The sequence below is a fragment of the Vipera berus genome, assembly GCF_964194415.1.
Source record: "Vipera berus genome assembly, chromosome: 14".
Classification (NCBI taxonomy): domain Eukaryota; kingdom Metazoa; phylum Chordata; class Lepidosauria; order Squamata; family Viperidae; genus Vipera; species Vipera berus.
Window position 1 is genome coordinate 13,653,875 of NC_138217.1, and position 121,896 is coordinate 13,775,770.

A 121,896-nucleotide genomic window follows, 5' to 3' on the forward strand; every position below is an offset into this window, starting at 1 on the left:
CATTCAGTTTGGTTGGTGGGCTTAATTTGCCTGGCATTCTGTGGATTTTGCACATGGACAGGAGCTCAAGATCCGGCAGCCATTCTAAAAAAAAACACCATGATGGGAACCAGCTCATAATGGGGCTGAATGAGCAGAGTGTGAATTTTCCCATCGCTGCAGCTAGTTGACCACAAAACGTCACCCATCTCAGCGCCCACTTCCTTTTTTCACTCTTCTCCTTTGGCCAATTGGAGCACTATATGCTGAGTCAGCAAACTGTTGTGAGATTTTGGCACGTTATTGTGACGATGCTTGAGGGACTGATATCCCCATTTCTGTTCAGAGGGGTCTCCAAGTGAGTAGCAGGGGAAAATGATGCATAAATTGCTGATTTTAAAAAAAGTTTAAAAAGGCTATTAAGTACCTCACCTAGATAAGTCCTTGTAGGAAGAGGCCTCTGGATGGTCCCAGTTCCCAAAGGAGCACCTTGCCTGCCTGGGGCAAGAGAGGAGGCCTTGGGCTGCGTGTCCAAGAAGGTCATTATTAAGAGGGCAAATGCTGCAGACCATAATATTCAAAATATTGGTCTTGATTTGATCCAATGAGCTTGCTTATCTCAATCCCAGACCAAGAGGTATTCTCATAGGACATAAAAGCTTAAATTTGACCATGATGGTTATCATCCTGGACTTTTGGACTGCAGAAACCCTGGATGGTTTGGTGTCTTCTCTGATTGACCAGAGCTAGGAAGACCCCAAAAGGCATCTTTTCCAGGGTATACAGTCACACATTCCTCTCCTCTCCGCTCCACAAGGTTTGGTCAGCTTCAGAGGCTCTCCCAAATCTTCCAGAGCAGTTTGGGTGGGACGCCAGAAGCCCAAGGAGCCACCAGAACGTCCTTGGTGCTTTAACCTCCTGGAGAAGACCCCAGCCTTTTCTCTGGCAGGTGTGCCAGGCAAAAGTTTTCAAAAAGGAACAGCTGGAGGGGGGCGATGCATTTTTGACTCTTCCGGTTTGGCCCTTCCTGTTTTGTCTAACTCCCCCAGTGTGTCTTTGGGCTGAAATCTGAGGACAGCCTGTTCACGTTCACTCTGGAAATTTTATTTCAGTCGTGCCAAAGCCATGATGAAAACTCACCCCAAGGAACCTGTAAGAGGAGACTAGGAGCAGATGTCCATTTAATGACATCAGCGGCGAGGACAAAAATCACTCAGCCGGTTTGCAGAAATCTTGGCACTTCCTTTTGCTTAATCCATTGCAAAAATAATAATAAAAAGAATCACTTCTGCAGAGGAAATTCCCCACAACTCTTCTCTTTTTCATTGTGCTGACCGTCCATATTGCGCTGGGAGGGATGTGAGGCAATCCAGAGAGCTGGTTATAAAATCATTGAGGGTCACCTGGAAAACACCCGTATCCAGATCAATATTCTCTGATGGGTCCTCACTGTCTGTACTGCCCATTGCCCTAAATTCTTACAAGGCTGGGTTGGGTTGGGGTCCGGTCCATTGCGGCTAACCCAGCACTGTGGTTTGAGGACTAGTTTTGTGGCTCTGTTGAGACTTAAGGAGTGATTTCAGCAATGTGTGAACTTAATCCCCTCTCCTCTGTTGGCCTTCCTTTCTTCCTTATCTTCCCCAGATAAATTCGTGGAACGCTCACATCATGACCTGCAAAAATTGTCATTACAAAGTGTTGCATTAACAGTGTTGTGATTGTCTCAAACGGAGCGCTTGATAGCGTTTGATTGTTTGCAATCTTTTTCATGTGCTGCAAATCCCTGAAGCCAAGATGAAAAGGGGAAAAAAATGCCCTGTTTGCTGCAGAATTATTTTCTCATTGACTGTTTGGCTGCAGCTGAGCAAAGGAACTTCTGATTTTGCAGGCTTCCTAAGAAAACTAAAGTGAACTATTGTTATTCCACTAGTTATTCCATCTTTATTGCATGGTGCTGTAACAAACTAGATTGTTTGGAAACTTAAGCGGGGCATCTTGCTGTTACTTCGAGACGGGTTTTTCTGTTCACAAGACATACTTAATAGGGCCAGGGGAGGGCTATCCCATGTCCTAAGAACAGGACTAAGAACGTTAATGCAGCATTAAAGCCGAGCACAAACAAGCTTCACTCTTCCTTTTTGCTGTTCACCTCCTTTCAGAAACAGGAGAGGTAGAAAAGAGACAGGAATTCCCCTCAGTTCCATCTATACGTCTTTTCAGACCCGATTAAGTCACCGTAGGTTGTCTAACATCAACATCTGTTTGACCAGAAACTTGACGAGGAGGTGAAGCCAATTAGGAATTCTTGGAGGAGTTAAGCAGGGCCACCACTGTGGCTGATCAAGGCACCTGTCTTGGGAAAAGAGAGAGCTAATTTCCTCCACTGGCTTGGTCAGCTAAGAGATTTGAACAAAATCACCGAACTGGGAAAGGGCAGATTGTAAAACAAGGTGTCAATCAAGCAGTGTCCCTCAAGATTATTTGCCCTTGACTGGACCCAAATCCTCCCATTCTGGAAGAGGCGGGCAGCCGCATCCTCCAAGGAGTTTTGTCATTGCCATCCTATCTGATGGCGATTCCCAGCTCTGGGGCAGGGGGCAGAGGGGCTTCCATTTACATAAGCTTAAACAGTAAAGGCTAGATTGACTGGTTTAATTGGACTCTGGACTCTCTTCTCTGCTGTGCTGCTCTCTGGCCGAGGCGGAAGGCAGGACTCTGGTGGTCAGTTCAAGCTGAAGGTTGAACCAAAAATACACCAGTGGAGGCTTGTCAGTGTTTCCATCCCTTTCATAGAAGTCTTGCCCAACTGTTTCACAACCATCCTGAACTTTCAAAGAGGAGAAAAACGTGCTTACAAGGCTGCTGCCTCAGGGTTCAATTCTGGGAAAGGAGAAAAAGGGGAAGCAGAGCTTCAGGTTAGGGGCTGAGAGGCTCAAAGGTCGTCTACTTGAGGTCAAGCAGCTGCCTGCAACCCAGGAAGTTCTCCTTCCTAGCACCATTCTCCTCCGCGAGATAGAACTACACATCTTCAAAGATGAAGAAGAGCTTTGCTGCTCTCCTAAGGATGCTCAGCTAGGAGGCCAAACAGGTGGACCCTTTCCAGCCTTGCAGTAACAGGCCACCCACATCTTGTCTCACAGTTCAGGTTCTGCAAGACTGATCAAAGCCTAGATAGAAAAGCTGACCAATGCAAAATAGTGGGGTTTTTTGTTTCCCCAAGAGGAGAAAATACCTTTGGATCAACCGAGTCACCTTCCTGCCTCGTCTGCTTCGCCGAAAGCCCCTTTCGTTCCCTTAAGGAGCAGGAACAGTGCTGAATAGCTCCAGCTGCCTGTCTCACCTTCAGTCCGGGAGATGCTGGCAGTTTCTCGCCACGAACTCATCAAGGGACATCATCGCCCTTCATCGGAAGGGGCAGTCTCGACGGGGGGGGGGGGGAAGCACCTGATCTTCTGGAAACACTGCTGGCCCACGAGGGGAGCAGGTCCTTCAAGAGACAAGCGACCCTCGAAACATCTGCACGGCAGCGATGTGGAAAGGGGCCGGGAAGAGAAGTCGAAGAAGGAAGCAAGCCGTCCCCCCAGGTTCACCGCATTTCAGCAGGAATTTCTTCACTCAACTCCGCAGCTGGAAGAGAGGGTGTGACCGTCTCCTCCTCCTCCTCCTCCTCTGCCGCCAGCCAAGGCTGAATGGCTGAGCAGCGCTTGCTTCATTCCAGGCCAGATATTTTTTTCATTCAAAAAAATTACGCCCAAGGCTGCACTAGGGAATCACAGCACCTCTGAAGATGGGGAGTTGGGTTTGGGAGTGGGGCGGACTGGTTTGATCTGACAAGGTTTCAGAGCATTTGGAGACCCTCCTCCTTTATCAGCAGCAGAAAGAGGGTGGCTGGGAAGAGAGCTTTGGACCAAGGGTGCCCCGGTCAAGACAGGTGCGTCTCTGTCTACGGGTGGAGAAATAAAGCTAGGCCAACTTGAAGCAAAGTTTCATTTTCAGAACTAAGCAACCCAGGTTTGCAGCTCCTGGTCCCCCATCTGGCCAGTTTTGTACATCACCCTTCCTCATGCAAAGGTCTCTGCCCCAAAGAGCACACAAACCAGGTGGAGAAAATTCGCTCCGAGCAATCAGAGAAGCTTGAGGACAAAGGCAGGATCGAGAAGCCGGATCCAGGTTTCTCCTGGTTGTTTCCCCTCAAAATGTGCTGACCAGCCTCGCAAACTTTCTTGAGCTTGACTCTCACAGCAAAACCTCTGCCAGATCCACTTGAACACGAGAGTCATGTTCCCAAGAGGGATTCGGGGCCTTCGCATTTTGACAAGCAAGACAAGCAGGCAGCTCTGGGGCCTACAAAATAATTACAACTCTCAAAGTCAGCCCTGGGAGCCGAGCTCAAAGTGACCAGTGTTTCTGTGCCTGCGCAAAATTGCTTGCTACAACTGTAGAGGGTTTTATCCACCTCTGGGTGCTCTGACGTCAGAGTCTTTAAGAAAAGATTGGACCACCGTTTGTCTGAGATGGTATAGTCCAGGGGTAGGCATCCTTGGCTCTTTTATGACTCGTGGACTTCAGCTCCCAGCATGGCTCAGGAGTCATAAAAGAGCCAAGGATGCCTAGCCCTGGTATAGGGTTTCCTGCTTCAGCAGGGGGCTGGACTAGAAGACCTCCAAGGTCCCTTCCAACTCTGTCGTTCTGTTATTCTTCAAAACAATAGCCCAAGCAGTCTTCCTGGCACACTTGGCCTGCAGATGTTTGGCTTGGGCTGCCTTCATCCCCAGCTAATCTAGCCAAGGCTGCAATTCAGGAACAGGGTCAATTACTACAACGTGGTTCAAGATTAGAAATCAAGGTCCAGGCATCGTTCCGAGGGGAAATCATGAGTTTCTCTTATCTGGGAGGTCTCTAAAGTTCTTGTGCTTCGATTTCCAGAAGGTTCATGGGGGTTAAAAACTCTCTAATTGGAGGTGAGTTTCTCTTCTCCATCTCCTGCTTTCCTCTGCAAATGCTCCACCCATGGACAGCTGGAGAGACCAGCAGCTCTTCTGTGCAAAAGGCTTTTGCACAATGTTCTCGCCCACGCACCTCAAGGCCGGCACATCTCTTCTCTCCGAGATTTCACAATTGGTTTCTCCTTTGTGAGTTACTCTGGAACTTCACCAGGTGGCCTCCAGCCCTGGTGTCCTCCCAGCGCTGAAGGAGATGCAGATTGCTGGGTTATGGCACAGGAGCTGCGGGGCTTCACCCGATTGGAGCAGCATTATTTATTTAGGGCAGGGTTCTCCAAAGTTTGGAGAACCCTGATTTAGGGCAAAGAGCTGCTGCAGGCAGGATATTTCCACCGGCACTAAGCATCCATCTTTCCCCAAAGACACCCAGAACAGGAAGTGTTCATGCATAGCCAATTCGAAACCCCTGAGTCATTGCATTGTTTTCTCCCCCATTGGATTCCAGCCTGTATGGCCAAATACTGAATTTTGCAAAATCTTTATCCCCGCGATTGGCCGGGGAGTTCTGGAAGTTGAAATCCACCATCTGAACGTTGCCTAGGCTGAGAAACTTTGTTCTAGAAACACCGAAGGCTCAGTCAAACCGCTAACTTTAAGACCTGCGTGAAAGCTCCACCTTGATACTCACTGGGCAATCAGGGCTAATTTCAAGTTGACCTCTGGAAGGAGTTCTCCATCAGATTAAGCAATTCTTCCTGAGTTCAGTTACATTCTTCTCCTTCAGAAGACAACAGGGAAAACGGTTATCTTCGGGGCTTTCCTGGCCAGGAGAGAGGCATTTGTGAACTGGCCACATGAAAGAGTGTTCACGGTTGCTCGTTCATCTACTTCCTAAAGACCAAAGCTGACCCAGGTGGAGCAGGAAGCCTTTTGGTTCAGCCAAGTTTTTCTTGCAACTCCCTAACCAAGAATGTCTTCCAGGTGACTGTTGATGCCAAGGCAACGTCTGAAGCTTACCTGATCAAGAAGCAAACGCCGCCGTAAGAATTGGCTCTCCCTGCAAGAAATTAACCTAAGAGACAGACAGTCCCCAATTGAGAAAGGGCTTCTGCTGATCCGACAAAGCCAAGGAGTGAGGAAGGATGGCAAAATAAATGGAGACAGAAGAACTGTTGCAGCTGCTGACCTAGAAAAAGAAGCTCAACCAGCAAAACCAGCTAGGAATCAAGTCGAGACGTGCGAGGGGAAGGCTTGTTGAAGCCACCGAAATAACAATCACATCGCTCGTATTTCTCAAGTTGAGAGGTAGAGGCAGCACATGAAAAACTGAACTGTAAAACCCATCCTGAGGGTCTGAAGCCCCCCTACGTGGATGGCTGGACGGGAGGGGGAAAAAAGAAAGAGAAAAACCTGCCTTCAGAGTTCCCTTCCCTTCTGCCGCTTTGCCCATCTCTAATGCAAGAGAACAGTTTATTGAATCAGCAGGGCTGGCTGCCACAAATCCTGGAGCCAGCAAATGCACGGCCTCAAGAAGGGCGGTCTCTCGGAAGCAGCCAGGTCAGCCAGAGTTAGCAGAGAGCAGAGTGAAGATGGTGGGATGGCTGTGGAAGTGAGCTACCTATCTCTCCATCTCTCCATCTGTCATCCATCCATCATCCATGCTGGCTGGGGAATTCTGGGAGTTGAAGTCCACCCATCTTAAAGTTGACAAGGTTGAGAAACACTTCTCTCTCTCTCTCTCTCTCTCTCTCTCTCTCTCTCTCTCTCTCTCTCTCTCTCTCTCTCTCTCTCTCTCTCTCTCTCTCTCTCCCCTATCGTTTTTCTACAATGGTATTCTGCTTTCTCCCTACTGAATTAAAACATCCCCACTTCTGAATGCTGTAATCAATTACCCTCAACTCCCAGGCGGACCCTTCCCCTCCGCTCACTCCATGAGATCATCGTGATGAATGGTGAATAACAAGCGCATTGTCACCTGAGGCACCAGGATAAGAATGGAAGAGAAAACGCACTGAGCATCATTCCATAAATATTCAGAGATTTTTAAATATATGGTCCTATCTTTCGGTTACTGGAATTTATTACCATAAATCTCCTCCCTTCAAAGGGCATGCAGGCATCCTTCTATCCTACAAAGCAAAAGCGAGAGACATTCAAAAGGCTGATTAAATTTCAGCGCCTTGGGGGAGGGGTGTATGTGTGCGTCCTCAAGGGCTTCAGGAGTACAGTTCCCAGGAGCCCCCCCAATCTATAGGTCGAGGATCTGAAAAAGTTCTGGGTGCCGATTCCCTCATTTCACACACTTAATGGTGCATCTTGAAGCAGAGGGCATTTCGTTTGAATTTCAGAAGCAAAGCTAGAACTGTGCTCGCTCCAATCTGGGTGGGGGTTCACCTGCTGAATGTACCCCAGTTTTCTCTCTTCATCTCTGATAGCTCTTCACAGCACCCTTGTTGTACAACCAGCTGCACTTGCGCCCAGGGCTCAAAAGCCAAGTTCAAATTCATGGCCTCATCTGGAAAAATCCCCAGTAAGAGAGGAGACGCAGGAAACATACAACCTTAGCAACCTTTAGAGATCTCGACTTCAACTCCCAGAATCCCCCATCCAGCCTAACCTGTGGCAGGAGAAAGCAGGAAGAGCCAGGGCTCATTTCACTTCCCTGGCAAGCTGAGATTAATCTGTCCTGGGGGCTCTGAGTGATTCGTCTCCCCTTTCCTCTTGTTCTGCCTGCTGCAGGATACGCCAAGTCCCCATAAATTCAGTGGGGTGATTTACAACTCCCCACCAGGAGTCTGTGGTAAGAGCATTCACCAAAGTCAAGTCACCTTGGCTGGTTTTCCTCCTCACCCAGGTGGGGCCTTGAATTGATGTCCACCCCCACCCCCCAAATCTAGCTTCTTCCAGGGGGAATTGAAAGGGTGACTTGAAAGGGGAGGGGCTGGGAAATAAGGGGAAAGGAGGGAGGGAGGGAATTTGTCTAGGACTTTGTAAAAAAATTTGCTGATTTTGAGCATTTCAGAATCAGCCAATTTGATTTTCCACCTAAATCTACCCATAAATCAGAATAAAATTATTCTTGCCACACATCTTGGCAGTGCAATTTTCATCTAAAACATAAGCAAAAATACACATAATTTCCAATTGTTTGGAAAATGTTTTACCAGGATAAGTCTGACTGAGGTTATGGAATATCAATCTCTCCCCTAAACCCACAAAGGAAAGTCCCTGAAGGCAGCAAGTGCTTTTCCAGTGACGAAAAAGAGGTAACCAGTTGGGGTTATCGAAGAGGCCCCTCAGTCTGACTTTGGGGGGCCTTTAAAGCTGGGACTGGTATGGTTCCTTGCCAAATGGTTCCACATTCACATAACCATGCAATTAAAAATACAATTAAGTCTAGCTACAGGCTCCACATTCACACAATCAAATTCCCAAGAGATCCTCACAAAAAAACCTCCCCCCCAAAACAAAAAAGGAACAAAAGCAAAAGCACACACCAATTCCTGTTGTGTTTTTCCCATCTCCCCTGGCAAGAAGCAAAGACAATAATTTTAGGTGATTTAATTAGGTTTTTCTCTGCTTTATGCCCCGTGACACAAAGATGTAATGAAATTTCAAAATGCGGTAATTTTACACTCAAACGTTAGTAATACTGCAACTTGGTTGCTGGTAGCCAAACATCAAATTACCTCGTTTGCAGACGCATTCGGGATTCTCCCCTCCCTTCCTGTCCTTTTCCGAGGTTGGTTATCAGGGATTTACGCTCTGGGTGGCGAAATGTGGCTCTGATTGTGAGGGTCTGAGAAAGAGGATGGGGGATTTCTCTGCCTCCCCTGCTCCCTTTTCTGCACAGGGGGAGGGGGAGGGGGAATCTGGAGAAGGGGTATTACAAAGCATCAAGGATTATGGATTTGGAGCCACTGTGCATTGGTGAATCTTCTTAGAAATTAAATCGGCACGGTGTTTCTCAACTCATCCACCTTAAGATGGGTGGACTTCAACTTCCCAGAATTCCCCAGCCAGCTTCCCCAGTTCCCAAGGTTCTCTGTTCAAATCCTGACATCCTGAGAAGCAAATTATTGATGGTTGGATGAGATGGTGTAATTCTTTGGCGTCACTTGCTGCACGCGATTCTGCCAATGGCCGCTGTGGAGAATTCGGTAATTGGAAAGTCTGTACAAATCAATAGAGCTAAATTGGAAAGCCTGGGCAGAACGCCAGATCAATCCAGCAGCCTCTGCAGTGAGGGCTCCTTTGCTTTTAGGAAAACAACCCTTAGGAAAGGCATGTCCCTTCCTCCCGTACCCAAAACCTTCTGTGGATTATGGGTCCCAAGGCCATTTCCAGATTGTCTACCCCAACAGTTGTCTTAAAACAATTAGGCTAAGATTTAGCATTTTGCACGACAAGCTTGCTAAGCATAACTGTCAGTTTGGTGTCATGGGGAAAGCATCAGGCTATAAAATAGGCGGCCCTGAGTTCTAGTCCTGCTTGCCTCAGAACCTTGCCTCTTTCCTTGTTTTCTAAAGGGCCCTCGTGGTTTCGGTACTCTCCAAGGCCAGGGTGATGGGCCACAAAGAGAAACAAATGTGTGACCTGATATGGTTTAACTGGGTTTTGAAAAATAAAAAAATATCAGGATCTGGAGGGTCAAGTCCTCATTTATGCCTGCTGGGTAGATCCTTTTTTTAAAATTCTTTAGCTCTGGGGGAAGATTTAAGAGTTAAATGTACGATTGGACCCAGAAATTATGCCTTGAGCTCTGGTGTAATTAACGGACGGTTTCATCATAGATAAATAGGGGGTGTGGGTGTTGATGAGCTAATTTGCTAATTAGTGGAAGCCTCATAGCGACATTCCTCCCCTGCAGCCTCCTTCACCCAGAGCCAAGAGAGATGTTTGGGCAAACAAACATTTCTGGAAAGAAATGAAGCTTGTGGATTCTAGGCCAGACCTTCCTCAGTGTGACTTTCAAGGGTTTGGGGGGGGGATATTCACAGCTGGGGGTGCATATTAGATGCTTTTGGTCAAGGGGGAACCAGCTGGCCCAGGGCCATCTGTGTGAAAGGTAAAAAAAGTAAAGACATTGCTCCCCTGCAGCCGTTGCCATTCACTGAGGTAGACTGCCTCTGGAACCTGGAGGCTCTATCATGACTAAGCGTTAATGACTTGGGGTAGGAGGAAAGGGAGTTCAGATATATCTTCGTCCCCATTGAATAAACCAGCAGGATCTTCCTTTAAAATGCAGATTAAACAGATGTTGAAGGGGTTTTTTTTCTTTCTGAGAGAAGAGAAGCACAACAGCTGATGTCTTCTTTTAGCAAAAAGACATCCACTTATCTGGTCCGAGGGCCCTACAGCTCTCTCAAGGTTTTCCTTGAAGTCTCATCAATGGACAAAAAAAGGCCAGATGTTCACCTGGCAGATCCTCCTCCGAGGCTGTCAAGAGTCCTGGCGCAGATTGACAATTTGGATGGATCGGATTGGCTGAAGTTCCAACGGTTTGAGAAGGGGCCAGGGAGACTGAAAAGCAGGAGATATTGAGTGATTTGGGGGGGGGGGCAGAGAAGAAAGCCCCTCGCCAGAAGCTATGAAGACCACGCACAGCAGCGAGAAGCTCTGCCTCACGTACGAAGTGTGTATCTCGTCATTAAAAACAAGACCTCCTCATCTTTTAGCCTAGGCCTGAACTGAGTTCCCCTCAACCCTTAATTCACACGCTAGACCCAGTCCAGAATGGTCGAACCACTCAGCTCAGCTCGATTTTCCTAAAAGAGGAGAGAACATATGCCAAAATATTTCCAAGCTCCACCCTCCGGCTGCATTATAATATCAGAACATATTCTTTTAAACTGAGCCGGCTTGCCAGTGCTGCTCCAGATGGGCTGATCTCCTGACACCAGCAATGTGGACTAGAAGCTTGATTGATTTTTTTAAAGAGGAGAGTTTAAAATCTCAAACTACTGAGTCTGTGTGCTGGCAATTTTTGCCTCTGCATATGTGAATATCTCAAAGAAGAATCCTTGCCCAGGACAGAATCTCTTGCTGCAATGGTTTAATAACAGAAGCAGAAAAAAAGTCTGCTCCCCTCTCATGAAAAGAGGAAAAATTAGGCAGGATCAAGCAACATCCTTTACTCTGCCCCCCCCCGACTTCTCTCTCTCTCTCTCTCTCTCTCTCTCTCTCTCTCTCTCTCCCTCCCTCCCTCCCTCCCTCCCTCCCTTCCTTTTGGCTGCCATGGAAACATGGGGAGTGGGAGTTAGAAATATATAGGGTAACTCACTTTAAACTCACTTGCTTCTATTTTTAACCACCCCAGAAGAAAGAGAAGGTGGGTGGGTGGGTGACAGGTTTTTGCCAGCCTGGTTGGGAAAAGAGACAGGTTCTGTTGGTGTGAACGCACCACCCAAGGGAAGCACAGAAATCGACATTTCCCGGACTTTGATGAGAAAAACAGAAGCTTTTAAACCACACAGAAATAACATGAAAGCAAGATTTGGCTTTCCCCTGATCCCATTCCCCCTCCTTATTACTGGCAGGGCTGACCCAAAGAGAACAGAACACCCTGGGCTAGAATCAGTCCCGACAGACTAGCTGCACAGAATACATGGTAACTGAACAAACCATGGTTTGTTTGCTTGTCTTCTGTTGTCAAAGTGGGCCAGATAGAGGCGGCAAAGACTGGAGCCCTCCCTGCCCGGTTGCCCTTGTTTCTGCAAGCCCCAGGACCCGGAAAGCCACCACGCCCCACTCCCACGTGGGCTCACTTTTTAGTGAGAGGTTTCTGGCAGGCCCTCTGCCTCTGGCACAGCCCTGGAGCCCAGGAGACTTTCCCCCAGCCGGCCATTTGACCCAAAGCTCCTCCAAGGCTTTCTTTGCTGAAAAGGGGGGATCTGGACAGGGAAAGTGTTGGGGCTGAACCCCCAAAGCCTCCCATGTGGAGAGGAGATAGCAGAGCCCTCCGGGGCACTTGCTGCGAAAGCAGCCGTCAAACACTTCGTAGAGAAATGACAAGAGATGCCGGGGAACAACAGATGGTCTTGGAAATGAAGAGAAAAGAGGGGGCTACTTAACACCCCCACTCCTTCTCCTTCTCCCTTCACTGGTTTTGGCCAAGCTTCTGGCGGTACTGAGCATCATTAATCCATCAGGTCCTCTCACAGCTGCAACTGCAACAAAAAGGTAATTTATGATGACATAAAAGTTCTACAAAATTCCTGCAATAAACTGCACGATCCTTCTGTAAAGCTGCCATTATATCCTGGGGGACTGGGGAGATGGAAGGGCCAGTGACCACAGCCAAAAGCCAAGACTGCTCGCCAATGGCCAGGTTTTGTTGGCCACGATCCCTGTCCAAGGTTCTGAAAACCCTTTTGCCAACCCCAGATCGGAAGTTCTTCTGTGGAACCTCTCGTGGATCAATGCTCAATCGAGCAAGTCAATATTTTGCAAAGCGTCCGTCTCCCCCCATTTTGCTGAGCTCCAGATTTTCAGGCCTAAGCCTGATCTGTAAAATCTCACAGCAATATTTTTCCCCCGCTGTCTGATGGATAGCCAGGGAAACTGATATGGTCTGTTGATGCAGAACATTTCTAGCATGGTAGTTAGCAAGCTGTAACTCAAGAGTCCGGCAGGGCAGGTCTCCCGGCTGAGAGGAAGGACTTTTTCTGCACTGGGCCTCTCATAGAATCTTAGGGCTGGAAGGGACCTTGGAGGTCTTCTAGTCCAACCCCCTGCTCAAGGTTTGGCTGCCTCTCCCAGCTAGAATCAGACATTGGTGAGTGTTCCACTCTGGTAGGCACAAAGTCAGGGAACCACAGGTCCTCACTCCACATACAACCCAACAAACAGAGTCACGGCACTTAGGAAGGGGAGGGGACAGAAGCTGATACGAAATGCCCTCTGACTGGCCAGGGACACAGATTTCCCGGGTGTTAGAGCTTCCCCCAAACCACCGCCAGCAAAAGAGAACGTGGGCAGGCAGGCAAGCAGATATTTCTGTAAACAATAAACAGATCAATTGGAACAGAACGGAGCTGGACGGGACCTTGGAGGTCTTCTGCTCCAGCCCCCTGCTCAAGCAGGAGAACCCAGACCGTCTCCGACAAGGGACCCTCTAGCCTCTTCTTAAAAGTCTCCGGTGACGGAGTGCCCATGAATCACTTTCTCTCCACCGGAGGAACTTGAGACAGACAAATCAGAGGCAAGCACGGCTTTTATGTGTTTATATGTTCATTTCCCTTAAGAAGGAAAACCCTGCGTGTTTGAAATGTGTTTGTCACTGCACGTTTTTTTTTGTTCGTCTTCTATGCAAGCCCCTCTACCTGGCAGAGCACAGCCATATTTAGCCCACATGCAATTGCCACCGGGTTCTTATATGCGAAGGCCAATGTCATCTGCAGGTTATGCTACTGCACCAGTCCCAGCTCTCTTTATAATATATATTTAGTTTTTATATTTTAGTTTTTATATTTTTGTAATTAAAAGGTATTTAGTAAGATTATGCATCGTGTTTTATTTCCTTCCTTCATGCACATCATGCATTCTCTGAAGCACGGTCCTTCGCCCTCTACTAAGGTGATTTATACCTTAACAGTGTTGTGGGTCAGCCTGGCAAGTTAACAAATCGTAGAGTCTCAGCCTTTTCACTGCCAAACACAGCCGTACTTTCCATTTACATTTGGAAAGAGAAGACTGAGCAATGACGGGAGGCTTGTCCCGGAAGCCCCCCCAGGGACCTTCAGACACCAGTCAAAAGAACCTGAGCAAACTTCCTACTAGCTACACAGGAAACGTTGCTGTCTACACTTCTGCCAGGCAGTCTAAGAGCTTCCTGTTTGGAGGTGGTCGGGGAGCTCATTTAACGACTGCATCACTTAGCTTTCCCCACTGTGGCCGTAAGTAGAGGACTATCTGCAACTGGCCTTCCTTCCCTAACGTCTGGAAGAAAGAGCAGAATGCCTCTGCAGGGTCCCTTGAAGTCTCCTGAATTTCAGTTCCCACAATTAATCCACCTGTCAATAAACCTCATTATTCGTAATTCCCTCTCCTGGACAGCCGTTCTGGTGGTGACCAGCAGAGAAGCTGCCTCGTCTCTCGTCATCCCTTTCCACCCTTGGGGCAGCGTCAGGATCCATGACTGGCGAAGTCAAGAGTGGCTCAGCGAAGGCCAGTCTCGGCTGCCCTCTCTCGGCAGGAGACGCTGCCCGGCCTTAAAACTCCCCTTTCTCGCAGCACCAATTTTGCTCTGCTCAATCCGCAGATGCAGAGGAAAACTCCGCCAACCAGCAATTGTGGGAATCCCTGAGGTTTAGCTATTTAAACATAATTAGTATCATCAAGCCACTTGCAACTCCTGGCAGCTAGAGAGATTTTCCTTTCAATATATATTTATTTAGAAAGAAATGCACGTGAAATGCAGAACCGGTACATTCGCTATGATACATGGATGTCACAAATCCTATTATAACACAAACAGGGAGCTGGACTAGAAGACCTGTCAGATCCCTTCCAGATCTATTCTGTTCTATTCTATTTCTACTGTGCTCTATTCTAAATTATTGCAATGGTTTCATTTAATAATCAATCCTGCCAAGAAATTTTAAAAAAGAACACAAAAACCGAATCTTTAATAAAAAAGCGCGTCTTTCCGCAATTCCGATATTGGCCATTGTAAAGTCCGGGAAAATGACGTCATAATGTTTTCAGGCTTTCGCTTCTTTGCCCAAAACAAACATGGCCGCGCCGGCTTTCTGCACCGGACGTTTTCCTATCCGGAGTGACCGGCGGTAGGCTGATAAGGCAGCCACAGGGGAGAAGGGCGTCTTTCGGGTCCTTCCGCACCCCTTCTTTGTTTCCCCCCCCAGAAGACAAAAGGGGCAATTTGCGCCTCCAAAGCGAGGCTTCCCTCCCGCCCATCTCCTTGACAACGCAATGGCCGTCTTATTTTTTTAATCCGCGCGTCCCGCCTCCCTTCCCTCCCCATTGGTCCAAAGACGACTCTTCCGATGGACATGGAAATAAGCCAATCGCATTCCTCCACGAAGACAAGCCTCTCCGGCCTTGCGTATTCGCCCCCTCCCTCTCCCTCCCCTAAAAGAGGCGGGACCCAAAGGGCGAGAGCAGCCAATGGAAGAAGAAGAGGGGGCCGTCGGTGGAGGCGGGGCTAAGGAAGAGATCCCTACAGCGACCAATCGGAGGACGAGGAAAGAAGGAAGGGCGCGTTGAGGGGCGGAGCCGGAAGGGAAACTACTGTAGATGATGGAGGAGTGGAGGACAGAGCGAGCCGGGTAAGGGAAGGGGAGAGAAGGAAGGGGGTCTTTCAGGGGAGGGGGGAGATAGTTGGGAGGACGAAAGGAAGGAATGGGGGGGCAGATCCCGGGAAGAACCAAGGGGAGGGAGAGAAGAAGGGGGGGACAGATAGAGCACCCTGGAATTAGGGGAGGGGGAGGAGGGAGGGTTTGGCTGGGGGGGGATTCTCATAGCCCCCCATGGGCGAGAGCCTAGCTAGGGGTGGCTCCTCAGCCAGACCCGGGTTTGTTGGGTTGTGCAAAAAGGGCGAGGAGAGTCACCTGGGGGTCCCCTGCTAACCCCCCTTCTTTTCCCAGGTGAGACCCCCCCCCAGAAGGAGGAGGATGCGACACCAGCTGTTCCTGGCACGCAGATGAACCTGGTCTCCATGGCAGCCGCGGTGACGGTGGTGGAGCCAGAGCTGAAATGGGTCTCCCTCTGGCCCCGGGCCCGTTGGGCGGCAGTGCTGGTGGCGGTGCTGGCGGCTCTCCTGGTGGTGCTCCTTCCAGTGCTGCTGGTGGAGGAGCAGTGCCAGGCCGCCCTCCAGGGCTGGGCCTTCCTCAGGAGCAAGCTGGGGCTGGGCTACATGGGCGTCACCACCTACACGGGCCAGACCACCGAGCTCAGCGTGACCTCTGGCGGGTTGGAGCTGATGGTGCTGAAGCCCAAAGTCTCCCCAGGTGCGTCCCTGGACTCTCACATGCACTCCAGACTTGCTCTCCAAAGAGGCACCAATAAAGGAGAATAATTGTGGGTTGAAGGAGGGGGTCCTTGGTGATGATGCTTGCAGATTATAAATAAACAATCTCACTAATCTCTCTGTCCTGTTATCTCTCTGCTGACGTGTTGGGACTTCAGTTCCCAGAATTCTGACTGAGAACGATAGGAGCTCCTAAATACAGGCAGTCACCTAGTGGAGGAAGTTAAGCCCAACCAGACACCATCCTTTCTTTCGTGTGTGTAGACTGCGTTTTGAGAAGCTCCCTTTCCTTTAGTTGTTCCTGAATTTCTTAAGTCGGATGATTTCAAACGTACCTTAACTTTGGGTTTGTGAAGGTGCCCCAAAAAGTTGCTGGAAAGAATCCATATGTGCTTCAATACAAAGTACAAAATAACCGAAGCTCACTGAACCAGCATGAAATTCACTATCAAACTGAGGTTAGGTTGAGTTGTCTAACAACGGAGGGTAGAAATGGTTTACCTCTACATCAGGGGTGTCCCAGCATGGCTGGCTGAGGAATTCTGGGAGTTGAAGTCCACAGGTCCTAAAAGTTGCCAGGGTTGGACACCCCTGATCTAGATGTCCTGCAAAATACATTGCTGAAGGAAATGTGCTGTTTCGTTTCAGAGGTCAGATTAGAAGCCAAAGCTGCGCTGCATCAGGCATTGGAGATGAAAAGACACGGGAAGCGTGAAAAAGCTCAAAAGCTCTTCCTGCACGCCCTCAAGATGGACCCGGACTACGTGGATGCCTTGACCGAGTTCGGCCTCTTCTCCGAGGAGGAGAAGGACATTATCCAGGCCGACTATCTGTACTCGAAAGCCTTGACCATCTCCCCACACAACGAGAAGGCTCTGGTCAGCCGGGACCGGACGCTGCCTCTTGTGGAAGAAATCGACCAGCGGTACTTCAGCATCATCGACAGCAAAGTCCGGAAGGTCCTGTCCATCCCCAAAGGCAACTCTGCCCTGCGGAGGGTGATGGAGGAGTCCTACTATCACCACATCTACCACACGGTGGCCATCGAGGGCAACACTCTGACGCTCGCCGAGATCCGGCACATCATCGAGACCCGATACGCCGTTCCCGGGAAAAGCCTGGAGGAGCAGAACGAGGTCATTGGCATGCACGCCGCCATGAAGTATGTCAACACCACCCTTGTGTCTAGGATTGGCTCCGTCACCCTCCCGGACCTCCTAGAGATCCACCGGAGAGTGCTGGGCTACGTGGACCCCATCGAGGCTGGACGATTTAGGACTACCCAGGTCTTCGTTGGCCACCACGTCCCGCCCCACCCTCGCGACGTGGAGAAGCAGATGCTGGAGTTTGTGCAGTGGATCAACTCCGAGGACGTCACGAGCCTGCACCCGGTTGAGTTTGCTGCTCTGGCCCACTACAAACTGGTGTACATCCACCCGTTTGTAGATGGCAACGGGAGGACATCACGGCTCCTGATGAACCTGATTCTCATGCAGGCCGGCTACCCCCCAATCACCATCCGGAAGGAGCAGCGGGCCGAGTACTACCACGCCTTGGAGGTGGCCAATGAAGGGGATGTCCGGCCCTTCATCCGCCTGATTGCCAAATGCACCGAGACCACCCTCGACATGCTGCTCTTTGCTACCACGGAGCATTCAGTGGGCCTCCCCGAAGCCCAGGACGGCAGCAGCACGGACTGCAAACAGACCATCTCACTCAAAACTCGGACCTGAACCTTGGTAGTGAAGGACGCCCCCTACGGGAGAAGAGCTGGAAAAGCACTTTTGGTAAAACATTTCATTTATTTAATTATGTCTTAAGTTAAACTGTTTAATGCAGTGACCTTTCCATATTTATTACCCTCAATAGGCCCGAAGTAACTTGTCTAATTATATTGCAAAAAGGAACAGGCCAGTATTAATGCCTCAGAACTGCTTTGGCTGGTTAAGCATCGAGCAGGACTACTTTAGCTGGGAAAAACTCCTTTCCAGCCAAAGACGGTCAGATATGGAAAATGCGGCTGTTACTTTACCCAGCCAAGCCTGGCTGAGGAGCTCACTGATGTACTTAGTGAACTGATGCCTTTTTCTCCATTGTTCAGTTTGCTAACCACGGGGAGGCCCAGACTCCACCTATTTAGGAAAAGGAAGCTTGTGTGAATCCCACAAAGCTGCAATTTCACCTGCCCTCCTTTTATGTTTGTAGCAGTTTCAAACCTAAAACCAAACCAGCTTCCTGCCTGCCAGTGCCTTAGTAGGGACACGTATTTGTACTGAATTGTGCCTTAGCTCTTCCCCAGCCAACTTTCCAGCAGAACCACTCCAGAAAGAGGGCTCAGCTCGGGTCAGAGCCTAAAGCAAAGTCTGCGGACTCTGTGGGCTCCGGGCTGCTCTTTAAAAAGAAACAAAAAAACCCGTAACAAACTGAAAACACAATACCAGAGCAGAGTCCACTCTTTGGAAGTTGGAGATCTCTCACCATTCTATAACCCACGTTTGCTGTTTGGCTCTGGTGTGATGTTGTCTGTGCAAAAAGCCTATCGAGCATCAAATACTCAAAGGACTTCTTCAAAGCCTTCTCTGTTCGCACTTTACTTCTGTTCTACTCGGAACGTGCAAAAGTTGCCTCAGATTTCAAAGGAGAAAAGGTTGAGATGGGGGTGGTCTTTTTGTTAAGCTGCAAGCTCGGCATCCCCACACACAGTCTGTGCCACTGAATAGGTCCCTGTCCCCCTCCTGCTCACGTCCTTGGTTGCCCCATGGAAGGACTCGCAGGCGTTGGGACAGGCGCAATCCAATCTTAGTTAGTCCAGACTTGAGGGAGGGCCCAACTGCCCTTCTTGGTCTATTTCTAAGGCAGGCCGGGCAGGCACAACCACGATGCAGTGTGTGAAATATGAGCAGCGCCTAACAAAGTGCATTCGCACAAGAGTCTGTGTGTATTTGGTTGGTTACAATAAAGAGATTTCCTGACACTGGCTTTTTTTTTTAAGAGGATTGCATCTTCTCCCTCACAACTCCCAGGTACCCAAAATTAGGGCCATTCTACAGGTGTCCAGAAAAGTTTTGCTCAAATGAGACGGGCAGCCTGAAGTGATGGAATTTCATTTGTGATACTGTTCAGTTTTCAAAGTAAGGGAGCAGAATTGACTACCGCCCTGAGTTGCTTTTGTGAACAAGGAATTAGCTGTTCTTTCATGCCCACCCTGCATCCTACCCGTCACTGGCAGCAACCCTCAGCATGCCTGCATGTTGCAGATCTGGCTGGGGGGATTGTCCCTTAACCAGTCCTTAACCCAGGTGCCGAGGGAGGAACCATGCAAAGGGGGGAAGCTAGCGGCCCAGTTAACCCCTTCCAGCATCCAGGGCCTGCCTATCTACAAAACAGGATTATTGGATTTGAAGTCCAACAAATCGGAGACTGGGGGGGAGGGTCCCCCTAAGAAATGTGCTTAAAGGTTCAAAATGCAGAAGTTTTTTTAAAAAATACCCTAGCATCTTCTTCCCATTTCTGCGCACACAGGCGCCCACCACCCTCAGCTTGTCAGGTCAAATAAGCAGCAACACTCGCTCAAATTGCAAGAACAACTTTAATGAACCCAAAGGGGGAAACGCCGCAGGCTCACACTTCACATTGTATACAACTTTTTAAAAAAAAAACAAGTTGCAAACCGAACATCTCAAGGACCCAAACGGAACTGGCTAGAGACCACTGCACCAACTTGGCAAACGTAAACAGTGAAGCTGCGCAGAAAGTCCATCCCTCTAGTGCTGGGTCAATGAAAGGTCAAAGATGGGTCTTCATGTCCACAAACCAAGGAGTGGATGCTGGGTCTGTATATAAAAAGACTCACTCAACTCTTGAGCAATAGAAACACCTGCCCTTCTACCCCAATACTAAAATAGGCCATTATGGTGAAGTTTCTCGCATCTGCTATTTATATTCATTTTGTACAAGAGGAGCTGGACTATTTGTTGGCTCCTAAGCTGCCCAACTTAGCTCAGCACCTGCTGTGGGACTTGTATAAACTAGATCGAGACTCAATTCACATTAAACTCTCCATTTGGAGAACAACTGAAAAAACCCAACTATTAAAACATACTGCGTTCAGCCTCAAAGTGAGCTCTCGCCACATGAAACCCCCAATATGAGGGAGCGTTTAAAGCCATTTTCAACAAATTCCTCGCATACCCCCCAACTCAATAACTTTGCCCTCTGATAATTCAAGGGGGCAGGGAATCGACCCCTCCCTATTCGGGCTTTCGGTGGACGTAAAGTTCAAACTGGAATCGGAGGGAAGCCACGATCAGTCGCAGCGTCTGCTACGGGGAAAGACCAGCCAATGACTTCCGGGGGGCCTTGGCAGCCCCCCGCTTTGCTGTTCAAGGGCAGTGGCTCACTTTTTCCGGATCATGTCGATAAAGTCCGAGTTAGACATCATCTTGGGCTTTTCCGCAGACGGTGAGGGCGTCGCGGGCGGTTTCTGCACCACGCCGTTCTCTGCCTTGGCTGCTGGGTTGCTGGGACGCTGCAAGACACGAGGGACCATCGACAGCTGGGTTCTTCCCTTGCGACGGCTGTGGAAGGAACAGACCACGATGCAGCAACAGGAGGGCCCTTCACGCGCTTGGAAGATGAAGGCCTCAACGCTACTGAGCGAGGGAACCCAGGCAGCCAGCCAGGACTCCAGTTTCTCCAAACAATTCCAGACCACAATCCCAATTTTAGAGTTCCTTCAGCTGCAGGGTGCTCGTTTCTGAGTAATCCACACACAGCCTTGCTAATTTCTCGCTTTCCAGACATGTTGACGGCTGTTTGCCCCATAATGTTCATCTAGCTGATGCTGTAAATAAATCTAAAAACTTCAAGTACGCAAAATAAAACTCAACTGATTTCCCAGCAGCCTGAAAGCTTCCGAAATGAGAAACCCCAAAGGCTCAGGTTAAATGAAAAACCCTCTGCTTAAATAAGGTTCATTCTGGAGCTCTGGGCTCAAAACACTCACGCGCCCGAAGCCTGCTGGAGACCCGGATCCTGACTTTGGGACGGTTTCCCCACCGCTTCCGGCCCCTCGGGACCCCTCCGAGCCGGAGGGTTGCTGAGGGCAACTTTGATGATGTGGTCCATAATGGCCAGCCCGTCCATCTTCAGAACCGCCTGGGAAGCCTGTGTTTCGTTCTCAAACTCCACGTAGGCCAAGCCCTGAGGGGTGAAACAAGCCTGCTCTGGATTCCTCTTTTTCCAAAGACAGCTCCCCAACATCCCCCTCCCCTAATTCCTGTTGGGCGGGCAAGGCGGGGAGGGCACCCCCCCCCAAAGCACACCTTGGGTTTGCCAGATCGGTTGGTGACCAGTCGGATATCCTTCACATTCCCGTGAGTTTTGCAGACCTCTTCCAACTCCTTTTTCGTGCACGAAAAGGGCAGGCCGGAGATGAAGAGCTTGTGCTTCTCCAGAGCGGTGCTGTACTTGAACACCTGCAGGAGGGCAGAGGAAGAAGGCTCAAGCACAGGCCTGCGGGAGGGGTGTGTTTGTGTGTTTTTAGGGATGGGTTCTATATTCAACTTGGTGTTTCCTTTAAAAAGTTTCACACTTCCCATGTTAGGCTCAAGCTTCTGATCTTCAGCCTTGTTTCTGAAGTTGGGGGCTCCTAACTGGGCAACTTGAAGACTTGTGGACTTCAGCACCCAGAATTCCCCAGCCAGAATTCCCCAGCCACAAGTCTTCAAGTTGCCCAGTTTGGAGCCCACTGGTCTAAAGAGAAATTCCACATCTGTTTTCTATACACGGGGACAGGCCTTACCACCAGCGTGGCCCTGCAGTGGCTCTTTGGCTGACTTGCTTCTGTGCAGTTCAGGAGCCGTTCCCTCCCCTACAAGCAGACTTGCTGATCCTGCCCCCCCCCCCACTCCCTCCAGCGACGGCAGGGCTACCTTGAAATCCGGATTCTTGCTTTTATCCACATACGGAGAGACAAACATCGGCCTGCCTTCCACCACTCTCCGGTCCAGACTGAAGGCCTGCAGAGCTGACCTGGTCTCCTTGAATTCCACGTAACAGTAGCCGCGGAACATCCCTTTATTGTTGAAAATGGGGCGGACTTCGGCCACTTCCCCGCAGCTGGCAAAAAGGTCTCGGAGCTTTGCCTCCGGCTCGGCCATGTTGTAGGAGAGGTTGCTGACAAAGACGGTGAGGCCCTCCTTTTTGCTGTCGTGGAGCACTTTGGGTGTGTCTTTCCACTTGGCAGCTGCTGCTGCTTCTTCCTCTGGCTGGAAGTCGGCCTTTGAAGGCAAGGTCCTTGCAGAGACTCTCGTGGCCATCGCTTCCTCTTCCTCTTCACTCGACATTTCCCCGCTGCTGCCCTTTGGCCTCTTGGTAGCCACTTCGACTGCTCAGGGAACATGAAGGGATTCAGAGGTTGCCAAGGACCTGCCTTGGGGGGGGGGGGCTGATGGCTCAGCAGTTAAAAGAGGCTGAGCTTGCCAGATGGGAAGCTGACAGCCCGGGTTCAAGACCTGAGTGCTGTGCAACAGGGTGAGCCCGTTATTTGCCCCAGCTCCTGCCCACCTAGCAGCATGAAAACATGCAAAAGCGAGTAGATAAATAGGTACCACTTCAGAGAGAAGGTAACAGGAACGTGATCCGTTATGCCACGATGGCTTATGGGACTCTCAGCACCTTTTGCTAAAAAGCCAGGTCAAACCAAATCAGGATTCTCCCCTCCCCCCCATTCCAGCTTCCTCATCACCCCGAAGATTCCCAAACACCAAAACCCAGAAGCAGAGCATGACCAGAGAGATGCTGCTACCTTCCTCCTCCTCCTCACCCCACTCATCGCCGTCTGCCTTCCGCTTGACTCCGGCTTGGGGCTCGGCCTCTTTGGCGGCTCTTTGCTTCGCCCGAGCTTCCCTGCGCTGCTCCGCTTTTTTCTCTTCCTCCTGCTTCCTGGCCTCTCTGGCGGCCTGTTTCTTCGCCCGAGCTTCCCTGCGCTGCTCCGCTCTTCTCTCCTCCTTCTGCTTCGCCAGGGCAGCCTCCCTTTCCGCCTCCTAAGAGGACAGACACATGAGCAGAAGCGCCAATCTGGGCTTTTCCTCCCCACAAGACGCTCGCAGCCCTTCTGGGCTGCAACTGCTGAGCTGGCAACAGGGGTGCCCACTCCGAGGCATCGCCATGGAGTAATGCGGGAAGGGAATACGGGAGGTCTCCCTGAGCTGGCAACAGGGGTGCCCACAAGGGGAAGAGAATTAGGGTGAAACACCCCCCCGAATCCCTCCAAAGGAGGCTAAAAGCCGCTGTTCTCATCCACAGCGCCCTCCACTCTGAAGCAGCAAAGCGTGTCCATCGCTGTTAAGACTTAGGCCCATCTTTCTGCTCGTATCCACAGGAGACCTCCAGAAAGCAGGTAAGGCGCTCTCAGAGACCCCAGCCCACCTTTACTTTCAAGAGGAGAGTGTCTGTTTTTCAAAAAGGAAAAAAACAACCACAAACCCTTCACCTTTGCTCTCTGCTCTTTAATTCGAGCCAGCCGGGTTTCCGTCTTCTGGACCGCCACGTCCCAGTCTTCTAAAGTGCCTGTGAGAGGACAGGGAAGGAGGTTGCCCGTTCTCTGACATTCCGTCCTGCTGAATGACGGGGGGAGGGGGAAGGGCTCCCTGAACTAAGCCACTCTGGGGGGGGGGGGAAGAGCGAGGAACGCAGGCTTCCGAAGGAGGAATTTGCACAGGACGATGGGCTCCCCGATCTCAACCTGAGCAGGATGTGGGGGCTGCTGACCTTCAATTCTCTCCAGCGTGAGCAGCACCTCACAGACGTGCTCTGGGTAGTCCTGGGTGTGCTGCACGGCCCGGTACAAAGTTTTCCTGCAGTGGGGGAGGTCCCCGTGTGCCCTGCAGCCGGGGGGGGGGGAGGGAGGGAGGGATGCAGCCAAAGAGACACAACTGAGCCAGACTTTGGTCTCCTGTGGGAAGGAAAGCTGGGGAGGCCCCGGTGGGACAAGAGCAGGCGTGCAGCACCCCAACACCTCAGGCGGGTGCTTCTTCCTCCCAGCTGGGGCCAGCAAGCAAAACGTGGCTATGTGCATTCATTCTCTCTGAGCTGCCTGATGGGGACAGGAAAGGAGCCCCCCTCCCCCTCTCCTCCCCCGGGCAATGGTGATGTCACCGGCTCACCCTTTCAACCCAGAAGCCTTAAACGGTGCCTCCAACACAAACGGGACGGGGTCTCCAGCCACCCCTTCCCGACCACTCACAAGCCGTGGAGCGCAGCAAGTACCAAGAGCCGCTCCCCTGGGCTGACAGGACTTCCTCTTACCGCTCCAGGTTGTAATACTCCAACCACATGTTGGCGTATTTTGCGTTCCCGCTGGCCATGAGGGAGTCCCAGAGTTCTCGTGCTTTCTGCATGTTGTTGCACAAGCGAGCCTGGGGGGGGGGAGGCCCCTATTAATATAATCTGAACGTATCCATGGGTGCCCCCCCCCCCAAGAGATGAGAAAATAAAAGCTAACAATAGCCTAAGTTAAGGTCACCTCAATCCTGGCCCAGACCTGCAAGACGATACAGGAAGGATCTTCGTTCCCGAGAAACTCTGCAAGAACACAGAATTAAGCCACAATTATTTCTGCTCGTAAATACACGTGGCAGAAAAACATTCCTTTTTAAAAAAAAATGAAAGGCAACCTACGTTGTGGAACATCTTCCTTTAAATATTTGACGGCACGGGCAAAGGCTGACCGAAGCTCTTCCAACTCCTTACTCGAGTCTTAAAAACAGCAAGGAGATAGCACAGCCATTCAGAAGCCACCCCTGGGGAACTAGCTTTCTAGAAGCAAGGAGTGTTTTCTTAAGCGGGGGAGCATTTGGGCCACGTTGCCCTGGGACAAAAATTACTACTAGCTGGAATTTGGAAGAATGAAGCCCAAACTGGAGGCTGTGCCAAAAGGCTTAGCGTCCTCCTCAACCAGTTAGTCACCTTGAGTAAAGTCCACCCTTCTCCGAAGGTAATCCAGGTACGTCTGCCAAATTTCCATGTAATCAGTGGCCTCAAGGAAGCCAGCTTTCAAACCCTCTTCAAAGGATTCTGACAGAGGGGGAAACAAGAAATTAATAAATAAGGGCGAATAGAACTTCAGCAGCCTACGTTCTTCCAGTCTTGAATACTCAGCCTGAGACGGGAGGAGCCCTCAAAGACAGAGGGAGACAGCCAGCACCGTCTCCCTTCCCAGCACAAGGCCTGGAGAGCAGGCAGAGTTGCTCCAGGTTAAAAAAACAAATAAAACCAGCCAGCGTCCCCGAGAAATTCTACCGCTTGAAGAAAATCACACAAACAGGACTGGAGCATTGTGTGACTTCCAAGGCTGTGAAGCCCCCGTTGGCCTGGGAAAAGGGAAGCCTTTTCGAATCCTGGCAGGTCTCTTGGTCCTACCTGATACTTTCTGGTGCTCGACGTGATGCCTCTCCATGGCCAGCAGGTACTGGCTCCACAGCTTGACAGTCCAGGGGCAATTTCTGACCGCTCGCTGGCAAGCGGAAAGCACCACCTCCTCCGCCTTCAGCTGCCTGTCCTACAAAAGGAAGCAAGCCATCTCGGCTGAAGGCCGGTTAAGCTGCTGTGTTGGGTGCCGCAGCAGCACTCCAGTGGGAGGGAACCTCTGCTCAGAGACCCCGAGCCCTTCACAGAGAAAGGATTAAAATCTCAGAAGCCAGAGAAAAGGCCAGAGACTACACTGAGTTATCCCTCCAGAGAGCTAGCAACATCGAGATCTGAATTTCCTGAGGATCCGAAATTCTTTTAACGAGAGTTACTCTGGTTAACCTGATGAGAGCCGGGAAAGTCCTTCTCATCAGAAGGACACGAGACGGGGAAGAGCTTGCTGACGGAGGCACTTACCAAGTACTGAATGTAACGAACCCAGAGATCTGACACAAGGCAGTTCTCAACCAGGGCACGCTCATAGATCTGCTGAATGCGAGCTGGATCCCCAATCTTCAGCTCAAAATCTACATAAGCTTGGTATTCGGCCAGCTTTGGGGCTTTAGCTATCAGCTGGAACAACAAGAAAGGCAGAAAGCTCTTTCAGGAAAGTAGAAAAAGGGAAAAGAACCCATTAGGAAGCCCCCCCCCCCAAAAAAAAGGTTACATTCAATTGCTCAGCATAAAACTCCCCCAAAAGAGGGGGGGGAGAGACAATCCCAGAAAGTCCTGGAAAAGAATACCGTTTAGATACAACGAATCTGACACAGACTTAGAAGCAATTTTGTTCCTCCTCCCCTGACGAGCCTTGAGAGAAGATGCCAATTCCCAATCGCTGTCCTTTGGAAGTGAGCACCTTGAAAGGAGACCTGCGACGGTGGCCTGGGGAAGGAAGGCACCCCCGGCCCACGGACTCTGAGGGAAGCCACTTACCAGGTCCTCTTCGTAGGGCTTGTACTTCCGCAACTGCTGCACAGCCTTCGCGTAGTTTTGCAGCACTGCCTCCGGGATCGGCTCCTCGGTCCAGTTTTCGTATTCCAAAAATGCTGATTCCATGTCTCCAGAGAGAAAGAGGGAGAGAGGAGCCCATTTCAGCCAGCAAAGGGGAGCACAGACTCCGAGTCCCTTCCCTCACCTTAAGCCACCCTGCGGCTGCTTTGGCTTTAGGTGTCCCGTGCAAAACTCAGCCACTGATTCCTGCTGGAATCAAGGAACAAGAAGCCGAAGCCTTTCTGGGGCAGGCCTCGGAATGAGAGGCAAGCCACAAAGTCTGTGGCCAATCCTCACCTATCAGGGGAACCGACAGCTCCCGACGATAGAGCGCATGGATCCTCTCGAGTTGCAATTTGATGGTCCGCTGCTGTTCAGGGGTTGGGACGCAGTCCGGGGGTGGCTGGCGGGGGGTGGGGGTAGGGGAAAGGGACAAAGCACAGGCGTCAGCGTTTGTCCTAAGCAGCAGAAGAGGACCGGAGTCCCAACAGCAGCTAAAGGATGCACATGCGTGAAAAAAGAAAGTCTCGCAGCCCTACAGAGCTCAACTATCGGATGGTACCAAAGCCTATAGGCCAAAACGCCATTGCCGTCACTGGTCTTGATGTCCTACAAAACACACCCACCCTCTGGGGAACCGTCTCCTGACCAGGCAGTGGAGCGGAGCACGCCGGGGCTTTTACCTTCATGGTCGCCAGCAAGGCGTTTTCAAACTCCCGGTAGACCTGCCAAATAGCAGCTCCTTGGGTCACGTGGAGGCCGACGGCGATGAGCGCCCGTTCCATTATTGAGCGAACTCTCTCTATCCCTCCTTCCCGGCCGATGTCCCCAATGGAGAACTGGGCGTACTCCAGCCAGATTTTAGGACCTACAAAAGACCCCGGTGGCAGACAATCACTTTTTCCTGCTTATGGGAAAAGAAGCTAAAAGTTAGCTCTGAATGTTTCGTTTCCTCCAACAGGGTAAGTTCTTTGCAGAACCTGTTTTGGGGTTGAATCCGTTTGGCTGTTGTTTATCTCGGTTTGTTATTCCCTGGCACTTTGTGCCTGAAAGAACATCCATTTAAAACTAAACTTACAGATGTAGTCTTTCACAGCTCTCTCGAAAAGCTCGTAAAGCTTCTCCCGCTTCACATCTTCTGTACCCTGTGACATCTCATCCTTCAGCCACTCTAGCCACAGATCTGTTGAAACGGGAGAAGCCACATCCAAAGAGGGTTAGAATGCTAACAGAGTTTGATCCGGGGAAAGATGTTGCCAAATAACGTTATTACTAAGGCAGGCCCAAATAAGTACTAGTCTATATTTAGGTTCTACTAAACTCAACAAGGTTTAAGTCTGAACAGATGTTCGTTCACACAGCTACGTTCCACTTACATCTCAAGAAACCAAAATCTTCTCTGAAACAAATTTAATTTAAATAATTATCTAAGGTAAATGCTTGGTTTCCATCATGATGGCGCCAAACATCTGGCGGCAATTTAGTGGTGCCACAAGTAAATCACTAGTAATTTTAACTAAAATTACAGCAAAGCTGCCATTTTTAATACAACCCAGAGAACAGAAGATAAAACATGCAACTTAATTAAGAAACTTCAGCTTTCATTTAAAACCCGCACAAAATGTTTGCCTCAAAGCTTTGGCGATTGAGCCAATCTTGAATATTGCTCCCCCCTTTAAATTGCCAAATTTCTTCCCTCCCTCCCTGATCTGGGGAACGAGCAAAAGCCACGGCGCAGGAGCCATCTTTGTTTAAAAAACAGCAGCACTTGCACATTTAACAGGACTCACAGCAGTACAAATCACTGTCCATTTTCGCCCAAGAATACAATCTTTGATGCTGTCAAAACTGGACCTGGTGTGAATGCAACACAAAATGAACAAGCCGGCTGCCTTTCTGCTAAGGTTTTCAAGCAACTCTACCCCACAGTCAGTTCAGACTGAGTCTGCACAATACAAAATTTAGATAAATGTAGCGTATATACCCCAACCCCTAATACGGCAGTAGGAACGCACATCGCCCCAAAAGAAAGTATCCTGGGAGTCTTTGGAGGTAGGAATGCAAAGTCCGGTTATTTTCACTGGTGACAGGGTCACTAAGATAAAACAGGACAGTATTTTTTAAAACTCTGCCATATCAAGGGAGGTGGGGAAACACAACCACCCAACTTTTTACTCTTACTAAGTGCTCCAGTTGAAAATGGATGTTAAAAAGTTTTCACTCTACGTGCAAACTTTACATACAACTCTAACCATTTCGTTTATGGAGGAAATTTTTCTGTGATCACTCAGTGTCCAATTTCCATTTATGTTTTACAAAATAGAACAAAACAAGAGCAAAAGATTTTGCCTACCTTCAGTGAGAGGATAAAGCTGACTCATGTGCTGGCGGGCTGACTGAAGCCTAGGGAGTTCTCCTTCTTCACGGAGAAGTTTTATCCGTTCCAGGTGATTGTTGTAATCATAGGGATTGATGCCCAGCTAAAAACCGTTGTCAAAACAGTAATTTTATTTATGCAGCCCTATAGAAACCTAGCTAAAAGCTACTAACAAATGCCATCCAGGGATTTTGGCAAATTTTACTTATGGAATAAACAGGCACCAAGATCAGAAGGGCTCTTCCGTGCAGTACATTAATTATCCCGCCGCTGCTTGGGAACATCTCATAGTCAAGGCAACAAAGCACCAGATTGGGAGCTGCAGATTGCACTAGAGATCCCTAATCCACTGTTAGACCAAGAAACGCGTGCAGCTTATGGACTGTTTACAGTGGAACCAAGATGGAAAGAAATCCTTTTTAGGCTGCCTAGCTAAAGTGTAAGGCTCAGTGGAATCTTGACACACTGGAAATTGAATCTGCAGGATAAAATGGTATAAACCCAAAATTCGCACCAGCTAATGTAGAATATCACGGCCAGCAATGTACGCATGCTCACCTCCCCCGGGCAGAACGTGCTCATGCAGGGCGTAAGAAGAGGAAACAATAGATTCACCTTCACGTTAAATTCTCTGCATGAGTCTGTTCTGGGGAATACACCTTCCCAAAGGGGGGGGGGGGAGAGGCAGGACTGCCCACAAGCAGAAAATCTGCCGGGAAGCGATTCTCTTTTAATGACGGGAACCACCTCTCTTGTGGGTTGCCCTGGAGATCCTGGGAGGAGACCCAAGTCCCCGATTGTTGCTCTGCCATCATCAGGGTAGACTGCAGGTAGTCCTCCACTGACTATCATTCATTTAGCGGCTGTGCAAAGCTGCAACGGCTTTTCACACTTAACGACCGTTGCAGCCTCCCCCACAGTCACGTGATCAAAATTCGGCCTCTTGGCAACTGACTCGTATTGATGTCAGTCACAGTATCCGTGTGTGTGTGTGGGGGGGGGGGGGTCGGGGGTCACGTGATTCTGCCTTTGCAACCTTCTTACCAGTAAAGTCAATGGGGAAGCCGGATTCGGAAAACGCACTTGAGCAACTGTCTCGCTTAGAAATGGAAATGCTCGATTGTGGTCGTACGTCAAGGACTCTACATACTAGAGGCGTGGGAGGGTCCCCATGCAATCTCCCCCCAGGCAGCCACACAGCCTTCCTCTGAATGCCCCCAGCCCCCTTCCTCCCTCCAGGCGGCCCACTGAGGCTGAGTTCCATAAGGTAAGGTGAGATAAACCTTTATTGTCATTTTTTTTTACTGTGGGCACAACGGCACACATCAAAAATGAAATTTAGTTGCCCGCTCGCTCTCAAAGTGGAACACGTCGCACGCCTAACCGTACCACGCACACGCAGGTGTAGGCGCAGCAAAGATCAAGCATTAAACGGAAGGAGGGAGACCGAGAGGGCACAAGGTTAAGGCTGCTGTACGGATCTTCTGCTGCGGCTACCACGGAGCCCCCTCCTCCCTCCCGGAAGGGAACCAGGGAACCGGGTCGTGGAGGATGGGTCGTGGTGGCCCAGGGGCGGGGAAAGGAGTGGGCGTGGCCGGCCTGCCCGAAGCCCCGCCCCCTCTCCCCCCCCCGCCCCTCACCTTGCAATCCAGGCGGTCGATCTCGAGCTGCCTCTCCGCGACGCCCAGGTCGCGCTCGCTGCTGCAGCCGCCGAAGCAGGCGTAGGGGTACTTCTCGTGCTCCTCCTCCTCCTCCTCCTCCTCCTCGCCGTCGTCGGAGAACTGACCGTCCTGCGCGTACTCGCCGTCGTTACACTCTTCCATCGCCGCGAGGGCCGCCAGCTCGCGCTCCCGCTCCGACATCGCGCCCCGAGGACGCCCTGCGTCGGTAGGCTCGTGCGACGGGCTCTCGGGCTGTCCGAACCGCTGCCTGAATGGAGAAGACCCCGCGCGGGGAGAGCCGGGCTCGTAAACCTTTAAACGGGCGGTTTTGAGCCTCCAGTGGGGTTTTAGACTCCGGGCCGAAGGGGGCGGGAAGAGCGGCCAGCGGGAAGGAGGAGTTCTGGGCCCCGCTTCAGACAGGCAGCTACGAGGGCAGGCGCGGGGAAGGGGCCTGAGATCTGCCGCAAAGACCCCTGGGAGGAAGAAGCGCCCCCCCCCCGCCCTCCGTGCAGGGCTTTGGACTTGCCCATGCGCCAGAAGGAGGGGGGGGGGACGGGGAACCAGACCGAGTAGAAAATGAAATAAAATCTATATGAAGCGGTAACACCCGGGTTGCGCTATTTGGGGGCGAGGCGGCAGCGCTTGCTTCTCCTGAACAGGGAGGCCAGGCCGAAGAGAGCGCGAGGAAATACCTGGCAGCCAGCGAGCGGCTAACCTCCCTCCTCGAAGGCGAAGTGGGCGCGGCTTGGCGGCTTCGCGCTTTTCGCCCTGGCGCGACGTGATGGCGTCACGGGCGCGTCGCCCGCCCTCTAATGACGCTCCGTGCGTCACCGCGGCGGCAGCGACACAGTACCTGCAAAACAGACAAGATGGCGGCGCTGCGGGCGAGTGGCGTGCGGGCCGCGGTGCTCCTCAGGCCCGGCCTGGCTCGGCCTCCGCCGGCCGCGGGCTACCACGAGAAGGTGGGTCGGGCCGCAGAGGGGAGGCGGGAGACGGTCCGGCGCCCCCGAGGGACTACAGCTCCCATCAGTCCCGATAACGGGAGTGGCAGCCCCGCCCCTCGAGAGCGCCGAGCTGGCCCAGGTTGTCCGAGGAGAGGCTACAGGGCGCGGGTCGTGGGAAGGGAGCAAGGATCGCGGGCTGGGGCTTATGGGGCGTGAGGGAGACGGATCCCCGCTCGCCGGGCCGGGCTCGGTGGTGTGTTTCCCCGGGGAGCGCCCGGGGCTGTGCCTTTGCCCTCTTGGGCCGCCTCTGCCTGGAAAGCAGCCAAGCCCGTTCAGCGAAATCGAAGCGCCTGGGGCTTGGCTGGGCCTGATAGCGGGGAGCTGGGCGGAAAGAGGGGAGCCCAAGAGCCCCGATGCCCTGCAGTCGTCCTTAACCTCCTCTCAGCGATTGGGGGGGGCGAATACGCCTCCCAGCCTCAGTTTTAGGGCCTCCAAACAAGCTGGAAGGTGGTAGAGAGGAGCCCAGTGTTATTTGGGGAGGCTTCTCTGCCTCTATAAGGAGAATTCTCTCTCTCAGCTACTCAAGGATCATCTTCTTGGTTGTGCCCTGAATTTTCCCTTTCAGGTCGTGGATCACTACGAGAACCCCAGGAATGTCGGTTCCCTGGACAAGAAGGCAAAGAACGTGGGGACTGGCCTTGTGGGGGCTCCGGCCTGTGGGGATGTCATGAAATTGCAAGTAAGCAAAGGCCCTGCTTTTCCCAGGAAGTTCAGCCTGTCCCATCCCTTTCTGTTAGCTTTCTCCTGACGGGCAATTGGTGTCTTTTAACTACCCTCAGGTCGAGGTGGACGAAAACGGGAAAATCATTGATGCCAGGTTTAAGACGTTTGGCTGTGGGTCAGCAATCGCTTCAAGTTCTTTGGCGACTGAGTGGGTGAAAGGGAAGACGGTACGTCCATTTCAAAATCCTTGGCCCTATTTAATTGGGAGTTGGGTCCCGCCTTCCATCCTCTTTGAGGACATTTGTGAAACCTCAGCCTTGGTGGGGCAGAGTCTCACGTAAAATAATGTGAGAACCTCTTTGTCAGTGAGATCCTTGGGAAAGAGTTACCAAGAGCTACCCATGCCTTGCTAAACTATCAATTTGCGTCAATTTCAGGTTGATGAAGCCTTGAAGATAAAAAACACAGATATTGCTAAAGAGCTCTGCCTGCCGCCAGTAAAACTGCACTGCTCGAGTGAGTAGGATTTTCACTGGGGCTGTTGATTGCGTTCCTGGAGATCTTTGTTTCCCCCGCTGGAAGCAGCAGCATGTGCTTGCAGGCTTTGGCAGTTTCTCTCTCTCTCTCCTTCTCCTCAGTGCTTGCGGAAGACGCCATCAAGGCTGCCTTGGCGGATTACAAGCTGAAGCAGGGGTCAAACACCACTGGACCCGAGAAGAATGTAGCCAGTATGTAGGGCTCCTTTGCACTGCGAGACCTGGAAGCCAGCTTCTTCATTCCACTTGTAGCCTCAGCAGAACATCTAGGAGCTGAGCCATCAACATCTATATTTTGGAAAGACGCACAACTCGTACGCACAATGTTAAGAATACTACAGCCAACAGGATGCCGCAGCTTTTTGCTCTTGGCTTCTTTTCCTTTATGTGTGTGATGGTCTTCCTCTGAGATTTGATTTGTAGCCTTAGGATGGTCCCTGAAGGGAGATTAAAGCTGTCTCTTAGTTACAAAGAAAATTCCCAGGGCCATTTCAGTGTGATCCTTGAGTCCATAGGAACAAGCAGTGACATATGACTTCTGAAGGTCCTCCAGGGGTAGATTTAGAGCCGTACGGAAACTCTTTGAGCTTACAGTTACATTTCTGGTCATTGATTTGGAGGTAACAGCAGTGTAATTTTATGCTGCTGGCTTCATGTTCCCCTAACACGAGGGAAAAACCTGATAGATACAGTAAAGTGGTCTCTGTTATTTTCTAGCTTGGAATTTTAAAGAAAGGAATATATATTTTATTTCACCTGATTGTATGCGCAGATTTCAGATTTGTTTGCTGTTCAGCCCATGCTACACATGCAGAGATAATATATGTTCTATAAAACGAGTTCTTTTAATTTGTGTTTTCTTTATATCCCACCTCTAGTACTTTTATAAATAAGGCGGAGAACATACCTAATGCTACTCCCTCCTTCTCATTTCCCTATAACAACAACCCTGGGAGGTTGGATAGGCTGAGACAGAGGGACTGACCCAAAGTCATACAGCCAGCTTTCGTGCTTAAGCAGGACTAGAATTCACATTTCCTGGCTTCTAGCCAGTTAACTTAAAACACAAGGCCAAACTACCCATCTGCCAACAAAGAGTTGCTTGTTGGTTGGGGAATTCTGGGAGTTGAAGTCCATCTTCAAGCTGCCAAGCTTGAGAAATACTGTACCAGGTCTGGAGACCACTTTTTTTTTTTAAAAAAAATCTGTCCTTTCTCCCCTGTTGCCTGGCGGTATCTATAAGCTTGTGATCTTTTCATTCCCCAAATCTGGTAGCTCTGGGCGGTCTGGAGAACCAGCCTGAGAGAGTAGAAGGTACACCAGGCGTCCGTTTCTCAGCAGGTGCAAAACTGCAGCTGCTCCTCTTGGTGATTCTTTTTTTAAAAAAAAATTCTGCCTAATCGGAATAGGCTCTGTCAAAGGCGCCAGAGGAGACAGTTTTTCAATTGGGGATCAATTGACACGTCCAGGCTGGCTGATCAGATGGGGACGGCCCCAACGTGGCCATTCACTTCTGCAAAGGCTACCCCAGGCAGCAAAGTTGCCTCTGCATTCTTCAGAGGCCAGGGAGAAGAGCGGGCCGACAGACTGGGCGACGGGAAGGTTTTTCACCCCTGTCAAGTGCCAGCTGCCACCCTTTATTTGGGATAATTTATTGGCAGCTCAGGTTTCCAACCAAAACAGTCCTCAGCTGCCGAAGCATCGTCTGCCTGCCGTTGATCCCAGCAACTGGATAATCCACTCGGAAGCCATCCCGGTCAACAAAAGGCCTCCTCATTCAAAGGCAGAAAGGAGGAGATGCTTAAAAATAAACCATTCTGAGATGTTTTGGATCTGAAGAGTGCCTTCTGCTGAACAGGAGAGTCGGTCAAAAGGGCTGAATCCGCCCATTTTAGTCCGCCCACTTTCACCAGTGTTTTAGAATCAAATGTTTTCCATAGCAGATGATTTTCTAGTCCCCGTTTTAAAATCTCTCCAAGAAACAGCTTGGATAGTGACAGTGTTGCCTTTTCTCTTTTAAATCTTCCTTTATGCACCACAAAGACATCCCTGCAGCCCTAAGCTCTCTCGTACAATTTCTTCTGAGTCTTGCCAGCTGGGATGGCAAAATGCAAGCCCGATTTAGCCAGGAAGGAGCCAAAGGCATTGCTGCTTTCAAGGGCCCTGGAAGGGAGGGGGCTTTGGATAAGGGACCACCTCAAGTCAGGCTGGCAGGGAGGGGAGGCAGAGAGGCTTCGGCTGAAGCTCTCCTTGAAGTGGGAAGAAGGCGGTCAGAAATGAAAGGAGTAGATGTTCTCTCCAACTTTCTCTGCCTGTCAGAAATATTGGACAGATTTCTCTAAATCTGGCCCATGTTGGTCACAGACAACCCACAGCAACAGCTAAATTACAGCCTCCCTTTGTTCCAAGAGGCTGCCCCATCTTTAGCGCTCCAAGCAGCCTTTTTTAGTCCTCTTGAGGTTTCTCCCGAATTCAAGATCAGCATTTAAACTTTTTCTGCACAAGCTCTGCCTTGTCGAACAGCCGAAGTTTGAGTCAGGCTGTCTCCCCCACACACAGACCAAAAGCATTGTAAAAGTGGCAGGTGGTGGTGCCAATACCTGGAGAGCATCATCACCTGCCCCCAACGAACATGCCCCCTTTTCTAGGTTCTCGGATCCCGCAGGGGAAGCCTCGAGGAAAAGCACCTTTTCCCTACTCAGCGTTTAAAAAGCATTGCAGGTTTTGTTCCTTGAGCAGCCTGGCCAAACCCTCCCAAGTTCGGCTCTTTTGTGCGCAGAGAAAGGGAGGAAAGAAAAAAACCAGTTGGGGAAGGTTGTTTTGCTTTCATGCACACTCCTGTCTCTCCTTCACATGCACACACCAGTGTTTTGTTGGCAAAATGACCTTGCCACGGGGTTGTTGCAGATGGCAAATTAAGGCTTCCTCTGAAGGGGGACCTTGACATAAAGTGGAGAAAGGTTGTGCAAGCAGATCAAGAATCGGGGTTTTTTAAAGCAGGGCTGTGCTGGGAGTTGAGCGCTTGCAGAGATGCACCCCGTCCTCTTGCTGATGAAAAGGTCCCAAAGATGCTTTTCAAAAGGCAACTGGACTTTCGAGGTGGGGTGGGGGGTTTCCTTGAAAACATTTCACTTCTCATCCAAGAAGCTTCTTCAGTTCTGACTGAATGGTGGGGAATAGAAGTTGCAAATAGAAATAGAACCAGGTGCCTTTTGAAAAGCACCTTTGGGACAATCCCGAAGGACAGAGCCCCAAACCTTTGGCAACTTGCTGAGGGCCACCCTTGTCCAGTTTCATTGCAAGCAGAAGAGGGACGAAGGGGAAGGCAGAGCTGCCAAGGGCGGGGCAGGGGCCGTTAAGTCCAAAACCGAAATCACGTCAACATTGGTGCCTGCTGGAAACCTGGACCACACAAACACCATCCTCAAGGCCTGTTTTCCCCCACCCCAATTCTCCCCTTTGCTGAGCTTCTTTCAGCCTTCAAAGCAGGCAGAATCTGGAACGCCCGATGGAAGGCAGGGTGGAAATCTCCATCTGGAGGCCTCTCTGATGCTCTCCTTCTGGCCCAAGAATGCCGGCTATTTCCTCTTCTAATCCCAGGAGAGAAAGTCGTTTCGCGACATCGTTTGCTCCCCCCTTCCAGTCTAGCCAGTGAGAGGAATTCAGTGCAGGAAAACCACCCAATCCTCATCCACACATACACAGCAGCCTGATTTATTATTTCTTTTTAATGGAACATACGTCTATAATGGAGAAGAATATATGTGGGGTTATTGTAGGCTTATGAGGGGTCAGACAAGGGAAAGAAAACATTACCGCTATGGCACTTTACTGAATTTGGGGCATTTTTTGAAATCATTGGCCATATTAACCAATTAAGTGTGCTGGCTGGGGAATTCTGGGAGTTGAAGTGCACACATCTTAAAGCTTAAGAAACCACAGTTCTAGGTGTTTGGACATATAGCTTCTGCCACACCTGGACTTTAGCCACACAAGGGCTGGGTTGAAAAAGTGGTCTAAAACATCTGGAAAGTGGAGAAAGGCTGTAATGTTGTATCAACACGGTGCCCTTCCTCACGTTTTAAGGTTTAGGGTGCCCTAGAAAAAGATGCTGGAGTTTCACAAAACCCTCCTCATGCTAACCCAGTTGGGGTTTAGCTTGTTGCAAAGCTCCCAGATATTGCCATTTTCAGCCCCGTTAGAGTCGCTCATTCAAAAACGGCCTTGAAGTGTAGGACTGCAGAGAATCCACCAGAGAGGGTCAGCCCACCCCAGTCTATCCCAGATGCTACAATAAATGTCTCAGCCTGCTAAATTTATAGATGTTTTTACTAGGATTACAAGAATCACCCTGGGAGAACCCCAGTGGGAGGAAAAGTCATAAATATCAGCTTTGCAAAGAGGCTGGGAAAAACCAAGGAGGAATTTTTGTTGCAAATACATTCTCCTGACACCCAGCTTCTTCAAGGCTTGTCACAAACCAGGTCAATCTTAGTCGTGTCAGCTGTAATACTTACTGAAATGTTTTTCTAGTTGACTCAGAAAGAGATTAGCACCAATGTCCTCCGTCTAATATAAAACATTTTTTTAAAAAATGATCAAAAGTCCCTCCCCCCCCCCGCAAAAAAATAATTGAATTTTAAAAAGCCCCAAAACATTTTCATTATGTTTGAAATATGAGCCGTCCCTCCTCCGAAGATAAACAATCATTTTGACAAGTGAAGAATTTTGGGATTAAACACAGATAAAAATCCAGCTTTGTTGGGTTTCATTCACTCGTGACAGGCCTTAGTATCCTCTCCTCCGCACACAGAAGTATGAGTGTTTGTAGATCTTTAAAAGGAATAATTATCAGAAATGTCCTCAGATTCTTCCCAAGGTTGGTTGTGTTGAGCAATCAGATCTCCTAAAGCGCCTGGAGAACTTGGAGTTAAGCATTCTTAACTGGGTTGAGTGGTGGGATCCATTGCATATTGTTGCCATTGCTCGGATGGAAACTGTACTTAAAAATCTCAAGTCAGATTGGCCATTTTGAAAACGTGTGGCTGTTAGTTTAGCTTTCAAAGCTGACACTAAGGAAAGTAAATGAATTAATCGTTGATATAAGGGACAACTAAGCAGAGCTGAGCCAAGATTTGCTTTAAAAGAAATATTAGTGTGAAATAACTTCAAGTTTGGCCCAAAGACGATCTCGTCAGCAGTGGGAAAAAAAGATCTGGAGGACTTCGTGGTTGATAGAAAGGGGAACCAATTAGCTCTGCACACAACTTTGCTCCAAAATTCAGGATTGATATAAATAAATGTTGACCCAAAGAGCCCACCTCAAAAATTATGTATGTCGGTGCAGATATGTTCTCCCCGAAAGTGGGAAAGTCCTTGAGGTCTATATTAGGATGGTTCCTCCAGAATAGCCCCAGAACCTTGGTGAAGAAGTTAAGTTCTATCTTACTTGCTCAGTGATATCTGGTTGAATGGCTACATTATGACATTACGGTCACTCAGCTTCTCCCCCACCCCCCAAGACGTGTCAAGCAATTCTCATCACCTCCCTGGGCATGTTGGCAGGGAATGATGGGAGTCAGGGTTTCCCACACCTGGAGGGCGCCAAGCTGGGCAAGTCTGCATAATGGAAGAAAGTCCATTAAAGCGAAACCAGAACAATGTAGAACTTTGGGGGGTTTCCTAGCATGGGAGGTGGTTAACTTGTCTTCTTTACAGGTAATGTAAAAGTCTGCTCTCTTCTAGTTGATAAACAGATCCCTGCAGATTTCACGTTATAAACTGTCCCCCCACTGATAGGAACGGACCCGTTCAGTTTTGGGACTCTTCTGTGGGGTCAAGAGTCAGTGGGATGCTGAGCTCCTCCTTCTCCTCCTCCCCCTGACCTTCTGAGATGGGCAGGGCAGATTTCTCGGTGGGAGGGGGTTCCTTGGACTCCTCAGGAGGAGATGGATGGGCCTCCAGCCCAGATGGGACCTCTTCTTTGGCCTCAGCTGCTTCCAAATTGTTTGGAGCTGATGTCTCTGAAGGCAAATCAGCTTCAGTTGGCAATTTTTCTTCTTCTTCTTCTTCTTCTTCTTCGTCTTCGTCTTCTTCTTTGGAGCTGCCATCCTCCACTCCTTCTTTTTTGGAGGCCCCTTCCTCTTTTCCCTCAACTGGTGGGTCTTCCGCGAGGGCACTTTTTCCATTCGCCACGACGACCTTGATTGGAGACTTGAGATTCTGGGCAGCAGCCAAGATGTCAGCCTGCAACTGTTTGGTGGAATCCACCGGCTCCTCTCGGTTGTCGTCAGAGGGCTTCTCAGGGACTTCGCTGAAGGCCTTGGAGCCCCCGGCCTTGTCGTTCTGGTCCACGTACTTCTTTTTTGGAAAGGACGACGGGTAATAGGCAGAGGCCTTGTGTTTCTGCTGTGTGATGACAGCTGCACACACAATGGAAAGGAAGATGAGGAGAAGGGAGCCCACCACAACGATCAAGAGCATGTACGTTTGGAAGAAGTCCACAATGCCGTCCAGGATGTTGAACGAGTGCGAGGTGCCATTGACCGAACTGACCACAAGGCTCCCCGAGGTGGGACTCACACTCAGCGTCACCCTGGCAGAGGAGGGGTCGGGGGAAGCCCCCTCACCGTCTCCGCTCCCCTCGCTGTCTTCCAGGACCAGGTTTTCGATTGATCTCGAGGCACAAAAGGGCACCATCAAGAGAAGAAGCGTGCAGAGATGACACGTGGCCGCCATGACAAGGCTCAAAGGACCAGACAAATGACTGAAAAAGACACAAGGGGTCTGTTATTCTTCACAGGGTTTTGAATCAAAGAAACCTTTTTTCTGGAAGGATTTCTCATTTCCACACCAAAAATAAGTTCAGAGCTAAAACAAGCCAGTCCGAAGAATTGCAATCGTGCATGAAAAGCAAATATTTGGGCCCCTCGGTCTATTTCCTGCCTGCCCAACCCCAAATGCCCATTTTACATTGTTCTCGTATAAAATCTATGAGCCTCCACCGACTGTAATCGTTTGTGTTGTTTTGTTCTTACTTGATTTCTTTTGTTGTCTGCAGTTCTGATTTGTGATGGCAATAAAAATATTCATTTATTCCAAAATCCACAGAACGATAAACCGACCTGAAGCTTCAGGTGTTGGGCAAAAGGGTGCAAAGCCTCCCCATTCCAGCTTGGGGTCCTTGGGGGACTCTGCCTTGGTTCTCAGCAGCCATCCCTGACCTGCAGAAGGCTAGAGGGGAGCGTCAAGAGGTTTCCAAGCTGAAGACCCTCACTCTCTACCCCAATTCCAAAGTGGCAGCTGGATAGGGAGTCCCGGGTCCCGGTTTAAGACATTTTCACAGGGGCAGAGAGATGCAGCAGTTAAATTTGGGTGTCTCTGCAATGGGGGACAAGTAAGTTATTCTGGTCTTCCCGAACTCAGAGCCAAGCCCGACACGGAGAACAGCTCTGTTCAGAACAGGAGAGGCAGAAGTTCTGGCCTGCAAAGGACTTTCTGTTTGGGAATCCGGGCGTCACTCCATGCCCGGAGTTGGTTTGCAGCCTCGGCTGCTCTCAATAATTATTGGGACGGTGGTGTTTAAGTATCCCGAATTGGCCTGAGCGGAGCACAGCTGGCAGCGGCAGAAATTCCTGAGCTTGGAGCCTCTCAACGGGAAGGGGGCTTTCCGGGCTGAGCAATGCCAGACAGCTCAAGAACGCCAACACCACCCTGCCGGGTGAGGTTTACGTTAGGCCCCATTAAGCTATCTGGTAGATCTAAACAAAGAGAGTTCAAGAAATGTCTCCATTCCTTCTCTCCTTCTCCCTCCCCCCTCTCTCTCTTCTTCTTCTTCTTCCTCTTTCTCTCTCTTCTTCCTCTTTCCCTCTCTCTCTCTTTTCTTCTTCCTCTCTCTCTCTTTCTCTCTCTTGATGACACACATCCTGGTCTTAATTTGGAAACACCCACAAGACCCAGCCTAGAATCCTCAGGAGTATCCTTCTGCACATGGCCAGAAGCTAAGCTTTCCTTGAGACTGTCCAGGCTTCCTTCCAAATTCCAGATGTTTTGCTAAAAGCAGCCAAATTGAAAGCCAATCCTTTCTCGGCCAGCTGAGGGCAACCCCCCCCTTTGCCAAGCCTGGAGCCGTCCTGCAGCCCCCAGAGTGGGTGGTCTAGCCATCTGGATGTCTGGGGGGCTGGAACACCTGGAGGGTCCTGGACGGGCTGCCAGATGTGATCGGTCCCACTTTACAGCAGTTGCACTGCTCTGCAGCACCCCTAAAATTTCAGCAGAGCAACGTTGTGGGTCATTGTGGATCAGAGGAGAACATCTGGAGGAGGCTTCGCCAGACCCCCCCTCCCCCCCAGGAGCCATCAGAGGGGATTTCCTTGAGGTCCACGGCCCAAATTTTGCCTGATCTCCGTCCTCTGTCTTTGAATGTTTTTTCTTAATAAGGGATGCTGAAATAAAACACCCTTCATCTCCCAGCCGCCTCCTTTTCTTTCCTGCCTCTCTTCCCCTCCCAAAGGGGCGTCCACATTTTTGGGGGTGGGGGGAACATCTCTGTGCCCTGCTCTTCTGGGATCAGAGGCGCAGCTCTCTGGCTCCCCAAGCGAGCTTCTTGCCCTGTCTGGCCTCCCAAATCCACTGTGTTCCCAGGGTGTGAAGCTGCAGGTTGGGGTGGGGTGGGGGGTCTGCCTTGCACCCCCTCCCCTGTTTAAGGATCTCCTCCTTCAAAGGAAGTCAGCTAGATGTTTCCGAGCAGCTCAGACACCACCGTCCCATGTCTGGTAGTCCCTGGTAGTCTGCTGCTGAGGGTGGAGGCTCTGCCCAGCTCTCCAAAACCTGATGTAAACACCAAGCGTAGAGTACCCCAATAGAAATTCAACTTTTTTATCCCCTGCTGCAGTATCTGGGAAGAAAGAGCCCCTCCGTTCCTCAGTCCTTGTTCCTGGGGATGCCTCCAGCCCCCCCCCCCCCCGCTTTGCACAGACTGCCCCCCTCCCTCCCTCCCTCCCTCCCTCCTCCAAAGCCCAACATATTCTCTAAACCCACTTCAGCTCTCTGTAATCTGAGCGCTCTCCGGCTCTCTTGGCAGGAACAAATTATCAAATGGCAATTAAATCAACAGGCCAGACTCCGCTCGGGAGAGCCAGCTGCAGAATCTGGACTGCAACAGGGGCTGTGTTTAATTCTACTTTATTTCAGGGGGGGCTCTCCTGTACTTTCTAGCCCCCCCGGCCCCCCCAGGAACACGTCCACCCAATCTGTACTTGGACTCAGTAAGTCCAGTCAATAACACAAAGGGAGAGAGAGAGATGATGCAATAGAATTTATGAACGTGCTACTTGAAAAGATAGGCAAATCCCTTTAAATTTGCCTCTTTTTAATATTTTAAATTCAGCAAAGTCAGAAGAAGGATGCAGTCGCTAAGGAAAGCAACAATAAAGGCTAACAGTAGAGGGTGGTTCTCTGCAGTGGTGTGGGGGGGTCTTCTCTCTTCCGGGCCCCCAGGCTCACCATGCAAAAGAGGAGACACCACAGGGCCTGGCTGTGAGTCAAGCGGAAGCACTTTGCACATGTACAGGAGAAAGGAAAACCCATAGGACCCCAGCATGGAACTATCAGTTGGTGTGGGGGGAGGGGGATGGAGATAAGCACCAGAAGCCTTGGACCCCCCAGACCTCCCCTCAAAAGTGTGTCTACCCCAACCCAAGCTTTGCAGCTTTGGGGAGGCAGATGGGTGCCTGTCATGCAGCTCCCAAGGGTTGGGCACACGAGAGCAAGAGAAGGCAGTGAATCTGCTGTTTGGGCATCAAAGCCAAACTTTGCAGTGGTGCAAATTGTGCCTAGAGGCAGACACAGCTTTGTCTCCCCCTTGATCTGCAGGGAGCCTCATTTGGTCTCTGAGGTCTACCGGATTACAGCATCCCTGAACATGCCCAGAGTGCCCGGCCCTCTCGCCTCTTCACGGTGGCAACGCTCCAGATGCAAAGGGGGACATTCTGCTGACTGTTGCTCACTTGCCCTCCCAGCTCTTTCTGAACCCCTGGAATTAAAACAGGGGCAGAGGCCGCCTCTCGCCACCCTCGCAGGGGTCTCAGAAAGTGCCAGGGGCTGCCTGGCAGGGGCGGGTGGCAGGATCCCATCAGAGTCCCCCATTGCCAGGGAGAAGAACAGAAAGACCCCAACCGAGCCGAGCCAGCTGGGCCCCCAAGCAGGAGAGGGGAGACGCCTGCCATGGACTCACCCGGGGCAAAGGCTGCTTCCTCCGGGGAAGACTCTCCTAGTTGGGGCGCCTGGATGGGCTCTGCTCTGCTCTGCTCTCTGCAGCCGTCCTGGGCAGCTCTGAGCCAGGCCAGCTTGTTTGCATTAAATCTGGTTTCATGTGGGAATGGGAGGGTAGGAAGAGGGAAGGGCAGGACAGCCCCAAGCAGCTCCCCTCTCTGTCCCTTCCCTCCTCTTTTCTTCTGGAGGCAGAGCCCCCTCCTCGCTGGGAGGGACCGTGCAAGGCACAAGGGGGTTTGGGGGGAGGAGATTCCTGTCCTGCACATCTTCCCAAAGGCAGAGATCCCAGAAATGACTCCCCCCCAAAAAAATCTTTCTTTCTTTCTTTCTTTCTTTCTTTCTTTCTTTCTTTCTTTCTTTCTTTCTTTCTTTCTTTCTTTCTTTCTTTCTTTCTTTCTTTCTTCTTTCTTTCTTTCTTTCTTTCTTTCTTTCTTTCTTTCTTTCTTTCTTTCTTTCCTTTCTTCCTTCCTTCCTTCCTTCCTTCCTTCCTATTTCATGTTTGTGACAGTTTTGGACGAGCCATCCGGAGGAAAAAGGAATGCTGGTTTGTTGTAACTTGGAACCGTTGCTCATCTTTCTCGGTTCCTGGCTGGAGACAGGCACTAACCAGGGTTCAAATGTAAATGCAAAAGTCGATGCAAAATTGATTTAAAGGCAGGAACCAGGTGTCAAGGGAAGGGGCAAAGAAGCCACTTTCTAAGTCCATAGCAAGTTCTGAATCCTCTTCCAAATTATTTGCCCCAGAAGAACATAGGTGCATCTGAGCATGTACTAAGTTTCTTCTCTTTCACAAACAGCCTGTTTGGTTTTCTCTTCACCTTGATTATCGTGTCTCACTGGCATTGCGCTAAGCTTTAGCATGTTGCAGAAACATGATTGTGAAAGAGGCCTGTTGTGGCTTATTCTACAATCCCTGGGCAAATTGCATAATTTAATTCAATTAGATGCCAGCAAATGAAATGAGGGTGCTACGTTTCTAGTCAGCGCAATGGAGGAACGTCAAATTATACAGCAAATCCCTCCTCTTCCAGAGTCCGTAATGGGTGGTTCTGCTGCACAACGCGCACACACACAGAGGTTTGTGGTTAAGGCATCTCCAGAGAACCATAGTTTTATTCCAGTCAAGCCTGCAAATGAAACTTGAAACCCTACTTTGCTCTGAGTTTCTTAAGGACCTCGGGAGAGCACCGGGAGGAGGCTGACAGAAGGAGGGCAAGGGAAGAGTTAAGTTTTAAAAATTATTTTTCCCTCTAAAATGCCTTATCAGGATCGTAAATACGTTGCTGTCACATCCTAAGAATTCTCACTGGCGGGCAGAAAGAATTCCAAGGCACGAACTCTTTTCTATGAGAAAGAAAAATCAAATGAAGCCAAGACTGGGAAAATATTTGCAAAGGTTTCTGCCTTTCAGTTTTCCTGGCTTTTTTTGCAGCTTCTTAAGGGCGCTGCAGCTGTAAGGAGAAGGAAAGCTCCGGGGCCGATTCAGAGAAGGGGAATCTCGGATTGTGGGAATCACACGGAGGACAAAGGTGTTGCGGAACCTGAAAGCTGCCAGGTCTTTATGACTCTAGGGCAGGTAGTCAAAATCACACCCTCCATGGACCAGGCTCCAGAGATCACCTGGGTGCGCAGCAGGAACAGGAGACAACACACACACACACGCACACACACACACACACACACACACACACACACACACACACAGAGTAAGAAAAAGATGCGTGCCCCGCCTGGAAATAACAGGGAGGTTGCAGAATATAGCACCCCAAGCCTGGCAACATTGGGAGTTATCATTCCGCTGGCATCCAGCGACTTCCCTGGAGGAAGCATGCTGGCTGGGGAATTCTGGGAGTCCAGACAGCTTAAAGTCGGCTGGGGAATTCTGGGAGTTGAAGTCCAGACAGCTTAAAATAACCAAGTTTGAGAAACACTGAACTAAGGGCTCGTCTCTCTTCAAAAGCCGCCTTTGCAATGGCCGAGCAGCAGGCTGGATGGCTTGCCACCCCACATGGGGGTACCTCCCAGGCTAAAACGATGCTGCCTGTGGCTTGGTGAGCCCCAAGGTCACCGTAGTTCTCTGCCACTCTCTAATTTAGCTCGGGCGGAGAGACCGTCCCTCCTGCAGCCCTGTGGAGACGCTGGAGCACAGGCCTAACCGGCAATTTAGCTGAATTCTCTGGCTAGGCTCTGCTTGTAATTTGGGCTATTTTTTTTTTTCCTCTCTCTCTCTCTCTCTCTTTCTCTCTCTCTCTGGTTTTCCCTCCCTCTCTTCCAGCTGAGTCAGCAGCTCCGTGCCCAGAGATTGCCAACTGCTAACCAGCTGCAAGGACAGTTTTTGTTGCGTAGCGTTTGCACACCTAAAGGAAATTATTTGACTCTCGAGAGTCTGCTGGCATCACCCCATTGCTTGCAAGTACTGGTAGCCTTTGACTCACTGCCTTTCATTTAGCAACTGTTTGAAGTTCACAACGGCACTCAGAAAAGTGACTTGCGAGCAGTCCTCGCCCTTACGACCATTGCAGCATTCCTCACTGTCACACAATCAAAACGGGAGCACTTGCAGCCGGCAGGTGTTTGGGATGGCCGCAGCATCCCAGGCGCAGGGGATAGCCATTCGCAATCCTCTCCACCTTGTCAGAAGAAACAGTTGGGGTTCCACCGTGATCCAGACCGCTGTGTTTGCAGACCTTAGCCTTTGATATGCAGATTAGGTCTGGGTAACTTAGTGGATTTGGGGGTTTGAGGAATTTTGCTAATTTTAGTTGATTCACTGAGTTTCAGCTTGACTGTCAATTACCTAGTGGGAGACACTGATCCTCAGACCTTTGTGGATTCTGTTAATATTTTAAGGGAAGATAGAAACAGTATAAAGAATAAAATATATTGGGATATAAAACTTCTCACGTTTTCCAACTCACAGATTTTATTAAAAGGCATCAGCTGCAGCTCCAAAAGACTTTTTAATAAAATTTGGGACTTGGAATAAGGGCCCTGACAGACTCCTGATGTTTTGCCCCCACAGATTAAGCTGGCTTTCCTCTTACAAGGACTAGAAGCATGTTTTGAAACCAGATGCCAAGATTAGGAGGAAACTAGGCTGAATGTTGGTCTCTCTGAAAGGCCGGAGGGAAGGGCTCTCCCCAGCCAAGGGCTGTTTTGAGGGCTTTTGATCTCGCGTGTTCCAGGACACACTGTCTTCTTCTGGGGCTTTCTGCACTCTGCGGATGGAGCCAGGAGACCGACTGTTGGGTCTACGGCGTTAATCTTGACTGTCTTCTCTTGGGTTATCTGCGGCCTTGGCTTTGACCAGAAAAATCAAGGCTGTTTGACTTTGCAAGCCAGAAGCAAGGAGAGGGAAGGAGAGTTAGAAAAAGAGGGAGAAGAAGTATCTGAGTGTCTTTTCACAATAATTGGTGGCTTTCCTAATTTGGAGTACCAAACAAGGCTGCCCTAAGAATACATAGAACTGAGTTCTGCATCTGCTGATCCAGAAAATCTTAGATTCTCCCCTTCTTAAACTGAGACCATCATTCCTGGCAGCCTTGAAAGCCTCCGTAACTCTTCTGGGCTAGGAAACCCTCCCAACGTCTCCACCATCCCAGAGATGGATGGGTAGATCTGAGCGGTTGCCCAGCACTCAAGGACCACGGGTGCCACAGGATCCAGGATCCTTAAGGTGGGTCCTGGGGAAGACCATCCTGCAACTTGCTTTGGAGACCCCACAAGGAGTGGGAATGGGATGCCTTCTTAGACCCTATCTGTGTCCCAAATGGACAAAGCTACAGTCACCTGAGTATCAAGATGAAGCCTTTTGGGATGGATCCAGCTTTGACCACAGCTGGCAGAACAAACCAGGCTCCCATTGGTGCAAATGAAGCTGACCCTTGGAACAGTTTGCCCTGTGCCCCATCCAGGGCCTGACCCTACCCCAGGCGGTTAAAGGAATGAGCCCTTTGGGGCAACGCCTTGTCAGTCTGGAGCTTGGAGAGCTAGAAGGGCCAAGTGTGCAAAGCAGGGAAGGCAGCGCTGGCTTTGCAGGTGGGGGCCAGTTCAGTGAACACAAGACATGCACACACACAAACACTTCTTTCTTTGGAAGTGGGCTGCAGAAACGGAGTCTTTTGGCTGAAGCTCAATGGAGAGCTGGTCCAGGAGAGCCGGCCTGGGCCTTGTGGGCATCAGGAATGCCTCTGATGTGTCCGAGGTTGGCTCTGCAGGGTTTCATTGTGGCCACCAGGGGGGCCCACCCATGCCGCCCAAACGCCCACCTTGAGGGAGGAGTACTCTTCCCCAACCACTCCGTCCCCAGCACAATTTGGTCTCCGTGGAGCTCTGCAGCTTTGCACGTGGCGATGAAGGAGGAGGTGGAAAGCCCCAGGGCTTTGTTGAAAGAAAACCACCCTGGGGGGAACTGCAGGCCCTTTTTCCCCCAGGAGGCAGTGGGGCCTGTCCTCCATGAGGGCCAGCAAGTTGCAGTGTCCGGAAGAGTGCAAATGAAGAGCCCAGAACTATCTGCATAGGGGCACGGCCTGGCTTGGGGGTCAGGGGACAGATTCCCGGACTTCTTTGGGGCAGGACTGGGTATTCCCAGCATCCGCCAGCTCTCAAGTTCCCACCCCAGTTTGCGTGCAAATTAAATCCAGTTGCTTCCATCATGAACCGCTGGGTGGAAAGCACCCCCAGCTCATGTCCGGCCTTTCTCCGCTTGGATTTTTCACTGGCAAAAATCCCAGTGACGACTCCATCGGTGGCTGGGCAGAAAGAGGTGCCGCAAGCAGCATTCCCTGGCAGCAGAGCTCAAGCAGGACTCTGTGCCTCTCAGGATGGGAGAGCTGATTCATCCTGACGGAATGAAGGCTTACGTTCCCAACTGGGACGTCAAGGGAGAATTAGCCTCAGAGGGATAAATCCCAAAGGCAGGAGGAATGGAGAGGTGGAGAATGTGTGCCAGGGTCACAGCCTTGGGGGAAAGGGCTCTGGGTCTCCTTGGGATGGGCTGGCACCGGGCATCCTCACTCAGCATCAATGGTAGAAGGGCGGGCAGCTTCTGGGCAGGCTGAATTGGCAAGGGAGCCCAGAGAAGGAAGACTGGCAACAGAAGCATTGGCACCCTTGCAGATCCCCTCCTTCCAAACCAGCCTTATTTGGAGAAAGTGTGCCCACAGAGGGCATCAGGAGGGGCACAAAAGGCTGAAAGAAGCCATGGGTGGGATCAGAACTACTAACTGACTAATTTAGAAGCTTCAGCTCAGTGTGGCAATCTGTGGAGGACGGATGTTTCCTGCTCCAATCGCTTCCGTTTCCCGTTTCTCTTCTTTAACCTTTTGCATCCAAGGCACGTGGATGTTGGCACCGGCTATCTCTGCCAAGGAAGTGCCCCACTCAGATAAATGCCTGGAAAATGATGCCCGCTTGTATTGTACCTCAGGGAAGAAAATGCAGAATGCCAGGGTAAAGTAAACACTTTTTAAAAAAATAACGGATGTTGATCCTCAGCGACTCTTTCTCTCAGTTTGCAATGCCTCACCTGGACCCTTTTCCTGAGCTTTTCCTCTGCCAATTTCCACACTCTTGGCAGTTCACAAAAAGGGGCACCGGCCTGTAGATGCTCCAGAGGGAAGGAGGGGGGGCCACAAGATCCAGGATCCACACGGCCTCTTTACAAAGAAGACTCTGTGCCAGCACTAATGGGGGTTTAGGCTGGAGCACATCTGGTTTGAATTGCAGAGCAGGGATAAATCAACAACAGACAAGCGGGGAGGAGACAGGAGCTAGCAAGGAAAGACGGGACAAGGAGAGCAACACAGTCCTTGGATCCTCAAGACAAAGCAGACGCCTCCCCTCGCAATTGCAACAGCAGTCAGCATTTGGGGCAAAGAGAGCTGGCAGGCAGACAGAAAGAGCTTGATGCTGGGCTTTTCTTGACAGGCGGGTGGAAGCAATAATGGATCAAATTCCAGTGATTTATGATGGATAGATTCCCCCCCATGCCAGCGCTCGCCAACTTTGCTCGGGCTGAGAATAACGCTTAAAGGCAAAATTCCTGCACGTTTTGGTCCTAGTATGTCTATATCCCCCTTGCATTCAGTGTAGTGTCAAATGTGCTTCTAAATTGATGCACAGTTGAAGTGTTTTGTGTGCGTCCACGTCTATAGAGCTCTGGCTGTGTGTTTAAAATATATCAACATCTGCAAATATCAATAAATAGGATATAAATAGGGAGATTGAAATACCAGGTCTAAAGTGATGTTTACACTTCTCTGTGTTTCTGATGGTCTTTCTTCCTGGTTTGGGGCGCCCTCCTGTGGCAAAGAGGAGTGTTGCCATTTACTGTATTGTGGGGCTTTCCGTGTTCTTCAAATGCTTCTCCCAAAATGTTAGGAGTCAAGGATGCGTCACAACTCCAAGGAGCATTTCAGGCTGGGAAGCAACAGGAGGGCTATGGTGCAAAATCTGAGCAACCCATCTGGGAATTTTTCAGTGCTTTCAAAAGGTATTAAACATTTCTTTAAAAAAAAAGTTCCTCCAGTTAATCTAAAAAAATAATAATCCAGAAGTGGATGAGGTATGTGGCATTTCTAACATATTTGCAAGTGAAGGGTTCTCCCCAGATTCTAGAACATATTCAAGCAAAAGAAGACAATTGCACAATAAAAGATTTGTCTGTAAACACCCCTGAAATTTCACAATCCAAGTCAAAAACCTTTTTATCCGATGCTAGAACAGGAAAAAAGTGTTTCCATTATGAACATCTGAGGTTGGACAGCACTGAGGTAGATTTCAGTTTTGTAGGATTCTATTCATAAACCAACAACTCGTCAGGAGCCAAAAGTCCGTCCCTTCCTTCCTTCCTTCCTTCCTTCCTTCCTTCCTTCCTTCCTTCCTTCCTTCCTTCCTTCCTTCCTCCCTCCCTCCCTCCCTCCCTCCCTCCCTCCCTTCTCTCAAAGGGGCTCTTTTGAAAGCTGCAATTTTCTCTCTCCCTTAAAGGCAGCCCAGCTTCTGCCTCTCTGGGTATCTGGCAGAATCGAGACCCTGCCTTAACCGCAGTGGCTGAAACCTTCCTGGGGGGTTTGCAAAACAAGTTTCCATCCCAGATCTGCATCAGAGGCAGGCCTGGCCCCCTGTGAGTCATCTCCAAGGGCCCAACGAGATCTTTCCCTCTCGGGCTGATGTTGCAAGATTACAGGCAGAAAAGCTTCTTGAAAAGGGAACATACAAAACCTGTGAGTTTTCTTTTTTTAAAAAAACTGCCCATCTCTAGCGCTAAAGGTCTGGCCATTGCTTTGAACTCAGGGGCCAGCTGATGTCCATCCTCTCTCTCCCACACAGAGGAAGAACTTCTAGAGAGCTTCCTCAGAACCTGCAGGTTCAGGAGAAGTCTGGCTGAGATATATTTCTGGGAAGCTCCCAAACCTACTCTGGAAATTCTGGAAGGCAGTGGAATTACCCATTAGAATAAGAGGTGGATAAATATGTTTCCTTTCTGCAATGATGAGAAATTAATTCTACCCATTTCTGCACCATTTTCCCCTCTGTTTTAGTCAAAAGTTCACAGACGATCCATCTGCAATTTTGGCGATATTTTCCCCCTAAGTATTTTGCTGATTGTTTTCACTTAATTCATACTATTTTTACAAGCCGTTTTCCTTCTTTCCTTTGCCTACAATGGTCTCCAATGTTTCAGGATTGCTATCACAAGTTTTTTAAAAAATTGCACCTCAAATTTAGAGACTAGCTGGTGAAAAATGAAGGACTTTTCTGCAAAACAATTCCTACTAAGTGCCAAAAAAAGAGTTTGTGGCTGGCAGGCGGTACCCATGACCAAGTTCTGGGTGGTGAGGAAGAGAAATCAAAACAATAAAGTAGAAACAGGGAACCAGGAGAAAGTTGAAGGTGGATGAGGAGGGGCTGAGTAGTTTTAGATACAAGGACCCAAAAACAAATGGTAAGAAGAACTTCTCTTTGTTCTGGCCCCTGCTGGTCAGGGGATGATGGGAGCCGAGTCCATTGAGAAGGGCCTTCCCTATAGCCTGAATTGGTGTGGACAGACAAAATACTTGAGTGGGGTGAGGTGGTTTCCTTGCAAATAGACACAAGAATGAAATAGCAATGGGTAGAGGGGAGGGGAGGGGGGAAGAGAAGAGAAGAGAAGAGAAGAGAAGAGAAGAGAAGAGAAGAGAAGAGAAGAGAAGAGAAGAGAAGAGAAGAGAAGAGAAGAGAAGAGAAAAATTTCCTTTATGTTTTGTTAAAAAACTGGAAGAGAGAAGAGTAAGTTTAGAATTGAAGTGAGAGCAAAATCCAAGCCAGGCACAAGAAGCCCAGAAATTTTCTCAACATCCCACAACAGGATCCGGTGTGGGCCCAGAATACCATGTTTCTGCACTGGCCGATTTGTTCCAGGGATGCTACAACCACTGTTGCGTTTCAAAATGTTTAATTATTTTAAATGTTGATTACTTAAGACTCCCCCTCCAGTCAACTCAATTTCAAACATAAACCCAACTCAAAAACACTCTAGAAATCTTAATTCTCTAGTAAAATACAAAAAAGAGGAAATGTCTAGGTCTGTTCTAATACTGAGATTTCACGCTTCAGTTATTACTTTCTAGACATGATGGCTTCAAAAAAGGAAACGAGAACTCTTTCTACGGCAGAGGAGTAGCTGAATAAGATTTTCAGGGCCTGGGGGAACAGAGAGGACCTAAGCCTTGAGCTCCTGGGAGGAAACCGAGTAAAATCTAACTAACAAATAATTTACATATTTCAGAATGTCTCCTTTCTTGATCCCTAATTTGATCTGCAGGGTTGCAGAAAAACACTATGCAAAGTCTTGTTTTTAACAAGCCACAATAGTTCTCCAAGAAATGACAGTTTGCAAAATGTAAATGTTGGGTTTCTATAGCAGGCAAACACATGCATGAGTCAGTGCGATGGGTCCACCCAGATGAGAAGACACAGATGTACCGCAGATAGAGTCATCTGGGTGCAGAGGACCATCTTGGAGAAGATCAAGAGGCTCTAAGAAGGTGGACCAGAGATGTCTGGAGCACCACAAAAGCACCCTGTTAATGCTCTGGGAGGAAGCTGTTCAGAGTTAGGTTGTCCGCCTCCGTCTCGGATGCTGTCTCCCCGAGAAGTTGTACTCGCTTCACCTTGGACTGCCTCCTGCTCCTCTCCTCCTCCTCCTCCTCCTCCTCCTTTTCAGCAGAGAGCAGGGACGAGATACAGACCATCTCTGTGTGGTTGTCCTGGCCCAGTCTGTAGGCTCTCTTCTGACGCCACAACATGGTGGCCAGGACACCAGAGCACACAATGAAGATGGCGGCCACCAGAGCCAGGAGAAGGATGGCCAGCAAGCACTTTCCGATCAGAAGGTTGGTGTCCTTGGCAAGGGGAGACTCCCCTTGGGTGGTGGCTGAAGACCCCGATGTGGTAACACCCAAGCTTTGTCTTGGGGACCCTGTAGAAAAAGCCAAGGCGGTAGAGACCATTTCATCCAGCCATTCCTGTGTTTTATGGGGCTCAGGTGTGGCTGTTGCAAGGAGAGGTTTCGCCCTTGGATTGAGGCCTGGCCCACCTGCGTCCAAGCTATGCTTCTGGATGGCTGTGGAAAAATCTGTGCCATCTTCCAGAGTCTGAGATGTAGACAAGATTTCATCCAGATGTTGTGGCATTGCAGTGGAACCAGATGTAGCTGTTACGAGAAGAATTTTTATTTTTGACTTTAAGTCTGGCCTAGGAGAGTGTGGGATGTGCTTCTGGGTAGCTGTGGAAAACCCAGAATCGTCAATCAGATTGTGAGAGGACGCAGTAGATACCAGCTCATCCAAAAATGCCAAACTAGGTGTGACTTTTTTTGACCAAGAAGAGAGTCTGTCTTTTCTTTTGGAGACAGGCCTGGTGGTCTCAAAGTCTGGCTCCAACGTCACCGTGGAAACAGGTGCCTGAGGGGGCTTGGAGGTGACATCAACCAGCCATGGCCACGTCACAGTCATTTCCTGGGGAAGCAGCTTGGGTGCTTGGATGCTAGTCTTGCTTTTGATTTCAGGCAGTGTGTTCTTCAGAGAAGCTTTGGATGCAATTTTGGTCATAATCTCCACAGGAAAGGAGGTGGTCTCTCCCTCCAGAACCGTTGAGGTGTGTGAAGCTGTTGGAAGGGCAGGAGGCCCTTTGGCAGGTTTTGTGATTGGGTCCCGTCTTTTTGGACTGGGCAACTGAGAGGATCCCTTACTTCCATCAGCTGCTGCTTTCCAATCGCTCGTGTTGGCAGGAGACTCCACGTTCTTCGTGCTGGTGCCATCTTGTAGGCTCTTGAAGTCAGCAACTGTGAGGAAGCCTGGGAGAAGCAAGGGCAAGAAGAGCCAGCAGGAGGCCATTTTACCTGATGCAAGTAGGAGAAAGAAAAAGACGCGGGTTATCGGGTGTCCACACAAATAACCCCCCTCTACTTTTTCCTTCACAAAAACATCTCCAGCATAGCTAAGAAACCACCAAAGTAGGGGGCTCAACATCCAGCTTACCTAGTGAACACAGGATGGGAAAAGGTCTTTTATCTAGATGATGAAAAACTAAAGGAGGTCAAGAAAGATATCCGGAGCACTTGGGCTCCACCTTCCCCCACGTTTTAAGATCCTCATTTTTGAGAACAACTTTTCTTGCTTCATTTGGGCCAAGAGAGATGCTCACCAGAGAGAAGGATCAGTCATACCAATATTTACGTTACCCACCCCCATGGAGATATTTTTGTGGCGTTCTTGCACATAGATGACGGCCAGAACCACCACGTAAGAAGCCTGGACAGTCCCTGTAAATTAGCTCAGAGTTTCAACTTCAGACAATTCTGGAGGAGGACTGACTAAGAAAGTTTCCTATGAGTTTACCACAAGTTGCAGCCCAGCCTTGCTCCCTTTTCAGAGAGGTGGTTGTGCCCACTTGCTCACTTTCATAAGAAGGGAACACAAGCGGCTGCCACCGGTTGAGCCAATCCAGTTCTTCAGAACTTGAAGTTCTCAAAGCATCAACTTCTTTCCACGGATCCACATACGGGAGGAGCATAGCACAAAAGAAGTGAAATTTGTTTGCTTATCTTCACTAAATCAGGGACCCCAAAGCAACTTTCAACCAGCCCCATCCCTGGGAATGAAGTTCTGGATCACACCTTCCGCAACCCAGTTTGCCTCCAGGAGCCTACCACCTCACCAGAACCTGAGACTCCTTCTTCTCCCCACCACTATCATCCACCCCCACAATGTCCGACTCTCTTAGCCCACCAGTTCAGCTACCACCCAAAGGAAACGTAGCCAGGAGTGTAAGCGGCCGTTTGGTCCAAGAGCTAGAGAAGGCATCTGTGAGGGACAGAAGCTACCCTCAGCACCGACTCTTTTGGCCGCCTGGTTCTCCTAGCCAACGCCGAGAGAGAGGTCCCCGTGCCTTCCCCTCCGGCTGAGTCCGGCTTACCTGCTAGGAGGGAAAACAGGAACCTGTGTCAGGGCACCATGAGAATGCGAAATCAGAAGAGCGGTTTGGAGGACACATGATGCAGCTTCCTTGGGGGGCGGGGGGAGAGGAAGAAGGCTGTGCGTATGAGCAGCAAAAGGAGAACTGTGGTTATGAGGCTTTGCAGCGGATCAGGGCCGAGGAGGGGAGGTGTTGCACTTTCATCAACAAGGCAGTTCTGGGCTTGGCTTCTCTGCACCAACAAGGTGCAGGACCAGCTCAGGTTCAGGGGCAAATATCTGGATGGCGACACGTCTCTTCACAGGTAGGCAGGTTAGGCCTAAGAAGCCCAAGGCCAACCGTCTGGAGGAGGTCTCCAAGGACCCCCATCGTGTAATGTCAAATTGGTCAAAATAAACCTGGAAGTTTCCAAATCAAGGGTCCCAGAGGCCAAGATCTGTCTGGAAGTGCTGTAAGTTTGGGGTGTAAGGAGTGACACTAGGCTGGGTAAGATGCAAAGGGTCTCGGGGTGAGGGCAAAGCCATTGGGTGACCCCAGAGCACCTGGATTTCAAAGTAGGGCAAGCAGCTGATTTGCACACGGAACAGCTGTGAGATTGCCCATAACTAATCCAGCTGTGCTCGGTCTGTGAGCTGCTGCAGAGTTCCTGAATTTGGGGCGAGGACCCTGCCGATTTGAGATTTCTTGACATGCCTGGGAGGAAGTGACACAGATATGTAACCCACCAAGTGTCACTTCACGGAAAGGAGGCCAGGTGTGAATTTTTGCAGGATCAATTTCCTTCGCCTCAGAGCTTGACAGGGAGATGCTGGCAGGCCATCCACTCTTGACCCCCCCTTCTGTTCTGGAACATTCCCACCACCTCATTCAAAAAGACTACACCTCTAGGTTTCTTACCTGCACCATTTTAGCAAATTTCATTTTTTAAATTTTTATTTACGGATGTATGCAGGACATAGGGTGACTCCTCTCCCCCACAGAGCATTATATTCAAGTGTGGAAAGCGAATTGCATTTGCACCTTTCCACCCAACATCCTTTAGTGTTCTTGATGGTGATCCAGCCCTCATACAGGCTGTGTCCCCAGACCCCTGGATCTCCTCCAGAGGAGGGCAGGGACAGGCACGAGTGCTCCCCACTCCCCAATAAGTGAAAAGATCACCTCCACCATCTCAACTTTCTCACTTGTCTGTTTTGCCATTTGCCGCCTCAAATCTGGCTGCAAGCTCACCGCCCACACCCTCTTGGGCAACAGTGCTCAGACCTTCCCCCCACGCCAGGATCAGGATGTGGTGCAAGGAAGGAGAGCCCCATCTAGCTCCCCTGAAGCTGGGGGTCGGTTTCATGTGGGGCAGGAGGCCAACAATAAACCCAGCTGAATCGATTTAAGCCAAGCCAAGTTGATCTGATTTATTCAAGAGAACGTTGAACACAGCATCATTTTCTTTGGAGACTTTGCTGAATTTGAGTCTCCACATGGTGTCCTCAAGCTTCTCCACCTTGAAATGCAGAAAGGTGATCTTGGCCCGTTTTCTTAAAACGGGCGTCCTAACTTGAGGTCTCAGTCTTTGGTCGAGTGACAGGACAGTTCAACTCTTCACTATAGCATAAGCCCACCCTGGAACTAGGTCTTCCTTGGCCAACCTTGAAAGGGAACACGCTTTGATGGCTTGGGTTACACGTTTGGTGAAGCAACCAGTCACCCCCATGGCTCCCAGCAGCCTCTTTCAGAGCAAGCTGGTTGCAGAAAACAAGTAGGTCAACTGGGCACCTTCATGCAAGAGAGCAAAATAACAGAGAGCAGTTGGTGCACAGTGTGGGTTTGGTAATTAATTTTCTTTTAATCGTTTGAAATTGGAAAAAAGTATTTGGACATGACACAACAGGAGGTCTTCTACCAGCACATCCCCACGGGGGCCACGGCTGGCCACAGTCTAGGGAGCAAGAAGCTGCAGGCCCAGCCTCAGCCGTGCCGTTAAATGAAACACCAATGGCCCAGGAAGCTTCTGAGGGACTTTCACCCGCCCTGCTCTTGGGGAAATGCAAGAATCATGCCAGGGAAACTAATACTGTTGGGGCAGAAGAAAGCATGCACGTTTCCGAAAGAGAATAATCCCGTTCCTTCCGTCTTCCATAGGGATGTGCAACTGTGGCCCCTTTATGATCTGTGGACTACAATTCCCAGAACTGAACTCCACAGGTTGTAAAGGGGCATAATTGCCCACCCCTGGTCTCCAAACTTCTGACTGTAAACACAAAACATGCCCAAAGGTGAAGCTGACCTGATGTACGTAACTGCTTTCTCCATCTTAAAGACTACAATTCCCAGAATTCTTGGTGTTGGCTGAGAATCTTGGGAGCTGCAGTCCAGAAGATGCCGAGTTGGAAAAACTTAATAGTTTGGCAGTGTAAATAACGAGGCCCTTGCCTCTTTTGAAAACTCTTCACCCATCTCTAGCACAAGGGAACCAGACTCAGAATTAACCACCAACATTCTCTAACTTACCCTTCATATCATTGTTCTACAACTATCTTATCTGCCTCCAGCCTGTTTCCTGCAAACATCCCCTTATCTGTCCACATGACTTCTTTTCCCACACGGATGGACAGAGGCATCGCAAAATTTGCGCTCTAACCTTTTCTGGGTTTTCTAACGGCCACTTTAGGGACCCTCCCAAAACAGTGGATGAGAAAGGCAGCTCTTCTCACTGGGACTTTAAACCACCCCCCCCCATAAAGGGGTTTGTGTGTGTGAACATGGCAGGCACATCATGCTTGGAGCAGAGAGGCCAACTACCATTCAGACTTAGGACTTTGAGAGCCCGGAGATTCTCTGAAGGCCCAGAAGGAAGAGGATTGTTGGCTGACCAAAAGTCACAGGACAATGTTAGAAATATTCATCCATGGATCAGCCTTTAAAGTGCCCAAATCTACCTGTAACATTCCCCACGTTCAAAGCTGTACGACAGGCTTCTAGTGCCCACGAGGATCTCTCCAGAAAGGCCTCTGGCTTTTGACAGCATCACATTCCCAGAATCCCTCTGGCGTTTTGTCTCTGGGGCCCATCCAAGGTGCGCGCACGCACGCGCGCGCACACACACACACCAAATTGCAATCTCTTCCCTTCCCAGCAATGGGTACACAGCACCATGGCACGTGGCTCTCGCCCTGTGGGAACCGCTGAGGAGTCACTTCTGAGCAAGACCAGGAGCTTCAAGAAGGCACCCTCTGCATGATTGGCGGACTCTGGATGGCACGCTTGGCAAGAGGAGATCTGGGGAGGGAGGAAAGGGATGGACTTCACCGGGATCGATTTCTGCATTCTGGAGAAGCAAGCAGCAGCCAGGGAACTGTTCCACCCTCAGTTGCAGCAACTACTTCTGTGAACACCCCGGTGCCTCCCAGGTTCCATCAGAGGGACCGGTGAAGCCTGGAGCCTCTGAGGTTAAGGGGGAAATCCCGAATCCGCTCCCCTGCAGCAGCAATTCAGGAAGGCAGCTTGATGGGAAGGTTGGGGTGTCCCAGACATGGTCCCTGATCTCTGCTGCACTGAGACCACCAGAAGGAACGGAGAAGACCCCTTCTGCAGCCAGCAGGGAAGCTGTAGGAAGCCCTCCATGGTCAACCCTCACTTAGGCTGGGAAGTCCTTTTGCGGGGGGGGGACACTCTCCAGACTGCCCATGGAGCTGCTGCAGGGATGGCCGGACTTCCAAGTTGCCCCAAAGGCCGGGGCCCGCGCTTGCCTCATGGCGGCACCTGCGGCCATTTGGCTGCCCTGGATGCCTCTGGCAGCGACCAGGATGGGGAACACGGAGGGTTTGCAGGTCAGCCGAGCTTGGAGCAGAGCGAGAGCGAGGGAGGGGATGCGCATAAATAACTTCAAAGAGCTTCCCAACAGCTTGCAAAATTTAGTGCATTTGTCCTTAATGTCCCAAATTCATCGTATTTTTTTTATAACCTTGTAACACCTGGATGATAAATAGAACAAACATCTGCAGGAAACATGGATCCAGAAATCAGCAATCACAACATGCCAAAGTTTGACACGATTAAGATTAAACCAAAGCTCAACAAATGTTTGAATAAAGGCTCCCCAGATTTGAGAGAGGGCGCTCTGGGGAAGGTTGGGGGGGGGGTTGTTCAGTCCCTTGGAATGACAGCGGATGGGAAAGCAAGGCTGCCTCCCCCTCCTCAAATCCAGGCAGATTCCAGGGGAACCAGAAATCAGAGGGCGGAAACATTAAAATTGGGTCTTTCAGACCCGGCAGTGGGGTGGCCGCTACGGGTGCTGAAAAGTAAACAGGCATACGCAACCTATTTGTTGCTCAGATGGCACAAGTAGACAATGTCCTTTTAGATTAAAAACACAAAATACTGTAAAAAGGCTAGAAAGGAAAAAAAAAGTTTTGGATTTTGGCAACTCGAAAGTAAAATAAAAAACACGTGTACGGGTGTGTGTGTTTTCAAACAAAAGTAATTTTGGTCCCCGATTCTAGGAAGTTCGGCAGGGATCCCGGCGTCTTACGGATCCCATGGAATGGCTGACTCTCCGACCGATGGAGAAAGGCGAGGAAGGAGGCGGCAGGGCCTGTTCTGAAATGGCCAGAAAGACGTCAGGACACAAGAAGGTTGGCTGCCTGCTAGAAAAGATTTGGCTGCCCTGCCGGACACGGGCCTCCGCTGACTGGCCGTGACGGGGCTGGGCTCCCTGGCCGTGCCTGTCCGCAGCCCTGCAGGTGGCTCACAGTGCGAATCCTGCTTCCTCCTCCCCCTGCCGTAGACCCCCCTCCCGCGCTGGCTCTCAGACGGCCATCTTCGCCACCTGCTGTTCTAATTTGGAAATGCGCTCGTCCTGATGTGCGATTGTGTCTTTTAGCGACCGGAGCTCTTTCAAGATTTCTTCCAATTTGGCTTCGTTTTGCTGCGAGGAGGAGAAAGGGACAACAACTGTCAGTCCTGAAGCGGGGATGGGAAGGACCCAGAATGGGGAGGGGGGGATAAGGGAAGTCCCCAGCCCACCTCGGCTAAGAGTGGCTGAGGCTGCAGCTTGACCAAGAGGGATGGATTTGCACCAGGCCCAGAAACTTCTCTCTGAGCGAAGGACAATTTCCTCTGGTGCAGAAGGGCTGGAGACCGGGGGTGTTTTCACTCACAGGGTTTGTGGCGTCCATCGCTTTCTTTGGGGTGCTGATGAGATCATTCTTCTTGTTGGCAGCCGGCTTGTTGTCCAGGATGTTCTTCTTGACCACCTTGAGGTCCCGGTTTTTCCCTGGGATGTAGCCGTGTTTCAAGGAGATGAGGAGGGGGTCAGCGCTCTTCCCCTCAAACCACTCCTCGGCTTCCAGGGCGGCTTCGGGCCCAGCTGTGTCAGGATAGAGGTCATCCTGAAAGAGGTCAGACTGGGAAAGAAGGAGTCAGGGGAAAAAAACAGGCATCAATCCGGTCAGTTGACCTGCCTCGGACAACTCAGTCAAGTCGCACAAATGCAGGAGAGCCGGGCTCACCTTCCGAGGGACGGTCATGATAATCGGTTCGCACTTCCTCTCGTGAAGTTTGAAGAACCTGGGAGAGAGATTGAGAGGACAAGCAAGCATTTCAGCGACGTCCGAAGGACAGGAGGAGTATCCCCCCTCCCTCCCCGGCCATCGAAAACCAGGGCGAGAAGCTGGAGCCGGGCCAGGAAGGTTCTGCAGCCCCAAAGCCGGGCAGATTTTTCACCCCAAGGACTCAAGGCCTCCTCCACTGGGTGGGGTTGCGGTTCAGGGTTCGAGGGACGACGGCAAGGCCTTAAGGCGGCCCGGGCTCTCTCGCTGGTCACCTGGCAATCTCACACTTGTTGACATCCAAGCCCCTCTTGGGCATGAAGCCCATCCCCCGCTGGGGCTCCTTGCTGCTGAAGGTGTTGAGGTAGTGCACGTAGGGGGGCTCGTCCGTGACCTCGAAGTAGCGGATGCTGCTGTCGCCCTGAGGGAGAGACGGGGGGGGGGGGGTTCAACAGACAGGCCATCCTCCGCTTACGACCGCGACGGAGCCCAACATTCCTGCTGCTAAGTGAGGCATCTGTTCAGTGAGTTTTGCCCCGTTTTACGACCTTTCTTGCCACAGGTGTTAAGGTTGTTAAGTGAATCTGGCTTCCAACATTGGCTTGGAAGTGGGGGGGGGGAGAACCTCCCTGCAAAGGCAGAGCTGGGCGCTTTGCCAACGGGCAGCTGAGCACGGCCTCAGGAGGCTTTCGGGCACGGATCAGCACAGAAAGTTCCTGAGTTTATTGCAGCCAAGGACCCCATGCCAGTAACATTCTCTCCTTTTTTTCATGCTTTCTTTTTTAAGAAAGGGACTTTCCCCCAAAACGGGGTGGATTCCTCAGATGCTATTTCTGTATCCTGGAAATCCCAAAGCAAATTCCAGAGATGAAAATCCAGCTCCAGAGCCATCTATAAAATCATCCTTTCTCTTCAGTTACAAAATACACACACACACACACACACACACACACACACAAACACACTTTATCGTGCTAAAGACCGAGGAATAAGCTGGGCTTTTACCACTGCCACTTCCGGGGCAAAATTGTTCTAATTCTGGCTCACCTTCCCGCATAAGTAAAGGATGTTTGTGTCGGGGTCATAGAATGGCAGCAGGACCCCGTTGCTGGTGTCCATTTCGTGGAGGGCTACGGGGTCGTCCATGTTTTTCTGCAACATAAAAGACGCCTTTTCACTTGAAGAAGAGGCATCCCGCAACCTGGCATCCAAAAAAGTTGCTGCCTCCGCCAGAGGGGAGGAAAGTAGCTTCTGTATTTAAGCTGCTACAAACGTGGGTGGCTGCGGAATTCTGGGAGTTGAAGTCCACCCATCTTAAAGTGGGCAAGGTTGGGAAACCCCGCTCCCCCAGGGCCACCGGCCTTTCTGGAACGCTCCCCAGAGACACTGACCGGATTCCACAGGGCCAGCTGCCTTTCGCTCATGCGGCTGAACCCCGTGGTGAACACATTCCCGTCGGAGAGGAAGATGGCTCGCATCGGCCGGGCGCCTTCGTGTGCCTTCTCTTTCTCCTGGAGGACAGGATGGAGAGGGAGAGAAAGGAGAAGGTCACGCATGCCAAGGTTACACACTGGTGTAACAGGTAAAGCGGGTGTCCAATTGAGTCTCTCAGTGCCGCATGGAAGATTGACGTGACTTGATGGGGTGCAGTGAATGCACTTTTAGGCTGAAGGAAGGGCTGCATCTCATTTGCAAGACAGGCGGCAGGAAACTCTCCCTGCCGAGGTTGCCCTCGCCCCGCCCAACCCCCCGGGGACCCCCCTGGAGACCCACCGCGATGATCTCCTGCTTCCGGGGGTTGATCACGCGGACCTTCTTGTCTTTGGAGGCCGTGCAGATCAGGCTGCCGTTGCGGTTCCAGCTGACATTGTAGATCATGTCTTGGTGCATGTCGTCCAGGCTGATCAGGGGCTCCCCCGTGCCCACATTCCAGATGAGGATGGTGTTGTCACAGCCTGGGAGGGGGAGGAAACTGAGGCAGGGGCAGCAGTAACTGCCTGCTGAACTCAGATGCAGGGCTGGGTATTCCACAGCCCCCTTGAGGGACTTTGAGGGCAACAGACCCAAGCCCAGCCCCCACCCAAAGACCCACCGGAGCAAGCCCATCGCCTCCCGTTTCTCGGCCTACCTGCGCTGAGCAGCACGTTGCGGGCGGTGGGGTGCCAGGCCACGATGCCCACCCTTTTGGAGTGGCCTTCCAGGATGACGACAGGCTCTGTCAGGGAGAGCGTGAGGCCGTTCTCCGGGATCTGCCAGACCTGCCAAGAGAGAGAGAGCCGTCCCTGGAAGATTTATCGCCCTTTCTGGCACCCTTGAATGCTGAGCAGCCAATGGCCGAGCCTCACTGACAAATTTGTACATTCAAATCCTTTTTTCAAAGTATCCATCGCTGGCTGGAGGATTCTGGGAGCTGGTCCATAAGTCTTAAAGTTGCCACGGTTGGGAAACCCTGGCTTAAGATGGTCTGAAAAAGGTTGTCCTGCCTCAGGGTAGATGCATCGAGGGATGTTCATTTGTGCCTAATGTCCAGGGTCTCCAAACCTGACAGCTTTAAGACTTGCAGGATGGGGAATTCTGGGAGTTTATTTTATTTTATTTATTTATTTTATTAGATTTATATACCGCCCTTTCCCGAAGGACTCAGATTTGAAGTCCACAAGTCTTAAAAGTTGCCACGTTTGGAGGCCGCGGGCTTATGTTCTGGCTAACCACTCAGTTGCAGGAGGGCCAGAGGGAGGCACTGATGAGCTGTCCATTGTGCTCGCTTCCCCTGGAGGAACGGCGGTTCCTGTGAGCGTGCCCAGCCTCGCACCGCCTGGGCTCCCGAGGATATCCGCCATCAGGCCAAGGCAGGAAGAGCCGTTTCTGCAGAACGTTCTTCTCCTGCTAGGCTGCAGAGTCTCCCCAGGCAGCCTGGATCGGAAGCCAACGCCTCTCTCCGCTCCGATGTTTAACTCCGGCCAGACCTCCTAACGGCATTAGTTCCGCCTGGCGTCCTCTATGGCGCATCCCGGCATCCATTAGCCAACCATCTGCCGAGCGGGGCCTTGTGATTGGCTGCGAGCCGCTACCTGAGCGAGCAATGAATAGCGGCTGGGAACCAGCGCCAGGCTGCACTCACCATCACCGTGCAGTCCTCGGAGCCGCTGGCGATCACTTGGTCATTGTGGGGACACCAGTCGATGTCCAGCACCGGCCCGGTGTGGCCACAAACGGTGGGGTACGATTTGTCGATTCTACCTGTCTTTAGAGGAGGGGAAAGGAGGCCATCAGCTGGAGGGTGAATCACAGGCATGCAAAGATTATGATCAGAAACATTCCCTTGGCGGCTCTTCCCCGGTTTGCGGAATTGGGGACCACGAGAACTCAATCGGGGAACTTCGGCAAGCAAAGGAAGGCTGGGTGCAGCCATTACATCATGGCCTCCCTGCAGAAGTTTGCACCCCCCCCCCTCTGAAGGCATCAGCTCTCTCAAAAGCAGGAGCTTCATTTCACAATGTGTGTTTGTGAGGAGCCCGGGCTGCGGCACCCCATCCAGAGAAGGACGGGCACACCCTTTCGGCTTCTCTGGGCCAGGCGGCAATGCTTACGGCTGGATTGCCAGAGCTGCTTTCTGCTCCTTGTGCGGAATGACCCTTGGATTGCAATTTGGGTGACTTCACAGGCAAGGCTGGCCCGGTGAGCCTTTAAAGTCCAAAGTTCACTGTGCAAAAGGCTTTAGAAGCAGCGCTAACCGTTGTTGCTTCTTGCAAAGATCTGACCTCGGGGCTGCTCGTCAAAATCAAAAGCAAGGCAGCTCCTGCAGCAGCTCAGCCGAAGGGGGGAATCAGAGAGAGCATCTCAAACAAGGGAGGCCCAGCAGCAAGGAGCCAGGACTGCTTTCCTTCTGAGGAGGGGAGGATGGGTAGTGGCCGGGAAGGGACGGGGGCACAGTTGCCAGGCAGCCTTCAGGGGCCCCTAGTGGAAAAGCCATTTGCTCACAGAAACACAGAGGCTGTGGGTGGGTGGATGGATGGCAAGCACATCAGTGAGCTGTAAGATGGCTAATTTCTTTTATACCGCCCTTTCCACCTAGGGCTTCACGTTTGCCCCCAAAGGCAAATCAAGACTGACGTATTTCTGCACAGAGGTCCCACGATGAAGTCCTGTCTTGGCTGCAGGGAAATCCTCCCCAGATCCATTTCTGGATCAAAGTTCAGAAAAAGGGGAAGGGAGGATCCAAGAAAGTGGCACTGGGGGCTTACATATATTCCACCATGTTTTATTATACAGGATAAAGCGGCGGAGGGAGGATGCCAGACGACAAAGAATGGGTTTGAAATGCAAAATAAGATCTCTCCCTTGTGTCTCTTCTGAGGCTGTCAAGCCCCTGCCGCCCCCCCCCCCCGCCCGGCTACAGACCCCAGCCACTGCTTATCTCCTAACAAGGGCCCCCACGTCTGCCGAGAGCACCCAGATGGTTCCTGCCCAGGCACCAGGCTTAAATGGAGAGGCGCTGCCGCCTGGTCAGCCCATAACAAATGGCCATTAATCATCCATGAAGCCGGCTGGGATCTCCATGACTGACCCTCTTTGAGATAAGGAGAAGCTGCCGTTCCCCCAAGGGGTGGGGGGGGGCGCTAGGCTTGCAAGGCCAGGCTCTTTCAAAGACTCCTAAGGGTAGAGTTGATTCAGGCTACGCCAAAGAGAGACCCAAAACAGGAATCTCTCAGGAGAAGCCTTGGAAATGGGTGGCGATATCAAGGATCAGAGAATGCAGGGGTCCTGCTCCATCCGCCTCTTGAGGCAAGGAGGAGCTCTCAGGATCCAACAGAGAGAAAGAAAAGTCCTGAAGAACAGATGGAGGGCGGTGCATGTACTTTTGCATCAGTTCGTAAGATGACGTAAGGGAGGGAGAGGAGATGGGGAAGCAAGACTAATCAAGACTAATGAGAGAGGGAAGCAGGACTAAGGAGCAGTGAGTCCCAACCTTGGCGCCTTGCAGAGAGGTGGACTTCAGCTCCCAGAATTCCCCAGCCAGCTGGGAGCTGTCGTCCACCCATTTTGAAGGCGCCCAGGTTGAAAAACACGGCAACAGAGAACGAAAGCACCTCCTTTACAAGCCTCCAGAGAGGGCCCTGGCCACACGCCACCCTTCTGTGCGTTCACACAAAACGCCACTTCTTAGCTGAAGGACAGCGCTGCCGTGACCACCACGTGTGCTTGAGAGTTGGGAAGAGAGACAAGGAAAGTCAGCCAGTTTCTCCCTCAGGATAGCTCTTCCGTGGGAACCATTGCAGCCACCGAGGCATTTGTCCCCAGCCAGCACTTATCTCTGCTGGCCTGGAAGCGCACACAACTGAGCCGTGAAGTCATCCCCAGCGCTGGGATGAGATAAGACTTCCTCACCACCAGGCAGGCCAGGGGACGTTCCTCGCCCTTCCTCGGAGCAGCCTCGCGGTTAGAGTTGTTTTAGGGGGGGGGGTTCCTGGTGCTCTCTGAGCTTGCTTGTCTTCTTGCAGACTTTCCATTGCCCAAACTAGTTAACGTCCTCAGTGCTATGGGGGTTCTCTGTCATCCAAGTCACGGTTGTCCCAAAGGTGGCATTTCAAGCCTTTCTTGTTTTTCTTTGAAGGCGTTTCCCTTCTTATCCAAGAAGCTTCTTCAGCTCTAAGAAACTGAAGAAGCTTCTTGGATGAGAAGAGAAACATCTCTGGGATCATCACTGCTAGTGATGATGTTACTTGGTTTGGGTCATGAAACATCTGCCACACCAAGCTCAGAGCGCACCAAGGAGCCCACAGTCCTCCTCCTCCTCCTCCTCCCCACTCCCTTCTAGCACTGATGATGTCACCTAGTAGGATAATGGAACGTCTGCAAGGAAACAATTTCTTGCACCAATTGCAGGGAGCACCAAGGACCCCTCCTTTCAACCCTGAGCTACAAATCTTCTCCTTTCAAGTTGTTTTAAGCTGCTTGCAGACGCCTGGCTGCCCTTTGCTTCCTCTTTCTCCTTCTTTCAGATGCACAAGATTTCAAGCAGTCGCATTTCCCCAAATTTCTAACGACATACTAAAGATATGTGCCAACGTCTGCACAGACATAAATATGCAGGGGACCTTGAATCCTTAAGGGGCACAGTTACCGCGTCTGGCTTTGTGGGATGCGAAGGAGGACAGCGAGGCTTTTTAGGAACGGAGACTAAGAGGGCTGCCTTGACTTACACCACAGTGGAGCCCTGGCTGGGGAATTCTGGGGGTTCACCTCCACCCATCTTGACGCTGCCAAGGTTGAGAAACAGCTCAGCAGAGCAGGAAACACCTCTCCTCTTAAGCCTCAAGCACTTTCCTCACTGGGGGGGGAGGCAAAACAAAAGCACGGGGGGGGGGGACAGTTGAGCAATTCACAGCACCACCAAACGGTGTGGATCCCCACCCTGCCCAGCCGCATGCAACAACTTGCACACCCTTCCTGTGGAAAATGTGAGCTGGACCTTTGGGGAAGGGACAACCAGCCACAATAGTCAGAGAAGCTGAAGTAAACGTCAGGCGAGCAGGAGAAAAAGCCGCTTTTGTCTAAGACTGCAAAAGGGGCAGCCATGTCCCCAAAGAGAAACACACATTGCCTTACCCCCCCCCCCAAAAAGGGAAACTCTCCCACCCCACCAACATCATCAACCCTTCAGTGTATTGTGCATTGACTTGTTTATTTATTGAAGGGGAATTGTTTGGGAGAGGAAGAGAGTCTGGGAGCCGCCGGCCGGCCTGCCCGCCACTGTTCGGCTTTGGCCCCTCGCAATCCAGGGCCGAGCAGTTCCAGTTCTTGGTTTAGCACCGGCGTCTCCAAACAGGAGGGAGGGACCTCTGTGTTTGCAGAGCAAGGCTGAAGGCAAAGGGTGAACTCCTGGCCGAGGCTCACCGATCGTGTAAGGGAAACAGGAAGAAAAATTCAAGCTTAAGAGGAACTCCACCCAAAAGACAAAGTTTTGGCTTGGAAAGGAAAATCTTTCCAGGGCTTTCCAACCCTTTTATTATTTCCACGCTCCGGGCTTCCAGAAAGCAAGGACTCTCCCTTTTCCAGCAGGGCTGGAGTCAGCCACAACTGGGGTTTGCCAGGGGCGCCCTGGCCGCTGCCTTGCGGGAGAGGAGAACTTAGCTCTTTGCCACTGGCTTTCGCTTAACCCGGTCACCCTGCAGAAGAGTCCACTTTCATTCCCGGTGGCCTCAGTGTCAGACAGGGAATTTTGGGAGCTGACGTCCGGCCAGCTGGGGAGAGAAATCCTCTCTAAGTCTCCAGGGCTCAATGAAGCTCAAACTCCGGTGAGGAGGGGGTACGCTGGCTACCAATAAGGCTTTGGGTCTGCCAGGTATTTCTTTCCCTCCAGTTTTCCTCTCCAAAGTCCCTCCGTTTTAACTGAAGCGAAGACCTCAGCCAAGGAAGTGATTTCCTGGCTTTGGCAGGCCGGTGCCCACTCGCTGCCCCTCCCAGCCTCCTTCCTGGAACAGCCCTTGGCCAAACCCAGAGGGCTTTGGGAGCTTCCCCACCTGCCTTGCAATTCCAGGCAGAGCACATTCGCTCCGCCTGGGCTACCATCACCACCCTCCAGATCATCCCAGGCTGCCTCCCAGGGCAGAAAGGCCCAGAGGAGAGAGAGAACCTCCTCCTCCGCTCGGCTCAAACCGGCTGCAGGAGCAGCAGAGCTCCCCACCAGCCCTCCATCCTGTGGGCTCCGAGTGGCCAATCAAAGCGGAGGGTGGGTGTTATTCAGGACGGCTGCAGCCGAAAGAGATCTAATGGCCATATATGGTAAAAACCACTGCCAGGGCCTGGCGGGGCCTGCTGCCGGTGGAGGACTGATTCGTGGAAATGCTGCAGCCCCCGTGGAGGCGAGGCTGAGGGAAAGTGAGCTAGAAGGGAGAGGAGGCCACCGGCAAGCCTGGGGGCCAGGCAAAAAGAGCAGAGCCCACCCCCCACGACAGAGGCTGCTGCTCTGGCTGCCTTGGCCTCCCTCTTGCTGCTTGGGGGCGCAGGGGGCAAAGAGGAAAGAGCTTCCAGGGCCTGTTGGGGGGGGGAGCGGAGGCAGGAGGAGGAGCAGCCAAGACTGCAGCCGGCTGGGGGGCTTTAGCCCCGAAGGCCTTTCGGACTGAGCTCTTCCCCTCTTTGGGGCAGGGTCCTTGCCCGCCAGGGCCCCAGAGAAAAAGGCCCTGCACCCACAAGGGCCTTCTTGCAAGAGGAGGAAGTGAGCCAGCCATCCGAGGTGTGCTGAGGTCCAGGGCTGCCCAGGCCGGTCCCTCCCAGCCTCCCCAAGGGCTTGGCTCGGTCTTGGGAGCTGGAGACCAGCGAGAAGGGAGGGGGAGGCCGGCCCAGCTCTGTGACTCACTGCAAAGGGATGTGGGTTGCCGAGAACCAGCCCACACTGGCCTCGCTTGCATGGGAAGGGAAGGGAAGGGGGGACCAAGCCTCTTAAACGGCTCACCATTCTAAAATACAGAGAGGTGTGGACCGTTTTCACCTGCAGGACTGGGGGATTCTGCCTCAACCCTGGACAGTATATATGCCCTTTGGCAGCACAGCCAGCTCTACGTATTGCTCAGGAAAGGGTTAATTGCCAGATGCGCTACCCAAAATAAAAGAGTTGGGAGGGACCGTGGAGGTCTTCTAGACCTGCCTCCTGCTCAGGCAGGAAACCCTATGCCATTTCTTCTTAAAAGCCTCCAGTGTTGGCACACCCAGAAACTGCACTGGGGAGAAATTTCAGGCAACGGACGCAGGGACAGGGGTAGATTGCTGTAAAGTCCCAATCTTCCCTCTGCTGTTTCATCCTTAGTACATTTTGCATACTCCGCAGGCCAAGGGCAGAGAGGAAATCCGAGGATCTTGCAATAAGGAGGCCCGTTAAAGCTACGGGTCAACGTTCAACATTGCGGCAACCGAAGGGGGGGAAAAGACCACCCTTACCTTGTGTAAAGGCAGGACCAGGAACGCCCCTCCCCCGCTGGCTTCAATGATGATGGCCACGAATTTGGGGTTGACTGCGCAGAAGGAACTATCCCACGTAACACGGGACACCCGGATGTCATCATAACACTGGTCATTTTTCACCGCCTGGCCAAAGACGTGCCGGAACTTGCTCTGTCGCACCACTCGTCTCATTGTTTCTGCAGAAGGGAGGGTGCAAAAAAAGTCTGATTGACTCGGATCCTTTTCATTCTGTGGGAAACGTCCGAAGAGCGTCCCAGCCGCCTGGGGAAGAGGGGCAGTCACAACCTATAGCTTAACTGCCCCAAAGGGAAGCCCTCCTGACTTCCCAGTTCCTGGCAGCATCGCCAACCAGTTGCCGTCACTGGGAATCCGACTCTTGGGGAGAAAACAGCTTTTAAAGATACAGCTTTGCTCGCTGCTGCCCTAAGGGAAAATGCCCTCTGGCTTGTAATGTTGGTTCTCCAAACCCCTCCATTTATTATTCAAATTCTAAACCCGACTATATTTGCATCGCTGCCCTAGAAGATACATTGTAACAGATATGTTTGTTTAATATAGGTGAATTGTTTTCATTGGGAGAAATGTCAACAGTCTAGCAGCAATAGTCAAACAAAAACACCTCCGTTACTCAAAATTATTACCGAGGGCATAAACTGGGCTTCTGACTCACTTAAAAACAACAACAGAAATTACCAGCTGCTAAATCAAATATTGTGGAATAACCAATATTTGTAACATTTTCATTTTAAGCAGGACAAAAAAAGAATGCAATTAGCTGGTTTGAGACCAACAATAACTATAAAAACAAATGAGTTAACTTACTGTGAAACAATGAAGAGCTTATTTAAATATCGCTTCAATCAACATTTAGCTAAGGTTCGCACAATGGATCTCTCTTTCTTTGGCCTTCTTTAAAACAAAGGAAACACATTGAAACAGAGGAACAGATTCTGTTCAAGAGTTATCTGGGCCAGTTCTTCCCTTGCCAGCATCACGGCTCCAGGGAGTTTTGGGCAAGGCCCTAAGATCCTTCCAAGTAACCGGAGTTTGGGTTTTCAGAATTCCCCACTGGGGGGTGGGATTCTGGGCCTGGCAGGGGACCCCCTTGGAAAGCACCAGGCCACAACACCAAAGGGACCCCCTGCGTGTGGGTACACACCCCTGCACCCACGTCTCTGGCAAAGGGGAGAGGACCGAAGACAGGATTTCCAATCAGACCTCAACCAAGATAACCTCTACCGTCCTCTCTTTTCAGAAAATCACGAGCAGAGGAGGATGTGAGCCAGCCAGATCGAACAACAACAACAAAAAGCAGATGTCAGAAATGCTAAACCGCAAAACATCCTGCTTAGCCCTCGCTGCGTTCTGAATAATGGAGCAGCTTCCCGCTCTGGCTGATCTGCAGAGCGGTGGCAACGCTCTGGGCTGCACTGCCAAGGCAGGGGGTGAAGGAAGGGGAGGGTCCCAGTTTGGACCCCAGTTTTCAGGGGGAGAGGAACATCAGCGGTGACTTGCAAAGCGTCCAGACCAACCACAATGGAGATGGTGCAATTATTCGGACAGTAAGCATTCCTAAAATCGCTGCTGCCCTCTGCGAATCTCTGGAGTCCCAGCCTTCGTCTAACAAAACTTAGCAAAGGGGGGCTGCGTCACCTGGGAATAGGAAGGAGGCCCCCAGCTGCTTCCAAACAGCTGCCGGAAGGTCCCCACATCCTCTTAGCAGACTTTGCAGGCCCTGGGGCCACGAAGCCGGAGGAAGAACCCCCCCCCCACTTCTCCCCACTCCTGAGCGAGGTGGGGACGGTGAGCTTCTCTCGGCTGCCTCTGGGATCAGGGATATTCTGCAGGCCACCAAGCAGATGGCTCATTAGTGCAAAGAAGACGCTGCTGTGCCGCCTTCTCGCGGGGTGGGGTGTGGGGTGGGGGTGTTACTTTCCCGTGACCCTGCCTGACAGACAGCTCGCAGCTCTTCTTGTGGCTACTGGACTGGGAAGACTTGCCTGGGCTGCGGAGAGGGGGGCTTGGGTCAGCCAGAGGGGGAGCAGAAGGCTGGCTCTGGCCTGACCCGACCTAAGTGGACTCTGATGTTCTGAGTGTCTGTCTGTCTGTGTGTGAACCAGGACGCTCCAAGACGTGCTAAACAGGGCTGAGCGGAGTGCTGAGGAAGCCCAGAGTGGCAAAAATAGGAAGGTGCTGGACCACCTTGCCGATCTCTGTTTAAAGCACTCCAGATTCTCCCCCCGCCCTTGCATCTCTGTTACGCCCCCGCCAGCATCTGCTGGGAAACCACCTTAGTTATGCGCTGGAGAGCCAGAGAAGAGCCAGAATCCCGTGCCAATGTTCAGGCCTTTGCTCCCACCTCCATCCTGTAAACATACTGGATTGTGCATAATTTTGCTTTATTCCCCCTCCAGATTTTGCTCACGTTCCTGAGCTTAAATTTGGTGCATCATGGGGGGGGGGGAATCCCCCACCCTCTTAGCCAAAATCGGCAAAGGGAAGGAAGGGACGGGGAAAAGAAAGGACACTCTCCGATGACCGGCATTCTCGCAGCGTAAGCGCCCTACGAGGAGGACACCCCAAAGGGCCACCCACCCCGCCGTGCCCCCAGCGGACAGTCCTCCTTCCTCAGCTGCCTCCTCCTGCGTGGGGCGAATCCCTTCCGAGTTTGCTTTGCCAGAGAGGCAAGGCAGAACCTGCGCACGGGGTACCAACGCATTGGCTGGTCTTCCTCCTGCGAGGTTTGCCAAACCCTTCCTAGTGTTTTGCCACGGAAGCACCGTAGTTCCCATGAATTCGCTTCCACAAGGAAGGAGAGAGAGAGAGAGAGAGAGAGACCGTGAAGAGCCAGGCTATTGATTGAGCGACTGGCTGTCTTCCTGAAGAAGGCCTTCTGCAGTGTCTCTAGGGAACATTTTCTATATTGCCCTTTTTTTAGCTGGGGCCGAAATGCTTATGCGCATGAAGTCAGGCTGGTAGAATTTAAGATACTGGAAGGGCCCTAATTTACACGGAGTCTGTAAATTAAGCAGCACTAAAAGCAGGAGAAAGCTGAGCGTCGTTTCTAAAAATGGGCACAAAGTTCAGAGCCGGTGTGCCACAGGCCCACTGATATTTTTTCTTCTTTTTCTTCTGCATATATTCTGTCTCTCCACCCACAGAGAGATTTCCACCTTGCCAGCCTTCTCTGCTTTCGACTACGTACTTCCTTCTCAGCAGGATTCATGCAGGGAAGCACAGAGAAAGGCGGGACAAGAAGCAACGGATGGAAACGTATCAAGGAGAGAAGCAACCTAGAACCAAGGAGGAATTTCCAGGCAGTGAGAACAATTAACCAGTGGAAGGACTTGCCTCCAGAAGTTGTGGGTGCTCCGTCACTGGAGGCTCTTAAGAGGCGGCTGGAAAACTGTCTGAAATGGTACAGGGCCTGAGCAGAGGGCCAGACAAGGAGACTCCAAGGTCCCTACCAACTCTGTTATTCTGTTAGATGTGTACTCTAAGTTTTCCCTAAGCGACCCTCGGCTCTGGAGCACAGCTTTTTGGCCAGGCTCCTTTGCAAAACAAACAATGTCATAAAGGAGGGTGGGGCTTGTAGGAAACGGTCCCACAACCACGGTCCCACAACCACGAAGGCTCTAGGTTCCAATGAAGAGTTCTCGTGAAAAATTAAGTAAGGTTCACCTCCTGTCTGAAAGCAAAAGAGGGCCGCTCTAAACCCATTTAAAGCTCTGAAGACGGTGCTTTTACCTAATTAGGTGTTGCAAGATGCAGACGCTGCTCCTTTTCCTTATGATAAAGTTGGGGGGGGGAGTGAGAGAGCAAAACCACCTGATCATTATGTGCTGCAAATGTTGGATCACTTTTTATCACAGCGGCTGGAAGGAAAAAGGAACCTGAAACGATTCTTGGGGGGTGGGGGGTTTAATGAGAGAGGAAGGGAGGAAGGCGAGGGAGGGGCGACGTATGTGGAGGCACTTCCTAGTTTTAACAAGCTCATTAATCCAGTAGCTTCCTGATGTTTCCCCAACCACGTTTGGGGAGAAGATAAAAGGAAATCCAGGCCTCCTTGGTTCAGCCTGCACCCACAGCTTAAACGAACTGGGAGAGATAAGATTTTATTTTGCCTGGTGTTAATTGCTCCTGAAAGCCACACGGTCCTTCCGGGGGTGTTGGGAGGACCCCATCAAGCACTCCCGCCTCAAGGCCGGCATGGGCCATTGCTGATATCTAAAACTGCAAAAATTAGGACTTTGTACAGCTGAAGGTCAAGGTTTGACCAGGTCAGGGTTTGTCAACCTTGACAACCTGAAGGTGTGTTGACTTCACCTCCCAGAATTCCTCAGCCAGGAGCAGCGGTCCTGATCCAACTGGATGTTTAAGGAAGGCAGAGATTCTGGGGGAAAGGCTGGAGAGATCTGCCACGCTTGCATGTGTTGTCAACAAGACAATTACAATTCTGACCACGGTGGATGTGATGTCCACACTTTTAAAAAAAGGAATCCAATGACTGTCCTACTTCAGAATTCACATAAGGAAGTGTTCTCCAGCACCAGAAGGGGACCAGCCACCTTGGTGAACTCAACTGCAGCTTCAGCTTTGACAGGCAGGGTCCCTGGGACATCCCCCATCCTTTATTTTCCTTTAGTTGTTCTAAGCAAACTAGATCTTCCAAATATGGCCAGTTATAATCAGCATTAGCCTCCACACCGTTATTCAGAACAAGTTGGAGAAAGACGGGGAGTTGGGAAGGTCCAACTAGCCACGGTTTGGGACATCGTAGGAACCAAGGCTGGAAAGGCAGAAGAACCACCACCGATGGGAGCTTCACATGTCCCAGATACATTTGGAAGGATGGCCTGGGCTGAACTTCTAAGAAACCGCTAGGGCCCCAGCCTATCACGAGGAATGTACTTGCAGTGGGCTCCATCTCCTGTTGGTAAGACACTCTGAAGAGGGAAGCAAACGAAATCCCTTTGCTTGGAGGGCACTTGGCCAATTTACGCATGAGGAAGTGCATCCTGCTGTGGAAGGGACCGGAAAAGACACCACAAAAGCAACAAACCCCACTTGCACTCCGAAGAGCGGATTCTTACAGAAGGCCGGGGAAAGAAAGCAGAGCGTTCAACATCTCCCGTTTCAACTGAAGCAACGTTCTGAAATGTCCAAATCACAAAAGTCGTGAGCGAGTGAGCGAGCATCCTCTGCTCCTTGGCTATCCTACTTTTTTGCGCTGGATCTGGGCCTTCCTCTCTTTCCTACTCTGTGAAACCTAAATTTATCAGGTGGCTTAAAGCTATTACTCTGTTTCCTTACCGGTGTGCAATGACAAACCAGGAACTCAACACCACCTCGTGGGAACCCCCGTTCTGCGGCTGTATTAGCAGAAGGGTTTGCTTCTGCCAGTCCGAAACCATCCAGCGAAAAAGGAAACCTAAAATTCAGCTCTTGAAAATAGACAAGACCCTGTTGACTTCCCGTAGCAAGTCAGACCACAAGCATAAAACCAAACAGCTTAGAAAAAGTGCAAGAAACCCGTTTCGCAATTCTTCGGCGAAAAAAGCAGAGCCACGCATCGTGGCTTTCAGCATGTCTGGATTTAAATTGCCTTGAGCACCCAAACACAAGATTAGCACTGGCAGGAAAGCTCTCTGAAGGACACGCTGCCAAAGACGTCCGTGCCCCGAACGGCGTGTGCCGTGAAGCGTCTCACCGACCCTCCGGCAACACGCAGAGGTTTCCAGCAAAGAGGCTCTTGGGAAAATTGCTCCAGGCCAAATGCAAGATGGAAATCAGAATATTCAACTTAAGCCGAAACGTAGACAAGCACGGCACAGCCAAAGGGAGAAGAGGTTGGGAACTGTCCTTCAGAAGGATTATCTGGAGACCCCCAGGCTGCCGATTTCTGGTCTAAATGATGATGATGTAATCACCAGGAAATAAAACTGGTTTAAATCAAGTTCCCCACCCCATTTTAATTTACAATAAATTCAAACCTCGTTGACATTGTGGCCCCATTCACCTGGTCTTCTCGCGACAGAATTGTGCAGGCTTTCCCCCTTGAGCTTCCCACTCGGCACCAAATCTGCCAAGTCCCATCAGGAGGGTCTCTGAGAACACGACAGCTCAGAGCTGGATGTTCCCTCTCCTTCTCTCGGCTGTAGCCCTAGGTCAGGGAAAGGCAACCTTGGCTCTTTTATGACTCGTGGACATGTCTGGCTCATGAATTCTGGGAGCTGAAGTCCACGAGTCATAAAAGAGCCAAGGTTGCCTTTCCCTGACCTAGGTCATATGCCCTCTCTCTCTCTAACCCCAACCCTCTCCCTCACTGGCAGGCATTCCCCTACGTGCTGGACTAGTTCCCAGAATCCCTCAGATCCAGCCCAGCTAGCTGATGCTTCAGAAGCACACATCTGGTTGACAAAAAGGCAAACTGATGCTGGAGGCAAGGAAGGAGTGAGAGGGTGTCTCCAACACTGCACTGAGAATGGAAAAGTTGGCACCTCTTGATACAAGCAACCTTTCCAACGTGAGCGTGTCTACTTTGAAGGACCTCTGCACTCCCAAGGATACAGGAGAGAAGTGGGAAAGGCAATATTTAATTCGGGGCCTCCTGAAACTCAGAAAATCTATGTCTGCTGGATTTGGGGAAGTTTAAACCACATGGTGCTTTCTGGGCTGACTTGGTACAAATCCTGGTTTAGGGCACGGGGTGGATTGTCTTCGACCCGTTTTCTAACCTTGCAGCCCTCTCCGATCTTCGCCTGTGGCTCCGTTCAGCCTACCTGGTGACCATTAAGAGACAAGCCTCTAGAAAGGCAAGCTGGGAAGTGTGACCTGCTTGGTGGAGCCCAGCTGCCTGCACCCGAAACCAAAGTCCAGACTGGCTACGTTTTGCTCCTCTACCGTTAGCGACATCTGAGTGGCGCAATCTTCTAGAAGGACAGCGATTCCTACGCGTCAAGACTTCTTCATCCAATGGCTGATTCAACCTTTCCCTCTTTCTAATTGGTTTAGACTAGCATTATTTGAATTTCACTGCTTTTTACACCACATTACGGGGTAGGAGCTTAAAGGCAGGGAAGAAAGGGAAAGCTAATTGCATTAGCACAGATAAGGGCTGCCTGCCCCTTCCTGGCCAATGGCTGCCCTGAGCAGATGCTGCTTCTCTCCACCCACTCAGGACCCTGATTCTCTGCAGGGGAAGCGCTGCACACCCACCCGCCAACTCCCACAATGGCACCTTGAGATCCAGAGCACTGAAATGCTCAGTTAGCCTCACTGGTGACACCCCAACCTCTTATGGCCTTTGATGAACTTCTGTTGAGTTTTGTTTATGAATGGGATTTTTTAAAATTCGCCCTGGAATTTCTCTGCTAACTTTATTGTTTGACCAGTCATAAGAAGGGTTCCAAGTTACTTGCAGCAAGTCACTAGGTAGAAGCAACCTGACTAATCCTGTCACCAAAACGGGAACCCTGCAGGTTCCCAAGCTCCTTAAGTAAATTCAGAGGGGGACCAAGGGACAGCGGCTTACAGACGTGGCCCCGATCCTGCAGATGTCCTCATTTCAAAAGCTGCCAAGATGGAACTCTTCCACTGAGTCTCTGAAAGTTGACGCTATCCTGGGTTGGTTGGCATTATCTCGGCCATTGTTGATTTGATCTTTCATGGTCTCCTTATCTGCATATCTGTTTTATGTTTTTATCAACGACCGGGAGCCCCTGCATTCTGGCGGCCTTTGAGTGAGAGAAATAAATGCCTCCATCCAGGAGTGTTCCACAAATCAGATTTCCTGGACTGCCATTGTTCTCCAAGGACTGGTAGGGCTGCGGCTTCCTAAATACAGGATGATCCCAAGAATGTCTAGCAAGGCATTCTTGAGCCTTCAGAGAATCCCAGGAGAATTACCGGGAGAAGGTATGGCATGCAAGAGAATGAACTGGCCATACATATTCTCAGAGAGACGATCCCAATTTTAAAGAAAGGTGCACAGTCGGCATTTCCAAGCAAATCAAAAGCAGAACGGGATTCCTTCCTCAAGTCCACAGAGGCATAGGATAACTCAAAGCCTATTAAAAACAAAGCCCCAAACTGTCTTAAGAGGGCCAGATGGACGTGCCCTGCTCAAATGAGCCATTTAATGGGTTTACTATGAATATGTTCAACTTTAGCACGCCTGCAATAAATTTGAAATTATTAAGCCTCATTTGACATCCCTTCCCTTCCGGCCTGCTTCATGACGATCCGATATTAGCTTTGCCGGCCCTGCCTCTCATCGCCTGCGACTTCTGCCCTCTGCTTCGCACGCTTGGACCCTTTCCCAGATTTAACAGATGCAATAAGTATGGAGATCGCACTTGAGCAACCCAAAGATCTCCGGAAAGGCTCTCATTCACGTGGCAGAACTAACCCAATGCAACAGCAGCCACGAATCATCAACAGAGAACTGCCTGGCCTGGAGATCTGGCAGGGCAGAAAAACACTCCACTCCTGGGTTGTCCCTTTGTGTGTGTGTGTGTGTGTGTAGGCTGAGCTGCCTTGATCTTTTATCTCTGTAAATACAACCTTTAGCAAACAGGGCCCTGGCCAGTAGCACTGTCATGTCAGCAAGTTGCAGCAACCTGTGTTTTTCTGAACAAATAAAAAAAGGACCACTTTTCTGTCCATCAAGCGCCTTTGTCACCCTTTTCTCAGCTGATGCAGGTTCTGCGCTGTTGACACCAACAGCTTCCTCCCAGGTCCTTTCCTGGCCATCTTCCAAGGGCCTTGGACGGATCTCAAGTTGCTTCAGCGGGGGGCGGGGGGAATTGACTGGGATCCACTGCTGGGTTAGTGATTTCAGCAGCAAAGATTCCTGGCGGTTGGTTGAGTGATTCAATTTACACTCAGGCTTTCTACTGAAACAAGCACTCAAGCAACGCTGGAGACAGCAGCGAATAAAAAGGCACACACACACACACACAGACACACAGAGCAGAGACACATACCAATCCTAAATTACACAGCCGAAATAAAGAAAACGTGGCACCAGCAGACATGGAGTTTTGCATGCAAGGACAGCCTTTCATTCTGTTCTGGGACCCGTAATTAATTCCTGCACTCAACATTCTTTGACTTTTGCACAAATTGCTCCATGATGGATCTTGGAATTTCAGTCAGAAAAATAGGTCAAAACTGGATCTTCAGATCTTAACAGTCGACAAGGGTGCAAAGTGGGAGCTTAGTGAAATAAAACTCCCAATATAGTTTTGGACTGAAACAAAATGTTGGGGTTCATCGTTAATATAGTTTTGCATACCTTGTGTTGTGCAGAGCCCGCATTTTCTTAACTCAATTTCATACTCCCTTTGTGCTTCCCCTACAAAGTCCCACCCAGTGTCAGATTCAGGATTCTCACAAACAGGTCAGGAGCTTCGGCAAAGCTGGTAAACCAGCCGAAGGAACGTCAGTTGCGTCATCTGGCACGGAGAGGGCTGTATTCCATAATTTGGGCCCTAGCATCAGCCCCACAGCCAGGTCGCCAAGGGAATTTTTGCCCAGGAAAATATTTTGTGCTGGAGCCAAACACAACCCATGGGCTAATGACAGCATCCGTGATCACTGAGAGAATGAACTACACACACAAGCAGGATAACACTTTTCTGCAGCTCAGATTTATAGACAGCTAATTATGACAACGGCCAACTGAATTAATCACCCTCTAGCTAACCAACTTGCAAACAGTTTATTGTTTTCTCAAGTGTTGCCACAATGTTGTGCAGCACTGTTCCATTCCACAAGGAAATGTCCAATTGTTTCAAAATAGTTTCAAAAATCCACCTATTTATTGCTATTGGGAAACATTGTACTCCCAGAACCGTATAAATTAATTTTTTGCACCAGAAAGAGAAGAGCTAGTGAGATGGGAAGCTGAAGCAAAGTTGATAAGGAATAAAACGCATGTGTGTGTTGCCTCACAATGTGACTGTAGATGTTTCCTCTGAAGTAAACCTCACAAAGCCCAGAGCGGGACTAATAACTACGACTGTAGACAAAGCCCAGAGCGGGACTAATAACTACGAGGAGAGCCTTACCCATCCCGTTTCCCCCTCTGAGGGTCTCTCTCGGTGACACATGCAGCAGCAGCAGCACGCAGGGCTGAGTAATGCCTGCCCGGCCTTGGAAGAACAAAAGACTCGCCTGGCATCCCACACAGAAGCCAGCCAGGGCTGCAAGGCTGACCGCCTGGTGATCCAACTGTTACACACACAAGGCACGGCTGTGTACAAGGCAGCCAGAGGAAAAGGCTTCTCCTCCAGAGCCCGGGCGGGTGGGCAGGCGAGGCGTTTGCATCACACGCCACCCTGCTCCCAGTTCCGGAAGGGAACCTGCTTCTTTTCATTTCCAGTCTTCTCTTTCCACCCATCCGGGCTGCAATCCACAAAGCTTTGCAAGGAGCAAAGGCTCCACCGCAAGGCTCCCTTCAGGCCCTCTGGAGCTCCAGGCACCCGGCCAGCAACATGCCATCTCCGCTCTGGCTTCCTGCAATCGGCGCCTTTGCCCGCTTGCCATGACAGAGGGCGGCCCCCTGGCCCGGAGGCCCCCCCCCGTCCCCTGGTGCAGCCTGCTGGGCCACAGCCGCTGCGGTCTGGCCCTGCCTCATCAGGGAGTGCCCATCGCCCCCCCCACATACACAGGGCCCCCTCCTCCTCCCCAATCTGCCCCCAACACCTGCACGCCCGCCCGTCACCTGGCTCTGGCTCTTCCCGTGGCACAACCGCACCCGCGGGACCGTGCCAAGTTCCTCCTCCGCCTCCCTTCGCAGGCCCGGCGCCCCTTCCTCTTCCACCTGCCCGGCTCCCCCCACCCCCTTCTGCACGCGTGCCATCATCATCCACCGCGGCTCCTTCCATTGGCACAGGGGCATCGTCTTATTCCAAACGCCGCCCACACGCCCACCCACCCCCAAGCCCCGCCAGATCCTGCCCGCAATTGTCCCTCGCAGGGTCACCTTCTTTACCCTCCCGGCTCCCCCCTCCCCAAATCCACGCAACCCCCCCCCCCCGCCCAGCCTCTCTTGGCACGCAAACGCCCCCGCGCGCGGCTCCCCCGGGAAATCCGCTGCCCCTCGCGGAGGCGGCCGGATCCCTTCCCGCTCCCGGCTGAAACCTCCGGACGGAGCCTTTCCCCCGCCCCGCCTTTGCAAACGACCCCTTTTCTTGCAGCGAACGACACGCGTGTACGAGGGGGAAGCAGTTCACGTGCAGTGCAAGCTTCGGGTCAGCGCCTCCGTTGGATTTCGCGGCTTTTTGCAGCCCCACAGCCGGCGCCGAAGCGGCTGGACTGCAGCCCCCGTCGGCCTGGGGCCCGATGACGCATACGGGGAAGACCCCCGAGGGGCAGCCCGGGCCGAGTGGACTCCTGGGTCAGGAAGGGGACCCCGCGGGTGCGGAGGGAGGGCGGGCTTGGGCCATGCGGGTCGGGGAGGCGGATGGGACTTGTAGTCCAGAGCCCAGGGGGGGCTGGACGATTCCCCCCCCCGGTCAGGCGCTCCTGGCTAAGAGGCAGGTGAACCAGGCGGGCGAGGGACTATGGGAGCGGTAGTACCGCCCGTTTCAAGAGCGCCAGCCCTGCTGCGCATTATGGGACTAATAGTGCAGGCGGCCCGAGAGCCGGTCGGCGCCTCCTCCACCTGCTGCCGCCCCCGGCGCCCCTCACCTGGACCTCCGCTGCCGCCCAGCAGGCTCCCGCCGCCCCAGGACAGCCTCCGCCGCCGCCGCCGCCGCCGCGCCCGACTCGCACTGACTGGCCGGCACGCGCCAGGACCGGCCGCCAGGGGGCGGGGGGCGGCGCCGGCACGCGCAGGCCCCGCCCCCGCCCCGCCCTCCGCCGACCGCGCCCACGGGACGGGAGGCGCGGAAGGCCAATCGGCGTCCGGCGCGCCTCTCCGGGCGCCCAATCCCGAATGAGAAAGGGGTGGGGTCCGCCTAAGCGAGCGGGGCGATTGGCTGCCGCGCGGCGATGGTTTCTCTCACGAGCCTCTTTTCCCTCTCGCGCAGGCGCAGAGACGCGCTTCGGCCGGCGAGGCACCTGCTGTTTGTGCCGCAGATTCTCACGTGCGGTTGGACGCCGAGCTGGGTTTCTGTCCCTCGGCCGCTCTGAGATAGGTGAACCTCAGCGAGACGTTCCCCAGCCGTGTTCAAAAGTGGCCGAGGTTCTAAATCACAGCCCTAGAGAGAGTCTTCGTACTGCAACCCCCATCATCCCCAGCTCTGGCTGCTCTGGCAGGGGATGATGGGCTCTGCATTCCTGCAAATCTGGAAGAGAGCCGGTCCAGAAGAAGAGCTGAATCAACAAACCATATCCAATGAATAATAAATAAATATAACGTGGTTCAAAGAACTCATTTGTGAACACACAAACACCCCAATGTTGGCCTGGAAAGGCCAACCAGACAAAAGGCCCGATCCTCCCAAAGCGAACGATTTCCAAGGTGCCCTCCAGGAGCGCAGCTGGTGAGCAGATTGTCCCAATTTTCTTTTTGATTCAGAATCTTAGAAGGCCAAGTATCATTTGGGCTTATTTTCAGGGAAAGTTGTGATTTTTTTTAAAACAACCTCTTCCTTTTAAAAGTGAGCTTGATTGCCTATTGATCTGCTAGAAGCCCACAAAAGCCTTCCACGCTGCCTTGAGAAACAGCATTTTCTTTATCCATTGAAAGTGGATAATGAAGCACAGGTGTGTTTTTCCTCATGGTGTTCGCTTTCTGAGCAGAAAGGGGTGCTGCAGAATTGGAGAAAAAGAAGCCGCAAGAGCATCTGGGCGGCATTTTTCCAACAGAAAAGACAGTTCCAGACAATCACTTCTGAGTCATATTAGTACATGTATCTCACGTACTAACCAAAGGTGGCCAGAGAAAGCCGTGACGTCTCACATAAGACGTCTGTGGAAAGGCCTCTCGTCACTATCAAGGGATGAAGCCTAGATATCTTGAGGGTGCCCACTGAAGCCATGCATTTTCACTTGCTTTTTGCACAACACAAATAATTTGGCCTTTCACAATGTGTTGCTCTCCAGACCATCTGGACTTCAGACCTCCTTACTCCAAACCCAGCAAACGTGACTGACTGCGCTAAAATCACGAGACCCTGTTGACCAAAGCAGTTATTATTTATTCCATGGTCCTCGCTGCACACCATGGATGTAACTCCTAGGAAACAAGTGGCCTGAAAAAGCCCTCGGTGAATATCCAAATCACTTTTAGCTGGTATTTGAGGATCTAACATAACGCATAACCTTACCTGGTTAGCATCCTCCTGGGCAGCCGATAAAGGCTCCACATCGAAAAAGCCACCTTTATTTTAGGCTCTGGTCTCACCTTTTCTAGCAGGTGATGCAGCCTTCTCGGCTGCCGGCTTCCGCTTTTCAAACGTCTTCTTCACATCTGCGACTTTCAGCGATTTTTCCTCCTCTTCTTGTTTTGTTCCCTTTCTTTGCTGCACAACAGGCTCGTCTCCCCGGGCTGTTTCTCCGGAAGCTTGGCAACTTTCGCTGGAAGCTTGAGAAGGACCCAGCAGCATGACCAACACGCTTGGAGAAGGCTCGGAGGTCTCCAGAGGTCGGCCTTTGGTCTCAGGACTCTGCAAACTCTCCACCGGGCTACAGGAGTCCAATCCCAGCTGGCCACAAAGCCCCTCCTCTTCCTTGAGCTGAAGGGAGAGCTGGCAGGCCTGCTTGAAGGGCTTCCTGGTCTGGGGAGAAACCAAATCGAGACTGAGAAGAGTGGGCCTCTTTATCTCAAGGCTCTCGTCCACCTTGACGCTCTGAAGCTCCCCTGGCTTTTCTTCTCCTAGGTGACAGCTGTTGGGAGGCCAAGGGAGACCACACGGCGTTTCTTCAATGACCACTTCTGCTTCTTGACTCCTTCGCAGCGGTGAATTCTCCCTCTCTCCATTCTCCTTCCCCGCAGAAAACTCCAGCCAACGAAGGATCCCAGCTTTGTTTTCCTCTCCAGGGGAGTTCAGCACGAGCCTGTTGACTTGCCTGTTTTCTGCCCCGCTGCCCTCCGAATCCGACCGGGATACCTGCCTCCGCAGGGCCCCCTGGGGAGCGTCGGTCATCTCCCTGCTCCCACCTGCGGCTTCTCTCTCCCAGCTTTGCTGGCGGCCAAAGTTATGTATGTGAACCAAGGGCCAACTGCGATCTGTCATTTCCCTTCTCCTCTCAGAGGCTGGAGAGCCAGAAGGGTGGAATCCCCCCTGGGTGGTGACGATGCTGAGTTCGGCTTCCTCCAGCCAGTACAAAAGAGCATTCACCTTCCTGCCTCCTTCCGAGCATTGCTTTGGGAACACCTGCATCGTGCCCGGCCCCTCTGGGCCCCTTCCGCACAGGTGCGCACCTGCTCCTCTCTCCTCCGGGCTTCGGTTCAATTGTACTTCTCTTGTGGACACCTGAATGCAGCCCGTGGTGCCCCTCGCCGGGTGGCTGTCGCCAGCCTCCTTCTCTGCCATTGAAGCCCAAGCGTTGCGTGGCATCTCGGAGGTCTTTCGGAGGTGAGGGGGCTGCTTGCTTTGTGTCCTCTTGCTGCTCTCCAGCAAGTGGGCCCTTTCTGCAGCTTCCATGCTCAGCAGGGGCCAGAACCCCCAGGCCAAATTCCTGTGCAGAGAAAACCCGAACAAGATCTGTGCCCCGTTGCCACTCTGTCAATTCTGCATCTTATAAAAAGCTAAGGGGAAGGCATGCACATTTTAGAAAGCCTGTTATGCCTAGAGAAGAATGATTAGCCTGACCAAAACAATTGCACCCAATAGTGGGAGAAGAAATAACTGTTTTAAAAGGAAAGGTAGGAGAGATTTTCCCCACCTGAACAGAAGCAGCCAGCTCCGACGTCTCGGCTGCAGAGCGTCCGTGCTGGAAGGACGAGCTGCAGATTCAAAAGCGCTCTGCTGTTCTCTCTTTCTGGAGAAAAAGGGTGGTAAGAAGCTTTTCCTGGTAACTCCCAGCAACCTGCCTTTTTGGGCCCCGGCAGTGACGCTTCACGGCTCTTCTTTTGCATTCATTTATGGTCAAGAGAGGCTCTGCTCACCCCCTTCTTAAGGAAGGGCACAAGAGATCAAAAGCAGATTCGCCGGGAAGGTCTTTTTGCCCCATCCTGTCCCATCCGTGACGCTCCGGAAAAAGAGGCAGTTTTGGCCAGCAAGCGGAGGGGATGCTGATTCTATCTGCGGTGCTGGGATATGTAATTGTTAAGAGGACGGTTGTGACACGCCAGGCATTCTGGAAGTAAAGAGAGTAGCCTTGTGAATCTCAGTCAATCTCTTTAAGGCACTCAGCTTATCTTAGGTTCCGGCGGTCTCTGCTAATAATAAACCCCTGCAAATCTCTCTCTCGCCTGAAGAGTGTTTTAAATAAGGATCTAAGTTTATATGCAGCCAGAGGTTTGGGGAAAGACCGGACAATTTCAGCTAAATCAGAGCATCTCTGCTCAGCTCCCATCTCGCAGCGGGCTAACCAGATGGACAGATGGACCGTCTTCACTCTTTGCCTTTTATGGCTTGTTAGGTGTGAGGCACTGGACACCCTTCGGAGACTGCTAGGCTTCCCAAAAGAAGGGCCAGCTGTGCCAAGGTCTCACACCAGCCTCTGGGTAGGGGAGGAGATGAGGAGGGACTTGGCTGCTGGGGGGGGGGCAGTCCATCTTCTGCCTTGGCCATCCCCGTCTGTGCCAGCAACCCTGTTCTGCTTTTATAGTAACAATCAGGACTGGCAAGGAAAGATGGCAAGGCTGCCCCAGGTCTGATTCAGCATCCCAGCAACCCCTCCCCAGGAGAAAAAGGCAGCATTTAGACCTTGCCGAAGGATGAAGAGTTTTTAGGAAGATAGAGCAAAGCAAAAAAAAAAATTAAAAAATGGGGGGGGGGAAATAGAGCTGTTTTTCTCCCCATCTCCTTCCCTTTCTCCTGCTGCCCTGCTGTTTCCCTGGATCGCTGTCCTGAAGCCTTCCTCAACAGCAGAAAGGTTTTGGCAGCCTTGGACTGGTGGAGAACATCTCAGCCCATCTCTGGGGGTTAAATCTTGTCCCAAAGACGCCGGATACAGATCACAGAAAAGGCCGTGGGATATTCTTAGCAGGAGTGTTGTTTTTTTCCTGAAGCTGTAAGACTTTTTTTTGGGGGGGGAGCACCTCCAGATGAAATTCCCCACCCCATCAGCAGGAACCCTACACTAGGAACTTCTCAGAGGGAAGATTAACCAATGGTGGGATCTCCTTTAATTGCCGATTGTTGTCTGGCTTTACCATAGCAACCTTCATAACAGGATATAAACATCTGACGTCCTCGCCTTCCACAAAAAAAACCCACAGCTGGCCAAAAGCTGGAACACGAGGCCGCCCCAGTTCTCGTAACAGCTAATGGGAAAACGTGTTTCTTCATCAACAGGAGGAGGAAAAAATAAGCCACAGACGCAGAAGCTCAGCTCCCTTCTGTCTAGGCTGCCTTGGGGAGGTGGTCAAGGACTCATTTCATTTCATTTCATTTCATTTCATTGCAATGAAATGAAATGAAATGAAATGAAATGACTCTTGAATTTCAAAAAAGCATGTAATATTTCGTTCTCTTTTTTACAGGAGGAAGGGGTAGAAGAGACTTATTACTCAGACTTCTGCTAAGGGCTACGGATTCATTTTCAGACCGATGGAGAGAGTTAAAGGTGCCGTTTCTCAAAGGAAGGGAAACTAGAGTCCTTCCACAAAGCATCTTTCCTAGTGGGGAAAACCCTGCAAGGCTGTTATTGCCCTGCTAGACTTCAGAAGGTCTCACGGCTGCCGTCAAGTAGAGTAGGGGTCTCCAAACTTGGCCACTTTTAAGACTTCTGGACTTCCACTCCCAGAATTCTCCTTGTTGCTAGGATGGAACACAAGGCAAACTTTGGCTTGGGCAATGTTGTTCCTCTAAGATAAACACCGAACGTTTCTTTCCCTCCTGCAGGAGAACAATTCCAAACCATCTCAAAAAGTCATCGGCATAGAGGAAGCAACCACTGACTGGTGGCCTTTAAAGGCAAAATTTGGGGAGATTTCTGGAGATGTCTCCCTCCATCCCTGAAATGGAAAGGAAAAAAAAAAGCTGATTCATCCCTAAAGTCAAATCTATTGGATTTAAAAAAAAAACTCCTGCGATTTTCAGATATGAAGAGTACCAGTTGCTTTTTCTGGCTACACACAATTCAAGGGAAAACCATGATATGTCAAATACACACCCAACAAGTTCTACAAAAGTCACCCAGAAGGTGGCATCTATGGACGGTTGTGCCGCTGATTGCAAGTCAGATCAATCCCCTTTAAATGAAACTTATGTTCACCTTGGCCAGTCTCAGAATAGAATCAATACTGGAATAAACACATTCAATCACAATTATTTTGTCCTTTCTTTTAAATCAGTTCAAAGTAGCCGTTGGCGAAAATTGGTTTTAGCATTTGGTTCCATCTGTCAAATCAACATCAAGAGACTCCACACCCTTCTATGAAATGCATCCCTTTCTGCAGCCTGTGGAATCTACCTTTTATTTTCTGTTTTTTAGTGTCTTTCTACAAACAACTTAGGAAGTTGAGGCTGCATAATTAATCCAACTATTTTGTAATGTGCCAAAAGAATCTGCTTGACTTGATTCTAATAACACCCTAAAACCTTTTCCGACTTATCCATGGCCAAAGTTGAGTCTTCCACAATCTGATGCCCTTCGTAGGTTTTGGGCTACTGTGGTTTCTGGTTAGGCTGCCTTTGGATAATAGGTAATATTCTTCAACCTTGGCAACTTTAAGACATGCGGACTTCAACTTCCAGAATTCCCCAGCCAACATGGGTTGATGGGCGTAGTAGTCCAAAATATCTAGAGGCGGAGGACAAGACCAACCCCACAGGATGTGTAAAAAAACATTACTAGGCACAGAGTTGTATTGACAGCACATCACAAACACCAGAAGTCAAGCAGAACAAGTCTTTCACACAGATATACAGTATTTATAAACACTAGGCAAGGCACTCTTATTAGTTAAAAAAGATCAATATATGGAAAAACACACGCACTACCATTTTATGCACCAAACTTTTCCAACTTCAGGGAGTGGGGGGGGGGGAATCTGATTTCTGACCTAGCATGCTAGCCATGCAATATTTCCTTGTGGCTTAAACAAATCTCTTCTTTTTTCGAAGGATAACATAGAGCTGAGATAAAGTATCTAGGATATCACTGTTCAGTAAATAGAACAACAATCTTCCAGCAGTTAAACAAAAAAAGGGGGGGAATTAAATGTTAGGGGACATTTTGCCCCATGCAATCAATTCTTCAAAGGTAATTCTCTGGAAAAGGAGACAAATTGAACCTGAAAAGTTTATACATCCCCCAGGTGTCTCAGAACTTAAGGATAACAAAATTATTTATCATATACTGTTAAAGGCGTCTTGACATGAAAGGATTCCATTTCTGGACAGTCTCTTCTTACCAGCACTACAGCTTCTACTAACAATGGGCATTCAGGAAAACAGACCTTCATTTGAGGTTCGAACTATGCTATTTTGGTTTATAGGTAATAAACATGCCATATTCTCATTCATCAACAAAAGTGTTTAATGCCCCAGGAAACATACATTACTGACCCTACCTCACTTGGTAACATGACAATGAAATTTACAATTTTCAACGGGATCAGGAGAAACAGCAAACATCTCCTACATGTGACGGGTACAGCAGAAGGAGAGGAGAATCAGGAGGTCCCACCCAGCACCCCCAAACAAAACTATCAAGTTTGGAGGGAAAATGACAGCCTTGCCAGCAACCGGTCAGTTCAGACGGGGATCCTGGCCAGTATATTCAGCCTGGCAATGGCTAGCAAAAATGCTTTCTCCCCGAAATGCTGGCATTTGCGGTGCGTTGAGTGAGCCATGAGGCCAGGGCTATAATCCTATTGACCTATGACTATTTTTTCCTTCAAAAAAAATCAGTTTCAGAGGAAGAACTTTGAAAAATCCTAACTACACACACGCAGAGGTGTCTGTCTATCTATCTACGGTATGTAGATCTGAAAAACAGAGGTAGCATTTGTGTCCCCTTTGGGTCCTCGCACAAGGGCCTCTTAAAGAGGAAGAATAACACTTGGCTTGACCTTTCAAGCAAATCTCTGGGCTCTTTTGAAATTTTTTGGCATGTAAGGAAAGAATCCAGCCCTGACACTGCCCGATAACAGCCAAGAGGAGGCCTGCGCCTTCCCCGTGAGCCGCTCGCCTTGTCCCTCCTCTCTTGACACTGTGCCTGAAGGGCCTCCTGAGAAGTGCAAGGCAACTCTCTTTTCTGAATAAGATAAAACTGCATTTAGTACAGGCGAGACTAAAAATAACCATTAAAAAAGCAACACTGGAAAGGTGTCAGCTTTTTCCCATCCGGGGCGTGTGCTTCAGCTTCCCCAGGGTCCCCTTTGCCGAGGGCTGCAGTCCGTCTTCCGTGTTCTTCCAGGAGAGGAGGCTGCAAAGGGCTGGAGACTCACTTGGCGTGGCCTCCCCCGGATGGGTCAAGAGCGACAGGTCCGCCTCGCCCATGAGGTCCTCGGAGGCCAGGTCGAGGCTGCCTAGCTTGGCCAGAGAGTTGGAGCGCTTCAGCGGAGAGGAGATGGTCAAGCCGGCCAGCCGCAGCCGGGTTTCAATCTCCTGCGTCCGCTGTTTCACCAGCCCGGGCTTCCCATGGACGCTGTGGATGCTGTCGCTGCTGGAACTCCGAGTGAGGTTGGAACTCCGAGAAGAGGACGGGGTGTAGGAGATGGTCTTCAGGAAGTCCTTTGTGAAGGTACTCATGTGGTCCACCTTGGAGGAGACGGGCGTGGAGGTCTTTTGGGAGGCTCCAGCAGCAAGAAGGGTCTTTGGGAGCTTCTCTGAGACATCCTGAGATGAGGGCTGCAATTGACCCCCAACCACAACCATCTGCTGGGGCTCCTCTTCCAAGATAGTCACAACATCGGCTGGGCCTCCAGAACACTCCTTGCCCGGCCCGGCTGTGTCGGACGGCAGGCCCTTGAGGCGCTCCAATTCTTTCGTGTGCTTGCGGACCAAGCCCGCTTTCTGGAGCTGAAGAAGAGACTCCTGATGCTGCATCAGGTAACTGTTTGCGGTTGGCTTCTCCAAATCTTTGCTGAAGAGCAAGTACTTCATGTCCTTTGTCTGCCGGGCATCTTTTCTTGGAAAAGAGTCGTGCTTCTGCCCGTGGTTGAAGACCGGGCTTCTCTCACAGAGAGAATGTCTTGAACCAAGCGAGGCACCTCCTGGGGCTTTAGGGGCCTCCCTGGGCTTCTCAGAAGGGCCACAGAGCCAGCCTGAAGCTGGCCGACCAGGACTGACGTCCTGCGCCTCGTTCCCCACAACCATCGGGAGCAAACGGTTGGCTCTCGGTCCCTGGGATTCCTTCGGAGGAGACTTGCAGAAGGCCTGCTCCAGAAACGCTGGGAAGGAGGGCTGGGTGCAGACGGTGGCACGGTGGCAAGGGGGCTCCGCTGGCAGGGCCTCCAGGGAATCCTTGAAGGCTTCAGGAGGGGACCCACCCGAGGGATACATGCAGTCAGTGCAAGATTTGTAGGGGGGGCTGACTTTGTGGAGGACCCCGAACAGGGCTTCATGCTGGAAAGGAGAAAAGAGAGGATGAAAGGAAGTAGAAGCATTTCTCCATCCAGTCCTTGCAGAGAAGGAGAAGGACCTTCCTCAAAGGAAACGGGCCCAGCCAGGTGGGTTGGGCCCTCTGGACGAGGAGGAACTCAAAGTAAACCTTGGTGGTCAAGAGGGGGACCAGACCCTGGGGCCCCAAGGAAACCCCCCCCCCAAAACAGACCCGGCCAAGCTCAGTCCTGCCTTACTTCAAAGTCATCCGGGCAGCTCCTCTTACTGTTGTTGTTATTCAGGTTCTCGCAGTTGTGCCAGGCCTCCTCTTCAAGCGGCCGCCGCTTCCACCGTTCGGTGGGCTTCTCCTCCTCGGAGACCGGCAGCCGAGGAACCGCCTCGGGTTTCTGGTGGCCCTTGGGGTCTGCACTGATGCCCGGCACTCCTGCCTGCAGCTGGCCCAGCAGGTCCCCCGTGGCAGAGCCGGCCTCCTCCATCATCATGGCGTCTGCCTCCAGGTCCTCCAGCTGCAGGCACGGCTCCCGGAGGGGCGGCAAGGAGTTGGAGAGGCGCCGCAAGCAGTAGTGGAGGCCGACCGAGTCGAGGGGCGTTCGGCGGTCTGCGTAGATGGGGGGCCCGGGAGGGTCCAGGTCCATGTCCTCCAGGCTGCCGAGCAGGAGATCATTGGGCCCAGCGGGGCTTTCCGCCCTGGGGGGGAGGCCGCCTCCCGGCTGCTGTTTCCAGAGCTTGTTGTGACGCTGTTTGCTGGGTGGGGAAAAACAGAGGGGAGAAACGTCCAGGGCAGCTCAGAGTCTTTGTGTCTATGGAGAGTCTCCATCGTTCAGTCCACGGTTGTCCCAAAGGGGCTTTTTCTTCCAAAAGGCAAGTGGACTTTCTTTGAAAAGGGTTCTCTTCTCATCCAAGAAGTTTCTTCGGTTTTCAAAGGAAAAAACAAGAAAGTCAAGTTGCCTTTTGGGAAAAGCATCTTTGGCACACAGAGGTTTTGCATTCAGATGGCCAGGTCGGCGGCTGCAAGGGCAAGGGGCAAAAGAATGCGGGAATGACTGGGGAGGAAAGGGGATCTGACGGCCTGTGGGAATAGCCTCGGGAGATGGAAGAACTTCGGCACCAGTTGGATAAGCAGCAGGAATGGAGGCCAAAAAGTAATCCTCCTCTCGAAGAAGTTCATTTCTGAGCTCAGGAACCCGACTTCAAAGGCAGCAGGCCAAGGGAGAGTGGGGACCAACCCTTCCCCTGCCCTCCCCCCTCCCCCAGGGAGTGCCGCCTTACCTGGCATCCAGGATACCCTGATATTCCAGCAGCTGCCTCATGAACCCGGCGTTGGGCCGAGCGATGCTGCGCTTCTGCCTGACGTAACTGTAGGCTTTCTCCAGGGACCACCCAAACTCCTTCATGGCGTAGGCAATGACCGTCGACGCGGAGCGGCTCACGCCCATCTTGCAGTGAACCAGACACTTGGAGTGGTTTTTCCTGGAAGAGAGGAAGGATTAGAAGGGGTCAGGAGCTGGGATGGGGTCCTCAAGCACCCAGGCCCTCCTTCAGATCTCACCTCCCCTGTGCCAAGGCTGCACAAGGAGGCTTTGGTGAAGCCCCCAACATTTAATTTACAGCAACACTGCAAATGGCCCTACAGAGGAAAGGGGCTAGAATAAGGGTGCCCATCCTTGGGAACTTTAAGACTTGTGGATTTCAATTTCCAGAATTCCCCAGCCAGCACTGGCTGGGGAATTCTGGGAGATGAAGTCCACAAGCCTTAGAGATGCCGAGGATGGACTCCACTTGGTCAAAATGTCCATCTTTAGCTGCAGGACGCCTCAGGTTGCCCAGTCTTGGAGGCAAGCCATTCCCAGAGGCACCGCACAGCCTTCTGGGAAAGTTTTTTCTGGTCGCAGCTTCGGGCCACGGAAATGCAGGGCCAGCAGCGCCGCTCCCAGAAACTCACTTGGCTTTGTTGATAAAATGGTAAGCCTCGTTCCAGTGGGCGAGAAGGTCGGTCGTTTCTTCATCATAGACGCGGATGTTGTGGTACGCAAACAACCCCGGGAAGAAGTTGTCGATCTCCCTGGTGACGTTTAAAATGTAGTCCACGCTGAAAGGATGGAAACAGATGGATCAGCAGGGGACGGGAAGAAACTACGGCATCTCGGTAAGGAAGAAAGGGCCATTAATAAATCAATACCACTCAGCCCAACCTTGCATACTGAACCTTGCATCTGGGCTCATGAATTTCTGCCCATCTTAAAAAGCAGACAGACCAAGAAACAGACACACCGCCACCCTAAAAGCTAAAAATTATGTCTAAAATTATTGAGACACGGTTGACTGAAGCTGGCTCTAGAAACACAACCTCACACATCTGATGGTGCTTCCTCTCTTCCCTTGTCTACACTCATGTGAATTGGGAGGGTGTCTGGTCTTCATAGTTCTTATTATTTTTAAGATTTTAGTTGTAATATATGTTACTGAACTGTGAGCCACTCAGAGTCATCTGCTGAGATGGGCAGCTATAGAAATCCAATGAAGAAATAACAACTGCCCTCAAGATCTTCCCTCCCTCTGTCAAGGTCATCCACGTTACAACTTCTGGCCCAACATTCTCCATCTGTGGAGGCTTCTCCTGTCGAGGAGGTTCAGATGTCCATCGCACAGGAGGGGGAATACGTGAATTCAACTCCATACAATGCACAACAGACCCAGGAACCCTCTTTCCCTTTGCCGTCTGAGATTCTGCTGGCCACCTGCAGGTCACTGGCCTAGAGACCCCTGAAGAGGTCAACGCAGCTGGGGCAAACTCACCCTATGCCCTGAAGCTCCTCCAGGTTTGAGGCGTTCCATTCGGAGCCCTGGAAGAATCACAGCAGAGTCGGGCAATGGTGCCTGGGAAGGGGGGGGCTCCTAAGGGAGCTCTCCCACGCCTTGATGCTTACCAGGTAGAGATGGTCAAAGATGAGGGAGGGCTTGTCCATCTGCCCCAGGATGAAAAGCATCTCGTTGTCAATGAATTCCTTGAATTCTTTCAAATTGCAGCTCATCTGCTTCTCCAGCTCGTTCCGGATCTGCCGAGAGAGGCACACTGAGGGATCCGCTTTGGTAAAGGAAGCCCCCAGCCCTGAGTCCTCGGGCTCCTGGACTAACTTCTTTGGAAGTCACGTTCTCCAGATCTTTGCTCGTCATGATGCTCCGGAGTTTGGCCTTGATCAGCCGTTCTGCCCTCTCCCGCTCCGTTGGCCTGGAAGGGAGGAAGGAAGGCCGGAGTTGTGGCGGGTTGCAAATCCAGACAGCTACCTTCCTAGAAAGCTTTTGCAGATTTCCCCAAGACAACAGCAAGCTGGCACAAACGGTGAGCTTTTATGCCACCTTCTTGCTGAGGGTTAGTCCAGGAACAGTTGGGATTCCACAGAGAAGCAATCCCAACAGCTGTTTAACCACAAGTGAGAGACCCACAACCAAGCACCTGGTTCTCTCCAACACAACACAACCTCTGGTATGCCTGGGTGCCCATGCACACATATCCTACGCTCCACATAAAGGGTGGGCCCGGGCCTTAGCAGAAAGAGGCTTGCAACTACAGATGCATCTTGACCAATAAAGCCAGCCCAAAATTGTCCGGGTCTGCCTGAACACCTCAGTCCTTGTTTGAAGAAGAAGCAAGTTGGTGATGCTCAGGATGCTGTAGGTGGGAAACTCAACTCCAAAGCCAACCTCTGCTAGAAACTCCAGGTGGACATTCCTCACCATCCCACCTGGTGCCCTTCCTTTGTTTCTCACCATCCCAAGGAGGGACACCCGTTTTCTAAAAGGCCAGTGGGGGACAATCCTTCTCCTCTGCCCAGAAGGTCATAGCAAAGCAAGAACGGGAGGAACACACTTGTCCATGTAGAGCGCAGGCGAGTCGGGGCGTGGAGACTCCAGGTCCTGCATGGCGTTCCACTCGTTGAGGCAACTCTGCTCGGAAGCGATGCAACTCTCGTAGTAGGTGGCCCAGACAAGTGCCATCCCCCCCGGGAAGTAGTTGTGCCTCCGTGCCATCTCGCAAGCCTTGTGGAGGATCTGCAAGGCAGACCTACGAGTGGGGAAACCCAAAGAGATATCCCTCAGCCCCAGCACCCTGAGCAGAGAAAGGCCCGGTCAAGCGGGCACAACGGAGGACAGCGGCTGAATCAGCAGGAGCAGCAGAGCCCTCTTGCTCACTGCAAGGCCAAAAGAGCTGCTTATATTGGCCAAGGACCATCTGAGTCCCCACCACGGCAGCTGAAAATCGGCTTCAGCCTTTCGGAAGGAAGGAGAAGAAGGAGAGGAAAAAAAGCTCACCACATGGCTTGCACCGAGACAGGTTTGAAGATGTGCATCTTGCCCGCCGTGCTGACGCTAAACCCACTATCAGAGACAGACAAAAATTGATGCAGTGCACACAGGCCAGGCTGTGACTCTTCACCGGTAACTCACTAACTCTTTGCACAGGGGGCCAAATCCCCCGTCCCCTCCAGGAACTGATCACAAAAGCCTCGTCCCCACCAGCTTTGCTGTCCTTCCGCCAGCTCTCCAGATCCTCCTGTTTCTTACCCATCTCCATCCAGGTGGATCTTGGTATCGCTCCACAGACGCAGCACCATCCCGATGGTACAACTCTGGCTGCCATAAAAGAGGAAAGGGAAGGTCCAGGGCTGCTGGAGCCAGCCTGCTCTTTGAGGATCCCCAGGCACTCCCCCCTCACCTCTCCTTGCTGGAAAAGTCCACGCCCAGGAGAATGTTTTCCTCGGTGTCCTGGCGCCCGGTGCTGTAGACCACCACCATGTATCTCACGCGGTCGCTCCACGCACTTTCTAAGAGCACGGCCTAAAAACCAGCAAGGCAGTTCTCAGCATTCATCCCTTTGGCCATACCTCTCTTTAGCTAGGTATTACTTTAGCTAGGTATGTTTCTGGCAAGACAAAAAGAAGAGGGTTTAATTCAATTCTCTCCCACCCACCTGGTGCGCTCTAAATATACGCTGGGCCGCATCTCATACAGTCTTCCAGGCAGCACTAGGTGGGGAAGGGTAGTTGGGAATTATGGGAGTTCTGATCCAATGCCCCTATGGGGCATCAGCCTACGTTCTTCAGTTCTAGAGAGATCTCGGTGGAAGTAGAGGAAGGCTGGACTACAAGCAGCAATTTGGTGAGTCAGTATCTGATCTCTGGAGTCCAAGGGCACTCAGTATGGGTGGCTAAAGCCAGATTATGGTTGGGGGTACCCCGCTTCCAACTCTACTTTGATTGACAGGAATAGCTTTCTCTTAATAGGTCTACTCTGTGCTCCCAAGCAACTCCTTCCGCAAAGGACTGATCTACTGGGGAAAGACCACTGCTGCAGTGGGACTGTGGCAAGGGATGATACCACCGCAAGGATCTGGCAAGTCCTCTTACCAGCTTGATTCTGTCCTCACAGCGAAGGAGGTTGATCATCACCTGAAGGTGCTGAGGCAAATCACCTGTGGATGCACAGGCAGCAAAATCATCAGATGCATCTCCTAAATTTGCTTTGCTGCATCAGCTGACAGAGTGTTCCTCCCCTGTCCATCCTCCATGACAGTTTCTCAGCTTAGGCAACGTGAAGATGGATGGACTTCAACTACAGGTGAGGAATTCTATGAGTTGAAGTTCACCCATCTCAAAATTGCCAAGATTGAGAAACGCTATTTAATGATCTATCGTGACTCTCAGAAAACATTAAGAGCTTTTGCTGCTCATTGTTTTGGATCTCTCTGAAGCCTTCTTAACCAGCCATCCTTAGGCTTCCCAAGAACTTCCTCATGGCCAAGCATAGATTTAGGACTGCAGAAGAGATCCTTGGTCTCCAGGTAGGAATGCTTCCAAAACTTCTCCAGAACATCCTGGCTGGGGACAGGATGGGACTGAAGTGGAAATAGAATGTATGGACTCCACTACCTTATCTTCCCAACTTAATATGTCCTCCAGAGGGCAGTAATTGAACGCAGACTAGTTTGGGCCCTTGCTTAGCTTGCCTGGCCCCACATCAAAATCCAATTTGGAACCGGTCACCCCATATTCCCAAGACGTCTCTGGCACTTAGCAATTCCCCAAATAGCCACGCTTCCATCTCACCCTTCAGGGTTGATGGCCAACCACAATGGTCAATCTGATTGCATTTTGAAGGCCTTCTCGGTACCCTCTGTAGCCATTGAACAAGATAAGGGTCTTCCGCTAAGAACTGCCAAGCTGAACCCAGAAGCTTCGCTACCCGGGATACTGGATCCCATCCTCCAATCTCCTCCTTCCTCTTGGAAGAACCAAGCGGGAACCATTCAATGCCCTTTGCTGCCCACCCTTCTCCTCTCCACTGGCGTTTCCTAACTGATTCTACCCAAGTTACCTGGAGAGGCCGAGGGGGTATTACCTGCATGTTTGTGGGGATGTGGGAGACTCCGTGGTGGACCTTGTGGACTGTTTCCTTGCTGCAGGAATAGCGCAGCTCCTTTGACCATAAAAAAGCTCTCGCTTAAGCTGCAATACAAACAGGCAGAGCAGCAGGTCAGGCAGGGAGATGCACGGAAGCCGTGTGGACCGACTGACTCCTGGGCAACAATTTCAAACTTTCTGGGAAGGAAAAGTTGCCTTGAGGTTCTGCTCAATCTTGGTGCCTCCGAAGACGAGACCAGGTCATTTTCTTGGACGCAACGCCCAGTTGTCTTTCTCTGATTTTTTGGATTCCCAGTCTAGTCCACAGCCTAGTATTTGCTAACAATCTCCCCTCCAGGTACTAACCAGGCAAGTCCCTGCTTAGCTTTCTTTACAAGCAGCTACGTCTAGGGTGGCCAAATGGAACTAGATGATTCCATCAACCAACCAGATCCAGGTGGGAAGAGAGCAGCCTGCTTGCCAGGCTGAATGAGATGCAACCCTCGGTCCAGCTTGTTCCTGTCACAAGCACACGCAAACCGAGGATAGATTTACTTTCCACTTTTATTTTTCCCAGGCTAGAAAACTGATAAATGGGGATGTGATCGCCAAATAAATATCGCAAAGTAAGTTTTCCTCCTTCCTCATCGTGAAAAGGGTGGGCCCCTGCTCTGCCCTCTCTTCCTCAAAGAGCCGGTGGCTCATCCTTTCAGCGCTCCTGGTAATGTTAGGACACAATTAGTGGGATCAAAGGATTGTGCCTGATCACTTCCACACACTGCAGGCCTTGTTCCCCAGCCAAAAGCCCCCGGCACCAAGCCAAGCTTTCAGCAAATGACTAACTGCTCGTCAGAGGGGATGAGGAGGCTTCACTGCTAGCAAGCGACTTTAGAAAGGCATCTGGGTTCCCGTCAGAGGCAGGCAGAGTAATTTTCCATCGGGGCTAGATGTCGGTCTGCTTCGGGAGGTGTGCCTGCAAGAGTTTTGGAGGAAAAAGATAACGGCCTTCACATAGAATTGTGTAATGACCCTGGGTGATCAGATTCCACGAGGGCGATTGCTTCTTCATACGATTTTTTAAAACGTCTATCCCTCTCAGCACGTTCAGTTCCGTGGGGATTTATAAAGAGCATTCCAGACTGGGCTTGCAGGCGGGAAGAAGTTGGATCCAACCTGGAGAATTGACTAGAACCATCTGCCAACAACCGTGTTCCTCACTTAACAACTGCGCTTAACAAATGTATCCAGAAAAATGGTAAAATGGGGCAAAACGTCTCACTTAACAATAGAAATTTGGGGGTCAACTGTGGCCATAAGCCAAGGGCCACCTGGACTAGCAAAGGAGGACATCCACACGTGCAGCGGGGGCTGCAGAAAGGGTCTCGCTCACTCAACCCTCCCCCCCAAGGAGCTGTTACTCCTACCTGGTGACCCACGGAATCAGTGCAAGATCCCATCAAGTCTACATTTCACTAGGGCAATAAAATCAGTCAAAAGCTGGGCTGCTAGTGGACCAAGCCTTTTATCCGATTCACAGTCCTGAACCTCAAATGTCAAATAGGACTTTATTCACAGCCCCAGGCTGAAAAAGTCAGAATGGAGCTCGGGGTCAGCGTGCAGTGAGCGACACTGATATGAAGTCCAAGAAAACACGCAAAGGGCTTGCGAAGTCTGACAGGACACCTTTCCCGGCATTTCCTGCCATTCGGAGAACAACTACACACAACTCCTGATTGTGATCAAAGGGAGAGGAATGCCTAACTGCCCATAATCTTGACCACGGCACAATCGGGCTCAAGTGAGATCACCCCACAGCCACCAGCTCAAGCAAAGAAAAGCCCACTGCCACAGCTTCCTTCTGTGGCTGAGTATTCAACAAACAGGACAAAGGATTTGTCAGAAAATCTGTTAGCAACAAGAAATGTAAAAAAAAAGTGGGCACCCACTCCCCGTCCTTCAGGGGTGACCTCAGCAATCAACTGCAGGATCCTGTCCATAACCGGAGTCCAGCCACCCATTTGGCCCTAAGCCCGATAAAGAGAAAACCAGCCATTAAAAGCCAGCTTCGTTTCTATATCTCAGCTCTAAACCTCAAAGAGTTCTACATCTCGGTCGGTTTGTAAACAGCCGCCCAAGAAGCAGCCATTTCGGCAGCTGAATTCCCACCAGGTCAGGTGGGGCTCAGAGCTGAGAACATGTGGAAAAACACAGCTCACCCCCAAGGAGGCCTGAAGACCTTCTGGAGGTCTCAGCTGCCAGCAAAGCTGCAGGAGCTATAGGAGCAGGAAGGACGTGGGATACGTACGGCTTCGGATGAGGTTTCTTTAAGCAGCCAAAGCATCGTGTGGCCCCAAAGGACAGGCAGAAGGTAGCAAAGTCAGATAGGTTCATAACCAAGTCTTCAGGTCATCGTGCTGAGAAGTTCTTGACATTTCTTGGTGGGAATTAAAAAGCCAACCGATCCTTCTATGGGAAGGAGGGAGGAATCTCCAGGTCTCTCGGGAATGGATAGCTTTTACGAGCCCTGCCCCCTGCCGCCCCCCCCCCCGCGGTATCTCGGCCCCAAACACGAGCGAGGACCTGCCCTTGTCCACCCTGATGAAAGAAGGCTTTCAGGAGGAAAGGGGGCCCGAGCAATGCTCGTGAGAGCCCTCCCCTCCCACCGCCGGCTCCTTTGCTTCATTGGCTGGACAGATCCTCTTGGCTGACCTTGGGAGAGCCAAGGGGGCCAGCCTGATGGACGAAGGGCTGGTGTTCCTCACCGCCCACATCAGGACCTGCATGAGGTCCTGGGAGAGTAAGACCATCTCTGGGGAATCGGATTAGGATCCAATTTCAGTGGGCAGCATTTGAGAAGCAGACAGATGGAGACGAGACAGCTTGGAACCAACTATTATACAAGACTTTTCCATGGAAAATAAAAGTCTTCCTAGATCTCCTGAGCTCCATGCACTGGCAACGAGGATGGCAGCTGCCCCAGTGTCTCAGAAGGGCCCACGGGTGAAATCTGGGTCATGAATTGTTCAGTTTGAACTCACCACTGTCCAGCCAAAGGTTTAGCAGTGGACCATCTTCATTTTACATGCTGGTGTGGGAGGAGAAATTGAGACCCCCAAAGCAGGTTTTGCTCCTCCTGACCCCCCTTCTCCCTGAACCCCTCCCTCCAAAAATGGGGAGCCATTCTGGGGTCTGGCCACCTCCCCTTCTGACCATCTGATGGCCAAGGCTGGCCACCAGGAAGAGGAGGGGACATGCGAAACAAGCCATCTCAGCCACTTGCGAAACAGAAAAGCTAAAGCAGCCTAAACCAGCAGATGTCCCCCAGATGTGCTACCACTCCCCAACAGTCCGGCTGAGGGTTCTGGGTATTGTAGTCCTAGTACAAAGAGTAGCAAACGAGTTTGCACCAATGCCAGTGAGATGGAAGGCAGAGTGTGACTGTGCATCTGCACTCAGATAATATTAAGGTTGTGCATAGATTTATATCTATGCAAACATTCAGGAAGGAGGGAAGAGAATGGAGAACGGGGCACCTAAAGTGCTTTGGGACCCTCTGAGATACTCTCACGTACTAGTTCTATTTCTCTCAATCTACTTCAGACTAATATGGAGATGTGCAAAGCCCTCTCCTGCCCCTCAACTGCTTGGAGAGAGGTCTCCAGCCCTGGAGAGCTCACAGGACCTCCTTCCCAGCTGAGGAAGCGTGGAAAGCCACATCTAACTGGAGCCACAGAAGGAAATTAAGGCACAAGAATGGAATCGCAGAGCTGGCTCTGAACCCCGTAGAGCCAGCCAAAGCCCCCCTGTCAGGTCTCAAAGGCCCATGGCAGGTTTGTGGCTGGAGGTCTGCTTCTTTCAGAGAAAGTTGGGGTTCTAAGGTGCTATGGCACGGGGGGAGGTCACGTTCTGTACGTCCCTCCTCCAGGTTTCCAGCCCTGCTCTTGCTAGGGGCTCTTAGACAGCACTATCACCAACTTTCAGTGCCGACACCCTGGCCAGCTTTGAGGCCTGTGACCTTCCAAAATTCTCTATTCCCAAAGAAAAAACAGCATTTTCAAGGTGGCATTTCTAAGACTCAAGATCCCTGAGTCCCAAGCTCCTTCCCTGGGACATCTCCTTCTGGGGCTCCCCCCGCAAAGGGTCTGGCACAAGGACCGTCAACAATGAATAAATCAATAAGGAAGAATTGGTTGATGGCCACGGTGTATGTGAGGGAAAGAAAAGCGCCATCTCCAGAAAGCGAAGACCTCTGTCGGAGGCTCACCTCTGAAAGGGACCCGCTTGGCTTCTCCAGAAGCAGCTCAACTGGACAGGCTCAGGAAGTATTTTTAGCTCTGGGAAGGTCCCACCTTTGGCTGTCCACCCAAGGATGCTTGGAGCAAGGCCAAGGGGCATTAAGGAGCAGAACAGCTGGGTCTTCTGCTCCTGTTCTGGAGGCATTGTCTCGTTGGACCCAGGGGAGACCCAACCCCCACCCTGCCCTTGGCGAATGGCCGAAAGGACCGAAGACGGAGCGAGCTCTGAGGCTGGAAAGCTTCGCTCCTGGGTCTGCAGGCTGCACCAACAAAAGCTCTTTGTGAGCGGGCATTGTGTGGCTGCAGAGGCGTGGGCGCCTGGGCTGCCAGACATTCCAAGCCGCGTTTCCAGAGACCACAGGTCACTCGCAGCGCCGGTGCAAAATCTCTTTTGGGGTAAGGCTGGGGGGGGGAGGAAGAGAGAAGAAATCTTTCGAGGAACCCACAAATTTCATAGCAGAAGTAAGTGGCGGGCGATGCAGGCCTGGGATCTTGGATCCCACTTTATTGCAATTATAGTAATTGCAGGGTCAGGCCTGCTCTAGAGGACTCAGCAGAGGGAGGCTGCTGTGCTGGGACCAGTCCAGGGGATGGGTGAGGGGGTGAGGGGGGCTTAATCCCCCATTTCCCATCGTGCAATAGGCTTGGGAGAAACACAAAGGACTTATTTTCCAGGAGGGTCATTGCGATGCAAGCAAGAACTCCGATTTAAGTGAAGGCGGGCACAATCCACGGGATAAAAGTCTTGCCGATAACAAATGCGAGTGGGAGGGGACAGCCAGCCTCCCTCCCCCCCCCAACACTTCTGCTTTTGGCTTCCAAACAGGCCGAGTGTCCTGAGGATATCAGTGGCTAATTCCAAGTCTGGCTCTCTAAAGCCCTGAGTGGTCTGGAACTGGGACCCTTCTCCTCCTCCCCAACCAATGGGAGCATTAGCAAAGCTTGCCCTGGCTGATGGGTGCTAGAGTAGCTCCTTGCAGCCCAGCTCAGCATCAGAGGGCTGGACTGACTTCCGGTATGACCTTCAGACTGGCCTTTCTGCCTTTTCCCATGCTGGTTTGAGTGGCTGGTCCAGCAGACAAGGAAAGCCCCCCCTGCCCGGCCCAGGCAAGGAGGTCTGGGGGAGCAGCTAGCCCACACTGGGTCTACCAGCCTGGGCCTTTGCAGCCCACCCACCACCCTAAGAGGTTGCTACGATCCTGATTAAGCTCCCTCTGAAAACAGGACGCAGATTGGAGAATTCACACAACGGGGTGAGCTACCAGAAGAGGAAGCGCCCAACATTTTCTTTTTGCAAATTAGCACTCCATCCCTAGTGGTGCAGTACTGACTCTCCGGAAGGCAAGTGCAGGCCGGGGGTCTCCCCAGCGGCTGGAGGGGAAGGAGGGCCTGCCACGGGGGGCTGCTGGACATCCCTCAAGGGGGAACCCGGAGACAGGGGCTGGGGGTCCCGCACGGTCACTCCAGAGGCTCCGAGAGGATATCGTCCAGTCGGTGAAGCCAGCGAGGGACCCTGCTGGAGGTGGAAGCCGCTGACGCTACCCTGGTTTCAAAAACAGGATGCTGAGTCACATCCTGGCCAGGTTGCAGGACTGTGGCTTCACAACAAGGAGGCACCTCGGTGGGCCAGGGAACCGGCTGGCAACACAGAGAGGGGCCTTGTGGGCTGCCTGCAGGGCAGAAACCAGGGAACAAAATGTGGGTAGGAAATCTCTCACACTCGGGGTCAAGACCACAAACAAAGTTGGGCTGGGCAATTGGGGGCGGGGGGGGCAGGAACCCTTCTTTGCAGTTCAACTTCCTGCTTCTGAGGACCCATGGCGTCCTTGGACGTTATTTTGATCCTATTTCTTGCATTGTTTTACTCTCTGCTTAGGATAAGCCTTGCCACTCTGGATGGGGCTAAGTAACCAGCAGTTATGGACAATGGGCAGATTATTCTCCCATTTCATATCCCGGGAGAGTGATGCGCTTTTGGGCCTGCAATTGGAGTGGTGGGTTGTAGGACCAGTTTGCAAAGACCCTCCTGATGGGTCAGTTTGGCTGCTTGCCAGAAACCTCCCAGGGTCACTTTGGTCCCTGCAAAAATCTGGACAAAACTGTCACGCAAACCCGAGTGGCTGGCAGAGGTGGAATGAGAGCGCCCCCAACAGACCAAAAGGGACAACACATCATTTGCCCTTGAGCCTTTGGAGTAAGAGCCCGTTAGCATTGCAGCTTGACCAGGCAGGACCCCACAGTTCCTACCACTGAGCCGATGGACAGAAGGTCTAAAGAAGACCGGCGCCTTGCACGGGCTCCATGGAAGCACAGATGCCACCTGGCTGGCACCCCCAGTCGGCAGCCAGTGCCAATATGCTCTCAATGTATGTCTGAAAGTGAGCTAAGGCACTTATTTGAGAACTCCACGGCTGTGTTTGAAAGAGCACCCAGGGGCTTACACAGAAGATGGGACAATGACTAGCCAACCCCTGCGTGCCGCACTCCCATTTCCTGAAGGGTGCCGGGCGGGTGAAAAACTCTACAACAGTTCCTGCCTACCTTAGGTTGAGTTTGCGTTCTTCATCGCTGCCAACATCCAGCTGATGGGGAGGAAAAGCAAGAATTAAGCCCAGCACAATCTCAGTTACACTTCCAAAAATCTGCAATGAAAGACTTGCTTATGGCGGGCCACCTACCTTGCGAGAGTTTGGAGGAACACAAGGGGCCCCCCTGTTTATCTGAAGACCCCCGGAAGGCGGGGTCTTAGGCAGATGGGGCACCTTAAGGCCTTCCGGTGGGATTTAATGTCATCTGCCACGAACTCTGTTCCCTGTGCCCCCCCAACCCCATCCAGAGCCTTTCACCCCCAAACAGCCTGCCGGGAGCCCCAAGGGGCAGAGCCCACCTGGCAAACCTGCCCCCCCCTCAGCCTTCCTGCCCTCACCTGAACTTAATCTGAACCTTCAGAACAAGATCAACTGTAGCTGTGGGGAAGGAGACCCCCCATGCCCCTCCTTCCCCAGGGACCCCAATTCCTGCAGCCCACTAGCCTTGTGGCACAGGGCGTCAGCAGCCCCCCCCCCGACCGCCCCACTCATCTCAAGGCAGGCCAAACCCGGCTCAGGGTCTTTTGGGGCTGATCCTGCACTCGCAGCCCCCCGAAAAGCCTGCTCGCTCCCCTCCCCCCGGACTTTTCCCTGGGAACCAGACGACCCCCCCCCCCCCGCCAAGGGAGCGGCTGCCCGGCGGGAGGCCAAGCTCCGCTCGCACGAAGGGGGGCCCCGGGCGGCGGGGGGGGCGACAGAGGCTCCCGGCTGCGGGGCGAAGCGGGCGGGGGTCCCGGAGGGCTCGGCTGGCCTCTGCAGGCGGCGGGGCGGCGCGGGGGGCTGCCGGGTCTGACCTCGCTGGCGCTGGCCGAGGAGGAGGCGGCGCTGGGCGTGGGCGAGCGCTGCAGGGTGACCAGCGCCATGGCCGGAGCGGCGGGACGCGGGCGTCAGGCAGGCAGGCCGGCCGGGGAGGAGCCTGCCGGGCGGCGGAGGAAGCCGCCTCGCGCCCGGGGGCCGCCGGAAAGGGCTCGCCCCGCACCCGCCGCGGAGGAGGAGGAGGAGCAGCGGCCCGCCCGAGCCGGTCCTGCCGCCGCTGGATCCCGGCCCCGGCCGCGCATCGCTCCGGAAGGGAGGGAGGAAGATGAGGAGGAGGGAGGCAGGCAGGCGGTGCCCGGCGGGCGCCCGTCCCTGCTGCCCCTGGAGACCCGGGGGTGGGCAGGGGGCTCGGCGACCGGTCCCCCTTTCCAGGGTGCTGACGGCTCCCTCGACTCTCGGCTGTAAAACGGAGGGTCTCTGCGATTCTCCCCTGTGGGACTTGTCCCCACCTCTCTGCAGGTGCTCTTGCAGAAAGGAGGCGAAGGGATTGCAGATTTCACAAGCAGCCCCACCTCCAGAAGGATGGCGCGCGGCGGAGTAAGGAAAGGGACTAATAACAGTGCCCATAAGCCACGGTATGGTAGCAAGACATCTGGCTTTAGATTGCAGTTGAAGGTGGTGTGGATGATGAGTTGGAGAGGGGGGCAAAATAACCGGTGGGGATAATTATTGAGGATTATTCACTAGACATAAGAGCATTGATTCAAGATTCCTAGAAGAACATACTATCAAATTATGTCGAGGAGAGTATGGGGCAGTGAACCTCTGCTGGATAAGGAAGCCTGAGCAATTATGACTTGGTTTTGGGGAGCACCTTTTTGGGTGTTCCAGCAGATCTTTCTGGAAGAATTTATTTTCATCTTTCAGCTGTAAAGCAAGGTGCCCTGGAAGTTAACTGAGCTCTGAAGATTTCAGCCCGTCTCAGCTCAAAGGATCCAGAGATTGTCACATCAGACCGGCCTGGACGGTGCCACGCTAAGTAAGAATCTTCCTCCTTTTGCTGACTGTGTCTCGAGTCCCAAAGAAGGAGACTTTTCTGCAGGAACTTCGAAAGGGGAGCAGATTCTGGGCTGGACGCAAGAGGTCTCTCCTGATCACGAAAGCAAGTCTGGTGGGGCCTGGCCAGAATTCTGCCTGGTTCTCTCTGCCCCAAAATAGCTTCTTGGCACAGGGGAAGCCTAAGCTCCACCTTGCGGCCTCATTACCCTGTCGGAGGGAACTTTGACCATCAACAAGTTCCCAGCTTTCTTCCTGCAAGGAGCGGCACCCGTTGGGCAAACAGCCGTGTTAGCAGAGCGACCTGGGCCTGTGGACCCTCCCGGTGAGAAGGTTTGGTCTCTGGCCCGGCGTCTTTGGGGTTGTGAGAAGGAAATTATGACAAAGCGGCACCCAGGGAAATGTAGCTGCTTGGCGATTGTGGTAGTGCAGAAACAGACTTTGGAGGTCTAGCAGAGACAGGCGCCGGCTCGCTGGACTGAGAGAAGAGGCAAAGTTCTTTTGCTGAGATGGGTAAAATCTAGCTTTTTTCCAGGAGAGGCTTGGCAGCTCTGAAGGTTTTCAGACCTTCTGTATTTATTGCAAGTCACTACAGAAAGAAGGTGGGTTGAAGGCGGAGAGAAAAACTGCAGGGAGTGCCTCCCCCCGAAAGTTTAGAGCTGGAGTGGGCAACCTGCCGTGTCCTGGGGGATCCCCCCCACCCAGTCACAGTTCTCCTGCCTGGCCTGGATGTGGCCAGGGACGCCAGGATCTCGCTGGAGGGGCTGTAATTTGCAGCAAGGGTGGGGGCTGGAGAGGTCCGAGGGGCAAAGAAACACACAGGACCCATTTTACCACCCCACCCCGAACAGAAACATTCAAAGTATTTCTTTGGTTATTTTTAGGGTACGAGACGGTCTCCCTTCCTGCCCCTTCCAGACTCTGCCATGCGTGTCGCCGTGATCGGAGCTGGGGTGATAGGACTGTCCACAGCCCTTTGCATCCATGACCAATGTCGCTCTGCTGACCAGCCACTGCAGGTGGAGATCTACGCGGATGAATTCAGCCCCGGCACAACCAGCGACGGGGCCGCCGGCCTTTGGCAGCCCTACCTGTATGACAAAGGAAACATTCAAGAAACGTAAGAGCAAAGGGCCAGCTCCCCTTGCCAAGGGTGGCTGAGTTCCTCCTGCGCCTTTCAGATGACCAGGGGCTGAAGCCCACCCGCCTGGGAGCTAGGGAATTGTGGGAGTTGGAGTCCACCCATCTTCAAGGGGCAGAGGGCCAAACCCTTCCTTGGTTTTCCAGGATTCCTCGTTGAAAAGTGAAGTGCACAGCAGATTAAATGTGAAGGGGAACCTATAAGCAATATTAAGTGGTGACTTTTTCCCCCTTTGCCCTGGGAAAAAATTTACAACCAGTCTGCTGACTGAGGAGGATCTGTGCCAACGTTCACCCATGGTTCACAACCACCGCCCCAAATGCTTCCCTGCCTTTCCAGCTGCCAAGAGGTTTTTTTTCTTGCAGTTTCCTAGAGGTCAGATCGAAGGAAGGCGTCTGATCCTCTCTTCTTCAATATTTCAGGATCTGGAACAAAGAGACTTTCGATTATCTGCTCCAACGTGTTAGTTCACCAGAAGCCAAGGAGATGGGGCTCTTTCTGCTCTCTGGGTACAACCTCTTCCGACAACCGGTCCCCGTAAGTGGTTGACTTAAAAATATCTGAGCTATTTTCTCAATGAAAGCCTGTTCCTCTTAGGAAGGCTGCAGCAAAGCATAAAGACAGGGATGGGAGACTCACCGGAGTTTTGCTTCCAAGGATTTTTGATCCCCCTTCCTTCCCACCACGTAATGCAAGGAGCAAAGAGGTTTCCAGCTGGTAGGAGAACAAATTCAGGAGCTTTGCAGGCAGAGAGTTCTCGATTGTGGGGCCGTGTTGCCAAGACTTCTGGTCCAAGACTTGTTTATTTTGCGTTTGTGTGAGATTCTGTTCTCCCCCTCGTCCCCTCTGTGCATCTTTCTCTGCAGGAGCCATCATGGAAACATATTGTCTTGGGATTTAGGAAATTGTCCCAGAAGGAGCTGGAGCTGTTTCCCGGCTACAGGTATTAGACGGCCTCTCCTCTTTGGATTTGGGAACCGTTGTGGACCAGTCTTTCTCAGCCTCGGGCATTTGAAGATGGGTGGACTTTCACTCTGAGAATTTGTATCCATATTTTTTTGTTTTCTCTTCTTTTCCCCTAATTTCAGCTACGGCTGGTTCAACACGGCCCTGATCTTGGAAGGCAAAAGCTATCTCGCCTGGCTTACAAACCAGTATGTATGAACCTTCTTTTTCCTGCTCTCTGCATTGGGCAACTGTGTTTTAAGTAGTTTCAATTTTATTCTCATGGTGACAGAGCTAGGAAATCTTGTTGGGACCTTTGATGAAATCTTTCATCCATGTGGCGGCCTTGAAAGAGGAATTGGAACCCTTGTCATTCAGCTAATAATGACTACTATCCTCAACCTTCCATAGTCAGAGAGGTTAATATCTTGAGAATACTAGTTGTGGGCGGAGAAAAGGTAGAACAGTTGCCTTTAAGCCCTGCTTCCCCCCACCCCCAAAGCTCAGAGCCAAAAGGTGTGCCTGTCCAACTCTTCTGCTGACAATCCTCCATTGCTCTTAAAAGGTTGACCTCAAGGAGGGTCCAGTTCTTCCGTCGGAAAATCAGGTCCTTCCAGGAGGTGAGTTGGGATGTATGCGGAGCTGGCCAGGAATGGTGGAAATTGAAATCCAGCACATCCGGAAGGCACCAAGTGGAGAAGGTCGCTCTAGGCCAGTGTTTCTCAGCTTGGGCAACTTGAAGAATCCTGGGAATTGAAGTCCAGACATCTCCCAAGTTGTCTTGTTTGAGAACTACTGCTCTGGACAGATGGGGTAGGGGGGGTGGGGGGTCCCTCGTATTTCTGCAAAGCAAGAGGGGGGTTGACTCCTTACTCTCTTCTGTCAGCTGGCAGCTGAAGGAGTGGACGTGGTTGTCAACTGTACCGGAGTCCGTGCCGGAGAGCTACAGGCTGACCCTGAGCTGCGTCCAGGCCGAGGACAGGTCATCAAGGTAAGGCCTGGGGGAGTTGGTCAGCAGGGCTGGTGGAGGCAAGCCGGGACATATCCTAGTGGGACAGCCCACTTGGACATTGGACGTTGAGGAAGGCTGGTCTGAGCCTTCCCACAAGGCCCTCAACCCTGGAGACAAACAGGCAGGGAGAGGCATGTGTCGCATGCTGGATAGAGATGTGCAGCTCTGTTAGTCGTTTGAATAAGTAAATGCACACTTCTACGTCAGCTGCTGCTTGTCACAGCAAACCAGGAAAAAGCAGAGAAATTGTTTCTTTGGGCTGTGCATTTGCAGGCTAAGCCAGCGCTCCATCTGGCTCCTTCCTGATCTTCCTGCTTATTCTGGACCTCTAGGTTGATGCCCCCTGGGTGAAGCACTTCATCCTGGCCCATAACCTCGAAGCTGGCATCTACAAGGAGCCCTACATCATCCCTGGGTAAGGAAAATGCAGTGGAGAGGGCAGAGTTATCAAGGTGGATCCAGCCATGGTGGGAAGTGGACCAAGAGATGTTCCAGCTGCGTCTCCAGAGGTTCATCCTGAAGGTGGGAGGAGGTCAGATCCTCCATCCTACCTCTTAGCACTCCTCTGACTTAAAATAGTTCAAGACTGACTGTTCCTCCCTCCTCTGCTCTTTGCAGGAGCCGTGCAGTGACCTTGGGGGGCATATTTCAGTTGGGGAACTGGAGTACAGAGAACAATCCCGAGGACCATAGAAACATCTGGGAAGGATGCTGCAAACTGTTGCCCAGCCTCCAGGTAGATCAGCTCACCCCAGATGGGCCAAGGCTGTCGCGAGAAACACCTGTGCTCTCCCCATTTCCCTAAGCCCGGTGGGAAGTCCCCACGGCAGCTCCTCCAGGGTTTTTGGTGCCCCACAGCCTGAGGGAGCATTGGGGAAGAATCTCTGGGGGTCTGCCTCTGAGAATAAGCTGCTGAACGTAATTCTTCCAGAAAGCCAAGATAGTCGAAGAATGGAGTGGTTTACGCCCATCGCGCCCTAAAGTCCGGCTGGAACACGAGACCATTCGCCATGGGACGCTCCGATGCGAGGTAGCCATTTTTCTGAATGAAGAGGATTCCAGGAGTTGTTCCAGATGCAGAGCCTTGCATCTCATCTGCTTCTGGGCTTTGAAGTTCCCCTCCTTTCTCTTCCAGGTGATTCACAATTATGGTCACGGAGGGTTTGGGCTCACCATTCACTGGGGATGTGCCATGGAAGCAGCCAAGCTCTTTGGGAAGATCCAAGAAGGCCGGAGGTTGACCAAGCCACCTCGGGCCAACCTTTGAACAAGGGCAAAGGTGTAGGAAACCCATCTGTGTAGATCTATTTTTCTTCTTTCCATCTCACTAGGGGGAACTAATCTTGCTGAATTTGGGAGTCCAGTTCCTAGTTACAACTGAGGCCCTCACCTTGAATGTCTATACAGGGTAAATAAGTCTTTACTCTGGGGTTAGTAAGGCATCCCAAGGTTTGTGGAGCTGTTCCATTTTTCTTTTATCTCCATTTGGGTTTTTGGTACAAAAAATACCCTCATGGATGTTGGGTTTTATTCATAGGGAGGAGATGAACAAATGTGTTCAAGCAGAGGGCAAACAACCATCTGAAATAGATATTTTTGGATTCTTTCTCAAGGCAGGAGGCTGCCCCCCCCCTTCCGCTCTGTGGGTTCATGCAACTTTCTCTTATGCTTTTTCTTCTCAAATAATAACTACATCTGCTTCCCGATCCATGTTCTCTTTGCTTCTGGTTTCTAGTGGAGTTGTCCTCTATTAAAACTTACAAAATACTTTGAAAGCATGTTTGACTGAGTCTTTATTTATGTTTACTCATTACTTTCTTAGCTAACCTCTTTTTTATCTCTTTAAAAATGCTCAGCATTGTGAGGGTCAGCTCCAGTAAGCTCATTACTTAGAGTGAGACTTTCCTTCTGAATAAATTGGGATGAATGGATAATTCAGGGGTGTCCACCCTTGACAGCTTGAAGACCTGTGGACTTCAACTCTCAAAATCCCCCTTGCTGCCTGGGGAATTCTGGGAGTTGAAGTCCACAGGTCTTCAAGTTGCCAAGGGTGGACACCCCTGGGCTGGCTGCTGATGTGATCAAAATCTGATGCATCCAGAATATAGTTGAAGAGGTCTCCAGAGATGTATTGCAAGTAGGAGCTATCCCAGAGAGGACCTTCCCTTGTAATTTAGAAGGGGGCAGCAAAAGGAAATGACCAGCATCAGCAGAGCCAGGCACAGAAGGAGCATCCCAAATGCTGACCGATCAAGCAGAAGACTCTTCCCTATTCTGAGCAACTCCAGCCAAAACACCAGGGACATCTCCAGCTGCTTTCCACTGATTTTCATTCTGGACTTTGCAGCCCCAGCTGCAAACTTCCAGAAAAGAACAGGAAAGACTCTTCCTTAGGGCACTAGAGCTGTAGTGAGTTTTCAGCCTGATGGGGAACACTTCCTTGGGTGGATGCAATTCCTGTTTTTGAGGGAGTGAGAATGCCATAATCCTCCTCCTTATGAAAAACTATTCATTTATTCAACATAAAATATCCAGTGTGGAATTGCCCTACCTAATGGTGAGTAATTAACAGAGACAGAAGAATATAGTACAAGAAGCTCAGGATACAGAAATCTTGAGAACAGGCATCACAGTTAGAAACTGTACATTCAAACATAGCAGACATTTAAATAATACCCCCCCCCGCTGCCCCAAACACTGAGAAATACAAATACCATTCGACACAGCATATACAGCAAACTCTCCCCAAAGCTTTGCCAGTTGAGGAACTGGAGAACCCAGAGTCCCAAACACCACAACTGAATGTCAAATGGCATTTTCGCTTCTTTTTTAATGAATACACCAACAGAGCTTTATGTGTTTAGAGTCCTATCTTTGTTACATATGTTGGTGATTTTCTGGTATTAAAATGTTCCTCGAATATGAGAAGGCCAAAACTTATGTCAGACAGGAAAAAAAGTGACAGCACAAATTTCCAGCTCAACGGTCAGAGGCTTGCAAAGTTGGTTTGTATCGCCAGGGAAAAATCTAATCAATTTAAATAGCCTGCAACTCAGTTTGGAAGAGACAAAACTCTTCTTGATCATCATTTTTGTGTCGGCAGAAAGCTGGTCTATCTGTACAAGTCATTTGTACAACTAGCAGAACCTAAGTACATTTTTAAGTAGCAGTTGGTAAATGTTTTGAAATAACCAGATCCCAGAAAGCCACTCAGGGACATCTCTGAAGATATCCATCAAAATAGAATAGAATTCTTTATTGGCCAAGTGTCATTGGACACACAAGGAATGAAACCATCTTAGTAGAAGCCACATAGCCCTCAATATGTTAGAAGTTGCCTGCAATGCCTCTGGCACACACGCACACCTCATAGCCATCAAAGTGCTGCCTCCTTAAATACCATCTGAGACTTCCCAGTCCAGATACCACGTCCAGATGTCTTTCACCTTAGCTGAGCCAAAGACCACAATTCACAGCTGATAAGACCTGCCTCTGAACAGAAGGAGAAATGAAGAATGTCTAGAAATGGCGCCGTCTTCTCCTCCTGTCTACGAACCTTTGGCATTTGTGGGGTGCCCAGCAACAGAAAGAGGATGACTAAGCTGGATGTCTCCAGATGACCCCCACCAGGACCTGCAGTCATTCTTAGCCTCTCTGTTGGGCAAGGTGGATATGAACCAAAAGGAACCATCACCATTATGAGTTGCATAAAGAAGTGATCTGGTTTGACTGGACAGAATCTGCTCCCTTCCGTTTTACTGGATGAACCTAAATTCTTTGACTGAAAAAGAGAATCTTTCCTGTTATTATCTCACCGTGCATCCTTTGGTAAACTTACAGATGTTATCTCCTCCAGTTGCCTCCTGAGAAAAACACTTCAGTCTGTGGATCACCTGGGGGGAGTTTTCTCCTGCACACTCTTCCACTCTTACAGTCATAGCCGTATGCTGTGTGTCCAAATTTCCTTTTTTTCAGGATTGACTTCAATATCTGCATCGGTGAGAGGAACAGCATTTATCTGAATGCCTCTCCACCCTCACAATCCCAGTTGCCAAGGAGATTCAGCTAAATTGGTAAAGGTTTGTGGGCCTTGAGAGTCCATGGTGACAGAAAGAGTGCAAGGCTGATGATCAATTCACAAGTGTCTGTGAGCTGCCCTAGCCATGAGTACACATGCGTATGAAGTATGAACCCGTTTGCTTCTCAGGGTTGAAGACATGAGACGTGAAGAATGGAGTCCTTGAAGGCAGGGTAATTGCTTGTGTGAGATGAAGAAGCTCACTTGGCAACAAGAACAAAACCTGGCCCTCCTGTTGCCTGTGTCCACCATGACAAACGTGGTAGAAATTTGGGGCTAGATCTTTCCATGGTTATATCATATCCCTCCTCAATGCACACAAACACACACACACACACACACTCTTTCATCTCCCAGATGGAATGCCTCTCCTTGCACGTGGGGGTGGTGAAGATGCAAGCAACAAAAGGATCCAGGACAGGTTGACCATCCCTTCTTTGGGCCAAGAATGGTGGTGAGATATTGCACTTCTTGGGTGTTGGGAGTTGACTTCCTCCAGGTGGGGCAATCACCCCTGAGAGCCAGAGTTCGATTGGGGGACACCACGCCCAAACATCTCCTGCCCCCACTCCTTGTGGGTGGACTCCTGGAGGCCGCGGCCTCTGGTTTCAATGGGAAGCAAGCAGGAGGCCAAAGCTGCCAAGATGCAGCACCCGCTATAAACGATCAGCGTCAGGTAGACCGAAGACTCCAGCATTACCTGGAAACAGAGGCAGAAGATCAGCCCAGAATGGTGTCCTTGCCAGGCTTCAGACAAAAAAAGACCCTCGAGGCTTGGTCAAATCCCACAGGGTTAAATTAGGTTGGATGGACGAGCCGAGCTTTTGGCTGTGGTTGGTTGGGGTCTTGGAACTTTGCAACAATATTGTGGCAAAGATGATGTCTCCCTATTCAGAGCAGTCTAGGAGGATGAGGCGCAAATACAGGGAGCTGCCCGCTTTGTATCTGAAGAGTGCCAAACTGAGAAGGCAGACAACCTCATCGTGATATTTGGCCCTTTGTGTGTGTCCTCACAATTGTGTTATTGAAGGGTCTTTAGAAAGATATATTGGGGAATGAGTAGGAGCCTAAAGAGCCTGTCATGCACCGGGAGGGGTTGAGGTAAATCTAGCATGAGCATCCAGGTTCTGCTATTGCATCGCTAGAGCTTCCCTTCAGAAGTCTCCAGGATCTCTGATTCATTGAAATGTCCTGGGTCAAGGGAATCGCCGCTGGGAGTCGCCCTTCCCTTACCTGTGCAATGAAGGGTGTGATGAGGGCACCAACTCTGGCCACTCCGCTGCATGTCCCCAGGCCCAGGGCACGGGTGGCGGTTGGGTAGACCTGTCGGGAAAGCCATGACCACCTTGAGGCCCCCTGCCTGCCCCTCTGCTTGCTGCAGCCGAGCCCTCTCCCTGGGAAGCTCCAGCCCAGTCTCAGCCAGAGAAGGCGTGCTTTCCCTCCTTCCTACCTCGGGGGTGTAAACATACGCGGCCTGGAATCCTCCCGAAATAAAGGCCCTGGCGACGAAGAGCAGCACGGTGAGCATCTTCCTGTACCAAGAGAAGGCGGCTTGCTTTCGCGAGGCCCAGCACACGGGCCAGGGCCATCCCCTTGCAGTCCTGTGGAGGAACCCCAACGGGGTGGCTCCCCACTTCTCTGGATCCCCAAACTCACCTTCCAACGCAGAGGAAGAGCAGGAGGCTGCAGAAGGCAAAGACCAGAAAGGAGAGCGCCATCGTCTTCTTCCGGCCAATCCGGTCGATCACCCACAAGGTCACAAGAACCCCTGGAGGAGGAGGAGGAGGAGGAGGAGGAGGAGGAGGAGGAGGAGGAGGAGGAGGAGGAGGAGCCTTAAGGCCGTTTCACCACCACCACTAGCAGTGACGTCAAAGGAAGAGCACTCCTTTCTCACGACTGCACTGCCAACCTTCTTAAGGGACTTTGGGATGATCTGGGCGAGCGAGGCGGGGGCATCAAGACCATAATCCTTATTTCAATAGGAATGAGGGGAACAACCAAAGTATTTTTTGTTCAAAGGCCAATATTTATTCTTAAATTATTTTAGCATCTTTTGAAATGCAGCTAAGTCAAAGTACATGTTGGCAGCATGTCAGCTGTAATTGGGCACGAGGTAGAGAGCCAGGTGTCCATTGGATTCACACCTTATTCCTGAAAGGACGAAGGAATATCACAACACAAGCTCCTCCTTTCATTCCAGTATCATGCCACCTCTTGCCCCTCCCCCAGTTGGGCACCCATGGGCACACCTTCCCCTTCCCCAAGGTCTACCTGGGAACTCGGAGAGGGTGGTCCAGAGCAGATCGATGTAGTCCTTTTCCGTCAGAATTTCACACGCCAGGCTGCATTTTGCCTTCACCGTTTTCCTCCTGCTGGGCACTTGGAGGGAGCAAGGCGAAAGAGGGGAGGAGAAGAAAATGAGGTCCCTTTGCTGGAGAGCCAAAGTTGTGCCCCGAGGCCTGGCTGTGCTCTTTGGCTCACTGTTGGCAGAATCCCCCTCACCTGACCATCATCACCATGGTCAAACCACCAGCCCACCCGGTGCAAACTTTAGGGAACCCTGTGCCCCTGGGAAATGCTCGTGCGAGTCCTCCTCCCAGGCACTGAGGGGGGCTGCTACCCATCCCAGCAGGCCCCTGGCTGAATGGACATCCTGTCAATAGTCCTTCTTGATCTCAACTGAGGGACCAGGTAGAAACATCCACGGAATAAAATCTGGGCATTCCGGGCTCTGGGCGTATCCTCCCCCCACTCTGTCTGACTCACAGCTGCAAAGGTCTCCTGCTTGGAACAGCTCCGTGGTCAGCAGGACGAGGCCGTAGTAAGAAAAGGCATTGGAGAACCTGTGAAGAGGAAGGAAAAATCCTCAGGTAATGGGATGCTCTGAAAAGGAAGCATAAAAGAACCGTGGTGCTGTGTAAAACTCTTCTCTGCGCCCAAGAGAGAGGGACTACACCACCCAGCCTCATTTCACTGGAGAGGAACTGAGACGGTTCTACGTCTGTTCTACGTCTGTTTTGCAGCAAAGTTAAACTCTGATTTAATCGACCTCTTGGGATATTTTAGCAAACAGCTGCTTTACTTACTTCTGACTGCTGTATGCCTGTTTCTCCACTCATGTGGTTACTATTTAAAGTGTCTTGGTCAGTTTGTCAGGGGTAAACCTTCCCAGCATTGGACTAAACAGGGGTCTGCAGGACTCTCCTGCAATGAGACCTCTGGGATAAGGTCTTTTGTGCTAAGGGGCCCACAGGACACTGCCTAGCCTTCAGACCTATGACTTCTCAAACGACTATCTAGGGTGGACAGAGGATCCCAAGGGAGCTGCTGGTCAGTGGCCAGACCTCCACACCCCTCAGCCAAACTATCTCTAGGCCACCAGCCCACCTGGGGTGAGCGGTCAAGCCAGATTTCCACGCAGTCTTGCCATCTTACCAGATAAACCACAGCAGAAGTGTTGTCAGTCTGAACTGTGGCGTGAATAAGTCCCTCATTTTCCCTCGGTCTTCCTGTTTGGAAACAATAATTGACTGTTCAGCATTGTCTGAACAAACAGCAAGAAGCCAGGTGCAAAAGTGCAGCTCCAGCTTCTCTTGTGTAATAGTAGAACTGGAAGTCACACAGGCAAGGATCCCAGCTCTGAGATTTATGGAACGAGTGAGGAATGCAGTTAAAAAAGTTTGCCAGCAACTGCCAAGTATGAAACACAAGCCCTGTTTATAGTGAAATCCAGGTTCAAATGCAATATCTGTTTTTACCTTCTGATAACTGCCTTTGGATTTACTGCTGGTGGGAAGTTTTCTCAGCAGTTTAGAGAAAGGTGGGGTAGAACATTAGTCAAACCAAACCAACATTAAGACAAGTCTTCCTCCCCAAGACTTGGGATGGCCCTGAAGGCCTTTCTCCAAACTCACCTGCCTAGACATAATCAACTTCCCCAGAGGCATTGGGGCACCATTCTCAGTTGCAATCCTTTTCAAGGTAGCAATGGCCTTTTCCTGGTTACCGGTTAACACATCGTATCGAGCGCTTTCTGGCAACCACTGCAGGAGACAAGGAAGGCCACAAGGTGTTGCATAACTCAGCTTTCCCCAACCTGATCCCCAGCCTCCTATCTTGTCAAACCTGCCAGCTGAAAGCAAAGTCAGGTAGTAATCCAACCCTTCTTAAGGACATGAGGCTGGGGAGCATTCCAAAGTCTTAGACTTTCTAATTCCCAAGCAAGAAAGGTCATCTCAGTGCAGAAGGCTAATGTGCAGCCATTGCCAGAGACTCTGATCCCAGAAAGAATACGTACAAAACACAAGATGGCAAACAGCATAAGAGGGACGGCTGAAAGGATGAGTAGCCAACGCCAGCCAAGGGTGGGCATCACAAACACCGCAAGGAGGACTTCAAAGACAGTTCCGATGGCCCAGAAGACCTGTCCGTGGAAAGGAGGAAAAAACAGGAAGGATTATTTGAATGGATGAGTTCCATCTTAGCAGGTTAAATTAATTGCCTCCGCTTTCGATGGCCATCATCTCTGGAAAATCTGTTCTTCATGACTTGTTCACATGGAACATCCCCAACTGATGTGGTTGCTTTAGAGCCACAAACATCCCGGCAGTAAAATGTGACACCAACTCGTCCAGTGACAGACTCTGAAATCTCTACTCCTTAGCCTTTCATTCTGGATTTCTCTGTCATCTGAGAACTGACTTTTCTTCACTCACCTCAATCAGCAATATGCACTTTGCTCTGGATTTCATGGGGAGGAATTCTGCATATAGCGTTACCCTGGAAAGCATAAAAGTATCAAAGAGGTAGTTTGCAGAGTTACAACAATATGGGTCCTGATATACAGTAAAACTGTTGACTTTTTATTGAAACTCCACTGATAGCTTTCAAAACGGCTTTATTCTGACTTGGCGATGGATTCAGAATTGGGTAGCCATTGGAAGATAGCGGCCATTTCAAGCAGGCCTCTCCAAAGCCCAGATTGTGTTGGGACAAGGAAAGGGTATACTCACGACTGAGGGACGCCTCCAATCCCAAATCCCACCAAGCCCCTCAGGACCAAGATCCAGCTGTAAACTGGTGCAAATCCACTAAGGACTCCATAATACAACGTCCAGAGCACACTGATCTTCAGCCCCTGCACAGAGTGAAGAGACACAAAGAAAGGAAAATTGACCACTTCCTGGATGAAAACCCCAAACTTTCCCCTTAGTGGTCACCTGCAGAATATGTAGCAGGTAACCCCTGACCCCTTAAATGGGATTGAGGATGGGAATTTCAGAGGACTGAAATGGCAGGTCATACATCTGGAAGGATGCTAAGCTGAGTAATGTTGGTTTAGCACTTCAGGGGACTGGCAAATATCCCAGAGGCACATGGGAGACTTACGGTTTTTCTGCCATATTGGTCTGAAATATTTCCCCACAGTGTGGAACTGAACATCATTCCCAGGAAAACCACCTGCAAGGAACGGACAAAATGCATTTCCTAAGTGCAAGCTGAAATGGGGATTTTCCAAGAAGGCTTCCTAATGATAAAGGAACAAGATGCTTAGCAAAGAGATATACCCCAGACTCTCTGCCCAACAATTTTACAGGAACCCTTGCCACGTCTGCAGTGATTCAACACAATTTATTGATGTATTTGAATGTATTTCCCACCGAGCTCCAATGGTCTCCTTCACGAAGCATTAAAAATCACAGGAGATGATAAAGGATAGAAGGTACCAGTAAAGGAAGATGGAGAAGGGTAGAAGGATCAGTTAAGTTAGCAAACCTTAAAAATATCAATACAACATAGTGGGGTGTAGGTGAAATGCATTTATCAGGCCAAACATGACAAACAACACTTAAATCACTTTTGACTCATTAAATTCCGTCTCTTATTTATTTAAATGTATTGATAATCTTCCATGGGCCCATCACTTCACGGAATGGAGTTATCTGGAGGGAATCACCAGTGCAATTCTGTGCATGGGATATAACAAACATCACCATAACAGTTCTCAGTGCATGCAACCTCTTGTAAGTTAATGAGGAAACCAAACTCTTTATTCCCTCTGAAAACAATAAAATAGCTTCCTATCAGACAGTACACTGTCACAAACACCTTTGGTGGCTAAGTCCCAGATCTAAGCTCCTGAAATTAATCAGAGCAGGCCAAGATCTTCAGCAGATGTTATTGTTGCCTTGATCCAAAAAGTAAACTGAGAATCAAATCTAATACTGAAATTCAGCATGTGGGATGTGACTCAATGGAGCTGACATCCTAAGAAGCATAGATAAGAATGGCTTCAGTTTACTTCTAGCAATGCCAGGAATTTTTACGCTCCCTGTGTTATTAAGCTTGCTTGCTGAAAATAGTGGGGCTTTCCCCGCCCCGTGTTAACATCCCACAGCAAGAAGGGGAAACCCCTTAGAGAATACAGGAGGAGCTGTGTGGTATTTTCCTACCGATGTGAGCAACGCAACCTGCCAGGTGGGTAATCGCCACTCACAATGAAGCTGAGGTGCCAAGATGCTCAGAATCATCATTTCCATGGCATCAGCCATCTGGAAGAAAAAGGAGACCATATCATCAACCCTTTGCCAAAATCCTTCAGAGCCAACGTGCCCCATTCTGTAGGTCTCCAAACCTGTGGACTTCAACTCCCAGGATTTGCCAGCCAGCCATGGGAGTTGAAGTCCATAGGTCTTAAAAGTTGCCAAGTTTGGAGACCCCTATCTAGATCAACCAGTCAAGATAAGCACAGTCTTGCTTTGATCTAATACTTTCCAAGAACCCATCAAGAATGGTAGGTCCATCTACTTGCCCATGCTAAGCCAGTCAGAATGGAGAGTTTCCACTGGAACTTGCCAAACCCAATAGCTTCCACCACGTCTTCCACCATGAAAGTATCTGAAAGGGAGACAAGTACACCAGGAAACAATGTGATTTCGCCCATCATCCCATTTCCAGGTTGCTTTCGTGCTCTGACCTGCCTATGCTCACTTTGCTTTTTCTCAAGGTCAAGGGCTAAGTGATCTACTCACCATCAGTTGGGTTGGCAAACTCCTTTGGCACAATTGCTCCATCTTCCAACTCTACAGCTTCTAGGTGAGTCTGGACACCCTCAATCTGAACCTCGTGCTCTCCTGACACGGCATCCTCTTCGGAACGGTTGCTTTCTCCTGTCCGACGGAACTTGACAACCCTGGCAAGGTGGAAAAGATTCAGTGGAGATTGGAAAAAACCAGAATCTGCACACCTGGTTGGGCATCTCTGTTGGTACCCGACTTAGGCTGAGGTCTTTTGCTGGGGTGTCAGAGCAAGGTCTGTTCTTGACTGGATGTCAAATTTGCAGGGAAAGATTCTATCTTTGTCTGAAGGAAGTTGTGCCAAAGGGCATCTTAGAAGTGATAGCTCCTGAAGTCAAAGAAATATGCAAGCTATTTAATGGTGAAGGATCTTGATAGTTTGCCAGAAACTAAATCTGTTTCCCTGTGCAGATGGCAGAGTCCAGCAAGGTCACGAGGTGCTGGGAATGCAAATATATCTGTGATCTCAGACAATGACACTTTGGCTCCCAGCTGGCTAAATAAATACATTTGACACACATAAATAGGAAGGGCCTGCTGTGGTTGCTTTGAAAAGGATACAGAGAGACTAAAAATTATATCAAAGAGAATATTTCATATTTCTTCAACTGAGAAGCAGCACTTGGAAACATCAGGTCTTTGAGCTAGGAGCTCTTGGGACAGAGATGACAAGGATAAACATTCCAACGGAAGACAATCTCTGTAGCTCAATCCTGAACTGTGGAGTTCTTGGTGTTCTCTGAGATTGGTGGTTTCTTGCAGACATTTCATCACCTAACTAGGTAACATCATCAGTGCTAAGGATAAACACCATTCTGTCGCCTGCATCTGAAATCATCATGACCCCAAATGAGCCCAGCCTGATTTTTGAGCACACCCAGAACCCAGAGCCTCCAAAGGACTGTAGGCCTTGCATGCTTCCCATCTGTGGTTGTTCTTCATGCTTTGCCCGTTCCTATTTTATCGGCATCAATTATGCAAGAAGCTGACAGACAGACTGACTGCTTTTAGCAACAAGGGAGCTTCCATTTGCAGAAAAGGAGGGCAAGTGCTTTATGGAGACCCCTGCTCAGAAATTTAGGCTACACTGATCAGACTACCATGCCTAAAGTACGGCATTGTGGGAGTGATAATTTATCCCACAAACTATCTGCACCTTAATAAAACCCGCCCAAAGAAGAGAGGAATAGCTACGGGGCAGAAATATTGAGGCCGTGTTTCATTCCCAGTTCCAAATACTTTGGTCATAGGAAGTCTACGCTGAATATTTCCTGATCAATTCTGTACCTCCACCACAGTCCACTTGCATGTTAGGGAATCCATAAACCTTATCCATTTCAAATCTTAAAACTGGACACTTTCTCACCTCCTTCATTCCACAAACCAAAGTGGGCTGTAGCTATCGCAATCTAGCTTGGCCTACAGAGAGGACCCCAAATGTAGAAAAGGGCAGGACTGATTCCCAGAGCTGAATCGGGCCCTTCTGGTTCTGCCGTGAGATTTTGGGGGGGGAAGGGAGGGAGGGAGGTAAGAGCTTTGAGCAATGCCAGATCCTGGTTCCCTGAGAGGGTGAGACTTCAGGAACGGTGCCCTGCTTTCTACTCACTACAGAAGCTTTCCAGAGACTCTCTTTCTGGGATGGGAAGCATCTTCTGGAAAGTGAGACACTGCCTGCCAGCATGAACCGGAGCTGGAATAATAGAAAACAGAGACATCCCACGGATGTCAGGGAGGAAGTGTGCTTAAATAGGATTTGCCTAGCAAAGCTCTCCGCTGCCCAAGATGCCTCCGTGGGATGCATTTGTATGCACTGAAGCACCTCACAACTCTGAAAGGAGCTAATTAAGCCAACATGTGAAAGGTGTTTCAAAGGCTCCATTGCCCAGAAAAATCTTGCAATTTGATCTGTGCCTGATCCACCAGCCAGCAGTCAGCAAAATAAAGGTTATTTCTTGACAGAGCCAGACAGATTCTTGCAAATGTGTGGGTGTCTCTGCTCACCACACGTATCTGAGGAGGAAGGATAAACTACCCCCCCCCTCTGCCTAACAATGCCATACATATTCTCCCAAGTCTTTCAAAGCCATCCTCCTACTCCCCCCCTCCTCCTCGGTGAATCTCTCTGCAAAACCTGTATTTGCAGGAGAAAGCAGAGGAATTCCTAGCCACCCCCACTCTTGCAGCATTCAGGAAGAGAAGGAAAAACATGTCCGGAATCTAAGATCTTCAGCTTCCATGATTGCAAACATTTTGGCTGGGTCAAAATTCTGAAATTTTCCTTCCGAAAACAACACTTCCCACAAAGGCAAAGTGTTGATCCTGGGTGGATGCAGATGGTGTTTCCCATGCAAAGACCCTCCAGTTGGTGGGATTACAACTCTCATCCATCAGTGATGGCTGGGAAGATCGGAGGAGCGCTCCAGTCCCAGGCCTCCGGAGGGGCCCAGCTGTGGGGGAGTGAAGGGGACCTTGCAAGCAAGGAATTCGGGGCAAGGCACAGCAGGGCTCTTTGCAACACCCCTCAAGGAACTGGGGTGCTCTCCCCACCCCGGGCTACTTACGGCAGTTGCCTTAGCTGGAACAAATCTTCCTCCATTGCAAAGGTGTGGCTGGAGGTCTCATCGCTCTTACATGGTGGGGAGAAGGAGAGAAGCAAAGGATTTCAGGAGGCTGCCGAGTAGGACAGCTCCCGTTGCCACCAGCCAGTCTGCGCGATGCAAACCCAGGAGGAGGCGGCGGCGGCGGCGGCGAGCTCTGAACCAGCAGTAGCGGAGGAGGGAGGGAGGGAGGGGGCAGCTTGCTTGTCGTGAAATCCTCCCCCTTTTTCTTGCTGGCTGCTCTCAGTTCCCTTCGCTGGCTGCAGGGCAGTCTTCCACCTCTCTTGCAAGAGACCTTTGCAACGCCCAGCGGGATTATTAGAGGGAAACGTACAGCTCTTGGGGGCAAAACACCCCAGTCTAAAGACTGGAGCCCCGGTGGGGCGAAAGAGCTCCTCGGGCAGCTCTCCAAAGCTCCCCCTACAGCTGTGGTATTCGCTGCAAGAGGCGACTAAGAAGAGATTTGTTGCT

At 51.1% G+C, this 121,896-nt stretch overlaps 9 protein-coding genes across 20 annotated transcripts; 3 read left to right on the forward strand and 6 right to left on the reverse strand.

Moving 5' to 3' along the window:
- Positions 1–15,190: 15,190 nt before the first annotated feature.
- On the forward strand, positions 15,191–23,378 carry FICD (FIC domain protein adenylyltransferase). Of its 2 annotated transcripts, XR_014027870.1 has the most exons (4): positions 15,191–15,211; positions 15,530–15,892; positions 16,561–17,699; positions 23,221–23,378. XR_014027870.1 is itself a non-coding variant. In XM_081338789.1 (3 exons), exons 2-3 carry the CDS (start codon positions 15,586–15,588, stop codon positions 17,643–17,645), a joined length of 1,392 nt encoding a protein of 463 aa, XP_081194915.1. In that variant the 5' UTR covers positions 15,191–15,211; positions 15,530–15,585; the 3' UTR covers positions 17,646–18,878. The 2 variants fall into 2 exon arrangements, 1 of the variants encoding a protein (XP_081194915.1); XM_081338789.1 differs by lacking the exon at positions 23,221–23,378 and having other exon boundaries at positions 16,561–18,878.
- SART3 (spliceosome associated factor 3, U4/U6 recycling protein) lies at positions 19,483–31,154 on the reverse strand. Of its 2 annotated transcripts, XM_081338787.1 has the most exons (21): positions 31,104–31,154; positions 30,391–30,679; positions 28,727–28,853; positions 27,452–27,556; positions 27,057–27,241; positions 26,671–26,776; positions 26,317–26,441; positions 25,801–25,956; positions 25,336–25,474; positions 24,883–24,990; positions 24,595–24,672; positions 24,440–24,498; positions 24,223–24,332; positions 23,686–23,798; positions 23,408–23,484; positions 22,739–22,958; positions 21,846–22,300; positions 21,237–21,389; positions 20,918–21,114; positions 20,313–20,489; positions 19,483–19,745 (listed from the first exon to the last, which is right to left on the reverse strand). In XM_081338787.1, exons 2-21 carry the CDS (start codon positions 30,610–30,612, stop codon positions 19,688–19,690), a joined length of 2,970 nt encoding a protein of 989 aa, XP_081194913.1. In that variant the 5' UTR covers positions 30,613–30,679; positions 31,104–31,154; the 3' UTR covers positions 19,483–19,687. The 2 variants fall into 2 exon arrangements, with proteins under 2 accessions (XP_081194913.1, XP_081194914.1); XM_081338788.1 differs by lacking the exons at positions 28,727–28,853; positions 30,391–30,679; positions 31,104–31,154 and adding an exon at positions 28,164–28,200.
- ISCU (iron-sulfur cluster assembly enzyme) lies at positions 31,008–33,453 on the forward strand. Its single transcript, XM_081338790.1, has 5 exons — positions 31,008–31,373; positions 31,981–32,094; positions 32,195–32,305; positions 32,516–32,594; positions 32,717–33,453. The coding sequence occupies exons 1-5, from the start codon at positions 31,224–31,226 to the stop codon at positions 32,812–32,814; spliced, it is 552 nt and encodes a 183-aa protein (XP_081194916.1). The 5' UTR covers positions 31,008–31,223; the 3' UTR covers positions 32,815–33,453.
- Positions 33,454–38,425: 4,972 nt separating this feature from the next.
- On the reverse strand, positions 38,426–43,343 carry TMEM119 (transmembrane protein 119; the record flags this gene model as incomplete). Its single annotated transcript, XM_081338835.1, has 2 exons — positions 42,849–43,343; positions 38,426–39,380 (listed from the first exon to the last, which is right to left on the reverse strand). Exon 2 carries the CDS (start codon positions 39,350–39,352, stop codon positions 38,426–38,428), a length of 927 nt encoding a protein of 308 aa, XP_081194961.1. The 5' UTR covers positions 39,353–39,380; positions 42,849–43,343.
- Positions 43,344–51,309: 7,966 nt separating this feature from the next.
- On the reverse strand, positions 51,310–53,885 carry SELPLG (selectin P ligand). Its single transcript, XM_081338700.1, has 2 exons — positions 53,827–53,885; positions 51,310–53,267 (listed from the first exon to the last, which is right to left on the reverse strand). Exon 2 carries the CDS (start codon positions 53,260–53,262, stop codon positions 51,952–51,954), a length of 1,311 nt encoding a protein of 436 aa, XP_081194826.1. The 5' UTR covers positions 53,263–53,267; positions 53,827–53,885; the 3' UTR covers positions 51,310–51,951.
- A 1,841-nt stretch (positions 53,886–55,726) lies between these two features.
- CORO1C (coronin 1C) lies at positions 55,727–80,648 on the reverse strand. Of its 3 annotated transcripts, none has more exons than XM_081339247.1 (11): positions 80,545–80,648; positions 68,824–69,023; positions 63,008–63,130; positions 62,015–62,144; positions 61,660–61,841; positions 61,278–61,397; positions 60,934–61,038; positions 60,162–60,307; positions 59,848–59,905; positions 59,497–59,742; positions 55,727–59,264 (listed from the first exon to the last, which is right to left on the reverse strand). In XM_081339247.1, exons 2-11 carry the CDS (start codon positions 69,016–69,018, stop codon positions 59,145–59,147), a joined length of 1,425 nt encoding a protein of 474 aa, XP_081195373.1. In that variant the 5' UTR covers positions 69,019–69,023; positions 80,545–80,648; the 3' UTR covers positions 55,727–59,144. The 3 variants fall into 3 exon arrangements, with proteins under 3 accessions (XP_081195373.1, XP_081195374.1, XP_081195375.1); XM_081339248.1 differs by lacking the exon at positions 80,545–80,648 and adding an exon at positions 79,577–79,598; XM_081339249.1 differs by lacking the exon at positions 80,545–80,648 and adding an exon at positions 69,670–69,688.
- A 6,818-nt stretch (positions 80,649–87,466) lies between these two features.
- Positions 87,467–103,627, reverse strand: SSH1 (slingshot protein phosphatase 1; the record flags this gene model as incomplete). Its single annotated transcript, XM_081339319.1, has 15 exons — positions 87,467–89,486; positions 89,720–90,227; positions 90,753–90,953; positions 91,426–91,572; positions 92,280–92,326; positions 92,411–92,539; positions 92,619–92,712; positions 93,352–93,546; positions 93,795–93,860; positions 94,047–94,115; positions 94,198–94,319; positions 94,889–94,953; positions 95,880–95,986; positions 102,718–102,758; positions 103,559–103,627. The coding sequence occupies 15 exons, from the start codon at positions 103,625–103,627 to the stop codon at positions 88,248–88,250; spliced, it is 3,099 nt and encodes a 1,032-aa protein (XP_081195445.1). The 3' UTR covers positions 87,467–88,247.
- A 137-nt stretch (positions 103,628–103,764) lies between these two features.
- DAO (D-amino acid oxidase) lies at positions 103,765–109,429 on the forward strand. Of its 8 annotated transcripts, none has more exons than XM_081339325.1 (13): positions 103,765–104,155; positions 104,448–104,559; positions 105,461–105,696; positions 106,140–106,254; positions 106,584–106,660; positions 106,806–106,871; positions 107,228–107,282; positions 107,549–107,653; positions 108,007–108,089; positions 108,293–108,410; positions 108,606–108,704; positions 109,006–109,082; positions 109,288–109,429. In XM_081339325.1, exons 3-13 carry the CDS (start codon positions 105,503–105,505, stop codon positions 109,358–109,360), a joined length of 1,062 nt encoding a protein of 353 aa, XP_081195451.1. In that variant the 5' UTR covers positions 103,765–104,155; positions 104,448–104,559; positions 105,461–105,502; the 3' UTR covers positions 109,361–109,429. The 8 variants fall into 8 exon arrangements, with proteins under 8 accessions (XP_081195451.1, XP_081195452.1, XP_081195456.1 ...); XM_081339326.1 differs by having other exon boundaries at positions 105,495–105,696; XM_081339330.1 differs by having other exon boundaries at positions 108,810–109,429.
- Positions 109,430–112,260: 2,831 nt separating this feature from the next.
- Positions 112,261–121,601, reverse strand: SVOP (SV2 related protein; the record flags this gene model as incomplete). The annotated part of the gene is made up of 16 exons (XM_081338672.1): positions 121,390–121,601; positions 118,784–118,944; positions 118,564–118,649; positions 118,205–118,303; positions 117,141–117,212; positions 116,765–116,889; positions 116,468–116,531; positions 116,050–116,175; positions 115,667–115,795; positions 115,188–115,261; positions 114,519–114,595; positions 114,024–114,131; positions 113,409–113,520; positions 113,203–113,284; positions 112,986–113,075; positions 112,261–112,452 (listed from the first exon to the last, which is right to left on the reverse strand). Exons 1-16 carry the CDS (start codon positions 121,422–121,424, stop codon positions 112,261–112,263), a joined length of 1,632 nt encoding a protein of 543 aa, XP_081194798.1. The 5' UTR covers positions 121,425–121,601.
- Positions 121,602–121,896: the final 295 nt, after the last annotated feature.

Excerpts from the sequence above, each read along its gene's own strand:
- SELPLG (XM_081338700.1), bottom strand. The coding sequence starts at position 53,262 with ATGGCCTCCTGCTGGCTCTTCTTGCCCTTGCTTCTCCCAGGCTTCCTC.
- FICD (XM_081338789.1), top strand. The coding sequence starts at position 15,586 with ATGAACCTGGTCTCCATGGCAGCCGCGGTGACGGTGGTGGAGCCAGAG. Across the intron at positions 15,893-16,560 it reads GAAGCCCAAAGTCTCCCCAG|AGGTCAGATTAGAAGCCAAA; the intron begins GTGCGTCCCTGG and ends GTTTCGTTTCAG.
- CORO1C (XM_081339247.1), bottom strand. The coding sequence starts at position 69,018 with ATGAGACGAGTGGTGCGACAGAGCAAGTTCCGGCACGTCTTTGGCCAG. Across the intron at positions 61,842-62,014 it reads CAACGTGCTGCTCAGCGCAG|GCTGTGACAACACCATCCTC; the intron begins GTAGGCCGAGAA and ends TCCCCCTCCCAG. Across the intron at positions 61,039-61,277 it reads AGCTGGCCCTGTGGAATCCG|AAAAACATGGACGACCCCGT; the intron begins GTCAGTGTCTCT and ends TTTATGTTGCAG.
- SART3 (XM_081338787.1), bottom strand. The coding sequence starts at position 30,612 with ATGTCGGAGCGGGAGCGCGAGCTGGCGGCCCTCGCGGCGATGGAAGAG. Across the intron at positions 27,242-27,451 it reads AGCTGTGAAAGACTACATCT|GTCCTAAAATCTGGCTGGAG; the intron begins GTAAGTTTAGTT and ends GGTCTTTTGTAG. Across the intron at positions 22,959-23,407 it reads TTAAAGAGCAGAGAGCAAAG|GAGGCGGAAAGGGAGGCTGC; the intron begins GTGAAGGGTTTG and ends CTGTCCTCTTAG.
- DAO (XM_081339325.1), top strand. The coding sequence starts at position 105,503 with ATGCGTGTCGCCGTGATCGGAGCTGGGGTGATAGGACTGTCCACAGCC. Across the intron at positions 107,283-107,548 it reads AAATCAGGTCCTTCCAGGAG|CTGGCAGCTGAAGGAGTGGA; the intron begins GTGAGTTGGGAT and ends CTCTTCTGTCAG. Across the intron at positions 109,083-109,287 it reads ACCTTGAATGTCTATACAGG|GCAGGAGGCTGCCCCCCCCC; the intron begins GTAAATAAGTCT and ends TTCTTTCTCAAG.
- ISCU (XM_081338790.1), top strand. The coding sequence starts at position 31,224 with ATGACGCTCCGTGCGTCACCGCGGCGGCAGCGACACAGTACCTGCAAA. Across the intron at positions 31,374-31,980 it reads CCGCGGGCTACCACGAGAAG|GTCGTGGATCACTACGAGAA; the intron begins GTGGGTCGGGCC and ends TTTCCCTTTCAG. Across the intron at positions 32,595-32,716 it reads AGTAAAACTGCACTGCTCGA|TGCTTGCGGAAGACGCCATC; the intron begins GTGAGTAGGATT and ends CCTTCTCCTCAG.